The following is a 144,179-nucleotide window of genomic DNA, read 5'->3' as shown; positions in this document are numbered from 1 at the left end:
CTATGCCAACTGCATGAGCTATGTCCGGTCTACTGTGAACAACATAGTGCAATTTTCCAATCATTGACCTATATTCCTTCTCATCAACAGACTTAGATTCATCTTCTTTAGACAACTTGCAACCTGTAACCATTGGTGTCCCAGCTGGTTTACAGTCACTCATGTCAAATGCCTTCAAAACCTCTTTCACATACTTAGACTGTGTAATGAAAATACCATTCTTCATTTGTTGTATCTGCAAGCCTATGAAAAAATTTATTTCCCCTACTAAAGACATTTCAAACTCATTTTTCATTTCACCTACAAAACTATTGCTCATGACATCATTACCTCCAAATATGATATCATTAATAAATACTTCACTTACCAATATTTCATCTCCTTCAGTCTTGAGATATATGTTACTATCATCATTGGTTCTCAAAAAGCCTATCGTCATCAGATGTGTATGAAGCCTTTCATACCATACTCTTGGTGCCTACTTTAATCCATATAAAGCTTTATGCAATCTGCATACCTTGTCTTTCTCATCAATCAAAGCATAACCATCTGGCTGCTCTATGTATACTTCATCTTCCAATATCCCATTCAAAAATGCAGACTTAACATCCATCTAGTATACCTTGAATTTCTTATGGGATGCAAATGTAAGTAACGTTTTGACACCTTCCAGTCTTGCTACTGGTGCAAAAGTTTCGCCATAGTCTTCTCCTTCTTCTTGCTCATAACCCTTGTAAACCAGCCTTGTGAACTACAACACCATCTTCATTCAGTTTGTTCCTATATACCCATTTAGTACCTATAACATTCTTGTTTACCAGTCGGGGTACTAGGTCCAAGTGTTGTTCTTCTCAATTTGAACCAATTCCTCCTCCATAGCTTTAACCCAATGATCATCACCAAATGCCTCCTTAGCAGTAATTGGTTCAATAGTGGAGATCATGCAAGAGTTATCTCTGATTCTTCTTCTGGTTAGTACTCCAGCATCCTTATCCCCAATATTTTGTTCAGGGTTTTGATTCAGTCTCACATATCTAGGAATAACATGATCATTATCTTTAGGTTCAGCTTCTTCGTTATCATCATCATCTTTTGAATTTATCTGTTCTGGTTGAACAAGTGCATCAGAATTTGCTTTGTCAGTTTCATATTTTACAATTTCTGGTTCCAAAATCAAAATGCAAGGATCTTCATCCTTTTCCTCTAAAATGGTTCCTTCTGATACTTCGGGAAATTCATCCACTCAAACATCAACACTCAACAATTCTTTATGTCTGGTTGTTTAAACACTTGTAGACCTTACTCTTGGTGGAATAGCCAAGAAATATACCTTCATCACTCTTAGCCTCAAATTTTCTAATGTAATCACCTCTCTTAATAAAACATTTGCTTCCAAATATCTTAAAATAGCTAACATCGGGTGATCTTCCATACCAATATTCATAAGGAGTCTTGTCCTTACCTCTCTTCACCAAAACTCAATTCATAGTGTAGATAGTTGTGCTACAGCTTCTCTCCAAAAGGTTTTCGCTACACCGCCTTGTATCAACATTCTCCTAGCAGCTTCAACAACTGGTTGGTTGTTCCTCTCTGTGATACCATTCTGTTGTGGTGTCCTTGGTGCAGAAAGTTGTCGTTTGATACTATTCTCTTGACAGTACCTAGTGAATTCCTTAGAAGTAAATTCACCACCTTGATCTATCCTCAGACAATTATCTTCTTGCCACTATCTTTCTTAGCTAAGGCCCTCAATGCCTTGAACTTACCAAAAGCTTCATTCTTTTCCTTCAAGAATGTGACCCACATCATCCTTCAGCAATCATCGATGAAGATCATAAAATATATGTCACCTTGAATAATTTTTGTTCTTATTGGTCCACAAAGATCTGTATGAACCAAATCTAACAAATATTCCACTGAAAAATATTTTCTCTTGAAAGTTGAAGTCATCTTCCCTAACTAACATTCTTTGCAAAGAGCATTAACCGGTTTGTCTAATTGAGGCAAACCTCTCACTGTCTTGGACTTACTCACTTTAATAATGTTATCAAAGTTTATATGACAAAATCTCCTATGCCAAAGCCAACTATCATCTATCTTTTCAATTAAATAGCTGCTAACTTTAGGATTAAGGTGAAACAGGTTACCTTCAGTTTGCTTCCCGATTGCAATCAATTCACCTTTGTTGTCATAGATCTTGCACATACCATTTTTAAACTCTAGTGGGTATCCTTTGTCATTGAGTTGTGCCACACTCAAAAGATTGTTCTTAAGACCTTAAACCCAGTAGACATCATCTGCATTGCTCTTCCCATTAAGAGAAATAGTTCCCTTACCTTTAACCATGCAGGGTGAGTCATTGCCAAATCTAACAACACCGCCATCAAATTCCTTCAGAGAAAGAAATTTGCTCTGATCACCAGTCATATGATGTGAACAACCACTATAAAGGATCCAATCATCAGAGTTATCCATCTTGGATACTAATGCCTTCTGGTCAGACATCTCTTCCTTAATAGCTACAAACACAATATCTTCACTAGCATCACCATCAAATTCTTCATTAGTGATACCACTATCAACAGCAATAAGATAATCTCTCTTGCCTTTACCCTTATACTTCTTAAATTTATCTCTCTTGTGTTCATTATCACCATTAGGACAATTAGCAGCAATGTGGCCAATCTTGTTGCATGCAAAACATTTCAAAGGTAATTTACCTCTATATTTACCAATGCCTCTAAGAAACCACTTTGCCAACAATGCTTCAAGATCCACTAAACTATCTTCACCATCATCTTCTCTCCTAGATCTGGATTCATAACTGTGACTAGTATATCTATTTTTTCTCACATATGGGTTAGAAACAGAAGCTCTAAATGCAGACTCAGATTTTTGTACACTACCATCATAACCATTTAATTCAAAAGCAGTAAACTTGTCAATGATGGAGTCAAGAGCTACCTTAGTTTTGTCAATGGACTTCAGCTCCTGAATAGGTGCAACTCGAATAGCATAGACCGGTAGCAAGGTTCTCAGTACCTTACTAATCACTGTGGGATCTTCCACTTTCCCTACTGCACTCTTCATTTCACCAACTATCTCTTTTATCCTTTTACCATACCGTTGGATGTTCTCACCTTCATCCATCCTCATGTCATCAAAATTTCCTCTTAGACTCTCCTCTTTAGCAATCTTAACATGTTCATCATCGCTATAGATCTCTTCAAGTTGTTTCCATACCTCATATGTAGTTTCAAGACCATGAACATCTACATATTTAGCATCAGATAGGGAACTAATAATAGCTTCTAATGCTTGATGATTTTCTTGTTGTTCTTTCTTTTGATCATCAGTCAGAATCCCAGTGGGTGCAATATACTTAGTATCTACATGATCCCAATACTGTCTTCCCAGACTCTTGATGTAAATATTCATTATGTCACTCCATATCCTATAGTTTTCTCTGTTAAATTTTGAACCTTCCTTCTTCATCATGATCTAGCAGATCTTTACCTCAAGTTGTTAGGCTTAGACCTTACAGGACCTAAGATGCTCTAATGCCAATTGATGGTATGATGAAAGAACAAGTATCTGGTAGATTACTGAGAGGGGGGTGAATCAGTAAATAGAAAAACTGATACAAACTTTCCCAATCTCAATCTCAATCACACAAAGTAAACTTATCAATAAAATACCACTGTCAAGATGAAAACTCATAAGAAAACTAGTTGACTGTTACAGCAACTTAACAGTAAACATCATTAAACTTGTAAACATCCAAATGCTTTATCATATATCAACATACTTCATTTCTTAATGCTTCTAGTTATCATGCCTTATCAGAAATAGTTAAGTAGTTAATCAAATCAACCATAAGATCATAACCACAAAAATATTAGCCACATGACAAGTATTTTTGACGTGGAAACCTAAATAGGTAAAAACCATGGTGAGATGAGACTCACAATATAATATCTAAACTCTTCTGAAGTTCGCCCTGTTAGAAGCCAAGTCTGTTAAAGCTTTACAAAAGTCTTGTTAAGAATTGATCCTGTTAGGAATCACCCGGTTAAGGGATTGACTACAAATGCCTTGTTAGAAGCAATACCCTATAAGGAGTAACCTCAGTAGAGTATTTGAAAATCTAAGCTAATGGACTACCTTGTTAGAGGATTTAATAAGTAACCAAGCTTGTTAGAGCTTACCCGGTTAGGTGATTTCAATTCTGTTGTAATTGTTAGAAAACAACAGGAGTTTGTTGATCTGTCTGAATAGCACTGCATTTGCTTGATCAGATCCTTTTATGCTCCTATCCGCCTTTACTCAAACTGCAAACTCATCATCTGGTTCGGCAATCACACACTCAACTGATCTATGCCAACACCTTCAACTAGACAACTTCATCAACCTTATAAACAAATCAATCAGGTCGGTAACACAACAAAAACCTAATTCTCTCATAGAGATTACAAACAAGTCAGTTCAAGTATGATCGTTGGATTACATAGTGGTGCAGGAGCACCCAACACAAAGGCACAAAAGGAGTCTATAAAAGGATAAAGATCAATTCATAAGTATATTCAATTACATTTTTATTTGTAATGTCATTTTGAGTCAATATGAATCAATATGTAAGGCTAAAATAACCCATTGTAATGAGTTGTCCAAGTTGTCCTAATAAGGTCTTGAATTAATCATTTGGTAAAATTTGTATAAAATAACCTTTGAGGGGTAAAATGGTGATAAAAATACATTATGATTCCATCCTAATATGTTTTGAAGGTTGTTTTGAAGGTTTAAAGTCATTTGAGTCAAAAGATGTAAAATGCAACTTTTCAAAAGTTGTAAAAAGACCGAAATAGGAAGTTGTATGGTCATAAGAGGAAGTTGGGTAGTTGTAACTTCCATGTGAAGATGAAAAGGCTATAAAACCTCTGTAATGGTCATTCATAAGTGTGTGTGTAAAAATTGGAGAAGGAATTGGAAAGCATTGGAAACATTTTGGTATCATATTTTCATTGTTTCAATCTCTTGTTTTGTGGTCTTGAAACTTTTTCCTCTTGTTTCCAAGCTTGCTTGGCATCTTTAACACTCCAATGCATTCGATTACAAGAATTTGAGTTTTGAAGAAGGATATTAGTCAAGTTCCAAAACTTGTCTAATCTTCACTCAAATTTGTCCTCCAACCATAGCTTTGACTCAAAAAGAAATATATACACAATGTACATGCATAAACCAACTTGACCCAATCCATTTTGTGGGATCCCATACCTGGATTAGTCAAGTGGTGGCATTTTCAAACCTCAAACCCTTGACAGGGCAGTGAGCACATAGAATGAAAGATATTTTTATTTCTCCAACTTGCAAAAAGAAAACGAGTGCAATAATCAATTGAATAGCATTAGGAAACCAATATGTACACTTCCCAAATGTACAGTACAGACAATGAGTGTTACAGTATAGACTGTTACTCCAAGGAAGGAAAAAACAATGAGCAAAGCCAAAATTTCATGATTTCTATTAGGATTCTCTTGTTCATACAATCACCAACCAATATGATAGGGAGAAACCCACAAGAGGACCAATTAAAGCTAAGTATAATTTTCTTGTTAAGAGACTCCTTCAAATGAGAGAGGAAAGGTTTTGGTTTTCTTGATGAGACCCACTTTCAATGTTCACAAGCTTCACTCAACCCACAACTTCCTCCTTGAGTTTTTCCCATCATTTGTTCACACACTTACTCAACTCAAACTATCATGCTCACTTACTCAACACTTACTCAAACCCTTACTATAGGTCTAAACCCCAAATATAGAAACTCTGATCATACTGAGGTGTTGGGAGGTTTCCTTGAGTGTTTTCAAATGGTTTCCAATGGTTCTTCAAGACCATTCAACCTTACACAAATCGGGTTCACACTTTTTACAAAACTAGGCTAAAAAGGGCTACTAGCCGAGTAGGCCTAATTTGGGGTGTTTTTCTTGTGTTGATCAACGATGGAAAATTCCACCTTGGGAGTTGATTTGGATGGTTATCAAAATGCTATAATTCAATTATTTTTCAAGTATTAGGTTCTATGAGGTGGGTTTTGAGACTGTCCTCAATTTTAGGCTTAAATGTAGGGTTTGGTGAGGGTTTTAGTTCTTACACCATAATATCTCACTCCAAAGCTTAGTTCAAGCCTCCACACTAATGATACTCCTCTGCCACAATATACTAATGCCTTCCCTACCACTAACAACCAAGCATTATGCCAAACACTTGGTAAACAAACTGAAAAAGAACAAAAACACTGTCAAATCACTATTTTTTCTTATTTTTCATAGTTATTTCTGCAAGGCAACAGGTTAGGGGCACAAATAGAACATCATCATTATACATATTTACAACAAAATGATTGTTTAACTCTTTCCCAACATTAAAGGCAGTCTACCAACACAAGAAGGTAACTTTTGAGCAAGTTTTGAAGCAAAAACCCAATTATTTCCCAAAACAGGGAGTTCGTTGCCCTTCACAAACAGTGACACTTTATAATGCAAAATGGATAAATTTTGGTGCTCCAATCCCTTCAAAATGATTCATGGGATAGGTTCAGACCTCTGTCCATGTCTTGTTTCAATATCTAGTGCTTAGAATCCAAATTTTGAGCATAAAGGAAGAATACTAGCCAAGTTAGACAACTTGCCTAATAAGTGCTCAAACTCATCTTTTCCATCATGACTAACAGAAAAAACTTAAAATAAAATATGTAAAAAGGTCCAACTTGGTCTCCAAGGTTCATTTTTTCTTGGTTACCCATGGAGACCAAGTGTTTCAACCCATTTTCTTCAAAACCCCAGTTTAGGGCAGTGAACAGGCAAAAACTAAAAGATTTTTTTTGATAAACCAAAACATAGTAAAAACCCTAATACAAAGAATGAAAAACCTTCATAAAACCATTACACAAACTCCCATGAAAGAACAGTATAGAAATATTCCTCTATACGGACCATTACAGCAGATTAATCTTAAAAAGCATGAAAAACAATCATATTTCATTAATTTCCTCTTGCTAATACAAATCCAACCTCCTTAAAATGTTTGAAGTGTCCTTATATAGTAACACTCAAACCATTTCAACCATTATGGCATCCATAACTACCTTGTAGATTGATTTTACAACCTTTCTCACTTTTTGTCAAAATGTTGCTTGACAACATTGGCAATTTTTTACTCTGAGTGCATTTTTGACCTACAAGACAAATATCTTCCACCTAACCATTTGACAAGGTGTAAAATCAATAAATACACCTACTCCAAGTCCTTTCTAGGCTTGTTACAAGGTTTTGAGCATACTATAATGCCATTTTTGGCTTACAACGCACTATGGGCCAAAACTAGAAAGAAAACTTGAGAAAAACTATCTAAACAACTCTAAGATAAACCTAAACCATAATGAAACCTTAAAAAAACACTTGGACTCTTATAATAGTCCTTTATTCAATTCTTGATCCCATCAGGATCAAACAAGCCAAAATTGTGAAGGTGGTCCTGCACCATACTCCCCAAAATTGAAAAAGTTCCAAGTCCTCTTGGAAATGATACCTGCAAAACAAATGATACCTGCAAATCATATAGGCTTCATCTTGACCTTTGGCATGTACTTGTATTCAGCTTCATCATGCATGGCCAAATGAAAAGCTCCTTCCTTCCTCTTCACTCTAGGCCTTGCTGCAAAAATCAGCATCCACCATAGTTGTAGTTGCTCACAAGGTGTAAAGGACACCATCAACTGCCATTCCAGTAAACTCTCAGTCCAAGAACAATTCCATGAATAGATATGAGAAATCTCAATGAACTTCATCTCAAAGTGAGGAGAAGTGCTCATTTGTGGGGACCAATATAGGTGCTTGGTGTCATGCATTAGTAACCTAGGATAGAGCATTGCTCCCATAAAGGTTATGACACCTTCATAAAGACAAATACCAATCTGATAGTTTTCATGCATGTAGACCTTTGTAGAAACATAATGATTAGTAACAACTATCTATGTATCTTATTTTTCAATAGGCTTCTCAAGTGTATGTGACCCTTGTATCATGTCTTCTTCTTGTTCAATCTGTTCAACAACTCCATCATCAGGATAAAGACTATGTGTTTCAGCCACATTGGTCTCTATCCCTTGCTCATCCTCAAGAACCTTTTCCATATAAGGTTCCTCTTCAACTCTTTTATGCTCACTCTTCTCTTCAGCATGAATCTGCTGCTCAAAGTCACTGAATGGACTGTCCACCTCTTCAACTTCACCTTCTATGGTACTTGGGGTCACTTCTTCCACTAAACTTCCATTGTGTACTGCTGCACCATCTGCTTCTTCAACATCTTCCTCCTGGTGATTCTTATGCTCAAGGAAATCTATTCTCACAACTAATCCTAGACTTCCTGTTATACACCATGTAGGATCATCTTCTTCCCATCATTTGTTCATACACTTACTCAACTCAAACTATCATGCTCACTTACTCAACACTTACTCAAACCCTTACTATAGGTCTAAACCCCAAATATAGAAACTCTGATCATACTGAGGTGTTGGGAGGTTTCCTTGAGTGTTTTCAAATGGTTTCCAATGGTTCTTCAAGACCATTCAACCTTACACAAATCAGGTTCACACTTTTTACAAAACTAGGCTAAAAAGGGCCACTAGCCGAGTAGGCCTAATTTGGGATATTTTGCTTGTGTTGATCAACGATGGCTAATTCCACCTTGGGAGTTGATTTGGATGGTTATCAAAATGCTATAACTCAATAATTTTTCAAGTCTTAGGTTCTATGAGGTGGGTTTTGAGACTGTCCTCAATTTTAGGCTTAAATGTAGGGTTTGGTGAGAGTTTTAGTTCTTAGAAACAAGAGGAAAAACTTTCAAGACCACAAAACAAGAGATTGAAACAATGAAAATATGATACCAAAATGTTTCCAATTCCTTCTCCAATTTTTACACACACTTATGAATGACCATTACAGAGGTTTTATAGCCTTTTCATCTTCACATGGATGTTACAACTACCCAACTTCCTCTTATGACCATACAACTTCCTATTTTGGTCTTTTTACAACTTTTGAAAAGTTGCATTTTACAAATTTTGACTCAAATGAATTTAAACCTTCAAAACATATTAGGATGGAATAATAATGTATTTTTGTCACCATTTTACCCCTCAAAGGTTATTTTATACAAATTTTACCAAATGACTAATTCAAGACCTTATTAGGACAACTTGGACAACTCATTACAATGGGCTCTTTTAGCCTTACATATTGATTCATATTGACTCAAAATGACATTACAAATAAAAATGTAATTGAATATAATTATGAATTGATCTTTATCCTTTTATAGACTCCTTTTGTGTCTTTATGTTAGGTGCTCCTGCACCACATAGCAATCTCTACACATTAATCAAGAAAACCTCAACTGCTCCTTGATTACCACTTCATCGAGCTCAGTAACTCATCACACGCTTTGCATTAGATGCAATACATTTGTTGATTCCCTAGACAAACAACGTGCCAAAACATTTGAACTTGTCTTCATACAATGATCATACATGTCACCATCATTACCGCTCAACATTAGATCATAAATCAACATAACCAATTCAACAACCTTAATCGGTTAGGGTTTAACAAAAACAACTGGTAGGGTTTACCGGTCACAACAATAGATAAGGTTTACACCATTACACTGGTTATCGGTTCTCCTCACAAATTCTTCCTACCGGTTACAGTAACAATATTACAACAATATCATTACTAGTTCAATTGACATCAATGACAACATAACATATCATTAATGCAATCTTCATGCAAATGCCAACAAGAGAAAGAGAAGGAGGATATAGTCCACCAGTTATGGTCTTTTGCATGGAAAACACAAACTGATTTCAGTGACTATAGGAAGGTCATCACGATATTAGATAAGATTGCAGAACAAGCTAAAAATCCCAAACAATGCTTACAGGGCGAGCTCACAGCAGGGAGCAACCTGAATAATAGACTTCGACAAAATGGTGCTCCAAGCTAAGAAAGGTCCTATGGTACAACCAAATGTTGAGACATTGCGGGGACATATTCTTTTGGACCTGTTTGACTTTTTCCGAGCTACTATTTTGGATGAAGAATTTGAAGATATCTTGTTGACGCTAATTGAAGAAGAAGAGAAGGCAGACTAGATCGATAGATGGATTGCAGAGCCGAACCCGATGCCCGATGTTGGAGCCTAAGTCCGATAACTTTATAGCCTTATCTTTTGTGAAATGGTCTATATTTTGATGTTTCTCTATAGAATTTCCGTTTTGAAATGATCGCTTTCAAGACCATTACTTTAGTAACCATTTCTTGAAAATGGAAAAGACAGAGGTTAGTAGTTATAAATAACTAGATTAGTTGATCTATAGGGGCTCTTTTTTGGGCAAACTCTGTTTTACTCTTAAGAGAAAAACTTCTTTAAAGCATATTTTTGTTTTCTTCTTTGAATATAAAAAACTTTGTTGGTGGCTTCAAATATTCGTAATCTTTGAATTATGGTGTGTGAATAATTTTTGTTCTTTTGAATGGTTATTAGTGGATGCATCTATATTTGAGATGGTGAATGATTTCAATTTCTATTGCTACAAAAATATTATCTTTGAATTGTATTTTGTAGCAACCTAGTTGTTTCAAAATCTAGGAAAATCTAAAAGTATTTGTATTTTATGTGATTCCCCTTTCAAATCTTTCTGGTTAAAATCTCTTTCCTTATTTTCTTTCTAGTTAAAAGCATTTCAGTTAATTTCCATTCATTGAATATCATCTGAAGGTAGTTTCCACCTTTTAAAATAAGTAGAGAATCAATCAGTAATAAGTTTATTTGGACTGGTTCAACTGTGGTTACATTTGTCACCTTTGTGGGCATGAGAATATAGAGTTGGTTGATAAATCCGTTAACCAACAGATTTTTGGCGACTCTGGTGTGGAATTGAATGAAATTAGAAGATTTATAAAAAATAGTGTGTCCTTGGAAACATTTTAAACATCTTATGGCAAGAAGACTGGTGACTCTGTTTGTACAAGACCTAGAGGAGGGTTTCTGGCCAGACCTAAGTTAATAAATGGTTAACATTTGAAAGAGAAGGTTATTCCATGACTGTCTCTTCTTGTGTATATTTGTTAAAAGGGTAAATTAATGGAAATAAGAGGTACAGATGTATCACTATTAAGAAGCTAGTGTAGGAAGGATTTTTGTAACTGCTTTGTCTGAAATGTCCATGTCATGGGGTCAACAAGTGCAACAAGGAGAGAAGTACATCTGATGGAAAATGTAAAGTCAAGCCTGAAGAACTACTACTTGGTACCTTTGAAGAGCAGAAGACATCAGAAGAATTTAAAAGGGCTTATGTTTCAAGCTGGCTCTGGCGAGGTTTTGAAGGTGACTTTTGATGTGGTATAGTTGATGATGAAGGTCACATCATTGAGGTTGAAGTGGAAAAGTTTATAAGCATTTTTGGTGGAGTTGAAAAGAAGGAAAAAATCATCTCAAGTCACTCTCCAAGACGGGCTCCTATATGTAAGGGAAGATGAAATCTTCCCTAGGTTTGATCCTATGCTTTTGGAATATGACAATCAAATATCATCATGTACTACTTGCATGAGTCCTTCTTAGGGTAAGCTGAGAAAAGATTCTCTTTCTAAAGGCCCTCTTATTGACTTTGTCGGCTCTATGCGGGACATCACATTTGAAGAAGATTTTCTCTCCTTTTCCAAAGAGTAATCCCTTATACAGTGGATAGGGATTAAATGGAACCCTTTAAATCCCCTATATTACCCCATAGGATCCTATGAGGATACCAATATTAGAGATAACCTAATTTTTGAAGTGATAAGCCCTCAGCCAATAATACAATTGTCATCCCTCGATAATTTTGATGAGCCTAAAGAAAGTGTCCTTGAGGATAGCTCTGAGGGTGATGAATTTCTTTCTTTATGCTATCATGTAGAGACGGGAAGTAGAGATGTCCAGATCCCGAGTTCAAACCCTAGGACCCTTGTTCATGATCATTTGTCTATTAATGAAATAATTGATAAATCCTCAACTGTTGAAAGTCTTAAGTTGTCACCATGTGAATTCTACATACAAGGTCATGATAGTTGCGTTGATATCTTAAAATAGAGTTGGGAGGTGTATGATCAAAGACTGGATGCATTGGTTAATTCTTTTCAGAAGGATTATTGTCAGTTACCCCAAGCAAGTCATGAAGAGGTAAAGTGTCTGGTTCCAAAAGTCTATCATGACTTGAGTGGTTGTTTGGGAATGAATGCATCTACCAAATTTTGTGTAGCTATAATTAGAAGCCTGGTCTCTGAATCATCATCAGACATTGTTCATCTTTCATTATGTCATTCATCCCAAGCCCTCTATTCCACACAGGTATATATTTCTCTCAGCCCATAAATGGTTTCTCTTGAATAACATGACCCTCCTTCATCATAAGGCCCTTATGGTCGTGTACATATTTAGGTTCTATTTTTGGTTGTTGTAGGTATAGTTTGTTTCACTTTCCATTTTTTTTGGCTTGTTCCCAGTTACCCCTCCACCCTACTACTAAGAAGTGCCCTTTCCTTCTACTACAATGACTCTATTGCCCAATGTTACATGCATCAGTCTGAGTTCTGGAGTTCTCCGCATCCTTCTAGTCCTAGTCCCCATTCAGAGCCTATATGTTACCAATAAATTTTTTAACTTCAGGTAGGGAGTAAATCCTTGTTGATTCTTCTCTTTTTCCTCCCTTGTCACAGCTTGTCTCAGTTTCCTAACTTCTATCATGAAATTCTTAACTTTTAGAACCACCTGATTACCCAACCATCTTAGGGAAGCCTATATAAATTCAATGCCCTTAGGAAGTCGGGCTCGTGATTGCTTTCTAAGGAGGTTGATGGTTGTGAACTTGCCCGATCTCCCAACTTTTCAACAATCCTCATGTTGGGATGAATGTTGGGCTCTCTTGAGATTTTGAGGGACATCTCATATTCCAAGTAAGGTCATCCTGGTGATGTAATTTTAAGTTATTTCAGTACCTTATCAGGGTGACAACACAAGTTATGGTAAACATAGGTCATGCTTGGGCGTCGCCGCAATTAATTGAGCATGTCAGATCGATAAGAGTAACGGCTTCTTGCCTTTCTCCTATCTACCCGTCCATTGTCATGTCATATACTACTTCCAAGAAATAAATCAAGAGAATATTTATGAAGTACCATCACTAATGGTCATTAAGCAACCAAGGATACGAAAAAGGTGGCGGCATGCATTACTAAGTTTGATGATGCCATATTTTTGCAGAGAATATTAAAGATAGCTAAAGGAGAAAATTTTCATGATTTTGCAAGAATCCAAATGATTTTGCCTTATGACGGTGAGCTATCGTTTCACAACCCAGATTTGAATTGGCAAGAGAAAGAGCAGGAGGATGTAATCCGACAGTTACAGTCTTTTGCATGGAAAGCATAAATTGATTTCAATGAATATAGGAAGGTTGTCACCATATTAGATAAGATTGCAGAACAAGCTGAAAATCATGAACAACACTTACAAGGAGAGCTCATAGCAAGGAGGAACCCGAATAATTGACTTCAACAAAATGGTGCTCCAAGCTAAGAAAGGTCTTGTGGTACAACCAGATGTTGAGACATTGCAGGGACATATTCTTTTGGACCTGTCTGACTTTTTCTAGGCTACTATTTTGGATGAGGAAGAATTTGAAGATATCTTGTTGACGCTAATTGAAGAAGAAGAGAAGGCAGATGAGATCGATAGATGGATTGCAGAGAAGAACCCAATGCTTGATGTTGGAGCCTAAGTCTGGTGACTTTATAGCATTATCTTTTGTGAAACGATCTATATTTTGATGTTGCTCTATAGAATTTATGTTTTGAAACGGTCGCTTTCAAGACCGTTACTTTAGTAATTGTTTCTTTAAAATGGAAAAGACAAGGGTTAGTAGTTATAAATAAGAAGATTAGTTGATCTGTAGGGACTTTTTTTTGGCCAAACTTTGTTTTACTCTTAAGAGGAAAAACTTCTTTAAAGCATATTTCTGTTTACTACTTTGAATATAGAAAATTTATTGGTGGCTTCAGATATTCATAATCTTTGAATTATGGTGTGTGAATTCTTTATGTTCTTTTGAATGGTTATCAGTGGATGCATCTATATTTGAGATGGTGAATGATTTTAGTTTTCTATTGCTGCAAAAATATTATCTTTCAATGGTATTTTGTAGAGACCTAGTTGTTTCAAAATCTAGGAAAATCTAAAAGTATTTTTATTTTATGCATGCCCCTTTCAAATATTTCTATTCAAAATCTCTTTCCTTATTTTCTTTTTGGTTAAAAGCATTTCAATTAATTTCCATTATCTAAAGGTAGCTGCCACCTTGTAAAATAAGCAGAGAATCAATCAGTAATAAGGTTATTTGGACTGGTTCAACTGTGGTTAGATTTGTCACCTTTGTGGGTATGAGAATATAGAGTTAGGTGATAAATCCGTTAACCAACATTCACGTACCTACACAAGACCTTCAACCCATCATATCACCATGGTCGTTCTCATAGTGGGGACTTGATCTAGTAGGGAAATCCAATTCTACCTCCTCTAATGGACACAAGTTCATTATCACTGCCACTAAATATTTTACAAAGTGGGTCAAGGCAATCCCTATGACCTACACTACTGGCAAATAGATAGAAAAATTCATCTTGAATTATATTATCTATAGATATGCAGTCTCGATGTGCATTGTTATAGACAATGGGTGGCCGTTCAAAAACCAAGAGGTTATAGAACTGTGTGAGAAATTCCATATCCAGCATCACTTGGCAACCTCGTACTATTCCCAAAGCAATGATCAAGCTGAGGCAACAAATAAAATAATATTAAAATTTTTAAAGAAAGTTGTAAACGAAGCCGGATGAGATTGGCATCTTCAACTAAATCTAGCACTCTAGGCCTATAGAACTGGTGTACACATAGCCACTGGTGCAACACCATACTCTTTAGTATATGGTTCAGAAGTCATTTTGCCTATTAAGGTAGAATTGCCATCAATAAGAGTCTCCCTGAAACACATCATATCAAAAGAAGACTATAGAATCTCACACTTGCAAGAACTTGAACTATTGGATGAAAAATGGAAAATCCCTCTGAATCATTTACAAGCATACCAAAACAAAATAATACAAATCTATAACAAAAGAGTGAGACCATGTTGCTTCGAATTGGGGGATATAGTCCCTAAGGAGAATCAAAGGAACCTAGCAGAACGCGAATTACCAGGAAAAATTGAGCCTAACTAGTTAGGTCCTTTTGTCATAACAAGAGTGGTTGGAAATGGAGCCTATAATCTAACAACAATGGAGGGAGATCCACTCCAAGATCCTATGAATAGCATGGACCTTAAGAGATATTACATCTAAGGGATGGGTTAATTTAACCTTTACTTTCTGCACTTGCATATCATTTTCTTTAAAGCATTGCATTGCATATAGTTTCTTTCCTAAATGCATCGCATTCACAATCTTCATCGCATATTGTCTCTTCTTGCGCATATAGTTGCATCAATAAAACAAAGATGATTGTTTGTGTCATTCCCCTATTTGCATTAAAAGGACCAAAGGTTGTCTCATTTCCTAGATATTGGTCCATGAATTTTTTAGGAGGTCTTAGGTCTTTCATCTTCAACGTCATCTTGTGGTTGAGATTTATCCATGGTTGGGTAGAAGTTTCACTATTGAGTCTCGTTACCCAAAATCTATCAATTGCTAAATATCTCACACATTAATCATTTTCTCTAAAACATTATAGATACCTAGTTGGTCATGTGGCTAGTGAAAAATCAAATATTCTGCTCCAGTGCCATTGTAATCGTCATACCCAAGTAGGTTACATTACTTACAAGTCAAGGCAAGAAAATAAAAGAAAAAAGTGTTATGCCAAAATCCATATAAAAATATCAAGGCAAAAGAGAAATGATATATAACTGAAATATCGCACATACAAGTGCGATAAAAGCTTGACTATGGGGACATGCGAGTAACTCCATCAGGGCTATAGACACCTACTAGCAATGGAGCATTATTCGAGAGATTACAGTGTATAACCTTGTCGGGGCTATAGTCGTCTGACTGGCAGCAAGGCTCTATCCAATATGCTTTTGAAGTTAGAATAACTCATGTAGCTAGTCAAATAGGATTCTAAGGGTCTCTAATGGTTATAAGTCGAAATAAATTCAATTGCACACAAGTGGGCAAAAGAAGATCGAAGTCTCAAGAATCGATGGGGAAGTTTTCCGCGTCTCCATTTACAAATCTTGGTTACATAGTGTGTTAATTTATATTTTCTAAGGTCTTTTGAGAATGGATTGAACTCCTATATCTAAAACGTTTCGCACCTTTAATTCAACTACTGCATTTCAGGATGAAAAACACATACAATCATCCTTGTTTGAATAGGAAATGCATCTTCATCCTGCATAATGCATTAACATAGGTCATGCCAAAAATTAATTGTCTCCATGTGCATATCATCATGTCATCGTAGGTCTGTATACTGAGGGCATAGCTGAAAAAAACCTAAAAATCAAATAATGTCATGAAAAAATCCTAAAAATCAGATAATGTCTTGAAAAAATCCTTTAAAAAAATCACATAATGTCATGGAAAAATCCTAAAAAAATCAGATAATGTCATGAAAAATTCCTAAAATTCAATAACAAGTCTTGGAAAAGAACAAAAACATTGGCAAATTTTGAAAATCCAAACAAATCACAAAATCAAAAATTCAAAAACATCGAATAAGCATAAAATATCAAAAAAATTCAAAAACGGTCCTAAAGAAATCAACCAAAAACATCAAAAGCATTCAAATACGATCCTGAAAAAATCCTAAACATCAAAAACTTACAATAAAATGTCTCGTAAGAATCAAACACCCTAGCAGATATCTAGCAAACACTTCGCACGAAGTTCGCAAAGGATAAAACTATCTAATCAACATCTGCAACCAAACTGATCAAACTATCTTACCAATCGTATCAACTATCCATATCAAGTGATCATTATCTTGTCTTAAATAGAGATGGATACACTCGAAACCAGACAAGTCAATCTTAAATGGGGTCCACACTTTCTGAAACCAGACATTTTCAACCATCACATCAAGCAATCAAAACAAATACATGGATCCACAAGACTACCAAATGTTTGTCGTAGTCATTCTTTATCTTTTTATCAATTGGTGATCAATCATGTTACTATGCTACTCAAGGATGTCCACAAGTGACTAGAGGAGTCGTGATGGGCATGATCTTTTTCTTTGTTTGTTGTTTGTGGTGTGAACCAACGAATTTTTGGGGCAATAGTTCCACTGGGTGTCTTTGATTGGTACGTTAATTTGGCAGGTATCCTATGTAAAAATAAAATTCAAGGATATCTATGCTTGTGACTACCACACATACCTCGACCCTTGGCACCATTCCCAAAATGGAAGGTTCACTCTGTGTCTACTACGTGTTTGTTCTTTGCAATGAGATATCTTTACATCTTGGTTCCTTATACCCTGATGTATGCAGCTTCATTGTTTCATAATAAGGCTCAATGATGAATATATATTGTGCTATGAATAAAGGCACAAAAGTTCATGTATCAATTATCACTCTTATCATGTTGATTGTATCAATCAAGATCATTCTTTTATCAAGTATCTTTTTGTCGATTGACCTAATTATTCTTTATGATCATTCCATCATCGTCTCTCTCATCATGCATTTCTAATTGTTTCATCTTACTAACAATTCTACTTCGTTACTTGAGTCTAATGGCAAACCAAAGAAATTCTAGCATATTTTCAAGCTAAAAGATTCATTCATTCACATAGTTACATTCATTTTGTTCAATTGCATTTTTCATTTAGGTGATCGCATTCAAATCATTTAGACCTATGACCACTACATTCATTAGCTTTACATATCAATTTCATTAGCTGCATTAATTTAGGTTTGCATTATAACAAAGATTCAATAATCCATAGTTCATTTAAATTTGAATACCATCATTTGCATTAAGTCATCTCAGTTTGCATTATCATTCATTTACATCATCTACGCATCACATCATACATCATAAATGATATCATACATCATAGAATCATGGATCATAAAGAAAACATAAGTAAAATCATACAGATCATATATAGACTACATCATTAAAGAATCATATAGAATCATGCATCATAAATAGAGCACAAAGCATATAACCGCTGCCAAAACTAAATATCATATATAACTCAAAAATTATAATGTGTCAAAATATATAAAAAATGCCCAATGGCTCAAATGACATCAAAAATAAGTATCACAACCGGCACTGCCCCTATCACCAAGTGGACCCTACCTACTAGATCCTACTCCAAGATGACCCGATGATGCTCAAGGTGGACCCATGACACCCATGGTGCTAGTATCTCAACTAGTGGATCTTCTCGATCTCCTCCCCAAAATATATGTCCTACATCTCGATACTCATTGTCTCTTAAGTACAGCTCGCTCGTACTCACATCGCCAATATTTGCACTCTTGGGCCAAATGAATGTCGATCATCTTGAGACCCCGTAGTTGGATCAAGATACTTCTCCTGCACATCCTAAATCAATCTACCTCTCTCCATAGCATCGCCATGCTCTCCCTGGAGATGATCCATCTCCTGTATCCATGCATGTTGCTCCTACAAAACTGCATCTTGATCATCCTACATCACGTGCCTCTCTCTCTCTATAGCATCCTCTAGACTGCGGACCTGTGCTCTCATTATTTGTATAGTCTCACCCTCACCCCTATCTTGTCTCTCTCTAGCTAATGCATCCTCTAGGCTCCTGATTTGTGCTCTCAAAACCTACAAATCATCATCATCTCCACCTTGATCTTGTCCACCATCCCCACCTCCCTCTACAGTGGGAGCATCCTCCATCTCAGACATATCAATGTCCTATCCGTAATCATCATCATCCCCTCCACTACTCGATGATCCTGAAGAGGATTCATAACTCCCATCCTCATCCAAACTACTAGACTCGGTGTCTCCACCAATGTCTACCTCCCCTCTCTCCTCCTCATCTCCCTTATTCTCCTCCTCGGTTGTTGTTGCAATAGCTACAACCTATCCTCCTCCTCCATCCCATCCCCATCCTCTCCCTCTCCCTCTCCCTCCACATGGCCTTTGGTGCTGATTTTGCTATGGTGAGATCGAAATTCTGGAATCTGTCAATGGTACAGGCCTGCACTGTACCCACCAAGCATCAAATTGAGGACTAGTACTTGGATCTGGTGCCCCAATTTCCCAACCCCACTGCATAAGAAGAAGAGAATCAAACTTGCAATCGCAACATGTGGCTGAATGCACGCCCCCCAATCACCAATCTCTCGACAAATCTGAGCAAAATAGGTAGTAACATCAAGTATGCCATGTAACTCTCCAAACCGTCAAAGTACGCAACCTGGAAGATGAATATCAATAATCCTGTTGTGACCCACGTCGTGCCCAATCAAGTACCTTTGTTTTCTACAATATGGCAAACATTGTGCATCATCTTCCCAACTAAGGCAACCAAGATAAGGCCTCCATGTGAAATACCGCAAGGTATCAAGTCAATGCCTCCAATATAGGGTGTTCCCTGAACCCTATGTCTAATCACTGGTGTATATATATAGGCATAAGGATGCTCATCCTAAAGATACACATAAATAGTTGATCGGGCAATGGCTTTATGCTCCCATGCCCAAACCTGAAGTAATGTAACACCACATCTGATGGATCTCTAACTAAGATATACAATGTCATGCATCTGATGATACAATGTGGCAAGAAGACATGGACCCCATGCAAACACGTGTTTGTGCACAATCATGTCATGTATAACCCTGCCCCAACCAACTAGGAAGCTATGCATGCTCCTGTCAAGAATCAATAGACCTGCTACTATGCTACATAATACGATGGTCAAATCATCATAGTTCATAACCTCCCAAGGGATCTCATAAAGACCCCTAATCTAAAGCTCCTCCTTAGTACACTCACGAAGATCACACATGTCGGCTATCCCTACTCTACGATCATATATCACCCTAGCACCATGAATAGGAATGTGCAATATGTGCCAGACATCCTCCAAAGTGATCGAGGCCTCACCAGTGGGTAAATAAAATGAAGAAGTCTTTGAATGTTAGCACTCAACCAACGTTGTGATCAAGACCCTGTTGGTTGTAACCTTGGGCAAGTGCAATACATGGTACAATCCCACGTGCCTAATCAAGGGAATGTCCTCAGCACTCAACTCAGATCAAAGATCAATACCATCAAGTCTCGTTTGTCAGCATACCAGAACAGGGAAATTCTCTTGCAAGTGAAAAACAAGAAAAAGTCAAAAAACGTATTCGCACGACAAATTTCATATCAAACATGTTATACAAATATCATTTACAACAAATGTGAATCATTGATATCAAAGGCGGATCAATAAAGTCAATTGCAAATCAAAAACATTGATTGCGAATCAGTTGTATCAATTGTGCATTATTTAATACAAATGTGAATTACTAAAGGAAAATGTGTAATATTTAATCGATTGCATAACAATAATAGCAATTGCAAATTAATAAAATCAAATGCCCATAAGTCGATAGGCAATTACGCAATGAACAAAATATGATGCTCTAATAAAAAAATTGAAAAATCTAACAAAAACAAGGAAAAATGAGCAAATTTTGGAAATATGTATCATGCCTCCAGTGTCGGGTGGTCTCTAGTATGATTGCACTCAAACAAACAGGTGCAATTGTGCTCAGTAACTGACCATGATACTCACAAAGTCACAAAAATGCAAGAAAATCAGAAGGAATTCCAAGCACTCAAAAGAATGCAAATGAGAAAATGAAAGGGCTAAATCACTATTTATAGCTCAAAATTAGGGTTTTTACCACTCTGACAGTTGTGGACCCCCTAAACTTCAAATCACTTGTAGACCAGTCAAACGAACTCAAAATCGCACGAAACTTGACATGATTGCTCACTAGCATTGTATCAGTAAAATGGTCTCAATTCCATAATTGTTCGACCACTTTTCCCAAGGGGGCATATTTACACCCTAAAGCATCATCGGGGCATACTGAGGCAAAAAAATTCATTTTCTTTGAAACAAAAAGGGGCAAATGTAGACACCTAAAAATGTCTCATTAATCGTACACTAATTATTTGTCTTATTAATTAAGTAATTCTTTAACTATTTAATTAATTTAATCTTATTTCTTCTTAATTGACTCAATCATCATCTTTCCACATTATTAATTATTCAATTTCCACTTCTTAATCAATTCATCATTTAACCCTATTTTCAAATATTAATTATTTAAATAATTATGATTCATTCCATTAATTAAATAATCTTTATAATTTAATTAAATCCAATTTCTAATGATTAAATAATTTTATTTAAATTATTTAGTTAATTAACTTATTCCTCCAATTCCCCAAATTCGAATTTCAACTAATTTCATTTAATTCCAATTTCCCAAATTTAAATTTCATCCCATTTCAATAAATCTCATGTGCATTTCATCATTTGAAAATCAAATTTCAAATCCAAATAAACATGAATTTGAATTTCAATTCAAAAATCCTACAGCAAATGTTGAAAATCATAATTGATTGATCAAATCAGTTAACTAATTAGTTAACTCGGTTAACTCTTCAATCTCCCCTTTTCACTCCAAATCACTTTTTCTAACTAATCAATCTAATTAGTCATCTAATCAATTTATTCAGTCGTCTTCCCTATCAATCCAGTCAACTGGTTGATCAATTGAGTCATCTAGTCAATCAATTGAGTTATCTTTCCAATCAATCCACCTAACAAATCAATCAAAATGAGTTCATTGATCAATCAAAACAGTTCAGCTATCAATCATCACTTCAGTTCAATATCCCACCCAATATGTCCCAAAAATCTATAAATACAAGATCATTTCTCTTCTTTCAACAATCACGAAATTCAAAATCTTTGTGCCCCTTGCAGGTTATCAGTACGATATCTGGGAGACACCATAACACAAAGATGAGAAGAACAATCGAAGATACAATGCAATTGAGGGGGTTTTTCAATTATTTAATTGTTTAATTATTTCAAATTTACATTTATTCTATTGATTTATGTTTAGGATTGCTTTAATAGTTAAGGATTTAGTGATTGTCCTTATTTCCTATTTAGAAATGATGATTTTAAACATGAAAACACTTATCAAAGACACGTGTCATTTATCTCCATGACACTTGCCCTTCATAGGGACAAGTGTCTCATTTTCATGCATCCCCATCTCCTAGTCTAGCCTATTTAGTCCCCTCATTTTCCTTCACAAATCATCCACTTTCATTTTCATACCATCGTAATGCTAAATTGTTCACTCATCCTTTGCACCCATTATCATTTTAGCATCCATTTTGCATCCCATTTAGTATAATCCTCATCTTGCACTAAAAATGATGGAGCAAAATCGAGCAACATAGTGAGCACACATCAAACCAGAAGACAATCAAATCAAGGGTTTAGAGAGAGTTTGTGTTTCTTTTGTTTACTATTTTCTTTTGAAACTCCCTTTTAGCGTCTTTATCATGAGTGTGGTCTATTTTTGTCCTTGTTTAGATGTGTAGTTTAGCATTTTAACTTTCTTCATCTTGCACACATTTTTTTGCATATAGTATCAAACCTCAATCCTTAACCTAATCAGCCAAACTATATCAGACTTAGCATTGTACTCGATCATATCTGAACCAACCATATCATATCTAGACCAACAAATTTGATATCAAAGATAATAAAAGACCAAAACCAAATTCGGACCAAAGAGACATCTGAACCACCAAGTTTGGCATCAATGACAACATAACTCAGACTTCCAACACATTGTGTTTCATTTTTCCAAGATATTTCTAAATCAATTAAAATTTCTTTTAAGACATGTCTTAATGATGATTGGGGCTCTTTATACTTCAAAAACTAAGAGTAAACCTTCTCATCCTAACATTTCAACACCCAATAATGATCCTACATCTAATGTGAAAAAAAAAATATTGAGTTAGCTTCAAAATCCTTTCTAAACATGGATATAATCACATAGATTCTTTCTATATAAATATCTAATACTTTATTTCTACAACCTAAAAAAGACTTGCTAAAACATGCAATAGGTTGGTCATAGACTTCATCATATTTTTGCGACAACACTGCAACAATTCTATGAAAATAAGAAAAATAGAATAACATTAGGATTTGAGAAGTCTGGATATTTTAGCATAGGAGCCTTCTTTATTGCTTCTTTGACACTTTTATTGCTCAAATAGCTTCATCTACCCATGAAATTGTCTATCCTTTTCTTAAAATTTTTGATATGGCCTTTGTAGTTTTAGCAAAATTGGTGAGAAATATTCTTACAAAATTAATCTAACCAAAGAATGATTGTATTCCTTAAACATTCCTAGGGATGGTATGTTGTCAATGGCAAGGACTCTTTTAGAATCAATTTTGATGCCATTTTTTGACACAATATGTCCAAGTAACTTTCACTCAGTCTCACAAAAAACACACATTTTATGATTTAATGATATTCCATTTTCAATAGGTTTAAAATAGATATTCTCCAGATGTAGGAAATGATCTTCTGCTTTCTTAGAATAAGTAGTCAAGTCAACCTGGTAATTAACATTATTATATCATTAGGATTGCAAATACAACATCCATTGTTCTCTAGAATGTAGCTCCAACATTTGTTAAACAAATGACATTCTTACAAACGCATATATACCCCACGGTGTAGTGAAATATATCTTATATTGTTTGTATTCCTTTACTTTCACTTGATTATATGCTGAAAAATCATCCATTGTTGATAAGAGTTCATAATCAATCACCTTTTGCATATAGCTTCCATATTTGGCAATGAATAATTGTGATCTATCTTAAATTATTTGTATTACTTTACTTTCACTTGGTTGTATCCTAAAAAACTATCCATTGTTGATAAGAGTTCACAATCAGTCACCTTCTACAACATAGCTTCCATATTTGGCAATGGATAATTGCCCTCCAATGAAGATACATTTAAGTTCTTGAAATCAACACATAGTCTGATATCACCATTATTTTTCTTATTGGTTCCAATTTGTAAAGATAAGTGGAATGTCTAACTAGTTTAATAATGCCTCCATGTCCGAGTTTCATGAGATCTTGTTGCACCTTTTTGTATAAAGGGTAGGATTTATTGGCCTTTTCTTTTGTTTGAAAGGTTTATCTTTTGTCTTCAAAGGTATGTCAATAGAATTAGAATACTTTAGCAAAGGTTATGTACTTCCTAAGGACAATACAACCTAGTTGTTCCTTAAATTACAATCCCCCTACAAAAGGTTGTGAGAATTATAATCATCTTATAGTCATCAATCTTCCATATCAATTTGTCAATTGGTACTCAAGTATTTAACGAAATCTTATAGAATACAATAGACAACATGAACACATAATTACATGAAAAATACCAAAAGATTAATGAGTTAGCAGGTTTCATCTACTTTACCTACCTTGCAAACATAAATAAAAAACATGGTTATTTGTTCCCAATATCTTATGTGCTTCCTCAATACAATCAAACTTACACCAATCTTTTGTAGACAAGTTGTCATCGTAATCTAGAAAATTCATCAATCAAAATTAATTTGGTTACTGTTGAAAAGAAAGATCATTGGGAGAACCTAGGTGCTTTTGAGCAACATGACACATATTGTTCTCCTGATGTCATCACTTATCATCCCTAAATAATGATGTTTGCAATGTCACAAGAGAACATAAAGCAACTATACTAACACTCTTTGAGAAACATTGTATCTTATAGACTGATACCAAACTATCTACTATGTGATTAGAGAATAGAGGCTTTCATATAAGTTTTGACTTCTCATGGCACAATTCTCACGTTGTCTTACCATAATACCTTCAAATGATGATCAATGAATAATAATGCAAGCCATTTATATCAATTAATATTAAGCACTAATAAAATAGTCATGTTCTACTTCTAACAAGATGGAGAGTTTTTGACATTACACCTATAGAAACAACAAATTGGAGCAAACCCTTCAATTTCACTATGACTGTTCTTTACTGACTATTTCTAAACACAGTAGTTTTCTATTGCCATATTCTTTTAAGAGATCATAAATAGTCTTTTATGTTCATTTATACTATATTGAAATTCTCTTAGTGAATAGGATTATTATCAGCCTAGCATATTTGAAAATGAATTGTGTGTCAAAATGCACATAAATAATCCAATTGAAGTAATGATATGTTTTGATTAAGTAAAAACAGGTTTTTGAAAGGAACCCGAACCTTTTACAAATTAGGAGATCAATAGAGCTTGAAAGAACTGTTCCTAATCACTCCAACAACAAAAACTGATCCCACCCGAACAAAAAGGGATCTCAACACACATAACATAAAGAACCACAAAAAGACAGCAAAAGGAAAGCAAAAAGACAGCACAAAGACTAAGATAGAGACCGAGACCGAGACAACTAGATATTTTTCATGATATCTTCAGCGTGGACCACCATCTACTTCATGTTGTTCGCAAAGGTCTTTAAATCATCCAGCTCTCGATCCTTTATGTCACCCTTATTCCTGGTGTTGGATCTAGTCATCCTCTCATTACCTTTTTTATCCAGTTGATCCTTGTCGCCCTCTTTATCTTTGATGTTATCAAATCTATTAATCAAAATCTTCATATTGTCCACCGAGGCTTTGAGAATCTGGAAGTTTTGTTCAGCTATCTTCTTCACTGTGAGTTCCATCCTGTCAACTTTGTTCCCTAGATTGTTCAAAGCAATTTCCATCCCTTTCACCTCTTTATTTCCTTCCATATCCTTAACCTTCTTTTCAGTTTCAATAATTTTACTCACCATGTTTTCAATGGCTTCAGCATTCTTAATTGCCACCGCCAATTCTTTGACATTTTTAGACAAAGGTTTGTCGCCTATCGTGGCTCTTTTGACAACATTCATATCCTTCTTCAGACGACCTATGTCTTTCACCATTATGCTGACAGTATCACAGAAACCCTTAATACTCTCATTATCTCCAAAACAATCACTAGATTTACCCCTTTTGTCCTCTTGGTCCTCTTTCTACAGACCTTGAGTATTTAAATCCTCATTGCTGCCCACAACTGAGATATCATCCCCCTCCTTACCCTTCCCATTATCATTTTTATCCTCCTCTGCCTCCTCATCAAAATCAATCAAAATTTGATTAATATCTTTGTTACCTCCCCTAATGATGTTCTTCTTCCTCTGGGTTGGCTTTCTGGTGCCTTTACCTTTCTTGATTTTGATGAATTTACCTTTGAAGGACTCATCCTCAGACTCTGAGATATCAGAATCCACCACTATCCTCTTCCTCTTTCCCTTGTTCCTCCCCTTTTTTCTTGGTTCCTTTGACTTGCCTTCAGTTTTTGAGTCGAAGTTAAAACCACTAACCTCACTCTATGTTTCCTCATCCCTTGCATTTTTACCTCTAATAGGATTTTCAATGCATTTCTCTTTCAGCAATTTATACACAAGAGCCATAAGACCCTGATGAAGAGCATGATCGCCCTTGGGGTCTTTTTGTATCTCTTTGATTGTATGGTCCATGGAACATGCAAGATAATATGGCAGGCTTACCTTTTCCCCATGGCGGAAATGATTGAGCAACACAAAATGGTGTCCATAAGCTCTCGTAAATTTACCATCCAATGTTATATAGGTAATTGTAGCAAACAAAATGAACCTCCATGGCCTGCATATACATTTTGGGGAGTGATAGGAGTTGTCGACCTTCACAATTTTATTCTTCTCACCTTCCGTGACAGGAAATTTGTTCGCTTCCTTATCAGAGATACTACAATCTCTATAGAATTTCATGCCCTCTGTCACCATCCCCATGGCTTCAGCAATAATCTCCTCATCCATAGTTGTCATTTGGGTCTCCACCAAAACTTTGCCATTCTTCCAATTCTTGATAAAGTGCTTAGTGACGGTTGGATCTTTCCCACTAAGCTTCTCCATAAACACACTTAAACTCCCCTCCTGTAGAATATCCCAAACCTCTCTGTTCTTCCTCCATTCCGAACAAGAGGTTGGTTTGAACCTTTTTTTGTTCCCTCCCATTTTTCCTTCACAATCACTAAATTTCCTACTCTCGGCTCTGATTCTTCTTCTCTAGTTTCTATTGTTGCCCTAAAAAACAACCCTAAATCTATGCCAAGTTATTATGATAAGACACTTAAATAAATGCTCATCACTGCCATTGTAAGCCTTCATCGAAATAGTGGAAGAAGCATTTAGAAATTATGGCTGATGATACCACGTTGCCTCATCTAGATATGGTCCAAATCGAACAAGGATTTCGCTTCACATGCAAGTTTTCTCTCACCATTAATAGTAACGATTTCTTCAGTTCGGCAGGCCAGGTTGGTGGCCCAGTCAGCACACGAATTAGCTTCCCTATACACGTGTGTGAAAACACACATATCAAATGTGTCACTTATTTTCTTCGTTGTTTTAATAGCATTGTTTATTGACCAAGATGGCGGGAACTCCTTGTTCAAACAGTTAATTATATTCAAAGATTCTCCTTCACACCAGACTATGGTGCAGTTGGCTTCCTTTGCTAGGACCATCCCATGATAAGCTGGCATAGCCTCAGCAACATGATTAGTTTGATTTCCTATAGGTATGCATTTAATGATTTTGCATTTTCCCCATTCGTCCCTTAGGACCACACCACATCCCGCATTACCAGGGTTACCCTTTGAAGTGCCATCAAAGTTGATTTTCATCCAACCATTGGGAGGACATTCCCATTTCACACCCTCTCTAGGATTAGACTGAAAGTAATCTCGTCCCTTTAATCTCCAATTCTTGAAGATTATTTGATCATCCTTGTCTTGAGGGTTAGCAAGACCACCTATGATATTAATATTTTCCAATATGTTTCTTTTTATTTTCTCAAATACAATTTGAGCCTTAGACACCTTCTCTCTGAACACTCTTTCATTTCTCTCTTTCCATATTCCCCAACAAATATGGGGTAAGGCCAATTTCCATAACAAAATTGTAGACTTATTCCTTGATGGATGCTGCCAAGAATTAAAGACCTCTTGAACTAATTCTGGGAAACTCCAACTGATATTGAAGTGATCTAGACATCTTCCCCAGATATTAGTAGAGAAGGGACAATGAAAGAGCAGGTGGTTAATGGTCTCCTCATTCTGCATACAAAGAAAACAAACACTAGGCATACAAATACCTCTTTTTCTAAGGTTATCAATAGTTAGAATTTTATCTTGAAGGGTTGTCCAGAAGAAAATATTAATTTTAGGAGTTGGGCCTTTCACCCAAGCCTTAGCCCAACAAGGACTATCCATTTTAGAAAACTACTGATAATAAAGAGAGGCCACAATAAATTTACCATTTGCTGTGAGTTTCCATATTAATTTATCTTCATCTTCCACCACCACCATGGAGTTCATTATTTTGTTCAGACTACCCAAGGATGGATCAACTTGGGATAAAATCCTTCCACTGTCCATCTTTCCAGTAGTCACCCACCATAGGGCCATATTTTTCCTTGCACTGATTCTGAAATCTACTCCAATCAGGACTTTCACTCAATGGGGACTCGAGCAACCAGGAGTCTTCCCAGAATTTGATAAGGTTTCCTTTCCCCATCTTCCATTTCACACCTTTGGCAATTAGATCTCTTGTTCTTGAAACATTTTTCAAGATATTGGATCCAATTGGGATATCTTCCGCATTGAGGAAGCTTAGAAGAGTAGGATATTGTCTTTTATACTTGTTGTCCCATATCAGTTTCCATTCTCCCTGGTTATTATACCCTCTCCAAATCTGCTTGGCCATAAGAAACTCATTCATGTCTCTTATTCTTCTTAGACCCAGACCTCCCTTTCTTATTGGTTTACAAATATTATCCCACACAATCAGATTCATTCTCTTCTTCTCCTCAACCCCTGTCCACAGAAAAGTTCTTTGAATTTTTTCAATAGCCTCCATAAACTTGGCCGGAATTCTGAAAAGGTTGATGACATAAAGAAGAATACTTTGAAGAGTTTATTTCAAAAGCTAAACCTTACCAACTTGACTAAGAAGAGAACCTTTCCAACCTGCTAACTTCTTATGGAATTTGTCCACCAAAGCTCCCGAAAAAGTATCAGGAGGATCTTGGCATAAAGGGAGACCCAAATAGGAAGCAAGAAGGCTCCCCAATTGACACCCCAAAATGTTGCTTATTTTTATCTTTCTTCTTTCTAGAGTATTGATGAAGTAAACAAAACTTTTAGACCAATTAATAAGTTGCCCAGTAGCAGCCCCATAACTATCCAATGCTTTCTTTAAACTCCTAGAATCAAGCACTGAAGCCTTCCCCATAATAATAGAATCATCCACAAACTGTTGATGGGAGAAAACTTGATCCGCTGAAGATGGTTTTAACCCACAAAAATCTCCCTTCTCAACCAGCTTTCCAATGCATCTCCCCAGACATTCCGCCATGATAATAAAAATAATTGGAGTTAGAGGATCTCCCTGTCTGAGTCCCCTTGAGGACATGAAAAGTGGGGAGGGAGACCCATTAATTAAAAAAGAAAAAAGAAGCAGAAGAGACTAATTTCCTAATAAGACTGATACTTCTAGAACAAAAACCAAAACCCGAAAGAACATTCATCATAAATCCCAGTCCACTCTATCGTAGGCTTTGGATAATTAATCAAGCTTCAAAAGAAAGCCTTCTTTTTTAGCACTAGACAAAGAATGAATGTTTTCATGGACCGAAATTATTGAATGCAAGATTTGTCTTCCAAGGACAAAACCACTTTGCTGAGGAGAAATGATAGAAGGAAGAAGCTTCGGGATTCTAGAAGTCAAAACCTTAGAGATGATCTTGTATAGAGAGTTGCAAAGGCTTATAGATCTGAATAGATCCATGGAATTGGCTCCCATCTTTTTGGGAATAAGAGCAATAAAAGTGCCATTTATCTCTTTCAAAAAATTTCTAGCACCAAAAAACTCTTTCACAGCTCTGGAAACATCATCTCCAACAATATACCAGTACATTTGAAAAAAGAACATGGGAAAACCATCGGGGCCTGGAGCCTTGTTACCTTCAAAGGAGTTGATAGCTTTCATAATCTCATCATTGGAAGGGATAGCAGTCAGATAAGAGTTCTGATTTGCCTCCAGGATAGATGGGATACAATCCATAAGGTTCTTTTGAGATTGCAGATCCAAATTTTGATCCTTAGCAAGGAGGTTGGAGAAAAACTCCATGGCAGCCTTTCTCATTGATTCTTCCTCTTCAACAATTCTACCTTTAACTTTAATCTGTGATATCCTATTGATGGCCTTATGTTTTAAAGTGGACATATGAAAGTATTTAGTGTTTCTATCCCCTTCCTTTAACCAAACATTTCTTGACCTCTGTTTCCAGAAAGTTTCTTCTTTTGCTATTATATCATGATATCTCATAAGAATTTCATCTTCAGCATCTCTTGAAGTATTAGTATATCCATTATTATGAATCTCATCCTGAATATCTTTTAGATCTGAAAGAATAGTGGCTTTCGAAGCAAAGATGTTCCCGAAGCATTCCTTATTCCACCTTTTAACATTTTCTTTCACAAACTTCAACTTTTTGACCACTTTATACATAGCATTACCTTCAATTCTAACTTGCCACCATTCCTTGATTTTGCTTTCCATATTCAGGTGTTTAGTCCACATTCTCTCAAATCTATAAGGGAAGTTTCTTCTTCTCTTCTTGGCATCAGCTATGAAGGATATAGGATAGTGATCCGATCCTTTCCTTATGTGAGCAGATAAAGAACAAAAGTAAAAATTAAACCAATCTAGAGAAATAAGAGCTCTATCAAGTCTGACCTAAATTAAGTCCTCACCGCTCCTTCTATTAGTACAAGTGTATTTAACTCCTTGCAAATCCAAGTCATGGAGAGCATTATTATTGAGGAAGTCTATTAAATCCAATCTACTGTCCAGATTGGTTTGGCTCCCTCCCTTTTTCTTGTTTTCCTTCAAAGGGGTATTGAAGTCCCCCATAATCATCCACCCATCTTCAGCAAACCTACTTCTTAACAAGGTTAATCTTTTCCAAAAATCACTTCTGCCAGTCTTAGTGTTAGGAGCATACACATTAGTTAAGACCCATGAGGTGCTCTCTTTCAAATGCTTAAATCTAATACAAGCTAGATTGTTGTCCTGAATCAGCACTTCTCCCTCTACAATGTTTTTATTCTAGAAAGTAACAATACCTCCTGAGGCTCCTTCTGAACTACCACCACTAACTCCTCCATTACTAGACATTTTCAATCCTTCAACCTTTTCCTTTGACATTTTGGTTTCTTGAATCAAAAAAATATTCGGGCTTTTGTCTCTAATCATACTTTTAATTAAATCATGCTTGTGAGGATTATTCAATCCTCAAATATTCCAGGAGCTGATCTTCGTGGTTTTTTAGAAATACCTGGCTCAAAGATGGTTCTTTGAGTCTGATCTGCTATGTTCTTGCTTGTTTCCATGGTCCTCTTCTTTGCATTTGAGTACCTTACTGGAGAAGTATGATGAGCTCCCACATCCCCAAGTCTACTTCTAGTATTTATGGTTGATGTATTATTGTTGTTGTTGTTATTATTCTTTTTTTTGTTCTTATTCTTTCTTTTATCCTCTATTACTTCTTCTTCTTCCTGCTTTGACTCACTCTTTCCCAATGCCTTTTTGATGTCTTCCTCATCTCCCCATCTTGGTTCATTTTCCTCCAGAAAAGTCAACTTTACCTGAGCTAGAGAGGCTAATGATATCTCTGATAGCCCTTGTTCAAGGATGTCATCAGGTTGTGCATCTTGGATCCTGCCTGCTCCATTTTCTGACTCAAATGAATTTGGCACTGAATTAAAATTGTCTCCTTCCTCTTTGTTGTCTTTGGATTGATTATCTCCCTTATTCATCTAACTATTATTTCTATTCTCAATCTTATCTGAATTTTATTCTATCTTATCCTTTTCCTTATTTTGGCTACTGACTTGTGACTCTCTTTCTCAATCATTTGAATCCTTACCACTCTACTCCGTTTCCTGGTGGGAGATCTTTTCATTATCTCCTTTCTTCATTTCATTTCCCAACTCTCTGACTAACACTTCCTCTGTCCTTCCAACCTGGGACTGTTTCTCCTGATCCAGTCCATCAGAAGACAATGCTTTCAAAGAGTTGTCCACCTTTTTCCATACTTTAGTTTGGGATTGAGATTTGACCGCATTACTTGGGCATTTTTTAGCCCAGTGCCCTACTTTCTTACAGTGAAAGCATGCAAAAGGGATTGTTTCATAAACAATATTTTGCTTCCATTTGCCAAGTTTTCATTCTATCTCTATTTCCTCTGGCATATCCATTTTGGGCCCAACTCCTACACATATTCTGGCATAAATAAGTCTTCTTCTTGATGTCATGACTGGATCAATGGTGATAAGCTCCCCGAAAGCATTGGCTATTCCTGCAAACACATCTTCCTCCCAATATTCTAGTGGGAGCCCAGGTAACTTTATCCAAACTGGAACTTGGACCACAAACTTATCCTCTCTTCCAGCATTAGGGTACCATTTCTGGATATACATTAAATATTTGTCTATCGCCCAAGTACCGTTGCAAAGGATATTTCTGCAATCCTCCTCACAAGAGAAATAAAAGGAAAGGCATCCCTTGTTCATAGCTACCACATCAACCTGACCTTTCAAGATCCATTTCCTCTTAACAAACCCATGAACAACCTCAATGTTCGGTCTCGTCCCAAAAAAATTACCAATCAAGGTATTTTCCATTCAAGCAATATTATGATCTATAATTTGATCAGGACCAGAGATGGCAAACTTTCCCTGAGACACATTCGAAGTATTTGTAACCAGGGGCAAGGACGACTTACCTTTAGGTTTGACCCCAAACAAGGAGGACCATTTACCAATGTGTCCAGTCAATCTGGGTCCCCCCTTTAGATCCCCTGAATTCAGCGAATTCTCGAGATCCTTCCCATTAGATTCTTTTCCTTCCACTGTGTCCTCTGAACCACTTGCCGCTTGCTATCCTGGAACTGCTTCAGGTTTGCCGCCTCCCAAATTTAAAATTTGAACCTGACCATTTCCCCTTGTCTTCTACTATCTGCTCCTCTCGTGATCTGTAATTCTTCTAGTAGCATCAATTAGACCAGCAAAATGATATATGGGCAGCAAAATGATTCTTCTAGTAGCGTCAATTAGACCACCCCAAATATGTTGGTGATGTTAGTTTGATGCCAGAAATTGAAGACATGAAAGATTTCTCTTAGAACCCTTATACTAAACAAAATTGAAATGCTTTTGAATATTGCATTTGTTGCCACCTCGAGAAAACCATCTAGAGTTGAGGCAAAACTACAAGAGACTTTTACAAATTATCCCAATGTTTGATTGTAGGTTTTAGTTAAAAATTCCTAAGTACCACGGTTTAAGAGAATAGTCACATCAAAAAATTTGGTCTCAAGGCTTTAATAAGAGTTTATCTTACCAATGTAGCCTAGAAGGATTGGGATGCATGGTCAAAAAAATAATGTGTCCAACAACATTAACGAGCCAACTCAAAAAAAATCACTATTAGTTGGGTTTTACAAGGTGTGAAATAAAAAATATTGCACTTGGTGCCCTTAATAACATTGAAACATTTTGTATTAATACATTTATTTCATCATGAGAAAACCTTCAAGAGTTGGGGGAAGCAAAAGAGGATTTTTTAGCTTGACCTAGTGTCTTATGGTAGGTTTATATAGATCATTCTAATTTTTATATGGAACATTCTTAGGTGTCATGCTTTGAGAGAACAAACACATCAAAGTTTGGAAATTTCCTAGTCTTAGGGCTCTTCAAAAACTTGTTTAGATAAATGTAACCTAGATACATTAGGATGCAAAGGAAAAAAATTGATTTACTTGGTAGTGTTAACTATCCCAATTGGATGTGTTGACACCAATCAATTTGATGCCACGAGATGTGAAATGTAAAATATTACTCTTAGCACCCTTACATTGAATGAATTGAAGCATTTTACAAAATTGTGTTTATTGTCACCATACAAAAAAATTTATTAGTTGGAGACACTAAGAGAGAATTTTGTATATTGGCCTCATGCCTAGCTATAAGTTTAGATAAATTCCTAGGTGCCATAGTTTGAGAGAATAGTCACATCAAAGTTTGACACTTTTGCTCTCAAGTCTCATAAGATACTTCATTGAACCAATGTAGCCTAAGATTAGTGGGGTGCATGGGAAACAAAATTATGTCTACTAATACCTTTAATTAACCATCAAGATGTGTAAATTTGGTTTCATGGGGCACAAAACATAATATATTCCTCTTTACACCCTTTTATTGAATGACATTAAAATATTTTACTACATACCAACATGAAGAAACCATCAAGAGATGGGAAAATAAAGAGAGGATTTTGTAGGTTTAGACAAAACATTCTTATGTGTCATGTTTTGACACAATTATTGCAAAGTTTGTTTGTTTGTTTTGTTTTTTTTGTTTTTGTTTTATGTTTTATGTTTTTTTTTGTTTTTTTTTGCTTTTTGTTTTGTTTTTTTTTAATTAATTTTTTGTTTTTTGTTTTTTTTTTTTTTGTTTTTTGTTTTTTTTTTTTTTTTGGGGGGGGGGGGTTGATGTAGCCTAGAATGATTGGGGTGTATGGAAAAAAAATGAGTCCTACATAATAGATATCTTTCCAATATTTCTTTATTTTTCTACTTATCTCAATTTCTTTTTTTCTCTTTGTCAACAATAAAATGAGGCCCCTCTCCCTCTTGATCTATCCATATCTCCATCTCTATCTCTTATTTCTCTTCTCCTTTTCTATCTTTCTCTATCTTCCTTTTATATCTCTCTCCTTCCTCTACATATTTCTCTTGGTAGCGAAACGATTTCTCTAATAAAATGTGGCCTCTCTCTCTTTGTTTGTATCTCTATCTCTCTATGTCTATAATTTTTTATTCCTCTATTTTTATCTCTCCCCCTCACTTTTTCTCTACTCCTCTTTGTCTCTTTTGACGATGAAATAGAGAGAGAAAGAAAGAGATATAGAGAGGGAAAGAGAGAGGACAGAGGGATAGAGAGATAGAGAAGGGGTAGAAATAAGTAGAGATATGGATAGAGGGAGAAAGAGGGAGAGAAAGGAGATGAGAGAGAGGATGGGGTAGGGAATAAAAGAGAGATAGAGATAGTAGAAAGATATGGATATAGAGTTATAAAGGGGAGAGAGAGAGAGAGAGAGAGAGAGGTATTAATAATTACTAATTGATTTGTATATAAGAAATAACTAAATAAAAGAAAATAAAAATGTACTTCAAATATAAAATTAATAATTTTAATATATACTTACAAAAAATAAAATGTATTTGTCATTGTACAGATTGAATCAAATTAATCATGCAAGTTTGCTCCACTTTTTATGATGTCAAATATTTTTTTATGATTAGACTCAAGAAAATTTCATAAGTTCCTATTATGCAATCTACCCCCATGTTTGGTCAATTGAGCATTTAGTCCAAGAAAATGTTTGAATAATGAATATTTTTTATGTCAAGGTCCTCCAACAACCATGCATTAGACTTATCTATTGGGTACATTTTAAGCCATGTTTTAGTAACAAACATAGGTCATGTATGAGAGAGAGAGATTAAAAATAATAAAAGTATTATTAATTACTAATTGATTTGTATAGTGAGTTTATTGCTAATTATTTTGCATTGAGTTTATTGTTAGTTGTTAAACCTTCACTACCAAGAATTTTAAATTTTCTACCAATGGTGACAACCACATGAAGATGGAAACGTGTTTGGCACCACTGACCTACATTAATAGCATTATAAGCAATAATTAAATAAAAGAAAATAAAAATGTACTTCAAACATAAAATTAATAATTTAAATATATACTTACAAACAATAAAATTTATGTGTCATTGTATCGATTGAATATAATTAATCATGCAAGTTTTCTCCACTTTTTATGATGTCAAATATTGCTTCATGGTTAGACTCAAGAAAATTTCATAAGTTCCTATTGTGCAGTCCACCCCCATGTTTGGTCAATTGAGCATTTGATCCAAGACAATGTTTGAATAATGAATGTTTTTTATGTCAAGGTCCTCCAACAACCACACATTAGACTTATTTATTGGGTACATTTTAAGCCATGTTTTAGTAACAATCATAGGTCATGTAGGACACTCAATGTCTTCTCCAATTGTGATGGGACTGACAGTTTTTTTCTCAACACAATGACAAAAAGAATAACCCATTCCTTCTTCAATATCTTCATCTATAATAACTACATAAATATAACTTACATTAAATTATACAAAAAAATAATTTCAATAAATAATACCAAAATATTATATAAAGAGCTAAAATATTAATTTTAAGTAAATTATGTATTTACAATACTTAATTGTACTAGATCCAATGTATAGTAAAATTCACTCGATGGTTCCATCTATGAGTTGCAGTGCTCATGAAAATCAATACATCTCAAGTGGACTTAAAGGTCTATATCATCATTCATCGACCTACTCTTTGGAACCACTCAATCTAATAAAAATATATATATTGAGAACAAAAGTATGGCATTTACCTTGTATAAAAAGTTCATAAACCTACATTTGAATTTCTAAAAGAGTTGGAAGTCAATAGTTCATGTTATTGTAAAATAATTTCATATTTTATAATATTAAATTCTTCAACCAAAAAATCTATGAACTATAAACTTAACTTCATTTCTTGGACTCATTGTTGAGTTATAGCATTTTAATAATAGGCGTTGTATCTATTAATTTCACACCATCTTTATACTTCAAATCTTATTGTGTTAGAGCTCTTTTAACACATACTCCTACATTGTAATGCTCATATTTTCTATGGCTAACCTCAATGAAATCCTAAATATGTTAAAAATAACTCATCATAAACATTATGCTTAACCAATAGAACATTTTCAAGTTCTTAAATTGTGATGTACAATTATCTCACTATATGATATGTTGACAAAACACAATGTTCATGTTACTTATTATCATAGAACATATCAAAGAAACATTTCATAAACTTTTATAATGTTTACAATCCTCACTAATATGGAAAGACTCCCTCAAAATATTTTTTTTATTGTGTATTCTTAGGTGTCTAAATTAATATTATATACATAGACATGACAACTTGAGTGGAGTTGAAATATTGTGATTGGACTCTAGAATTTTGTGGTTCGGTGTATAGTTCTATTTAGAAATTACAACTAACATAGTAGTTCTAACAAAAAAATGTATCCTTGTATAACTTGAATTGTTTGGCTAACCATGAAGATCTATGTGTATAACTTGAATTGTTTGGCTAACCATGAAGATCTATGTATTTATCTTGCATATTTGTACACTTTTCCTAAAATATAGTCATGAATTCTAATACACTTTTTTTCACTAACAAATTCACATGTATATGTCATCTTACCATCTTTTAAAGTATATACCATTGACTTGTATTTTCTAAACTTTACTAGCTTATTTCTAATTGCAAGTGTATTCTTTGTGCACATGCAACTTTTCAAATTTACAAACCACTACAACTACCACAAGGTCCATCCAAACATTATTTCTTACAAAGAAAAAATTATTCTTTTTCTTTTTCACAAAGAACACTTGGATGAAATCTCTTGTCAATTTAAGTGCTTCTACCATATATTCCTAAAAAAATATTATTAGTATACAAGATAACATGTATATCTCAAACATATTGTTTAATGCATTGAAAATTCAATATACACCCTACAACAACATTTAGTATGCAAATAATTTATTTAACATAGAAATATTTTATCATTTCAAAATACATATAACTAATATAAATTTGAAGATAGCTCTCTAGAAACTTAGATATTCTTTAATGAAGAGTCTTCGTACTAGATTTAAATCAAAGTTTCTTACCATTTCAATAAACAATTAACATTTTCCTAATTTTTTTAACTTTCAAAAAATATTTTTCTTATATTATTTTTTGTACGAGTACCATCACAAATCTAATCACTTTTTAGTTTTAAAATATTTTTATTTGAAATAGATCATAATATTTTTACATAAAATTATAGTTGGTGTTTGAATAGTAAATTTGTTTCATTTTATTTATCAAACATTTTTAGTTTATTTTCTATATTGTTTTATCTTTATAATTTGGTAAATTTGTGTGATTTATAGGTTGATCATTTGGTTTGGTGTAATGTTTGAAAGTTAAAATTTTGAATTACATCATTATTCATTATTTTGTTCTTTATTGAATCAATTTAAATTTGAAGATTCATTTCAATACAAAATTCATTTGACAATGTATAACTTCATCTCAAGATGTTGATTTTTTACGTGGAGTTCTTGATTTCATTCTATTTTTTTCTCTTTCCTGTTTTCAATGGATGATAAAGGATTATTTTCAATATTTTCACCTTCAAAGGTCAAATCTTTTATTTCACAAAGTTGTCTAGTATTTTCCTTTTTTCATCATATTATCTTCAAGCTCCTCAAGTATTTGATTTTCTAAGCTATATCAATATATAAAACAATAGATAAGAAACATTAAAAAAACATTCAATTGTCAAACAATGACAAAATCCCTTAAAAGAATAAAATAATGATTCACTATATTAATATAAAACAAAAAAAATCTTGTTAGGTCCTAAGAATGTTAGAAATTGCACAAATTTCAAATAGTCTTATAGAATTCCTCAAAAGAATACTAATAATTCAAAATACTCATTGAAGTTTCAAGCATAGATGCATCAAATTGCTCATTAAAGTTCAACTTTTATTGATTTTAGAAACAAATTCATCACTTTTAATTCTTATTTTGACATCCCATTTTTGTGCACTTATCCAACTTTGAAATTGCCACTTTGCTTCAAAATTTGCATATAGTATTGAAACAATGTATCCTTTTTAAAGCACGTATTTTTTAAAAGCATTCTAATATTGAGTGATATTCAAGTTTTGATGCCACCAAATTATTATTTTTATTCTTTAAATACAACTATATGTATAAGGCCAAAAACAATCGCATTCACTCTTTCAAAGCCTAAATGAAGATGTCACACACCATCCTAAGCCTTCAACATCTAAGACCTCTAAAAATATCCTTGGAGATTTTTTTTATCCTATCATCTTGGTCCTTCATTGATCATTAAAATTCACACTATAAGATTATCTATAGTGAATACCAATGAGAATCTATTTTGTTTTTGTCAAATGATAGTCCCTTGAAGTACTATTATTCCTCAAATAGAATTCATTAAATAAATATTTAAAATTAAAGAAGAGAGTAAACAACAATCATAAGTCGACCACAAATATGTCAAGAACACCTTAAATTTTACATCATCGTGTATGGGAAAATATAATGTAAACCTTAATGGTTTCAACAACACACTTATGAAAGTGCATGCATATATCAAACTCCAAAGACCATGGAGGATGCTAAACTTACATAGTATACAAAATTTCATTAACCCTATGTACATATTTTTTATTTTTCATTCAATCTTTAGAAGAAATAAAAAATTACATTATAGATCATTTGATTTTTTCTTGTCTCCTATAATAAAACCATAACAATCATAAATTTTTCTCATCTTTTTATTGACCTTTTATTTTCAATAGGCTATTCATGTATAACACACATGGGATTCTAGCTCATATTATGTTGAGGAAACATTCCTTGCTATATTTCTAGTCAATTATTCGCAAAACCTTTTTCAAGCAAACATTAAAGGAATTATAAGTAAAAGTGTACACAATATCTTCTAACCTTCAACAAAAAGATTTCAAAAAATACTCAAGTAGGTTTTATCTAAGGTGAGCAACACTCATCTATTGTGTTTCAATAAAAAATAGATGTACATTCTCTATTTTAAATTTTTGACTTAGTCCAATCATTTTTAATGGTTTAGTATTTTAAAAACTAGATTCAAAATGTTATAATCTTCTATATTCACATTTTTAAAATGAACATCTAAAATATCCCTCCATTAATATATATTTGTTTCCAATACTTCCTTATCCTACCTTTATAAGAATAGTGTGTCATAGGCTAAGGGAACAATGTTTGAAAGGGAGAATCATAGTGCCTCCATTAAAGCCTCTCCTAACATGAAGGTTAAGGATACCTAAAGTCTGGAAGGTAATAAGGCAAGCATGCATTTAATCCTTATAATATCAATTAAAATAATTAGAGACTTATCATCAAGTAGGAAACATGTCACTCATACATAAGTAAAACTGATAAGCATATTTGGTTCTTACAATGGAAGGTGTCTTCTCATCAATGAGTCTTAAACAAATTGTAGCAAACATTTGTAGTGAACTAAATGAAGGTAATGAATGAGGCATCTTTTGAACAACTATTTATATCCTTGTCAATGAAACACATCTAAAGGTAATGTCCGCATAGAGAGAAATGGTCAAGCACCTTCGATCAAGAAACCAAAACAAATGAATAGAGAAATCCCCAAATATTTGTAGGAGCAAAGAAAAAATCCTATGACTTTATCATAATAGAAATGACATGAATATGAAATGCACCTAAATATTGCTCTATAATTGATATTAATATTTCAATACTTATTTTACTTCCATACAACATATTGTATTCTTGTAAATGGAGTCTTTGGAGTGCATTCAAACTAGTGTATTTTCAAAAGAATTGGACTGTTACTTAGCTAACTTACTCAAACTATTTCAAATATGTCTTGCGAGGGACATCCAATTTTTACTATTAATAAAACAATAAAACCCAATTTACGATTATTATGAACTAAGTTTAAATATACAACAAATAACAATAATGGAAAGTGAGCTAATTGGTGACCTTGTCCACCATATAGATTTCAAAAAAAAAAAAAAAAAAAAGAGGCTAAAAGAGAAGTCCAAGTAACATGAATTGTTGTGTGCATGCCCTTCCTAAAAAAATATTAAGTATATCAATTGACAAATTAAAATATAGTACATCTAAAATATATAAACAAAACAAGACAAATAATCAAAATTCACACAAACTATAATGTACACAAGCTTGAAAATTATAACATTGGTCAACATCTCGAAACCTAAGGACAATCATAATCAATAACAAAATGCCAAATGTAAGTTTCTTTTGAGATTATGCTAAATCTACCAAGTATAAATCCATTAAAATGGAACATGGTTGAGAAGAGGTTCAAATGAAAGAGATTTAGATTATAAAAAAAAAAGCATTAATGTCTTGTGTGCACGCCCAAGATAGAACATGAGTGGGAAGAGGCACAAATGAAAGAGCTTTAGGTTTTGTTTTTTTTTAAAACAAAACAACAACAACAACAACAACATTAATATCTAGTGTACATGCCCTCCCTAACAAATTGATAAACTAAATCAATTAATAAAATAAGGTGAACCATGTCTATAAATATTTTATCAAGGGAGAATGGTTGCGAATGGAGTGTGTCCAGATGCCTTTCAACACTCAAACCAGTCAATCCAGAGTAATCCAATTTATCAAAGAAACTCTAGAAGTTCTCAGAGATTTCCGAAAACCTAAAGAAACCAGAGTTTTCAGAGAAACATGTGTTTCCAGAGGCCGCAAATAGTCTAGGGTTTACAAAGCAATCAGAGTAACCAGAGTCATTTCTGGGTTGGCTCTTCTTCACAACCACCATGACCAAGTTCATTCTCTCATCGTTGCTCTGATGTCTCTCGGCGAGCCGGTAATTATAATCACATGAATACTATGCTTTCCAAGTTCCCTAGCTTAGATTCTTGGTCTAGGAAAGTAGCAACGGGTCCTAATAGCATCCCTCTTCAGTCTTGGAAATCAAGCTCTACTCCATCTAAGCAAGCTTCCTTATTTCAAAAACAAAGAAACCCTCAAAGTGTGCAAACCCACTTTTCGGCTCCAAGAGCTTTGTCTAGCTATAGAGATCAGAGGGCTTTGGGCGTCAAAAATCCATGTCCCCCTCTGCAAATCCCTCCATTTAATCATAATCCTCAAAGATGGAATAGAAAAAGCATGGGGATTAATCTTTTTGTGCTACCTTCAGATTCCCTAAATCCTACAATTGCTTGGTTTAAGGAAAATGCCTTTTTTGCACAATGGTGTGGCTGCAAAGGGAATAGCAAAGAGATCATGTCCTGGTGGGCCTCTTCTTTTCCAGGAATGATATCAATCAGACCTTTGTAGAATGACTTTTTCTTCTTAGAGTGTGTGGACTCTACGTTGAAAAATACAATCATCAATGGCAGCCCGTTATTCTTTCAAGGCTCAGCTTTTCATTTCCTGGACTAGAAACCAGGCTTTGATCCGGTGAATCACAAATTTCAGAAATCTCTAGTATGGCTTTCTCTAGTTGGTCTTCCATCGGAGTTTTGGTGTTCGGAGGCTCTTTTGAAGATAGGTGATGCATTAGGATCTTTAGTGGGAATTGAGGAGGAATTTCTAAATGGTCTCAAAGGGGATGTGGCCAACATCTATGTTGAGATCTACCTTAAACTAGGTTTTTACAGTGAAATAGAGATAATATCATAAATGGGTAGATGGAAGCAGAAAGTGTGGAGATTGGGAAAGGAGATCACTGGGAAATGCGTTCTACAAAACCAAATCATTACAAATTGTTCGTTGGCAGCAGCAAGAGGAGCATTAAATCCACTCCAAGCAACAACAGATTCAAGTAATGAAGGCCTCGACCCACTTAGGGAGGACAAGGGATTGGTGAATCTAACAGATCAACCTGTTTTAGATGTTGCTCTTGCAACTAATGATACTACTCTGCAAATGGATAACAGGGGCTTGGCTTCTCTAACTGTCTCTCCTATTCTTGTAGTCTCTCGCCATCCTCATACTCCAAGATCCTCTCGGCACTCAGATGATAAGTTAGGGAATCTAATTCAGTCTCTTTCAAGTACGGGATCTTTGTCTTCCCCCCTCCTTCCTTCAAGTTGTCCCCCTCTCAACTTGTCTCTAATTGTTAAGATCCAACCTAATAAAATTGCAAAGAGCCTGTTTGGTCAAAAGAAAACCCCTTCTCTTAGTAGAGGTGCCTTCAACATTTTCTCTCAGAATCCCATAAAGGCCTTAAAAAGAAAGAATAAACTCAGGTGTAAGCGATTCAGCGATGCTCCAGCACTTATAGAGTCAAGAAAAGGCAAGCCTATGCATCTAGCTAATATCTTACAGGAGGAGGATGTTATAGCAAATGATATTAAAGCAGACATGGAGGTGGAAGATGACCCTCACCTCTCTGAAGGAGAGATATCCCCTCCTACAGAGCCTTTATCTTCAAGGCATTGCTTCAATCTTTCGGCGGAGATCCATTATCTACTCTTGTTGTCTCCTTCATTGATTCCACAAGGTCTGAATATGACTATGGATCAAAACACCTAGAAACTCTTTCAGGAATACATGAATGATGATGAAGATTTAGATTCAGTTCTAGATACTCCCCTAGCGGTAATGTATTCTCAGATCAAGGAAAAAAGGAAACTAGGTTTGCATCAGATTCAAGAGGGAAAGGAGAAACCTGATTTTGGTTCCTCCCCTCTTAAGAAGGGTCATAGATCTCTGATTGAAGCTAGATCTCAAGATGGGGTAGCGGAAAACCAATCCAAAATTACAGACCTTTGGAAAGTAGGGAAGGGAAACCCCCTTCCTGAACAACAATGAAAATCCTATCCTGGAATGTTAGGGGTCTCGATGCCCCTAACAAACAAAGGGTGATCAAAAGAAGGATTATTTTGGTCAGTGCAGATGTCACCCTCCTTCAAGAAACCAAATTAGATTGTCAGCAAGTTGTTTCTTTTGGTATTGGAATTAGCTCTTTGTTTCGTTAATCTCTTCAAGCGACAGTTGCATCAGAAGGGGCCTCTAGGGATCTAATGATATCTGGAAGCCTTCTCAAGTTCATGTGGAGGGTATTGCTTCTAACAGAAATTGGTTGCTAGTCAAAATCACTCACCTCCAATCAAATTCATTTTTCTTTGTCATGGACCAATGTCTCCTCATAAAAGGCGACTTCTCTAGCTATCCCTAAATGGGGTCATATTGCAGTTGGTTGATAAACAGCTCATTATAGGAGGTGATTTCAATGCTATCAGGCATGCTTCAGACAAAAGAGGAGGCATCATCCGATTAGGGAAATCTCAACAAGATTTCAATGATTGGATAGACAGGAATGGATTATTAGAAATTGACTCGGGGGATTCCTTCACATGGACAAACAGGAGAAAAGGCTTTAGCAATTTTTCAGAAAAAAAAATTGATAGATTCTTTTGGTAGGGTGATCTCAGATCATTTCCTTTTGTCTTCGACTGTTCAGTTCTATCGTCCTCATATTCATACAACTTTCCCATTATGTTGTCGCTTCAAGGCACCCTTGATGCCCCTAGATCTCCCTTTAGATTTGAGAATATGTGGATGAAAGATCCAAATTTTATAACTATGGTAGAAGATCGGTGGAAGGAAGAACCATTTGAAGGATCAAAACTTTATTGCTTCATTTCTAAGTTAAAACTAGTAAAACAGAAACTGTTACAATGGAATACTCAGCATTTTAAAAACATTTTCTCATCCAAAAAATCCTTAGAAGAGTAGCTGGCAGTCTTAAATGATAAGATCATCTCTGAGGGAATGGATCAAGAATCTTTTGAACAAGAAAAGAACCTGCTCATGGAATATGAGGATATCCTTTCCAAAGAAGAAATCTTTTGGAAGCAGAAGTCCAAAGAGAATTGGCTCAGAATGGGAGATAAAAATACAAAGTTCTTCCACAACGTGACAAAGATTCGCAGGAGTAAGAACTCGATTTATAAATTGGAGTCGAATCAGAATCAAACTATAAAGGATCCCGAAGAGATTAAGAGAGAAATCATAACATATTACTCTAATCTTCTAAACAACGTTGAAGGCTCTCACCTAATAGAACAGGGAAAGTTCTTAGTTTTGATCCCAAAGATCATAACAGATGAACAAAATCATAAATTAAATGAGAAATTCTCTCTGGAAGAAGTATCTAAAGCTCTCAACCAGCTTCCCTCTGGAAAGGCTCCTGGTCCGGATGGCTTTCCTACTGACTTTTTTTAAAAATGTTGGCATATATTGGGTCAAGAACTTACAGAAGCCTTAGAATGTGCAAGAAGATCAAGTAAATTGCTCAGAGAAATCAATAACACTTTTATTGCCCTCATTCCAAAAAGTGAGAAAGCATCTTACCTAGAGGATTTCAGACCTATCTCTCTATGCACTACAATTTACAAAATCCTTTCAAAAGTCATGACAAACAGAATGAAGCCTCTCATGGACTACATTATATCAGATGAGCAGATTGGATTTGTTCCTGGTCGTTCAATTCTTGATGGGGTCATTGTGGCACAGGAAGCCATCCACACTCTACAAAGCACGAATAGACCAGGTATGATAATTAAGTTAGATATCTCAAAATCTTATGATAATGTAGATTGGTGATTCCTTTAAAAAATTTGCAAGCTTTTGGATTTGCTAAACAATGGATCAACTAGGTCTACAGATGTGTTTCTACACCCAAATTTTTTATTTTGATAAATGGAAAGCCAGCAGGTTTTTTTCTTCTTCAAGGGGCATCTAGCAAGGAGATCCCATATCTCCATTTCTCTACATTATAATGGGGGAAGCTTTAGGAAGGGCAATTAAATCAAGACAATCTAACAACCTTTTAGAGGGAGTCAAAGTAACCACAAACTTTGTTGCCACACACCAACAATTTGCTAATGATAATATTATGTTGGGTGCAACAAAAGTAAAGGAAGCAACCCAATTAAAATTGCTACTAGAATCCTATGGAAAGGCCTCATGACAAATAACTAATAAAGAAAAATCAAAAGTTTTCTTTTTTTCCACTCCTAATCTCATACAGGCAAAGATCCTAAGAATCCTCAACTGTAGAGCAAGAGCACTTCCATGTATACATCTGGGCATTCCAATTGATAAAGGACTAAGGAACAATAAACTTTGGGATCCTTTAAAGCTAAAGATGGATCAGAACACAAACTCCTGGAAGGGGAAGTGGCTTTCATGGGTAGGTAGATTAGTTATGCTCCAAGCAGTGATTTCGGCCCTACCTATTTACTTATCATATATTTTGTCTTTAACAGCTAGTGCAAATTCCTACATCATCAAGAAGATGAGAAATTTTTTCTGGCAAAACACTGAAGAAAAGCACAAAATCGCCTTAATTGTATGAGATAAAATTACCAAACCTAAATCAATGGGGGGTTTAGGAATCAAAGATCTAAAATTGCAAAACAACGCTCTTGGGGCTAAACTAGCTTGGAAGATTTTAAAAAATTCTAACGCAACATGGGTTAGGATGTTGGCAACAAAATATCTCTCAAACCAGGACCCCCATAATCTCCTTAGAGCAAACATTCATTTGAAGGGATCTAGAACTTGGAACTTTATTGTCTCTTGTAGAAATCTGATTTCAGAATCCATGTCTTGCATATCCATGATGGAACCTCTAGCCTCTTTTGGGACGACTCATGGGGAGGATATCCCAGCATTGCAAATTCTCTCAACATCCCAACAGCAGAGCACTGGCTTAAACAACATTGGGGATCTCGAGTCAGTGACTATATAGCATTGGAAAGGACCTCTAATATGCAAGGATGGAGTTAGAAGTCTATGGATGGATTGCCTATTCCAGTGGCTGAATTAGAACAACTTTTAGATCTAATAAAAGTAAGAAACATCAACCCTAGAAGAGGGAAAGATACTCTAATTTGGGCCTCCTCCAAAACAGGTCAGTATAATACTAAAGATGGTTATAGAATTTTAGTTAGCGCCTTAAATCAAGATGAACAGGATATTCCAATTAGGCTTTTTTGGAGCAGTAAGATTATTCCAAAACCAGGGATTATTGCATGGCTAGCTTTCCAAAATAAAATTCTAACGGCAGAAAAGTTTACTAAAATGGGCTATGAAGGGCCTTCTAGATGCATCATGTGTAAAGCCCATGCAGAGACAGTCGATCGCCTTCTTTTGAATTGCTCCTTTGCCTCAAAATGTTGGTGATGGCTTTGTGCAAAGTTGGGGTGGATTTCAGCTCCACCTAATGACATAATTTCTCTTTTCCAATGTTGGCCTCTTCCTTTGAAGGAAAGCACTTTGAGCTAGATTATGGAAGTTTCCCCGTCTTGCCTTGTCTAGGAAATGTGGAAAGAAAGGAATTGAAGGCTCTTTGATAATAAAGCCAGAAGGTTTGAATCAGTCCTAAACTCAATTGAAATGTCAATTGTTGAGACAATAAACTGTAAATTAGCTTTCTCAACAGACTCGTCCAAAATTTTTTCTTCTTGGGATGAAAGTATAAGGAAAAACTAGCAGGGGATTAAGATCCCTTCCTCTTTTGGGCAAAAATCTTAGTCCAGAAAGGAAGCTATTTGGACTCCTAAGCACGGATGGTTAAAATTGAATTTTGATGGAGCCTCCAAAGGCAACCTAGGCCCTTCAGGCATAGGATATGTGATTAGAGACCACTTAGGGTCAATCATTGGGAAAATGGCCAAGCCAATGTCACCGGATACCAATAATATAGCAGAATTTAAAGCTTTACTGTTAGGATTATTGGATTGCATTAATCATGGATTAAGAAACATCATAGTGGAGGGAGATTCAGAGATAGCTATCAATGCAATAAAAATGCAAAAAACCCCAAACTGGCGACTACAGGCAATTCTTGATGCATATCAGAAAACCTGGCGAAGCGAGAGCAATTTGAGGCTAAGCATATTTTCAAAGAAGCGAACATAGAGGCAAATGCCCTCTCAAAAGCTGCAGCAGAAGGCATTTCTATTCACTGGTGGAAACAGGGCGTTATCCAGCAAGGCTAACTATTACAGGGTTTAATTATGCAACAATAATTCCTTCTGGTTAGATATGTGCATGGTATGGTTCTCAAAGCAATCGAAAAGGCCCAACAGAGCCTTTCCTTTCTATAATTTCAAACCTAATTCATGGCGCTTAAGTTTGGGGAACAGCTATATTTTTTGAACTCGATCTTTTTGCCATCTCCGAGAGATGAGTGGACACGCTAGCGGTGACGTCATTTAACTTGCTTGTTAAAATAACATAAACTTATTGCCTCCCGAAAAGCCAGTCGGTGGTAGCCGCCATTCCAAGCCCGAGGCATGCGTTGTCCACAAGACAAGACATCTTTTCAGCTACAGGGAGATTTAGCACGATTAGGGACAAATATCCTTCGCCACCTTTGTAGGCAAATTTAATGCAAGGCATTTCCCATCAATGCGCGTTAAGAAAAGTGTCACCTAGCCTTTGCTACGTTTTCTATACAAGCTATCAACTTTTCTTATCTGCAAGTGCCCTCAATAAAGATAAATCTGCTTCATACCCTTCTCTAGATCCTCAACAACCACTAAGGCGTTAAAGAATCTGGTAGCCATGTCTGGAGAGGACTCGTATGGGTTCATAATGAGAGTTTATCCAAGGCCAACTTCATGCTTTGGTGCAAACACTCCTATCTCCCTTTCGTCTTCCACCCGACAAGTTTCTTTCAGAAAAATTACAAATTTAAGATTGAAGTGGCTACTGCTATATCCAGAACCAACAATCATTATGGCGGTAAAGTTCATCCTTGGCAGTGGGCATTTAAGCAAGGAGGAATACCCTCGTGACAATACAAGCATTTCATCTAGATTTGTTGCCTCCCTTTTGGATTTGAAGTTAGCTAAGCAAGTTGTTTGGATCCTCACAAAGAGGTTATTCCCAAATGAAATCCTACTGGAATTGTAAGAGATCCTTAACAAGGTGCATCATGATTCAGAAGCTCCCCGACCGAGTGAAAGAATATTGTTTAATATTCCCAAGGAACTCATCAAATACTATCCCTTTCTGGTTGACCTTAAAGGCAAGGACCTAGACAAACACAGATCATTCGCAAGAATGGGGCTCAAATTTCTCAAATGGCGCTTCCTTGGAGAGAATCCAAAAGATTTGGGTAGGGAGGAAGAACTCATTGAATTTGCTAGGTTGAATGGAGTTTTGCCTCCAAAAGAAAAAGAAGAGGCACCCCATGCTGAACGAAGTAGGAGAGGTGGAGGCAGAGGCTTGGGTCGCAGTTCCGGATGGGGCCGAGGATGGCCTCCGAGCAGAGGCCATGGTAGAGGCAGAGCCCCAATTCCCCTTGCTGAGCCAGAAGAATATCTTTAAACAAACGGGTTCCTTTTGCTGGTGGTTTCCTTTGAAGATGTTGCTAAGCCTCTAGTTGGCTGCTGGTTTTTTAAAGTTTTTTCTCTAAAAATATAGAGACTCTCTGTGAAAGCTAAAATCATAAATAGTATGTTAAGCTTTTGAACTTCGTTGCTATAAACTTTGAAGGTTTTTTTAATAGATGAAGAAACTGTATAGGGTTTAATGCATTTCAAGATAAACTTGCTTTCATCCTTAGCCCAGAAAATGTGGGCATTGAAGCCAGATTCCCTCACTGTATATTCAAGATTGGTTTCAAATATCTATCTTAGGCTCTTGGGTTTTTGGAATTCTGGATCTTTATGCTGTAATCTTTTCTAAAAATTAATATATTAATCTGACTCTGCCTTTGCTGATCAAAAAAGAAAAAAAAAATTATCAAGGGAAGATGAATCATCAAGATCCTATACACTATAATCTACCTCACCTTGAGAATACTAACGTTGTCAGCATCTAGACACCCAAGGAACAGTCCTACTAAATAACGAAGTATCACATATAGTCTCTTTTGTGAGTACACTAAATTTGCTAAATGTGAATCCACAGAGGTAGAGACTCTTGGAGCTAGTAGGTTCTATGTCGAATCTGGATTGTATAATGCAATCCAGAATCTTTCGTTTGTTACAAACAATATAGTAAATCATAGAAGCTCAAACCCTATCAATTCACTTCTAATAGTCGTGCAAAAGAAAAGTCTAATGCAAACACCATTGATCATATCTCGACTACTTGTTTCCTAACAAACATAAAAAGTAAATGTTATCCAACATAAAAACAATTGTAGTTTTACTTGTTTTGCTGCTTACTTTAATAAAAAACAATTGTAGTTTTACAACACTTCACCAACATTTCCAACATATCCACCAAATTGTCAATTAAAATTTTATCATTTATATCCTTACTACATACTTTATAATTCTTAAATAGATCTGTATTTATCATGTTTCGTATGTTCATAAAGCTTTGATTTCATATATATTTCATATATAGAAGGAATGTTATTAGGGGTGATTAAAATAGATTAACGACTTATGCTCTTTCGTCAAATGATACCTACATATGCTCGTCTCTATAGCCACTAGGATCCCACATAATCTTTGGCACATGCATGATATAACCCTCCAAAAAACAAATGACAGATTTACTTCTCACCTGAACGTCAGATTTGGTAAGTCAAAAAATGAAACTTTAACATGAATTCCTCAAAATCAATTAACTTATTAGCAAGAGTACAGTTTGCCTTTAAGGTTTCAAGCATCAACATCAGCTCTTATGATCAGTGCAGTGGAAATGAATTCTTTAATTTTATTTTTTCTACAAATGATTTATAGTAACATGGGACTAATTGTAAGATGGATTATTTTATAACAAGTGAATCACATTACATCCCTGATTGCTGACCCTTTGTGTAATGACTACAAGGGTAGGGTGAGTAGATATGACCGTGGTTAGGTAGATTTAATAGGTACTTTCATAATGTGTCTTATACTCAATATATTAAAAACCACACTCCATCCTAGACAGAATCCTTCAACTATGACTTGGGTTCTCTAGGGATCCTATTACAATATTCTCTCGAAAATAAAAGACAAATAAATAGATTCAATTATTGTGCTAAAAATAACCAGACAAAACAATACCACGCATCAAAATCATGAGTCCCTAAAAAACTGCTACAAATCAAAATTCTCAAATGAATAATCCACTGCGTATCAACTGGTTTCTGGATTTGATGAGCTGATTGGATTTTAGTTAACATCCAATGACACAATGATCTTCAACATTCTTAGCAAACTGAACAGACTAAAGGCAATCTATGAGTATCGCATACCAAGGAACCATAAAAACTTTTCAAATGTGTCATCAACAATGGCTTCCACTTCTCAAATATGCAAAACCTATCCTCACAATGTTCTTGGGGCAGATTTAAGCTACCAGTGTCAAATGAGAACAACTTGTGCAGATAATAGGCTTCAGTCTTCTGCAAAAGGATGAAAAATGAAAACAAAATACCAGGAAATTAGTCTTGAAATTAGAAAAATCCTCATCAGTGCAAAGATATCCTTTAGGGTGAATGAAAACGTTAAAATGGGAAATCTGATATTAAATGTTTGATTAGAATAGTAGTTTTACTTCTAATATTCTTAGCAAATGGAATAGACTAGAGGCAATCTACGAGTCTTGCATACATTGGAAGCAGAAAAAACTTTCCAAACGTGTCATCAACAATGGCTTCTACTTCTCAAATATGCAGAAGTTATCCCCACAATGTTCTTGGGGCAAATTTAAGACATCCAGTGTCAATTGAGATCGATTTGTGCATATTATAGGCTTCAATCTTCTGTAAAAGAATGAAAAGTGAAAACAAAATGACTGGCAAATAATCTCAAAATTAAGAAAATCTTCATTAGTACAAAAGTTAACCTCGCAATGTTCTTGGGGCAAATTTAAGACATCCAGTATCAAATGAGAAAAATTTGTGCAGATTATAGGCTCCAATCTTCTGTAAAATAATGAAAAGTGAACACAACATGCCTGGAAAATAATCTCAAAATTAAGAAAATCTTCATCAGTGCAAAGATCTCCTTTAAGTTGAATATAAACCTCAAAATGGGAAATCTGATATTTAATGTTTGATTATAATCATAATTATACTTTTATTGACTGACTACTCAGTGAATCCTACACACAAATCAAATGAGAATAATAAAAGATTGTATAAATGTATTGATCCCTGAATATCCATACAGGTGAAGGAGGTCGAAATCTGTTTCCGATTACAGTAGCAAGAATATACATTGGATAACTGAAGATTTCACTAGACAAGAAATGCTCCCATTACGAGCAAGAATACAAAATTAACATTCCTTACATGATTGTCCCCTTAGCCTACATAGCATATTCGATCCAATTTCAAATGTACAGCTTCAAGGACTTCCAATTTTAAAAAGGGATGAATAAAGAAAAAGCAAAATAGTTGGTACATTGAATGAGCTCTGGAGACCTTGGAGAGAATATTCTCAAGAACACCATGGATGGACTGCTAAATAGAAATGAATAATGACACCTATATCCTAGGTGATAATTTCTAATCTATCTTAACTTCTTCATGCATGGGAAGACCAATTACTTGTGTACTTCCTTTCCTGAGAACAGACAGTCCATTAAGTCCCTGTTTATCCAGCTTGTGCATCTCTTTCCCCGGCAGGTAGCTAGTTTTAATAGGAACAGTATATGTTTCATTTAAATCTATATCTGGTTTTGGTTTTCTTTCTTTTTTATGTATTGCACCTCCTTCACATTTATTCCATACATCATTAATATAAGAATCCTTATTCTCCCCTTTTTCAGAAGACCTCTGTTTTCCATGAATAGCAAACGAAGATTTAGGCTCTACTAGCCTGAATTGCTGGGTATCACCTCCATTGGTGGCTTCAGTGTGAGCCTGCTCCTGTATATTTTGTTTGTCACCTAGTACTAAATCTTCATAGTTGGGATTAGATACACTTCCCGTGGGCCCATCTCCATTTGACCCGTCAGTGTGTGACTTTGCCGAAGCTTTCTTCCTTTTAGTCATCTCTACACTACCCTGCTTGATCAAAGAGAACTAAGTTACAAAATGCATTTTAACATGTACAAATTAACAATTAAAAACTGAGGATTATAAAATTCAGTAAGGCAACCATTTACAACTACGTGCATAGAGAAAGAATTGAACAAGAACAAAATCAGTAGAAAATAAAGGCAATTATCCGCAAGAACAAAATCACTAGAAAGTAGATGTAAATCATGAGTAGTTACTAAGTGGAAATTAAGGCAATGGTGAAAAAATTGTAAAGCTGAATAATTGATAAGAATTCCATGTTGTAAAGAAGAAATTGCCAAAGTAGTTATTATTTATGGTATGGAACTTGCAAGAACAAAGTTTCAACTAGTAACAAATACATAGAAACTGATGATATGTTAGTTTTGCAAACCCTTTGTCAGAGTCTCATTCATTAGATTACGATATACTTCTTCGGTGAAACAAAATCCTCAATGTTTTGTACACGTCCAATTTATTGAAAACATTAAATGTTTGTACTTTCCATGTCTTGGACAATAACTGATTACAATGCTTTCCATGTCTTAGGCAAGAATTGCTCACAAATTAATTCCGTTCACATACCTTTCTCATTTAGGTCTGTCTGAAATGTTCAAACCTTACCATACAAATCAAGTTGTTTTTTTGAGACAGTAAACCTTGCTCTAAAAGATCAATATTGTTTTCAAACTTATAATCTATTTGCAATCACTGTTGCTACATTATTCCAGCGAGATTCCTTGTTACACTTAGGATGAAGTAAGATTGATGATGCTGAGAGGATGGTTTAAGTTCTGAAAAGCTCATCTTTCAATTGGATGTGTAGCTTGTAGAGAAAACAAACTCTCTATTAAGCCATTTTGACTTCTCTTTTTGTTGGAAGAGTACTCTCAATTTGGCACGGATAACTTCTGAATTATTAGCACACAATAAGATTTAGAAGATGATTATTGCAGATGCAATTTTTACAATCGCAAAGAATGAATGTATCCAAGAGAGAAAATTATTTTAATTGCTTGTTACTTGTATGTTTTGTTCAAGTGCCATCATCAGTTGTGCATAGTGTATCTTAAATAAGAGGAAGCCTTAAATTAGCACCCTTTCAAACTTTCTAGTTCCAACGAGAGCTGTTTCACTGAATCAATCTTCTTTGATAGGAACTCGGGATTAAAACCCCTTTTGAACTATCCCAAACTGTCTCCTTGGATGATACAGACATCTTAAGCTCAGGAATTGAAAGTTCAACCATCCAGACAGATAGAATTTAGGGTAGTCACTTTCCAAAAAATCTATCCAAAGATGGACAATTATTTTACTTGATTGTGAATTGTAAGTTATGTTCAAGTAGCCATCATCAGTTGTGCTTACTGTATCTTAAATATGGGGAAGCCTTAAATTAGCAAGCATTCAAACTTTCTTGTTCCAATGAAAATTGTTTCACTGTTTTAATATATCAATCTTCTTTGATAAGAACTTGGCTTTAAACCCCCTTTTGAACTAACTATCCCATACTGTCTCCTTAGACGATAGATATCTTATGCTCAGGGATTGGAAGTTCAACCATCCATACAGATAGAATTTAGGGTGGTCACTTTCTGAGCACAACACCGAACTTCAAAAAACATGATTTGAATTGGCATTATCAAGTCCATTTATTTGAATAACCAAAATAATTTAAGTTTCACAGAGTTTGGGAATGGGGGGAAGGGGGAGGTATAGGGACATGTTTCAGGGACTAGAGGGGGCCTATGGATCCAAATTTGGGTAAGGGCAGCAGAAATATTATATACATGGACTTACGAATGGGTTTCGAAAATTGAACTATGGACCCAAATTTGGTGATGGCAGCAGAAATCTGTGTATATATCAAAGTTCCCAGACTCGCCCAGACTTTGTGAGTCGTAGGGTGAGAGATTGGGAGACTCAGCAACAGGGTCCTTGCCAAAATTGGTGAGTCTCATGGGAAAAAACCCAACCACAGCTGGGTAAGTGACAATTATGGGGGGAAAAGCAATTCACTCAAAACAAAGTGTCTTATATTTATCTCCTACACCCTAAAAGCAATTTCATTTTATTTTCAAGCGAAAGGAGAAGGAAAAAAGAGAGTTTTGAGCCAAACTTGGATTGCATTGAAGGGAAACCAACAAGGAAATTGAGTAGAAATCAGTGGTTGAATCAAATTTGGGCAGATTTGTAGCTATTTTTGATGCATCTAAAAGAGTCTTCAAAGGATTAGAAAGAGCTCATCATTGATTTCAAGCAAGATCTACAAGAAAAGTTTGTATTTTGAAGGTTTTTTTTCTTTTTTTAATAAAAAATTCATTTCTCTTCACATTTTTTTTATTTTGTTTTAGTGGAGCAAAGAAATAACATTAGGTGCGTTCAATTTTTTTGTTTTAAGTGTTATAATTAAAAAATAGTTTTCTAGTTGCAAACCTTGGATTGTTTTATATTAGTTTACTTAAAAAGTCATAAATGTTATTTTTTCTCTATTTATATGTTATTGCAGCAGTCTTCAGATTTATAAATTGTCTTTATCACAAAGTCAACTATAACCCCAGATAGAAGGGGCCTTTGTTGGAAACATGCCATCGCTGGGTAAAAGAAAGGAGAGAGAATTTGTTTTCATTGCAAACAAACTTTGCTTGGGGAAGGCATTGACAGATTAAAATACAATCTTGCACATGAACCATGTTGAGATGCTAAACCATGCCTAGAAATGCCTGTTGATGTTATGCATGGAGTGCAAGTTCAATTAGAAACCTTTCAGCAGCAGAAAAGCCCTTAATAAAAGGTAAAGAGAGGAGATGGCAGCCATTGGTCGAACTAGAGAGTATTCTTCTTCCATTCCTCCATTTTGTCCATCTTCAGGTAGTGGTAGTGGTGGTGGAAGTGGCAATGTTGATATTGGGCCTAGAGTTCGTGCATCTAGGTTAGATTCATATATTTTGCCATGCACTACTCCGGGTTCCCAACCATCACTTGAGTGCATGGGTTGGAACAATACTAAACATGATGTAGCTAAAATTGCAATTTGGAGACTTTTGGTTCTATTGTACCATTCCATTCCATGTAGCTAGGTCATTCCTTATTTAATATATAGTTTGATTCTTTGTCTCTTCAATTTGTAATTTTAGAGGCAAGTTGAATTCAAATTTAAACTCTCAATTTTACAATATTTAATTTATTTTTTAAGGTCTCACTATTGGCAAAACATGGTGGATGCCATTACTATTTGCAGGGCGGGGTTCAAAGCCCTTAAAGATTAAAGGGACCCATTTTATCTCAAACGGTGGCTGACGTGAAAGCCACATTGACAACTAGTGAGAGATATGGAGGAAGAAAGGTTGCACCATCATGATTGATGGTTGGATGCATAGAAGAAATAGAACATTGCTAATTTTTCTTGTTTCTTTCTCAAATGATTGTACTTCTTGAATGCATTGATTCGTTGATTTTGTTTCAAGAAACACAATAAATCTTGAATTCCTTTGTAAAGCTTTGCAGGGGATCTTCACTGAGGTGGGTGAAGAGAACGTGGTGCAAGTAGTTACAAACAATGAAGCAAATTATGTTGTTGTAGGTAGACTACTCATGGATAGGCTATTAAGCACCCATCATTATTTTGGACTCCTTGTCTTGCTCATTGCCTTGACCTCATATTGGAGGATCTGGGAAAGATTCCATGGATCAAAGCGTGTGTGGAGATAGCAAATAATATTTGTAAATACATGTGCAATCAAAATTAGGTCATCAACCTAATGAGGCATTTCATAGTAAGGAGTTGGCTTATCCTAGAATAACTCGGCTTGCAGCCAATTTTATCACATTACAATCCTTGCTTCACACAAAGGGAGCTTTGAGGCACATGTTTGTGCATGAAACAAGTTTTAAATCCTTAAAAAATCTTTGGGTTTCATGGGCTTTGCAATTTGCCAAGTATAGGTCCAGGTCAAAAATCAGCTTGTTGAGTCTTGGGCAAGCCCAAGTCTTGTAACACTTTCTATATATAGATATATATTAGAGGCAAAGGCCCTGGTTCGATTGGTTAAAGCATGATGGTGTGCCACACTAGCATCGCTGATCATGTTCAAAATGTTACTAAATCATCGTTCTTAAAAGAAAACTTAATAGAGAGGTGGAATTAAAAATTTAGATCATTGAAGCAGATATATTTCTTGGAAATTTATGGGCATACGAAAAGATAAAGATATTTTCAATTTCTCGGGATATTATCAGGAAACAACTAGGAAATATCAGGAACCCATTATCAGCCATCCTCTTAAAACAAAAGAGGGAAAAGTTAAAAAAGGATATTATCAGGAACCCATTTTCAATTTCTCGGGATATTATCAGGATTTTTTTTTTTTTAAAAAGAGATAAAACTTATGCTTTTGCATTTAAGCCATCATAATTGCAAAGAGAGTGAGAAAGTGAAACTCCCCCCCCCCCCAAAGTGATGAATTTTGGCAAATAGTTATATGGATTTTGAATGATTTACAGCTATTTCTTGTTAATAATTAGAGAATTTATTTATTTTGGTATCAGTTTATTTTCTCAATTTGTGCTTTTGATTGCACGTCCCCTCTGATTTAAGCCTATCCTGAAATCTTTGTTGGTTGCAATTGCTGATATGTTTAATTGGTTAAAGCCAAAGGCTGACAAAGATGGCATACATTTTGGTGATCTGCACAGAGCGTTGATGTTACAATGTTTCAATCAATGTTTAAGGAATCACATGGAAGATTAAAGTTTGCAAGTCTAGAGGCAGAATTTCTTCAAGGTTGCTTTGAATTGCCTGGTACTCATTTAATGGATGTCTAAAGTTAATGTCCACATAACAATTTGCCAAGAAAAGGTTTTCCATGCTCATTTAGATGTGTATATAGTAATATACTATATACTATATCTGACTTTGTCGCTTTCTATAAGATGAAAATATCAATTGAGCTTCAATATTATGTGTTAAGGTTATACGATGTATATGACGATTGCCTTATGGATGCTATCATATGGACATCTCAAAAATTCTATATTTTTTAACTTTTCCCTTTTTTTAAGAGCCATCCTCTATCATCCCCTAAAAAATGCTCCCTCTCATCACTGTCCCTGAAACACAGGGTAACATAGAATCCAATAGACCAACCTATACACAAAACAGTAACTACAGTTGACAACAACAGTCTCTCTAACCTATTCAAATAACTCTTTATGTTCAGTCAGTGGCAACAATCATGCATGACATTTCAGGGCAGCTATATCCTGTCTTAACAATATTTCCTACAACATTGGCAGCAATATTGATGCCCATTTTAATTGATCGCAGTATTAAGCTACTGAACATCATATTGATCAAGAATGATAGAGATCACAATAGTGAAAGCATGCTACTTATTAGTTATCATAAGAAGATTGCTAATCGTAGGACAGTTATCTCGCATTATTAACAGCTCAGAAACTCAGAAAAGAAATAAAAAGGGGCAAATTGAGATTTGCAATTGATTGATTTGGTTGGAGAAAATTTACAAGGGGATTCACAATTGTCTCCAGGAAGTTTGAACTCTAAGAGCAATAACCTTTTATTTAATTACAGTTAAACTTTGAAAATTAGGAGCAGCAGGGGAATGTCTCATCCTCACCCCCACCTCCCAGGGATGTAGAGATGTACCCATCTCTAAAACAGCCAGTGAACCATGGGGACGTGTTCCCCCCAAATATCCTAGACATCCCTCCACCAGACCACCACCTCCACCAGGACTCTGAGGATGCTGTCAAGACATCAGGAACGCATGGCATCCCTAGGATGGCCAGGGGATTCCCAGGAGTTCCTAGACTAACCGGCAGACCAAAAAAGTGTAAATAAATTTTTTATAAAAAATAAACAATGCCCAAGGCTGAACCCTAATGGCCAATGGATCCAACCAATGCCTCCCAAACCCAATAAAGCACCCCATAATCTTCATTTTTACTCTCAAATTCATTACGACAGCAATGTTGAAGAGAAGAAAAAGAGTGAGTGAAGGAGTGAAGGAGCATGACCATGTGGAGTACAATTCCAGCAGTTCTAATAATGAGAAGCTTGGTTATGCTTAGAGGCCTCACTTTACTCCATTTTATTATTTTGACATCATTGTACTCATTGTAATCATTATGAAATCTCGAATATAATATCAATTTCAAACTCAACATTTTGAGTTTTCATTGTTTAATGTTAAATTATTAAATGTTCACGTCAAAATTCAAAGCTTAGTAGTATTTAAGATTTACTAATTTGCCAAAGTTTCACTTTCAAGTACTATATGTATATCAGCACCACTGCTCTGCTGCCATCCCCAAATCTAGACCCTTGGTCCTCCGTCCCTGAAACCCATCCCCACGTCCCCCCTTCAAGTGTCACGACCCCACCATGAATGAGCAGACACAGCACTGAGAAAATCGTCTTGACCTAAGACTTCACAATTTTCCCATAGATGATGTTGCAATCCAGTGATCTACATCAGTGATAAGGCAGCAGTTCCAACACCATATTGAATGGATTGGGAAATAACAAATATCGGTGGAGTTTAGTTAAGCCGTGGTTATTTCCAAGAGGTTCGGTTCATCCAAAAGATTAGTTAAGGGCCAAAAGACATGAAGACAGGGGACAAGTCTTTACAAACTAGTATCTGTGGGGAGAGACATACCTCTTCACCCAATGAGAAGGTATAAGAATCAATATGAATCTCCAGTTGAGGGCATCAACACAGATTCAAGCATCTACAGCAGTCAATAAAAGAACACAAAATCCAGATCAGGAAAAGATCATTGTGAGCAGCAAATACGAACCAAGATCAGACCTATAATAGATCAGATCCAAATTTATATACCCAACAGCTAATAGCATTAATAAGTATCTTTGTAGTATATGTTTAGCCTATGCACTATAAGTTAGCATTTATGATATAATCTCTTATATATATGTTGAATGTAAAATACATGTGTGAACATAAATAAGGAAGGGGAGCAGTTATAAGAACGCCATCTAAGTAGGCTACCCTGAGTGGATGTCCAATGTGCCTGCCACTGGGGCCAAGAGGGTGAGTGTCCACTCTTGAGCTTCGATAGGTGGATTTCAAGGCCCCCTGTTACAATCCCCTCTCCCAAATCTGCAATGATTGACTATTGACTTAAAGGGATGAGGCATGAATAGGTAAAGCAGATACAAGCACCCCACTAGGTGAACCACCCCGAGTGGATATCCATTGTGCCTGCCACTAGGGCCAAGAGGGTGAGTGTCTTCTCTTGGGCTTAGTGCAGGAATGGCTTTGGGTGGACCTATCATGCTTCCTCCTCCAAACCCTATTGTGATTGAATGCTAGGTAGTAATATAGATAAGGTCTATTTTCTTGATGTGAAATAATAAGATTGTTCTCATCTAACCCTAATGATTGAAATGTACATATGTAGTATATCATTTGTTGTGGTTGCAAGATTTAAATCAAGGATTATCTTGTTAAAAGGGATATTTTACTAGGTAAAGATATATCTCTAATCATATCTCATCTCTTGCTTTTATTGCATTTGTGACTCTAGGGCAAATTCTAGGGTAAAACCAGATGGGGACATTACCTCAAGAAACTCTGTTGAACTATGGAAACAGCACAATCCCAAAATACATTTGATGAAGACATGTAGGCATATTCATGCCTTCATGAATGACATAATTGGAGAGAGAAAATACCGTATCATATACTGCAGCAGACAACAAAAGATCTCATTTGACTTTGTTTGGGTTCTAAAAAAGTGTGCTACCATTACACAGTTGAGGTTGTAGAGAATTGATGCAAAGCCATTATTGCATGCATTAAACCTGCCCTCAACAAAAATGTTATCTATTCCCATCCAAATTAAACTATAATAGGATATTCAAATGGAAACACCTAAGAGACTTCAGCATGATAAACCATTCCAAATTCTTTGGTGCTTTCTAATTTAAACCATGACATCACGTTCGGGCTAATATTAACATGTAAAATGGTCTGTGATAGGATTTAATATAAAAACATTGTGGAAACACAAATACAGTTCTTTTATACTTTGATTTAATGATGATAATCAAGATACTTAGTCCCTTCCATCAAGGCTTTATTATTGTGGTTTTCAACCATGGAATGGATTTTCCATGCAGACTCAAAATGTATTCCTAAATGTCTGAAACAATATTAAGATTGCAGAATTACATGCATATGATGCATTTGTCAAAAAACAACTTTAATCCCTTGCTTTTAATGTGATTGAAAGGGTTACAAGTATTCTTGTCACGATAAACATTGCAATGTGTGAGACTTTATGTGGGATATTGCGCAATTTTTAAATGGTTTGCTAATCTTATTAGGGGATACTAGAGATATATCATTTCCCCAGACTGTATACACATTATTCAGCAGTGAGCAATCATAAACGGATTCATTATGCTGTGTACATCACAAGGGAACCCATACCAAATCACAGATACAAGATCAAACTGCTGTATGCAAAATTGGTTATCAATGTCAGATCTGATCTCTTCGATGATTGATTGATTGAATGAATGATTCCTTTGATTTGATGATTTGAGGTATTGGTGAGTGATAATTAAGTGATTATTGATTTGACAATATGATTTGCTGATTGATTGTTTGCTTGAATTGAATGATTGGAATGATGATTGATAAGTGATCCTTGAATGATTGGAATGATCTCTTTTATTCTTCATTGGTGAAAGGGTCACCACCTTTCATAAGACTTGAGTCACCACCCTTCATTAGAATTGAATCACCACCCTACATTGCTTCCTTTGAGAATAATAAATTATTCTCCAAATTGATCTCCCTTCCATCTCTTCTTCAAATGAACCTTCTTCCCTTTATAACTTCCCATGTGAGGTGGAGGTCGCATCTCTTCATCATGCATGCCCTTTGGCAAGAGACAAGCTTTCACAATTTCCACCATTTGAAATAGTACACCCCTTCATAATTTTTACCCTTTGAAAGAGACACAACCTTTCTACTTCCCATTCATTTCTTCTTCCATTAATCCTTCCTTGGTTCACATGCTTCCATTCATTTCTTCACTCCTTTTTTCTTTTCAAATGATCTCTTCTCCATTTTATATCTCATGTTTGAGAGTCATAACTTTTCATTCCATGCCATTTGACCTTTCATAAACTTAATTACATTTTAATTATGTTATATTATATTTTATTATTTTATGTTTTAATTTATTATGAGTATTTATTTTTAAATCCTATTTTAAAAAGGGGACATTACAACCCCCTATCCCCTATAGGGGACATTTTGGGGATACAAGGATGGGTTGAAAATGCCCCTTCTTCATCCCTCTTTTTTTTTTAATGTCGGAAATGTACCTGGGACATCCCGAAAAAAATAGGAGAGGTAAGAGATAGCTAGCCATCCCCAAGACAACCAATGGACGTCCAAACCGTCATGGAGATGACTAGCCATCCCTTATGACCCCAGCACTTTTTTAGTGCTTTTAGAAAAGAAAAGAAATACTATTTTGATTAAAAAAGGGATGCATGGACCATGAAAGCCTATGTGGTTTTGAAGACACTGCCCTAAGATTCCCATGAGGGGAACTACCCCTTGATCCTGTTGGGGGCATTGCACCCAAACCCCACCAATTTATATGTATAACCAAGTAATAGACCAATGATTAATCATAATCACAAAGTCTACAAAATGCATATACTTTGTCATAGATCTCTGCATCTTCATAGTTAAAGTCATAGTCAAGGGTTATCTTGTTTTATACATTGGACGATTTGTTTAGTGTACAAGGATTATCGTAGGCAAAGTTGTTATGCTATAGTCATTATATCGCTAAATATGAGTTAAGTCATAGTCAGTAGGAAATGCCAATTTCGTTACGCAAAAAATTAAGATGTACCAATCATGCTCTTCATAGGCGATAAAACAATCCCATCTATTAGCATCTCAATTGAGGGCAAATTGTAATATAACCGAAGATCCACGAAGTTTCCTGACTGGGGGACGAGGGGACGTTGGCATGGGGGGGACATCGGGACGGGTTTCAGGGACAGGAGGACCAAGGGCTTATAATTTGGGGACAACGAGGGGGTGGCGGAGTGACAGCGGCGGAGCGTTGTTGGAGGGGTAGTGCTGATAAAAAAATAGAGGTAAATTGAAATCTTCAAGGAAAAATCTGCAATATAACATCTTTATGTGTGCCCCATGAAGGCCAACTAGTTTTCACAAAGTTAAAGGATGCAATCAGTATGAAATGGCATGTGACATATAGTAAGTGACCCAGTGGCATCCCCGACAAAGGTGGCGGAGGTGGTGGAACTAGTGGTGTTGTGAGGGGATGTTTCCTCCAAGTCCCCAAGTCTCGAAAACATCCCCCTACAGGGACATAGCTTTTTTTGGGGGGATGTGTCCCCGTGGAACACTGAATATAACCAATTATCTTTTAGTTTTTAGTTTTAATTAATCATTCCTCTTTGCTAATTAATTTGACAGCATAACATCCAGTCTTCAAGGCTTCAAGAAAACTTTGATGATAAATCTTGCATGAATATTCTCACCAATCAAGCATGTCTTTATTAACTCATGTTCATATATATATATAAAGAACATCATAACTCCTATTCAATTCCCCATGCTCACACAAGTTCTATAACATCTATGATGAATGCTTGATCAATGTTGTCACATGAATATTTGAAATTTCCTTATATTTTGAAATTTTCCCTATTCCTTAATAGTTGTACTCAGCCATTCCCTAAAAAAAGGCTTTAGAAATATCCATCTTGGAAATGCATGCCCCTTTCCCTTGCTTTCCCAGTCCCAGAAACAAGGGTCCAAACTCCAAATAGATATTTTACTGTAACAAGAGACATCATGCCTTGAATGTAAATCTATGAATAAAACAACCAGCAAATGTTGCGCTACCTCCTAGGACACTAAAACAATGCCATGGTTGGCAAAGATCTTTGTTGTGATATTTTCACACATCGCCACATTGCAAATGGGGACCCCCACTTTTCTCCTTTTAGGGTAGTCATTCTGCTAAGTGTCTCAGTCTTTAACCTTTCAGTAAGAGGAGGTTAATCTAGTCAATTAGCATATGATGAGTCAGGGTTGAAGTTGCTAAGGATGTCAAAATTACAGGATTATTGTCAAAGGTGTCAATATCGTCAAATGTTGTCAAGTTGCAAGATATTTCCCAAAGTACTTGGTCCTAGGGTTTTAGAGTGGCATAGGTCAGGATTAACACATAATTGTCAAGAATCACCCTTCGATAATGAAATTCATCTGAGTAATGAAGAAAGGAGGCGTTGAGCTCATAAAGGCTAGAAAAGGAAAATTTTGACAAAGTCATGGTCTTGCCCAAGTTGTGGCCTTGATGATAGCTTGCTCATCAAGCGGTATTTGTATGAATGAACCCTCGAAATGCACCTAAGGGAGGATTTGAAGGAAAGAAACATCAAAGTTATCATCTTAATGAATCATTTGTTTAAAGCAAAGGTGAAAAAACAAGTATAGACTTGTGCAAATCAACCTTAGTTTTCCGCCCTACTTTGTGCAAATGAACCTTTATAATCCGCTCAACCAACTACCTTGTGCAAATGCATGGGCAAAATGCACCCAAGTTTGTGCAAGTGGATATAAAAAATGTGTCCTCCCTTGCAAATGTGTACAAATGCATGATGAATGAGTGTCGAACTAAACAAACTTGTGCAAATGGAAGGATAAAAGCCGCCTTCGTTTGTGTAAATGGACCTTAAAAAGCCGCCCTAGCAAGGTGCATTTGTGCAATTACATGGTCAAAAACCGCTCAATCAAGAGATCTTGTGCAAATGAACATACAAAATGAGCCCAGGTTTTTGTGCAAATCAACATACAACATGCACCCAAGTTTTGTGCAAATGAACATACAACATGCACCCAAGTTTTGTGCAAATGAACATACAAAATGTGCCCAGGTTTTGTAGAAATGAACATGTGTTTTGCACCCTAGACAAAATTTGTGCATCACCAAGTGTAAAATCCGCTTCCCTTTATGCAAGCCTTGAAATCATTTCCGCCCAGCAAGGATGAGGAATCAAATCAAAGTCAGACCATGAAGTGGCTAAAGGCCTAGAATTCTAACCTTGAAGCATGATTCAGATCTTTGAATCCAGCAGTCAGGTCTTAAAAGCATGAAAATCAGACCTCAAGCAATTGAATGGGACCTTAAGGCACTGTATGATCAGACTTTGCAACATATAAAACTCGGTAATCCAACCCTAAGAATCACACAATTCAGCCTGAAATTAGAAATCAGACCAATCAAAGATCATACCAGAACGGAGAATGTGTGACCAGACTAAGATCAGACTTTAATCAGACCTAAGACATCGTTTGATCAGGCATAAATCAGAGCACATAGCGATTAAAGGAGTTGTAAAATTACTAAATATTATATCTTGTATATTTGATCCTTTTCTTGCTGTCTTGTAGGTAATTAAGGGAGAAAGTGAAAGGAGCAAATTGCAAACAACATCTCGAGGGAGCAAAGAGAAAAATTGCAATATCCATATCATCATACAATCAAATCAAGGAGAGACACTACAAAGCAAATGTAGGGATCAAGGCAAGGAGGAAGTTAACATATTTGCCTCACTTTTTCAACATTACTCTACATAATGGTCATCACAACCTCAGATGCTTGGAGTGGACAATCAGCGATATCAAAAAGCCAACATCAAGACGAAGACTCAAACATCATAACTTTGGGATATAAATCAAACTCATGAAGAAGCTAGCATATTCATGCTAAAGAGGTAACATCAAGTCTACCAAGGCGTTCAAGAGCATCATAGCATCAACTCTACTAAGCTATAGAAAAGACAACTTCAAGATATACACATCAAGACAATATTGCCATACATCCAGTGAAAGCAGTGAATCCAGCAACATCAAGAGTTTAGCAAGAGCAATCACTAATGAGGGAAGTGAATCAGCATCACAAGGAACCCTACAACATCAAGATGGGATGCAACACAAGGCTAGCATGACAACAAGAGGAGCATAATACCTTCAAAGTTTTCATTGCATCATGGAGACGTGAGGAACTCAAGACTTCAAGGAGTAGAGGAGAGATCATACCTATACCTCACACTTTCAACATTGCAATTACTACATAAGGGTAACTCCACAAGTTAACGGTCTTCAACATGGGGAACTTACAACACCAAGGTGTTCAAATGAAGATGAAGGTAACTCCAAGACATTCAAGACATAAAGGACAAAGGGAAATCAATCACCTCAAGACAAGGAACACTTCAGCAAAGCAAGGGCAACTCAACATCAAGGCAAGATAGGCAAGCAAGGGTAAAAGGTTCACTTGATCGTGATGATGCCATCATCATCACACCAAGCTTGGGGATGTTGAGTATTAAGAAATATTGCTCAACTACATACACATGATGAGGTATCAAGTCTACAATGCAAGTTGAGGTGGCATACCAATCATCAATCAACCAATTGGAGGGCTCCAAGTCAAGATGTCCAAATACCATGCACCTGACTCACCTTATAGGGGCTCAAACTTCAAGATACCTAACCTACTTTATTATTGGTGCTCATTTAAAATTTGGACGTGTTCCAAATATTGTAATTATTTCATTGCCCAGAATAGAGTTTGTTGTAACAAACCCTAATTAGGGTTTTGCCTTGTAAATCTCGGCCATTGATTGTGAATCAATCCGAGCCACTCATTATAATGAGCTCTCTATATAAGGCTCAATCCTCTCATTTGTAAAGGTTAATAGAGGATCAATAGACATTAGATAGCAAGTGGTAAGAGTAAAAGTTAGAGCAAGAGGAGAAGGCAAAGATTGTTGCCAAGATCTTGTTGTAAAGAGCATATTGTTTCATTGAAGTTATGGTGAAACCTCTAAGTTAATTCAAGATGTTGCATGGTCTCTACTTCTCATTTGCATTAAAGTTGGTTAGATGAATGAAAGATATCATTGTTGATGAATGGTGTACCTAATGTTCATACTAGTTGCAATTCGTTGATTGCAAATTGCAATGCATAGTCAACTGCACTTGTGTGAAAACTTAACTTCTATTACTTCATGCTCATTGTTTGTGTGGTTGATGTGCATTGGTGATATCAAAATCATTCGTTTATCCTTAGGAGATTGCACCAGTTTTGTGTAGTTGTTCCTTGATGGCGAAACAAAGATTGGTTTGGTCACACCTAATCAACAATCAGTTCCTACATTCTTAGGATTAGATTAACTTTCTCAACCCATTATCTTTTTTGCTATTTTTTTCAAGTCAAGTAAATTCCACATTCCAACAACATTCAAGCATTCAAGTTCAACGTAAGTCCCTTTGTGATTCCAGAATATCACATTGAACCATTGAGCTTATCCACACATCAAGACCTGACATTTGGAACCTTGGAGTCACCTTAGTTGATCACATAGTTCAGTATCCATGGAGATTTTGTTCAAGAGAGAATAAGATGCCTTGGTATTTTATTTTGTGTTTGAGTTGCATAAAAAACACATCAACAGTCTCCACTCATGCTATCATAATAATCTTTTGTTTAAACAAGATTTCCAATGCCTAACATTCATAGCCGATAATTGGCTGCATAAATATCAAACTAAACAAATGATATAATATACTACTTTCATAACACACCTGATCTCAGGTACATCAATCAAGGTAGATCATACCACATTGAATTTCTAATCTCCCAGGAAATTATTTCTGTGTTTCTTATTGATCCTTTCAATTTAGATTTTAGTTTATGTACCACTCAAATATGGGTCCTAAACTCAATTGCATTTCATGTATTCATTGTACACACAGGCAATTTCATTCTAGTTCTTGAATTTATTCAAATAATGCCAATTTTTTTTACATATCAAGTTCCAGTTACATTGTTAAATGGCACATTTACCATAGGAGAACCAGCGGTACACCATATGCATTTAGTAGCTGATTTAGATAATCATAAGACACTATAACTCTTCCTATGAAGTCACTTATAAAATAATTAATGACTAGCACTTACAGCCATAGGAGGTGCAAGGGATACGCTGATAGGTAAATAAAAGGAAGACGTAAATGAATTTTAAATATGAGTTCTTCAGAAGCATACAAGCAACAGGAGGATATAAGAGTTTTCAAACACTTTACAAGGAATAAGTGAAAAAGAAAAAAAATTCACTGCGCTAGAGATCAGTAGTGAGCCTAGCCCAGTGCTCTCATATTATAAGCATGAAATCTCACGCCTGGTTAATTCGAGTAAGGATTAGGCCTCTAACTGAAGAACTACTTCAACCTCTGAGTCCGTAGTGGTTCATCAGGAAAAAATCCAGGCATCTCGTGTTTGTCCACAATGAGTAGGGTTTGGGAGTGGGAAGAATATTTATTATCAGTGAAAAGTGAGGAAGAATTAGGGGTTATGCGCATGCCAATTCATTAGTGAATTTATTCCCACAGAATACTATACCGGTAACCTCAAAACTGCTCGACAGTGGGTTAAACCTGTTTCCAGGCGTGAGATAGGTTTAGCATAAAATGTGGACTGGCAAGTCCACAACAAGAGCCTCTTGGCTAAATATTAAAATATAAGACTCATGGAGTCTGAAAGACAATACGTCACAAAATAGTTAATAGTAAACATAGACAAAACCTCTTGGTTAATGATACTTTGATTCATGCAGTACATCCCAGGCAGTTCCTCAACAAGTCATATATCAAAAACAGATCTAAAACATACCTAAAACAGATCCTTTTTTAAATTTTTTGTAAGCAAATCAGAGGCCCATGAAAATAGGTTCCTTTTTGTAGGCATATCAGATGGCCAATGAAGGCAAAACAGACCGACTGTAGACAAAAAGTATTGGAATGAAAGGAGGAATCCCTAAGGCAATCTCTGTATTAGAGACATGGAATACTTTTCAGACATATCCTTAATGTTCACCAATAATGCTGCAAGAAGGGCATGCCCTCTCCTCCAGGGATTGTCTCCTAAAAGTTGAACTCCAAGAAGACTTTCCACCCACACTTCAATGGAAACTCATTCCCAGTATAAGGAGGAGGTGTATCCGTTTCAAAGATGAATTCCGATAGGACCTTGGTGATGGATATATTCCATTTTAAATGCCCCAAATTAGTTCAGTAGCAGTAAAATTTAGATTGCTGCTCTCCTCAAACCAGAAACCTCTATTAAGTTCAGGGAGAACTCAATCGATTTCCTAGTGGCAATAAATGTTGAACTACAGTTGGAATCCTAATTTGTTTTCAAGGAGAAGCCCTATGGGCTGACCAATTAGGCCCCTTTGCTACTGTCTCCATGCAAATCTTCCTGTAGAATCACCATCAAATGGTGTCAGCTATGGCTAATAAGGCAGGGCACAAATTTCAGGCTTTATAACAACTAACTGGCTGATGTTCATATCTCCGTGTAAGTTTTCCTGCTGAATCACTGGATTTGTCTCGAAGTTATCATTAATAATTTCCAATACTGCTGGTCATTAAAACATTAACCAAGTTTTTTAGTACAACAATTTGTGCAGAAACCTACAATTCAAGTGCATACTGCTTTCTAGAAATTGGATCACCAGGTTCAATAGGCCTGTAAAGCATCATAGAAGTTAATATTTATACCATTCAGGTACTCTAACAAATAATAAAGTAACAGGTGCTTTCAACACTCACCATTGTTGAACTAAATTTTACGTATTTTACTTTGCTTCCAAGGTTGAAAATGTTTAGTTCTTCTAAGCATGCATGTGTCTGGTTCATCTCCAGAAATTATTACAATTTGCATATTACAGCTGATAATTTGAATTTCAAAACAAATAATGAATGTGCACAGATTCTAGGAACCATTCCTATTTGAATATTCAATGAATACAAGTTTAGAATTTAGCTATGATGGATCTGATGTAGTGATTCAGTGAATGACTAAATATATAGGGAACTGTTAAAATTGTGGGAGATCTAATTATATTTGTATGTGCGTTAGCATATATGTCAATGGGGGCATTGGACTGCAAACAAAGAGGAGGATTGACCTCCTGGCTAACATACTGGTACGAAACCTCACCATATTGACAGTAAGACTCATTCTCCAAAACTGCAACTTAGAAGTTACATGAATGGCACTCTGAAGATTAATTTAATAATTTAATGAATAAAAAACATAATTCTGCAAAAAAATGTAAGGTCGCATGTAAAAGCCGACCCTATTGCTGGCTTAAGCTTTAGCCTTTTGATGTGTTGTATCAATGCAATTTGAGATCTTCGTTTAAAGGAGGAATTGAGTTCACAAAGCAATTGAATTTTTCAGTACATTCATGTGAATACCATAAATAACAGATTTAAATGCGTACATTGCTAAGCTTAGTCAATTTTTTCTTCCGTTCCTTTGCTCTGTACACTGCATGCTTTATGCCATTGTTGTCCATCCAACCTTGTGGCCAAAGTTCTGCCAGCTGCAGAGCAAATGCGTGTTCATGTCATCACTAAAGATTCCAAAACACAATCAATAACCCACAAAGCAGTCAATGTCATAACTAAAATTCAAACATCAAACTTGCATGTAACAGAACCAAAGCAATCAGATGTAGTCAAGAAAATAGATTATTTGAGATATAGAAGTAGAAAAATAATCAACAAGTTCATATTAGCAGCTACAATAAATTACTAGTTTCTGTATATTTCTTACAGGATATTCCTTCTCCATCCCAAAAGAATATATCCTTTTATCCAATACTGATACATGTATAATACTAATACTCCTTGAATACCCCATGTTAATTTGAACCAAACATGAATCAGTATCACAATATGGCCTGAGTACATACAGAGAAATCAGATAAAGCTGACAAAATCGTAAATTTATCCGATAAAACAATAAAAATAGAAAAAAAAAACTTATAGAAGAAAAAATCCTTCAAACATACCAACCACCTTTGTACTTACACAAGGAGTATTTCTCACTAAGCTATGTTAGCTTTGCATATCACATGCACTTGCATTCAAATGTGTGTGTTGGGAGGGGTGGGGAGGGCACGGGTAAGTGACGTGTGCATACACACATGTAAACACATGGGAATGCAAGGTGCATTGTGCAGGTGTGTGAGTACAGTAGACACCTAAAATTGACCACCTTTGGTCAATTTACACTTATTTCATCTAATTGCCAATCATTTATGTTATATAAAGAATATTCTATTTAATTAATATTATCTATTTTCTTCTATTTTTCCTAAAGGCATAGCCTAAAGTAAATTATTATCTTTAATTATTTACCCTTTATCCATTAACCCCTACTTCCAACAATTAAAGAAATAATGTTATTTATTTAATTAAGCCCCTCACATGTCACACACTCCTAATTTACCCACTTGCACTCTAATCTCCTTTTTAATCTTCTACCTAGTCCTCCACTAAGAATGTGCAAACACAAAATCCTCAATTAAGTGTGGTCAACCCCTCCCCATCAAATCAAACACATGGGCCCTTTACACAAGCACATGGGTCTTACTTCCTCAAGTACCCAAAAGGAATTACTAATTCCTTTATTCTTCTCCATCATCCTCCACCATAGATCTTCATCTTCCAATCTCAACCATCCATTCAATCTCATCCCAAATCCTATGTATCCAGAACTTAGTCATTTTTCATTCTCTCTCTCTCCCCCCTTTTTCATTTGAGCACCATTATGTTGCCAAATTTTCAAGTGAGCACACATCAAATCAACTATCATGGGCAAATCTACACAATGGAAGGTTTAATATAGTTTGATTTCGTTGAGTTATATGCTAATTTGACCTCTTTTGCCTAATCTTGACTGTTGTGTTTTGTGATTTTGGGTTGTTTTAATGCTGATTTGGTCCATTTAGGAATCACATTTCACTGCACACAAGTACGCATGTGTGGGTGGGTTGTGTGTGTGTGTGTATTGCACCTGTGCAGATGAAAGTTTGTGCACACATCGACTGTGTGTGCATGCAAGCATGAAGGTTGGTGGGCATGCAAGTGCAAGCATGTGCATTTGTGTGTGCAACCATAGGCATGTACATGTGTAAGCATGTACGTCCATGTGGAGACATGCATCTACGTGTGCATAAATACTATGTTGCAAGAATATAGTACCAAGGGACATCATGTATTGTCTGTGTTTGTCGGCATGGGTAAGTGATGTGTGCAAACACACCTGTAAACACATAGGCGTGCAGGGTGCATATGTGTAGGTGTGTGGGAGTGTGAGAGTACACAAGTATGGGTGGGTTGTGTGTGTGTGTGTATTGCACATGTGCACATGTCGGTTGTGCGTGCATGCCAGTGTTAAGGTCGGTGTGCATGCAGGTGCAAGCATGTGCATGTGTGTGCAACCATAAGTGTGTACATGTGCATCCATGTGGACACATGCATCAATGTGCGCATGTATGACAGTAAGTGTAAATACTGTGTTGCAAAAAAATATTTGCAGAGGATATCATGTATTGTAATGGTCACAACACATTCAGTGTCTTTTTAAGGCAAGAATGCAGTCATATTTCTCCATAAATTGTAGGTTGTCTCAGGCCATTGTAAAACTTCTTACAACTTCTTGTGACATATTCACAAATCCCCCCATTGCAAATGGGGACCCCTACTTTTTGCTTTCTAGGGTTTGTTTTCTTGGTCTTTTAGGTTCTGGGCTTTTAGCCTTTGCATTGAAGGGTAGCCAGGGGGCTCATTAGGATAGCAGGCTCTGCTTGAGTCAAGTGGATCTCCTCAAGAGGTCAAGTCAATTGAGTGATTAGGGGATTATTTAGATCATTCCTAGGGTGTTTTTTTTGTACTATCCGGTCGCACTTCAAGTTGCTAAATCAAACCTTGGTTGAATGCATAATGTACTCCTAGGTCCCATCCCTTACATCAAGGACAAAGCGAATTCACCTCAAGGACAAAGCGAATTTACCTTAAGGATTCTGGAATGTCATCATGATCCTCAAATATCCTGAAATCTGGCTAAGTTTGGAATGTCATCATGATCCTCAAATATCCTGAAATCTGGCTAAGTTTGGAATGTCATCCTGGTCCTGAAATTTGACTAAGGCTGGAAAATTGAAGAATCCTTCAAAAACTAGATTTTGCATTATAACTCCTAGAGGTCCAAAACCACTCTCAAACATCCTGACAATATATATGGAATATAACTTATACTTAAATGTTATATTCCATATATGAATCCTGACGGAGAGACTGAAATGTCAAATTTCGCTCCTGACCCTTCCAAAGGGTCCAAACCGAATTTCCTTGGATCTACTTTCCTGGTCCTAATTTGCATAAGAAACCTTGTCCTTATGGTGGTGTGAAGAGAGAATTGATGTGTGAAACAAGAAGTGATGAAAAGTGAGGAATTTGGACATGATTACAAATTTCGCTCCTGACCCTTCCAAAGGGTCTAGAGCGAAACCATCATTATTACTTATTTCTTGATTAAGGACATTGAATAATAGACTTGAATGGCGAGAAGAGGATTCAAGAGGATAAGTCTAAGGCATGATGAGTGGAAAAGGTAAGGAATTTGAGCATAAATGTGAATTTCGCTCCTGACCCTTCCAAAGGGTCCAGAGCAAAATTTCACCAAGGACCTAAGATTTCACTTAAGTCAAAGAGTGGTTGGGGGTATTTGCAAGGATATGAAAAGAAATGCATCAAAAGGTCGAGTCTAAGGCAAAGACAAGTTAAATTCAAGGAAAATTGAGCCAAGAATAGGAATTTCACTCCTGACCCTTCCAAAGGGTCCAGAGCGAATTCCTCTATAAGACACTCTACATTGCCCAAAGCCATGAGCTAATCCATGTCCCAAGTATTATTGAAGGCAATTCACTTGTTTGAATGAAGAAATGTGGGAAATGGAGTCAGAAATTAACCCAAAATGCAAATTTCGCTCCTGACCCTTCCAAAGGGTCAGAGCGAAATTCATATAAGACCCTATTTCTTCACAAAATCTTGAACTAGATGCCAACTTGCGGAGCAAATTCACTTGATCATGATGGAAGGGGGGCTAAGAAGTTATATCCAAGCCAAGGAAGGGAGGAAAAGGTGAGAAATGAGCCCAAGTAAGAATTTCGCTCCTGACCCTTCCAAAGGGTCCAGAGCGAAATTCACATAACCTTCATTTTCTTCCTTGTCATGGCCAAGTTTTGAACGTCTAAGGCATGGTTGGAGTGACCTTGGAGTGTTCTAGCCTTTGAAAGAAGGTTTGAGGCGATGAAATGGTGAAAATCAACCTAGACTGAGAATTTTGCTCTAAACCTCATTTTCTTCCTTGTTTAGACCAACGTCTTAGTTCCTTGGGCATATTTGTAAGTGGATTGACATGTTTTTGCCTTAGGAAGCAATTAGAAGTGAAGGAGTGAAGGATTTTGTCCTAAATCATGAATTTCACTCTTGACCTTTCCAAAGGGTCCAGAGAGAAATCCTTTGAAACTTCTATTTTTCACCTTGTTTGAGCTAGGCAAAGGGCTAGTTGTGAGATCTTGATGTGAAGAGGTTTGAAGATTAAGTCTAAGATTATGAAATGATGAAAAGAGGTCTAAATTGAGCAAAATAGCAAATTTCGCTCCTGACCCTTCCAGAGGATCCAGAGCGAAATTCTTATAGGGCCTGTCCCTGGGGAGGATCCTAAAGCGAATTCCACTTTGAGGCCTTGTTAATGATTTAAGCTAAGAAATGCTATGTTAGATAAATATATTATGTATGCTTAATCATCTTTTGGTTTGTTTTGCAGATGGAGGAGGATCCGGCCAAGACAAGGGCAACCTATTCCAATCTTATCATCATCAAGGACACTTCAAATGTATGGAGGAGGACTTCAGGTGTTCGGGAAAAGCATTGAGAGATTTCAAGTGTTCAAGGATTTTCGAGCTAGCCTCAAGATCTCATTCTACCACACAAAGGAACCACTTAATGACAAAGAAGAATGACCTTACAAGCTCTTCAAAGCAATATGAGCTACCAGAGGAGAAAGAAATGACTTGACCATAGGAAGCCTCATCAAGCACATAGAGAATCAAGGAGTGCATCATTCATCGCATCAAGGACGAAGGAGGATCAACCAAGGTCAATTCAAGAGTACAGTGAAGAAGCAGATAGTTTCAGAAGAGTTAATCAAAGATAAGCTTCTCATCAAATATCAAGAGATACAAGCAAGTACCAAACAAGGTGGCGTCCCAGTCACTATTCCTCTAGTCTGATTGGTCCACCTCAGCATGTCCAGATTCAATGTACCTAATTTATCGAGGACGGCACTAACTTCGGTGTACCTACCCCTGCTTCCTATTGGTCCTCACTCCTGGAATGTAATTTTCTCATTGGTTAAGGAAGTTTGTTATAACAAACCCTAATTAGGGTTTTCATCTTGTAATCCTAGCCATTGATTCTAAGTCAATCGAAGCCTTTGAATTGTAAAGAGCTCCCTCTATAAAGCTCTGGCTCTTCATTTGTAGAGGTTAATAGAGAATAGGTTAATAGTTAGGAGTTAGAAAAAGAGCGATAGTCAATAATTAGTAGCTCAATAGTAGATAGCATTTTAGAGTAGAGTAGAAAGAGAAGGCAAAAGATTGTTTCCAAGACATTGTTGCAAAAGGCATGTAAATTTCATTGAAGGAATGGTGAATTCTATGTGTCGATTCTACAATTTGCATGGTCTCTATACTTCTCAAATTTATTTTCATGTTATTAGATGAATGGAAGAAATTTGTATGATCAATGGTGAAATTTGTATATCCATACTACTAGCGGTTTGTTGATTGCAAACTTGCCTTGTGTAGTCGACTAGAATCATCCAACTTAAGCTTAACTTCAATTATCACTTCTTCATTGATATGCATCAACCTGATGGTGTTTATGCTTGTAGCGGTGATCTGAACATCATAAAACTACCCTTAGAAGATCGCACTAGCCTTGTGGAGATGATCATAGCATGTCAAAGCAAGACTTAGTTAGAGTTTCATCAAAGGTCATCCATTGCTCCTACATTCTTAGTGTTAGAATTAGATTCCTCTCTAACCCTTATCCTTTTTTCCCTTTTTTTTAAAAATCAAGGATCAGTAAAGACCCACGTTCCAGTGATATCCAAAGTAAATCAGACGCTCAGGTCATCAAATGTAAGTCCCCTTGTGATTCCAGCAAAATCACATCATACCGCAAGAGTTTATCCACAAGTAGAGAACCTACATATAAGAACCTTGGAGTTGCCTCGATTGATCCTTAGGCGAAATCTTCAGCATTCGGGGAAACTTTGTTCAAGAGAGGATAAGATACCTTGGTATTTTATTCTGTGTTCGCATGTGCATGAAAAACAAATCAACACAACTCCAACAAATTTGGAAAGAGAATAGCTGTAAGATTTTATCTGATGGGTGGATGGGTGCAGGAACAGGACACTAATTGACTTTTTAGTAGCTTTAACAACGCAGCTATGTATGTGGCAGCTAATAAACTTTTGAAGATAAGGCCCTAACACTATTTTGGAGCCCTTGTGTTGCCATTTGCATTGAGCTCTCCTTGAGGATGTAAGGAAAATTAGTTGAGTGAAGAACATGGTGAAGTTATGAGGAATGTCATAACATGCATCGACAACCACACGAGTGTTGAATCTCATGAGGGAGGACATTGATAGCAAAGAGTTCATGCAAAATTAGGAATCATGTAGTTTACCACTAATTTCATCACTTTGTAGGGTATAGAAGCTACATTGCCAACTCTGAATGCATGCTTGTGAAGAAAAAGTGGTTTGAGATTCCTTACTACAAAAAGGTAGAAGCAAGGAGGGTTGTAAAGACCGTTTTAGATGATATATTTTAATATTTACCAAGGACACAAAGAAGATCAAAGTAAGTTTTTTATTAAAATTTTGTTTTTCTAATTTATTTTATAAGGTAAGTTCTTTATTAAAATTTTGTTTTTATATTTTATTTTATAATGTTATATTTTGTTTTTCTATGCAATAATAGCAATCTTTTGTGATAACTTGATAAAGGTACCATCGTGGCTCTGTTGTTATATGTTTTTGTGAGATTCAAGAGACTGTGTTGCCCAACCAGATATAGGCACCACTCTGCTACCTGTTTCTCTCCACCACAGTCCTTAACACACTCAAATTCATAAAATTAGGCATCTTTCAGTTCCAATAGTTTAGTGTGTTTGCTGCCATTTTTTGAGTTTGCATAATATCACAAGGGGCTAACAAAATGCATTTTCAGATGCTTACATGGCAGTATATCTGTTAATTAGATGCTTACCCTTGTCCAAACTAGTACATAGGTATATTGTGACACCAGTATTGAGATACATTGTGATCCAGGCATAGTTTGCATTAAGGGAGTCTTGAATATGTTTATCGTTAATCCAGCATCTTAGGGATACCCACTTGATCTTGCAGAGCTAGAAGTTAAGGTCTTACCCACCTTAGTCAGTGGTCCTTAGCTACCCAGCCTAAAGACAGGTCTGTGGTATTCTACTCAGTTTTGGCATCCTCCCTAGCACTTGAGAGACTACCAAACCTTAAGGAATCGGGACCTACGGCTCAGATCACCGACAACAAGAACAAAGTTTTGGAAAAAATTCCATAATGCAAATAATTATAGTATGGAAACTAGAAAGGAGCTTTGGACTCCACCATCCTAAGGGTATGTAAGATTGAACTTTGATGGGGCCTTTAAAAGAAATCCAGGTTTAGCAAGTGGGGGATTATTTTGAGAGATTCAAATCGCAGATTCTTATATGAGCACTCTTTTTTCTTTGGGAACAAATAAAATAATGAGTGGAATAGGGAACCTTGATAGCAAACATTGAAGCAGCACTAAGTCAAAAAATTTAAAATTTTATTGTTGAGAGAGAGATTCCATTTTGTTATAAAGATGCAAAATCTGAAAGAGAATTTTTCTGATATCTATTTTCAATTTCTCATCATTGTCAAAGAATATTGAATGCAACAGCTAATTACTTGGCCAACATGAGTACAGAGCAGATACCCCTCACTACTATTTACAATCATTTTTCCAATGCCTGGATAGACCTTGATCGTTATATAAATTATCACCCTCCATGATCTTGGTAGTGTATTGTTGCATCCGATGAGCAATTCTTAGATTACGAGTTCTTTTTTAGTGTTCTCATCTTTCTCTAAAAGAAGGTTTGCCAGCAGAATGTGTTTAAATTGCCACACGCACACACACGCACACACACAAACACACACACATATGGCTACTCAAATTTCAACAAGTTTAACTATACATGACAAAAAAAAATATTGCTGCTATACCGCCAACAGTCTATTAATCTATTACATGGCTGAATCGATCAGTGATAGGCAGATAGCATTATGCCAGCAATAAAATATTTTAAGTTAAATTGAAAGGGAATTTGATTTCATGCGACCAAATGTGTCTATCTATTTCATGTGAGAAAAGGATAGGTCGATTGGCCAATTTAGATATTTACTGTCACCTTTGTTGTTGATTCCCAACCCCTGCATGTGTAAGTAATTTGTTGTTGTCTATTTCCATATATTATGGCATATCCCAGAGGTTGAGAGTGGTAAATCTGAGCAAAAGTTCCATGTGTCCTCCAAAACTTTTATGCTCTTTCCATCACCAATTTATCTGTCTGTCATTTCTCTTTGTTGAACAACTTCATTTCTATTTTAATGTACACAACATTGAGTCTTGTTGTCCCCACACCCCTTTTGAAACCTTTTTTAATAAATGTCACATACTTTTTAAAATACGCAGATTCTTTTGTCCAAGACACTTTGACATACCCATGATGGTCGAGGGATGTCTAAAATGTCCTCAGTCATCTCAAGGACAGTAAAACCTCTCAAAGACATTCTAGTGGTTTCTATGATGTCTTGGGAATGTTCCAAAATTTTGAGAAAAATTGAGGCTTGGCATCCTACTACCTCAAAAATGCCATTGGGTATAAGGACATTGGTTTCAAAGTTGGGGGCATTTCCTTATGGAACTTAGGTATATTCAAGTATTGGTTTTTGTGTAGGGTATTGTTGACATGTATTTTGTACACAATCATACACAGAATAAAATACCCAAGGGTACCTTATCCTCTCTTGAATAAAGCCTCTGATTGCTGAAGATGTCGCAAAAAAGGATCAATCAGGGTGACTCCAATGTTCTTTTATGTAGGGTCTCTACGTGTGGATAAGCACCAGTGGTCGTTGTGAATGCTGTTTCATCAAGGGGCCTTACGTCCTCCGAGCTGTAGGAACAAGATTTCTCTAAACTAACAAGTTCTCAAAATAATCAAAAAGTAGAGTTTGCGAGGGATAAATTCTAATCTAATCCTAAGAATGACCCAATGTAGGCTAGACTTGGTAAGATTCTACCAATTTCAATATTGCCATGAAATAACAACCCAACTGAAATTGATGCGATCTTCTAAGGTAACAAATGATTTTTCAATTCATCAAGGATCATAGACACTACCACAAAGGCACATATCCAAAGCTAAATGACGATTGAAGGTTTAAGTAATTCAAGTCTCTCCAGTTGACCACACAAGGCGTTCCTACAATCAGTAAGAAGCTAGTGGTTTGGAACGTGAATCTCACTAAAATCAAGCCCAACACTTAGTCCTTCAAACTTAAATACTACTTCGACTGAGAATGATTCAAGAAAACAAACCACCATGAAGATAGCCACAAGAAATGCAATAAAACACCATAACTTCAATATTTTATTGATCTCAAAGCCAAAATAGACAACAATTGCTTGAAATTCTTTCTTCAAAACTCAATCTTGCTACAAAATAACTTTCTTCTCTCCAAAAGCTCTAAACTTCTAACTATTTCTTATTGCTCCTATTCTAATTCTTAAAATGAAAATGAATGAGGGTATATATAGCATCCTCAATTACAATGAACGGCCCAGATCAAAAGAAGATCAACGGCTGAGATTCTGACACCTAAGCCCTAATTAGGGTTTTATTACAAAAGTTCCCTTTTTATTGAACAATATTAAATGCATAGCCAAATATTTAATTTGGCACAAAAATCTAGGAAACATAGACCAATGACAATTAAGGTGCCATGTTATCTATAACAACCTCTCTTCTAGAACCTTATTTCCTTTCCAATGCTCCTTTTTAGCATATGCAATGAATCTGGACACGATTCCTTCAATCTCAGCAATAGGAATCTCGGGAAGATTCCTCATTCGTTCTTCTAAGTGAATAATCTGATCAAAGGCCTTGAGAAGAGCTGCGTCCCACTCAGGTTCGAGTTCCTTGATTTTCTCAATCAGGAGCATAGTAGAAAACATTTGATCTCTTTGCTCATCTGTAATAACATTCTCATCTTTGCAAAAGATGACTTTGACCCTTTCTTCCAACTCTTGAAGATCCACATCTGTCTCAACTTCGATCCTTCTGCCAAGAATAGTACATAAAACCCCAAACACCTTGTCCTGGATTGGATGGATGACCTCCTCCACTTGATTGCATTTGGCGGTGGTGTCCTCAAAAAGAACTTCCTTCATCTGGAGTAAAGTAGACCACTAGAGTAAATTATGAGCTCCTCCATCCATTATCTTTTCTTGTGCTAAGGTCTTCCTTGGTGTTTGCCTGATTACTTGAAGAACAGGAATGATAACATCTCTAGTGTGGGTAAAGGTGGCTACTGTTATCATTAGGTTATGAATGATCTCAAGGAGCTGGATAGCTCGATGGGTGGTCTGCATCATTCTTGTTGCAAACTCAACAGTAATTGTATGGGATTTGTCAATCCAAGAGCTCATAAGCTGGACCAAGCTCTTAACTCTCTCTGCCTCACCAACTGATTCAAGGGGAAGTGCTTGCACAGGACATACTGCTGGATCCTGACGTCCCGAAGGCTGACTGAGATGGCTAAAGTAGCCTCTCCAAGCACCGACCTCTCGCTCAAGCTTTCTATTCTTTTCCATTTCTTCTCTAAGATTGTCTTTAAGTGCCTCAAATGAATCAGTTGCCTCATCCAATGTCTGCTCGGTTGTGAGTGGACCAAGTTCAAAGGTCTCTACATCATACTCCTCTGCCAGGATCTCACCTTCATATTTGTCCACTGTTAGTGTAGCTATCTGTAACTTCCTGGACCCTGTCTCATCTCTGATCATCTTGGACATTTTGGTGGCTTTCTTCTTTTCTGTTACTCCCTGAGAATTTCCAACAAGGCTATCTAAATCAATCACATTATCTTCGTCTTCGATCACAATCACCCTTGTTAGCCTCTCCTTCAACAATCTGGAATGGCGGACCTTGTCTCTCTAACTTGTATTTCTTTAGGTAGTGGCTCTTCTTTCCGGAGAGGAGACGTCGCTTCATCATCATTCTTGTCTTCATGTAGCTCATTGACCTGGGGAGATCGACTTGATGAACGTTGAGATGCCTGTCCTTCTTCATGTTTATCATTCTGAACCATTGATTCCATAGATTCCTCCACTTCAAGTGTCCTCTTCTCTTGTCGAGAAGATGTGCCGGATGAGCGATCTTGATTGGCTTCTTGCTTCTTCTTGGAAGATTCTCTTTTCTCAGGTCTTTCCTTCCTCTTCGCACCTCTATGATGAGGATTGCCTTCACTTACGCTTCTGGGGTGAGGATTGCCTTCGCTTGTGCTTCTAGGATGAGGATGACCTTCACTCGCGCTTGCTCCTTCTGCCGACCTTTCCTCCAAAGTAAAAGTCATAGATATGTTCTGCTCTCTCAACTTTTGATGTTGCACATCAACCCATCTGCGAGTACAGGACAAAACTGGGGCCATCAAAGCCTTCAAGTCCACAACCTCAGGTTCATTCCAATCTATCTTTACTGCCTTGTCCTCTCTATCATAGGATGACTGGAGGTGCCTGCCACTGTCCTGAGCTTGATCGGCCACTCTGTAAACTTTGCATTTCCTGATAAAATCTAAAGGCAATCTGGAATGCATCTTTCTTTTCACTTCTAAATCATCTGAGAGATTCATCCAAAAGTCCTCTACTTGACATTCATGTTTGTATTTTCTACCAACTGTCTCTTCTATATACCCATAAGGATCAAAATTCTCCCTCAATGAAAAGAATGAAAATGAATATAAGGCCAACTCTCTTTCCGCATCATCTAAAGCTGGAGCATTAGGACATACCTCAACTGAATTCCCTAGTATGATAGGTACAGGAATCCCATTTCCATGCCTGTGTCTGAATGCCTTCGCATAAGCTGCCAACTGCCTAGTCACCTCAAGTAGTACTATCCGGTCTTTCGGATATCTTGGCAACATATATGGAGGTGAAGGACACCCATGAACTCTAATATATGTAAACTTCTGGAATTGGATAAACCAAGCACCATACCTCTTTACAAGTTCTTGTGCCTCTTGAGATATCCGATTGTGAATTCCGCCTTGCAGTGTCCTGGTGATGTTCATCGTGAAAGTATCATTGACTAACTTGTAGTTGCTTCCTGGTGGATGGTGCAAATGAACATAAGAATCACAAACTCTGACTTCTCCAGGTCCTCGTCCAATCACTCCTCTGTGAGGTAGTCCTACATATTCAAAACTCCTGATCAAGGCATATATGATGTACGAGCTCATGTGGAAGGATTTAGTAGCCTTCAATCTTCTCAACTGCACGTCCAAGCAATGGCTAATAATTCTAGCCCAATGAATTGTTCCTTTTCCTTGAACTATCACTTGGATGAAGAAGAACATCCACTTCTCAAAATATAAGGCTTGAGGAGCCCCTGTAACTCGATTAAGTAAGGTTATCAAATCTCTGTACTCCTCCTGGAAGTCGATCCTATGTGGTGTGTTGGGAATCTTGCTCAGGCGAGGACGACTTTTGAGTAACCAATTCTTGTTGATGATGCTCAAGCAAGTGTCTAGATCATCTTCGTACATGGATCTAGCTCCTTCCAAGCTTTTGTAAATCATATCTTTATGTTCTGGTAGATGAAGAGCTTCACTGATAGCCTCATCTGAAAGATAAGCCAAAGTGTTTCCCTCCTTGGACACGATCGATCTTGACTATGGGTCATAATGGCGGGCACACTCGATCATCAACTCATGGCACTGGATTGCTGGAGGGAAGCCGGCCGCCTTGATAATGCCACTTTCAATTATTCTCCTTGCGACATGTGATGGCTTTCCAATGTAAGGGACCTCTCGAAACTTCTTCACACTGAAGTTTCCCAGGTTGGTATCTCCAATGTTACTCCATTTTGACACGATCTTGGTCTCCATTTCTTCATTCCTTTGATCTTCCTTCATGAGGGCTAGACGACTGGTGGATGCTCCTGCCTTTGGGGTCGCCATCTTGACACCTACACAACATTTCATAATGAGCAATATACCTTGGAACGTAGAAATATAGATTGGATTTAAGCTTTAAATTTAGGAAACTTCATGATAAATCTTGGAATTATCATTTCCTAAATACGATTATGCAATTGGAAATTCAAAATTTCAAAATTTGAACAAGGGAGATCTTGCCATACCTCTCTTTGAGAACTAGCTCTAAAAAACGATGCAAAAATTAAGAAATTCGCTAGGCAAAATGAAGATCGAAGTCCTCTAGCAAATGCGCCTCCTTTATCAACTTCAACACCCTTTGGGTCTTCAATGCCTTGAGGAAAACTCGCTCCACCTCTAACCTCCAACAAAGTTCGCACTCCTTCTTGGATTGAAATTCGCACTTCTCCAAATCGCATTTAAACAATGATTGAATGATGGATTAAAATGCTTCAAAATACCTTTCTTATATAGGCGCTCATGCATTGCAATTCCCATAGGCCGACTTGGAAAATAAGCCTAAAATAAATAAAAATTAAATAAAAGAGGAGGCCGACCTTTATTAAAATAACATCCCAAGCGCTCTCTTTTTTTTATTTAATTTAATAATAATTAATTTAAATGCCTTTGCAATTAAAAATTACGATTTTTTAAAGGCCTAAATTAATTATTAAATGCCTTATGCAAACTTATTAAATGTCAATTTAATTAAAATATTTTAAGCTTTTTAGCGAATTTGGCATTTAATGTAATTCAAAAAAATATTGGCGCCTAAGCATGGGAGGTATTTGGGACATCAACAACATCGCTCTGGTCCCTGGGAGAGGGACAAGAGCGCCCTAGCCCATTTCATCAAGTTTTGTGGTTTTTTTTGCAACTTCGTTCCCCTTTGAAGCATTCCAAATATCATCGCCATCATGTGCCTTGGCCTGGATTCGACCAAATTTGGAAGGGAAGACTTGATAATGTATTTTTCGCCTTGGTCCCTGGGTGAGGGACAGGAGCGCGTTGGCCAATTTGGACTCCACTTGTGTTTTGCAATCTTTCAAAATTATCTTCAATGGATCGATTATGCCTTCCTTTACTCCTCTCAAACGAAAAACTTGCTTTTCATTTGCCAAAAACTTGTCTCTTGAGGGAATCGCTCTGGTCCCTGGGAGAGGGACAGGAGCTTCCTTTAAAATCGCCTTGGTCCCTGAGAGAGGGACAGGAGCGCCCAAGCCAATTTGGATCGATTTTCTCCATTGTGGTCCATTCAAGTTATATTCCATGAGCAAAACATACTTTCCTTGTCCTTCTCAAATCGCGAAATCATTTAAATCTTGCAAGGATAAGGCAAATTCGGAATTCAAGCTCCGGTCCTTCAGTGAGGGACAGGAGCGATTTTGCAAATCCAAGCTTATTCGTCTTTTGTTAGGCTTCCAAACTATCTTCAACGGGCTAAAAATACCTTCTTTCATTCATTTCAATCACAAAACTACTTCGTCCTTGTAAGAAAATTGCACTTTTTAGAAAATCGCTTTGGACCTTCAGCAAGGGACAGGAGCGCCTTTTTGCAACTTGGTATATTTCCTTGCTTGTCGACTACTCAAATTATATTCAATGGACAAAACATGCCCTCCTTGATCTCTTCCAATCAAAAAATTGTCTTGGTCCTGCAAGGACAGTGCAAATTTGAAAATCAAGCTCCGGTCCTTCAATGAGGGACAGGAGCGATTTTGGTCCTCAAGGTCAAATCTTTATAATTTTCATCTCAAATTTCCTTTGCTGGGGAAGATACCATCATTTTGCAGCTATGAACAAAAGTCCAAATCCAAAAAATGTCTAAGAAGGTGTGTTTGAAGAAAATCGCTCTGGTCCCTGGGTGAGGGACAGGAGCGAACTTGTCTTGCTAGGCCCAAAGTTCAATTTTTCGTTGCCAACGACGAAGTCTGGATACTCCTTTATGCTCATTTCATCCTTCATTGCGTCCTTGACGCTTCAGTTCGATCAACCAAGGCCCAAAACGAGCTAAGAAAACCATTTCGCCCTGGTCCTTCAGTGAGGGACAGGAGAGATTTGGTCTTAAACTTTAAAAACTTGTCATTTTGAGTCCTCAAAATCTTCAAAATCTTCAATTCACGTTCGATCATATCCCTTGGCGACCCTTGCTTCCAAAATTTTGGTTAGAGCTTGCCCAGACAAAATGTATAATTCCATCATTGAAAAGCTAACCCCTAGACCTAACTTGAATTTGCCTTCAAAATCTTAACTGGACCCATCCTGAGACATACTTGACTTCTTGGCAGGCTCATCTTATTTCAAAATTGCAATCTCCGTGAGGATACTTAATAATCTTTCAAAATTAGACTGGACTCGGGTTGGAAATATCAAAAGGCAACTCCTAAGACTTAACCCTAGTCCAGACGACTCACCCACTTATTCAAAATCCTAAAAGCAGAGAGAAGACAGGCAAAACAAAAGCAAAAAAAAGGGGGCCCCCATTTTAATGGGGCGATGTGTGAAATGGTCACAACAGGTATATGGCTATTGGTGTTTGTGTTCATAGGTGGGCTTCTTGTGGGTTGTGATGTCTCTTTGCCACTTTGGTGCTCGTAGGTATGGCAACTAGGCACAGCTTGGGTAACACAAAGGTATCAAGCAACAATGCCCCAATGTCAAAGAGTACATTTAGGCACATTTTTAGGTGTGACTCAAATGTGTCTTTAGGGTTTGTAAGAGGAGTTCTAGGTGATATGGATTTCAAGGAAGGTAATAGGCTGCTTTGTAGAAACTGTCTCTAATCTTGCTCAGTTTGTTCCAAATGTGGACTTTAGAGTCTAATTACTAAAGATACTTCTACCAAACCAATGTGTGCCATGCAGATGGAAGAAAATGTAGATAGGTCAGGTATCCTATTAAGAAGGTAGCAAAATCTTTTAAATCTACTGAGTATGTGAACTCATCGGCTGCATTGCTGAATTGTTAAGGTGAATGGAGGAGCTTTACAATGAGATTGGTGTTTTACAAGCATATTGTTGTGGCATTGTAAAAGTTCTTGCTATGTTGCATGTAACCCATTAGAATGGGTATACAAAAGTTGGGAGTGACTACAAGATCCCTATTTCTTGCGATGTCTCTATTCACAAGACTCATTACCACAAGGTACCATCTTTTGGCTTGTGTTTTCCTTCATTATCTAGTGCATTTCAAAGCAATATGAGTAAAAAAGGTGTTTTTAAATCAGTAGAATACGTGGAGGAATTTGTGGAGGATGGAGATCAGGCTCATGAGCAATAGGGTTTGGTATGATGTTGGTGTAATCATTTACTTTGATGTGATATGTTATGGGGAATTATTGCATGTTTTTGCAATTCGTCCCTTTTGGATTGATTTCCTCATATTGTTTGTATGTAATAGTACTTTTAGTATGTGACAGTATTGATATTGTGTTTCTCTTCTGCCTTTCTAAGGATAAATTGTAACCAAAACTCTATGTTTATTTCAAGGGTAAGGCTTCAAGAAAACCACAACTAACTTCTCTAAAAATTAAAAAAAAACTTTCAAGTTTAGTGAAAATATTCACTACAAAAATGATACTATATGTATTGAGTTCTTTATTTATGTTAAAACATTCTAGAAGAGTTGAGTATTCATCAATGTTCCAAGAACCACTCCCCAAAAACCACGTTTCCGAGACATAAGGATGGATCGGAAATCCTCCTATTGTCCTCCCACTACTATCAGTAAACATGGAACTCTATGGAGACGTCTCTATGACGTCCTAGGGATGCCCAAGCATCTCTCGAACATCCCAAGGACATCTCGATTTTTCCTGGCCTGGGACATCAAAAAAAGTTGTTTCTTTAATTTCTTTTTGATTGATTTTCGTGCATAGGGTCAAGCCCTAACAGCAATTGGGACCCCTCCAAGCCCTCTAAGCTTTACAAAACACTCTCAAATCCTCATTTTTCCTCACATTTGGTTTTTTAAGTTTTCCAACAGCTAGGTAAAGAGAGAAAAGAGTGAAGTAGTGAGATTAAGGTGTTGCAAGTGCAAGAGGGGTGGGAAGGAGCAAGAAGAGGAAAAGGAGGATTCTACATCAAATTGGAGGGATTTTACAAGCACAAGGTAGGCTTCTATGACTGTTTTGTCACCTTTTTTTTTTTGGTAAGTTTCATTTTCAAAACCTAACTTGATGTTGAATTTTGATGACAAAATGAAAAATGAACAGTAAACATTGAAATGAATCTGAAGATGGAAGAAAATGTAGATGGGCCAAGTTTTCTAGTAAGAAGGTAGCAAAAGCTTTGCAGGCTACAGAGTATGTGAACTCATCGGCTGCATTGCTGAATTGTTAAGGTGAATGGAGGAGCTTTACCATGAGATTGGTGTTTTACAAGCATATTGTTGTGGCATCGTAAAGTTCTCACTATGTTGCATGTAGCTTTACTGAATTCATCGGCTGCATTGCTGAATTGTTAAGGTGAATGGAGGAGCTTTACCATGAGATTGGTGTTTTACAAGCATATTGTTGTGGCATCGTAAAGTTCTCACTATGTTGCATGTAACACATCAGACTAGTGCATTTCAAAACAATATGAGTAAGGAAGGTGTTTCTAGATCAGTAGCATAGGTGGAGGAATTTGTGGAGAATGGAGATTAGGCTCATGTGAATTGGTTTTGGTGTGATGTTGTAGTCATTTTGATGTGATATGTTACGAGGAATTATTGCATGTTTTTGTAATTTGCCCCTTTTGGATTGTTTTCCTCAATATTGTTTGCATGTAATAGTACTTTTAGTTTGTAAAAGTATTGATATTGTGTTTCTCTTTTGCCTTTCTAAGGATATATTGTAACCAAAACTCTGTTCATTTCAAGGGTAGGGCTCCAACAAAACCCCAGCTAAATTATCTATAAATTAAAAAAAAATAAAGTTTAGTGAAAATATTCACTACAGATATGATGCTATATGAATTGAGTGTTTATTAATGTTACAACATTCTAGAGGAGATGAGTATTCATCAGTGTTCCACAGGGCTGCATCCCTCCCTCCCCAAAAAACCCTGCATTTCTGGAACGGGGACGTCTACAGGACACAGGGATGGGTCAAGGACGTCCCCATGCTATCCCACCACCACCAGTATGTTGGAAACTCTGCAGAGACGTCAGGATGCCCAGGGGTCTCTTGACTGTCCTGAGGGCGTCATGGTGTTTCCTGGACTGGGACGTCAAAAAAAAAAAAAAAATAATAATTTCATTGATTTTCATTCCTAGGGTCAAAGCAAGAAAAGAAGAGGAGGATTCTACATCAACTTGGAGGGTTTTCAAAGCACAAAGTAGATTTTTATGACTGTTTTTTTGATTTTTTTTGTAAGTTTCATCTTCAAAATCTAATTTGATGTTATATCTTGATCACAAAATGAACAAGGAACATTGAAATGAATCTATGAATATGCATTTTGTAAGTTTCATGGCTAACTTCGAAAATCCTCCAAGTTCTAATATATAACTTGTGTATAATTAGAACTCCAAGAACAGATCTATACCATAATTTCAAAATTTCTTCCTCAATTTATAACATTGTTGACCATTCCAAAATTAAATGTAAAAACCTTTTGGACCCTTGATTTTTTAGAATTAAACCTCCTACGCACTGCACCTGGTTTAAATCATTGTCACAAAACTCAGTGAGTCATCTGAGTCCAAGTCCAAACAGGTCCAAATGTTTCCTTAAAAAATATGTATATATCATTTTTTTTCTAAAAATTGCTTAGTATGTACTGAGTTTTTTGCCAAGTCAAAGTCTGAGCCAAAAATTAGCCAGCTGATTTGAGCAAAAGCCCAAATCTAGTAAACCAACTTGGTTGTGCCTGAGTTGGCTTAACAATGAAATGTACATACTTATTATGGCTAATGAATTTAATAAAACTGCAACAAAGATATCTTGTATAGATATGATAATTTGTCCTTTTCCTCCACTTTCATTGCAACAATCGTCTGCTGAACATTCTCCCATGACATAAACAATAAAGACTTGAAAACTCAAGAGCTTCACATTAATCAGAATATTCAGGCAATCCTACTCATCAAAACTCTCTGCCAGAGAAAGAGACAAACTATGTTTCCCATAGATAAATAAGAGCATTTGTCATCAATGGTATCAATGGCACCTCAACATCAACCATAAGCCAAGTAATTTAGTTACTAGCTACAACTACTATTGATTCAAAATCCCCACTAATATTGTTTATGGAGGAAACGCCAGCATTTATTCTGCTATCATGCTCTTTATTTAATGAAATTAAAAAAATTCCTACATTTTTATAATAGTTCTACAAATTTGAAATTCAAAATCCCTGTTGGCATTGTTTATGAAGAAAAGGACAGTATTACGATACTATTAAGCGCTTTATAAAGAAATAAAATGACAGTTTTTCAATCTTTTGAATGACAGTTCTAAAAAACTTGTAAACATAGTCCTAGAAAACAACCATGGCCTGTTAAAACTTAAGGAGACAAACATGTGCTGGTAGTTCTTTCCAAATTTTAGTTCTAAAAGCCAAATGATTCATGCATTAGAAATTTAGAAGTAACCAAACATTCAAAACATCCACAATAGTCTCAAGCAAACATGAAAGTACAGTGTTACACATAGTGTAATTGTAATGGAAGTATTACAGACCTCTATATACAATTTCTTGATTTGGGGACCTTTGTGTTCATCCATACCCTGTTGTACAAGAACATGAAAAGGAAGTCAGTGATGCAAATCGAAAGCAAGAAATACTGTACACTTCAATTTCACATTAGTACTTAACTCACGACAAATACAAATGGAGAAGATGCAGTACCTCAACATACTGATCGTAAAGATTGCAAATTGCATCCTCCGTATCATTATCCCACTTATAACTTCCATTTGGTTTTCCTTTCTCTCCAGTGCATAATGCTCCTTGAAAATCATCCATTAAACCTTCTTTCTGCCCACCATCCTAATAACATATTATGAAAACAACTTATGGACTCTTGATTCTACTCACATGTATTCAAAGAGGATTCAAAAATCCAATTATAATTGCTATTGCAACCATTTAAACAACTCACAAAAAGAAATACACTTAAAGATACTCTTGCAATTGAGAAGAACTAAACACTTTTGATAAATAACAATATCAAAATAAGTATTACACAAAAATTTAAATCACCTGTGCTTGCAAAGAAGAAACCTGCATTTGAACCATTTTAGTTACTTCCCTTTTGATATCTTGAATTCTACCTTCTTTCTCTTGTTTGGCTGAAATACCAGACTCAACCATTTCTTTCAAGTTCCTCTGCATTGTTAAAAAATTAAAAATATAAATTATCTATCTCCACAGTAGCCATTTTTGTAAGAAAGCAAAATACAAGAGATAATGAATGCTATAGAGAAAAGTCTGCAAGAACTTCTGTATCGTGTTAAAAGTGATAAATTCAAATGTGTTTACTATTTTTATTAAAATTTTGTTTAAGGCTATTCTGAATCTCATGTTTTGGGAGATTTTTCAAAACACTCTTCATTTGGTGATGAAAACGAAAGAAAAGGAAAGCGATGTCAATTTTCAGCAATTTTCAGAAAAGGGAAAAAGCAAAGCAGCAACTTAAATCTAAATATCTGCAGAGAGAGAGTGATTCATAAAGGAGTCCCAAACATGGTCAAAGCAGCTTTTAAAAAATTGAAGCCGTGAATAGAGGTACCAAACCCATACACAAAAAGGCTATCATCAACAATGGTGGACAGGATGGAACGAAATATGGATTCAATTTGATAACCCTGAAACTACTCATCTGCAAAGACATGTTCAACTTGGAACACTGGAGATGTTTTCAATCTTTGGAGTTGCTCTACCAGAATAGACATGAGTGCACCATAAAATAATTGATGGAACTGAGTCCACTAAAACACATGCAAGCTGGTAAAGGTAGTGACATTCAGAGAGCAATTATATATCTGTGAAGAAACTTGAAGAAGATCTCACAAATCTGAAAGGGCAGGTGGACATCTGGAAGCTACTTGAAATGAAAATTGTCAGAACAGATGCAGCATGCTGCTACAGGGCTACTCCAGTCAATTACATTAATGTGAACTTAATTTGTAATGAATAACAATATGGGTTGAACTTCCATCTTAGTTATTTTTCAGGTCTATGGCAAATGCTAATAAACTGCAGTTGTTATGAACATTTTGGTATATATACTGGAAACAAGTACCAAGGAAACATGGTCTGTGAAACCAGTAACAAGAAAAATTAGACTGTGTTAAAGGCTAAAGCATGTGACTTGCAGCTTTGAAATACACATAACAGAGGAAAAGTTATTTGATTTGGGTATGCAGTGGATGAAGAATTGCTCAAAAGGGGGCTTTGTGCGTTATAGATTCTCCGATTTAATTCTATTTATCACTGTCAAATAAGTTGCATACCTAAGCACAATATTTGAATAGCATTGATGAACATAAGCCATTTTATAATTCAGCTCATATGTTTTGTAAGGTGTTAGTTCTGATTAAATAAATAGTTACTAGTAAACCATGATGATGTAGCACAGACTCTTGCATACATGCATCATTCTAAAAGTCATGGGCATGAAGATTCCTTGTACGTTGTATCTGATCAATTTCTTTTATAGCCAGCTTTCTGCCCTTTTAGGGTTTGCATGTGCAAACCTTAATTTTGGGTGTGCAAGTGTGCTGATTGAGCTCATTCTTGTATAATCAGGCTTTCTACTGTTTCAGGTATGCACTGGTAGTACCAAGGCTAGTTTCTTATCTGTAGCAAAGACAAGGAAAGATGCATTTTCTGTTGGTGTACCAAATTTGACACAATCATTTATGTGGCTAAAAAGTGAACTCAAATATGCTTCCAATGAAGTGGTAATCATAATTTTTGTAGTAGTATTACGGGACATATAGCCACTAAAAGCCGCTTTCTATCTTATCCTGAAAAAACATGGCAGTTTATAGTACCCTGTCTTTTGTTGAGTAAACTTCATGGCTGTGGTGCTGCCACATCTTGAGGTGCAGGTATTTTGTTTGAAACTTTTCTAAATTAGTGTTCTCTCATATTTTTCGATGAAGAATTGCAAGAGAACGAAATTCTGCAAGATGATCAATTTTTTCATCCTGAAAAACTAGCTTATAAAACAGGAGTAGATCTCCAACATACCCACCATTAGGACTCAATTGTAGTATGTGATTAGAGAGATAATAGAGAACTCCCTAAAAAGGATTATTAAAATGGTTAAAAAAAAAATATCAAGAACTTTTAGAAAAAATGTTATCTCAAGCATCCTGACTTCATCTTCTTGAAGATGATGATCCCTGCGATGATGAGATAGGACAAGTAGTATGGCCTGAAGATCCCAATGAAGTGGGAACCACCACAAGTGGTATAGATGAGGATCTTCATGAAGAAGAGTAACATAATTGTATAGGACGTAAATTCACTTGAAAGAAAGTAACATATTTTAACTCAGATCATGAAACCCTTCTTTTTTAATCATAAGAGAGTGATTAAAAAAACAGTTGAGGTTGAATAATCACCACTGCAGATTTATGTAGATCATGTTTCAAGTCATTCATGGGCGAACCTCACTAATATCTTGGTTCAGACCTACTTGGATTGATGTGACAACACCATAATTCTAACGAAAAGCACAATCAATGGTTTTATGCAGTTCATCAAAAAAACATCATTCTCAAATCTCCTTTGCATTCTAGCAGGTAAAAATGATCATCTCTAAGCAAAGGAAGAAGTGGCAACAAATGAAAAAGATTCACCAGAGACCTTCAGATTGATACTTAAATTTTGCTAACAAAACTTCCCAAGGGGTAGAGCATATTGCATACCTACATGCAGCATTTTAATAACATATCTTTGCCTTGTATATTCTCTTGATTAACATTAGGTATAAAGTTAGAACCTTAACCTCAATAAACAGATAAAATGATTTTAGCTATCAAAAACAGAGAGGGTCAATGCACACCTTCAATGTTTTGAGCCGCATTACATGGCCCAAAATGCCCATGAGACGACCAATTACTTCATCTGATATTTTTCCTTGTTTTGACTGCATACTCAAAGAAGTAAGAATTAGACTTTTTCCATTCTTTAATTCTTATATCAAAAGCATAGGGATCCATTCCCCAATTTTGGGATGAACCAAATATGATCTAGAATTTGAACACAAATTTGAATGTAATTATGAGAAAAAGTTAGAGCAAGGGCAATAAAGCATCTAATAACTTTATGGAATTCCCATAGCAGTTTATTTCTTTAAATAATGATATTTGACCAAATTCCATCAATTAATATTCCTTCAAATATTATTGCATCAATAAACAGTACGAATATAGTCTTTTATACAAAGCATCTAATAACGTTATGGTGTTTCCTATATCAGTGGATTTCCATGAATAATAATATCCTCTGAATATTTAGCAACTAATATTCCACCAAACATTCTTGCATTCATGTTTATAAGGACATCACAAATTTTTATGTTTATTTTGAAATCTTTGAAATGCATACCGCCAACCTAGCTACTTTTCCAAGTTTCTGCTTGACCTCACGAGGCAATCTCTTTTTAACTCCCTGGAATGATTGCTCTGATTCTCGAGCATCAGCAGTGGGAGGGCATACTGCAAGTGACAAGCAGGGAAATTTTAGAATTCAATTTACAAGAAAAGTAACAGTTTCTTGAAGCTCAGAAAGAAGTGTTTAGTTTAAACACAATACTCAAAGACATACATTCTACAACTCCCTTTTCCAAATCTTGAATAGCTTTCTCCAATATAGTGCACTTAGGTCTTGCAAGAATAGCTTCCTTGGGAGTCAATGGTGATGATTTCTGTAAAAGATTACATTTAAAGGGAATTTATAAGAATAGCATCTTACAAAAGGCACATGCATTGGACATTTTAAGTAGAACCATTTCAAATTTTGCAATACTCTGACAATTAAAATTTAATCATTCATGCAATACTCCATGAATGGCTCACAGGAAGAAGCTTCAACAGGCATCTTAACTTACAGCTTTGGAGACAGATAGCTTGCTTCCAACTGAATTCAGATCCCTGGGAAAAATATCTTCTCCAGCTCTATCTATGGATATGGTTTTATCAGCAGTTGACACATCATTTGCACCCTTCACAGATTCTCTTGTCTGGCAATCAGCTCTTGGAGTAGTATATTTGCTTGAATAGTTGAAGATGTCATCATCAGAAGGTTCGATGATAATTTCTCCCTTAACTGAGCTATCTTTATATCCTGTGACAAAACCATTTAAAATTCCCCCACTCTTATCACAGGCCTTCAAATGTTGGAAAGATGGCTCTACTTTACTGGCAGCTTCTTTGATTCCTGCTCTTAACAAACTGGATTCACGACTAGTGCTTGTAGACTTTAATTCTTGCTTTTTGCTTGCTTTGTCATCTGAATATTCATTACCTGTAAGACAAATTCTATCCTGAGCAGAACTCTTTACATTCATGCCCACCAAAGGTGCAGTTCTTGCAGCTGCTTTTATTCGAATAGTGCCCATCTTCAGTTTCTTTGGGATATCCTCTGCATTTGGTACCTTTTTAATGTCCTTTCTTTTCCTTTTCTTTTGTGCAAGCACGGGAGAGGCAGGCTCATTTCTGACAAGATTCCAGAATACAATCAGCATAGCACTAAAATGAAAATATAAAGTCCAACTTAGAATTTTCCCTATTTTAATGGACAACAATATAATCAGGTGTAAAGAAATGTAATGAAGTTGACAAAACCAAGTTTGCTATTACGAAATACTACAGGAAGCAACTGGCCAATGAAATAGAACAAAGATGGAAGCAAAAGGTCAACAGCTTGGGGTTAATAGGTTCGTACAAAGATTCCTTGGTGATGTGCCCTGCCGGCAACCTAGGTGGCATGACAAATAGAGTGTGGACATGAATCCTGAAGGCTCTTTGGCTGATACTTGGACAAAGGCTATGCCAACTATTTCAGATCTCCTGCTAATCCTGAAGTTATACTAAATTAAAAAATTATTGAGCACGAGGAGTATGCAAGTGACAATGCTCTTATTTGCAAATTTTAAGAGTTCTAAAAACAAAACTAGTTGAACTTCATGAATGGATCTCCTGAACCTAGAAGCACACCTTGGAGGATGAAATCTATATTTACTTTTGTGCCCAAAGGTTCTTCATTTTGGAGTTTGTCTAAAAATCCAACCAATGGTCTTTAAAGGATAATTTCATGAGTATTAAACCTTGAGATCCTTCATTCACCCCAACAAGAGATTCTTTCCATAGTACTTTTAAATGGGTTAGGCCGCTTTACCACTACAACACTGGTGGACTTCCAATTTAATAGCTATTGCAAAGACCTTAGGAAATTTTATTTGTTTGGTCATTGAAACTGATATGCCCTTAACCTATTGTGTGCTTGGGGATGTGTATCCGACTTGTGGCTAGCTTTACACTCAATCAAGTTATATAGTCAGGTCTTATATGGATAATTAGGTTGGCCTAGTTGTTATCCATGGCATAAATATGATATATATAAGAGGTAGTGATAAGTTTATAATCATCGTATTGTGAACTAAGTTCTCATTGAAGACTTTTGGATGTAGCGCCCTCAAATTGGCTTATTATTATAAGTTATTTGCAACAAGTATTACTTCCTATTATATTCTTCCCTAGTGCAAGTTATTTTATTACAAGAGGTATTAGAGCATAAAATTGTGGCATCCAAGTGGCAAGAAACAAGGTGATTTTTTTCAATTTAAGAGGTTGGATTGTGAAATGCATATATCTCTCAATTTGGTTAAAAAGAAATCTAAAATTTGGTGGATTGATCGTGAACATATTTAAGCTCAAAGTCCACATTTGAGATCATTTACAGCAAATTTGAAGTTCTTGTGAAATTTGGGTTTTAACCAAATTTGTTCCGGGGACTACATCTCATGAGAATTTTTCAAATAAAGAGAGATCTAGGCAAAGGTAAGTTACAATGAAAATTTCAACTTATTTTGATTTCTTGTTATTGTCAAAAATATTTTTGGTGGCATCATGACAAGGCCCCAAACAAAAAGGTTGTGGCAAGAATCCCTACACACCAGGGAAAATTCTTAATAAAGAGGATAAAGATTTTCATAGTTAGAATAAGGTGGAAAATTAGATCTGATGTGATCTTTGGTAGATGTAAAAGTGCACAAAATTAATGCAAATGTGTAGAGCATGCAATCTGAAATGAAAGAAGAAATGTCTAATATCAAGTCTACAATGAAAGGAGAAATGGCTAACATCATGGAAATAATGTTCCAACTCCAAGAATCTGTCCAAAAGATATCTATCTCACAACAGAAGGCACAAACCTATGCCTTGGTCAATCAAGACAGATCATCTAGATAAAGCCAAAATCCTAATTCAAATGTTAGCACTCATTTTAAATCTTGAAACTAAAGATAGATATACAAGAAGAAGATGATGATAAATAATATCTTACAATGCACTGTTAATATTTGGAGAGATGCCACAAGGTCTACCATCCAAAAGAGACCAAGATCAAGCCATTCAACTATTACCTAGCAACCTTCTACCATCCATCATCTCTTCTCTAAAGGTACACAAAAAGGTTAAAGCAATGGAAGAACATATGCAACACCAATAAGAGGCGGTCTCCAATCTTAAGGAGAACAAGGCAAAGGCAGAAAAGAACGAAGATGGAAAGAATTTCAACATATAAAGAGTTACAAGAGTTTGATGACGACCACAGAAACACTTTGTAACCTAAGGGAATCCTTCAAACATGCACTAAGAAGTTGTGGATTAGGATGGTTAAAAAGTATTTGATCAAGTGGAAGTATTTCAAAAATGAAGATGTGACATGAGCAAATGAAGCATTCCCTGAGAAGCATCAAAAGTTAGTCAATATTGGGGGCAATGTTAGCTTTAAGGGGGGGAGCACACTACACCATTAACTAGAAGAACACATGCAACACCAATAAGAGGCACTCTCCAATCTTAAGAGAACAAGGCAAAGACAGAAAATAGAATGAAGATGGAAAGAGTTTCAACATATAAAGAGTTACAAAAGATTGATGTGACGACCACAAAATCATTTTAGAACTTAAGATGATCCTTCAAACATGCACTAAGAGGTTGTGAATTAGGATGGTTAAAAAGTATTTGATCAAGTGGAAGCATCTAGCGAATGAAGATGTGACATGGGTCGATGAAGTATTCCTTGAGAAGCATCCAAAGTTTGTCAACATTGGGGGCAATGTTAGTTTCAAGGAGAGGAGCACGCTATGCCATTAACTTTCAATGTGCTTGGGGATATGTGATTGGGTGGCATCCATGTCATAAGTGTAGTATATATAGGAGGTAGTGATTAGTTAATTATTGTCATATTGTTACTTTTGCTCTCATTGAAGACTATTGGAGGTAGCCCCCTTAGAGTGACTTACATTTGGAAGCTGCCCCTTCAAAGTGGCTTATAATTATTAGTCATTTGCAGCTTATTCCTTAATCTAATCTTTTCTTGTACAAGTTATTTCAATTCAGAAACTAGCAACAAAGCTTGTACAACCTTCACCTAAATGTGCGTAGCAATGGATTTGTCTAAAGATCTCCCAAAAAAAAATCTTCGAAGGTTGGAGGCGAAACTTGGAGACAATCATTAAATTATGAGAAACTAAATTTCAAGATTAGAAGTTTGTTTCACTCATGGACACAATGCTCCTTAATGTAAGAAGGCACTTAAAAAATTTGCATTTGAGGCTTGAGGGGTTCTCTCAAACCCACTTGGTGGGATGGGGCAGAACCCCATCATCATCTAATTCAACCACATGATAAGGTCAAACATGATTTAGACTCTTGTTCCTCAAAATTTATCAAGGCTAATGTGGCTCCTCATTCTACCACAAATAAGTCAATCCTTCATGCAATGCAAATGAGAGTGAGGATGTTTCAACAATCTTAGTAAGGGAAACTGATAAGGATACAGTCTATGAGGCCTAAGATAATAGCTGCATCTTTGATTCTTCATCATCACTCACTACCCCGCCTTTGCTGCCCACTATGCCCCCTTCAGGAAATTGTAAGGTGGCTCCTTCTGCAGCAAAGGTTGGATCTCCTTCAATGGATGATGCTCACCCCTCCCCTGCCCTCAAAGCCCCCAAGAATAGAAACCCATGGATCCCTCTGAAGGCATAAATTATGAACAATGGACCATAGTGAAGAGAAACAAAAGGAAGGGCCCTTCAACCAAAAGTAATAACTAATGAAGGTAGTTGTAGAATGACCCTCCACTCCTTCATTAAAAAGGGTTAGTTTTCGATGTAAATTTTAATGGTAGTGGATGATCAAAAGAAAAATTAATTGTAGAGAGGATTGACTCTAGTGAAATACTATTAAAAGAATCATACACTTCGACACCATTTGTTATGGTCCCTAGGCACCTAGCCCAAGTTTGCTAGCCAAAAAAAATTATAAGAGACACAAGATATAAAGATTCTTTTATAGTCCATGATTTTGAGCGATTTGTATATGGGTCTTCAGATGGCTTATAGTAATATGGGACTACCTTGAACTCCTTGTGGAAGGCACCCAATTGCAATACAAACGAGGAGTGCATACCCCCTATGGGATTTGAATTTGTGACCTCTCTTTTCAAAAGCACAATTTCTGCACCACTAGGCCAACTCAGGTTGTACAAGCACGATGTAATGATAACAATTAATCACTACCTCCTATATATACTATATAATAACTAATCACTACCTCCTATATATACTAGAACTAACTAATCACTACCTCCTATATATACTATATTTATGACATGGATGCCATCCAATTAAATATCCTCAAGCACAATGTAAGTTAATGGCATGGTGCACTCCCCTCAATAATAACATTATCCCTTGACGTTGACAGACTTTGGATGCTTCTCAAGGAATCCTTCATTTGCCAATGTCACCACTAGCAAGATTCTTCCACTTGAATAAATACTCTTTAATCAACCCAATACACAAGCTCTTAGTGCATGCCTAAAGGATTCCCACAAGTGCCAAAACAACTTTCTGCTTGTCATCAAACTCTTGATCTTCATTATATTTTTTGCCTTTCCTTGTTTCTACTTAAAACTAGAAAGTGCCTCTTGTTGGTGTTACATGTGTTCTTCCATTGCTCTAACCTTTTGTTGTATCTACAAAGAAGAGGTGATGAATGGCAGAAGGTTCCCAAGTACGAGTTGAATGGCTTGATTTTGGTCTCTTTTGGATGGTAGATATTTTGGCATCTCTCCAAATACTGAAAGTGAATCACAAGATATTATTGGATTGGGCTCTTCTTCTTCTTCCTCTTGTATATCCATCTTTGGTAACAAGTTTCAAGATTTAAAGTAAGTGCTAACATTTGGATCGGGATTGGCTTGTCTTAATGATTTGTCCAAAGGTTTGTGCCTTTGGTTGTCAGATAGATATCTTTTGGATAGATTCTTGGAGTTGAAAAATTATTTCCTTGATGGTAGCCATTTCTCCCTTCATTTTAGACTTAATATTAGACATTTTTCCTTTACCTTCAGATTGAATGCTCTGCATACCTGCATCCATTTGGTGCACTTTTACATCTACTAAAGATCATGTCAGATCTAAATTCCCACCTTATCCTAACTATGAATCTATTTCCTTTTTGTTAGCAGTTTTTCCTATTGTGTAGGGATTCTTGCCTCAACCTCTAGTTTGAGGCCTCGTCACAATGCCACCAAAATTTTTTTGACAATAACTTATTCATGACAAATCGAAAAAGGTTGAAATTTTTATTATAACTTACCTTTGCCTAGATCTCACTTTTTCACAATAACTCCTTCAAATTGGCTTTAAATGATCCCAAATTTGGACTGTAGCAGCCAAAATATGTCCATGATCAACCCACAAAATTTCAGAAAATAAATTACCAAATTGAGGAGAGGTATGCATTGCACAATTTAACCTCTGATATTGAAAAAAATAACCTTGTTTCTTGCCACCCAAATGCCATGATCATGTTCTCATACCACTTGTAAGGAAATAAACTGCATTACAAAATAAAATACAATAGGAAATAATACATATGTTGCAAATAACTTATAATAATAAGCCACTTTGAGGAGGCTACATCCCAAAGTCTTCAATGAGAACTTAATCCACAATATGATGATAATAAACTTACCACTTCTATATTATGAATTAAGTATATATTGTACGGCAATACCTAGTCGTATCAAATCCAAGGGAAAAAATCCATCATATGGCAAACCCATACCACACCTAGCAAAAAAAATCCACCATATGGTAAAACCGAACCCATTACCAAACTAGCAACTTAGGTTATTTATGGTGTTATTAGTCCCATTGTCACAAGAAAACAGAGGTTCAGAAAACTTGGGTTTAGGAATAGGACCCTATATTTCTCCAAATATCTTCTAGTGACTATATTTAAATGTAGTCTTAATAACTTAATAATCAGAAGCTTTTATAACTAATTAATTTTTGTATTGCAGATTTATATTCATCACTTTTTGAAAAGCACACAAATATACTTAGGAGGGGGGAGAGGCTGTGAATCAATATAGCAACAAACTTTTACTTTTCAAAACTTGATTAGATACAATGGCAATACTTCATAAAGCTTAATCAACCACACATGCAAGATCTAGCAAGTAAGAACACAAGATTTACATGGAAACCCTTGCGATAGAAAACCACGGCAAAATAGTGCTTATATTAATCTTATTTAAACAAACTTTGTAGGCACCAACCCCTACAATATGACACACCAACCTCACCAATATGAAGCACCAACTTCACCAATTTTCTATAATGCTGATCACAAATCTACCATGAATATGATCTCAAACTCCTCATATAAATCTGCTATAAAGCTCTTTAGATTCTCTTCACTAAATCTGAAATAATCTTCTCATGCATTCCTCTCCCTCAATCTAGTGTATATACTCGATATTATTGCTTTTTCTCACACCACACCCACACTTTCAATCTTTCTTACTATCTAGACTTTATACCTTTTCTTATGGCCTTTCATGAAAAGTTGCAAATCTTCAATGTAGATAACAACCATTTGAAAGGTTGTCTTTTGCTATAAAATCTGCAAATTAACTTTAATCACTGCCTCATATATCTACGTTTTAAATCCCTTAATCTGCTGTGTATATATCATAAACTCATTTTGTTCTTCACACTCAATTTACTTTCCGCAAAGATCTTTTGTTCCACTCACTCACTCTTCTCTCACACAATTCTTAATTCGCATTTTTCAATCTGCACTCAAAAATGATTTATAATCCACAGTATGTCTTCATGAACTGCGTATATATGATGAACACACAATATTCCACAACCACACACTCTTATCTAAGTTGTTGCAGATCTGCTCTAAATACTATTTTAAATCTGCATACTATATACCTGCTGGTATATGTGATATATCTTTATCACTCAATACACCCACACAATCTCTAACTCAAAACTTTTTCTCATATATGTGATATATCTTTATCACTCAATACACCCACACAATCTCTAACTAAAAAAAAATTCTCTTTTTATATCCCATCGTATGGCTTTAGAATGGAGGTAACTCTTCAATAAAAAGGGACAACTTCCCAAGGGTGCAACTTTTCTCCCGAGAGAGGAGTCTCTTCATAACCATCAATTTTATCATGGGTTGCTAATCATCATGGGTTGGCCTTTACAACATTTAATTCTCTTTTATTGTTAATATTCTTTTAATTGGCCTTAGAAGGAGTCGGCCATCTTTACTTATTAAATATGAGTTTTAAATCCATGATTCCATATGAAGATCAGCAACCTTTTATACATCAATCTCAACATTAAATTAAATTTTTCTTCTTCCAATGTCAACTACATGAAACCTACTTCTCTCTGTCGACCAATAAAAAAAAACATATGCATTCCTTGCAATTATCATTTCTCATACTCCGCTTTATTTTGTTGGTCGTGACTCTAACATGACAGATTCCATCCTTTTAGTGTCATATACAAATGAATCAAAACTATCTCAGTCATGTATGATAAGATCCATTAACAAACTCTTGACCACTTGTAGAGAAATCAATATGCATCACAAAGAAAACATGATCTTGGTGAACACAAGTTGGAATAGTCATTCTCCTCATATTGTAAATATTGCAATCTACATTTGATGTTGTGAAGTTCATAGGTTCTCTTGGATTCCATGCAATAGTATTATTCCTTCTTTGCAGACAAACTAATCACTGCTACTGTTGTTTGTGTAATCGCTGCCCATTTGCTGTAATTTGTATGTATCAAATCATTGCTTTAACAGATGTATTGCAACATACTAAGATTGCTGCATCTTAATTTCTTTGTGCTTGATAATTGCTGTGTATCTTACTGAGGAAGTCAACCAGACTTAATGAAGTAATCACTGCTTATCCTCTTTAGCAGACTAGTCACTGCTTTCTTCATTCATTCATTTATGTGCAAACAATGAAATCACTGCTCTCTGTTAACATACATGGATCGCTATGCATTCATTAATTTAATAACTTTTTAAGCAAGTTTCCTTGTGGTCAACTAACAGTGATCGACCAACATTAATACTGATCTATTTAACAAATGAATTAACATTTCACCGCTGCCTTTAGAATGTGCATCAACTTCTTTACTTGGACGACTTAGACTTGAGCGATCAAGACATTCATATGCATTATAGCAAACCGTAGACATTTAATTTGTATCGTGAACCTTGTCTTGAGTTCAATTAGTGGCCTTTGGCCTTTATTAATTTCCCTGGGCATTTATGATAATCAAACCAACAACTCTCATACATTTATGTCAATACTTCTTTGATTTCAATTGAGATGGTAGTCTTCCTATGACATCAATGACAAACATTGTCTGTATACCTTTGACATCAAGGACAACATTTCCAACACTTTAACTCTCCCTTTTCTTTGAATTTGACTATCTTCATAGAATATCAAGGTCAAACTCCTTCTGCCTTTATCTTCACGTGCAAAGTTTTCAATAAAATAATGTGTATAACAACACCTTAGATTTCAATAAATCTTAGGACATAAAACTATGAAGATTTCCTTCAGATGGCTACTTCATTTTAATAAACTTGCTGAGATGTCTTTCCTCAATGTAGGACTTGTTCTCTATGTTTGTCTATTGTGCAATTTTGTAGAATCTTTTAAACACTTGTTTTCTGACTGTCAATATGCTAAAAGTTTATGGTCCATGTGATTTGGTGATATCTTGGTACGGCAATAAATTTCATATTACTTCGCACGAAATTCTGTTCAGTTTTGTTAGGAAACTTGATAAAGAACTAAATAAATTTGGCTTATCATCTTAATCTTTAGGCACATATGGAGAGTTAGAAATGATGAGGTATTTCAATACAAAAAGAGATGCCTAACAGGATGTAACTTTTATCTCCATTATTCTACAAGTTACAATGGTTTTAGAGAGTCCAAACAACATACTTCACATGCTGCTAGACAATGGGATCACAGTCATCTAAAAATCTGAAATAAATCAGGGAAACTGGTGGCCAGATCTATGGTGGTAAAACTGATGAAAGTAAGGATGGACAAGATAATGACTAATATATGCATATTTGTGGACTGAAAACTCCAGATTTCATTTTTAATAGCTCAGGTACCATATTTTAAGAAAAGATGATTATATGAAGATTGAACATGACTCGCGGTTCAGCAAAGAAAATTCAGGATGTGCTGCTGCTACAGACAATAATGAAAATGAGAACGACAATAGTGACAGTAACAATCATATGAAATGCTGATGTGAATAATTCATGATGGCTTTGTGAAAACCTATACTCTGTATATTTTGTTAATTAATGTACAAGGATAAGTCGCTGTGACCTATTTTGTAAGTCTCTCAGGCTTTTCTCTTTTTGACCTGAGAGAATTGGGTATCCTTTTAGTTGTTTTTTTTCGGTTTCATTTGATGTGCTGCCTGTGCTGGTCTGACAGGCCCAAATATATTGTAACTTCTTAGTAGAATATTTCCACTATAAAAATAAATAAATAAATCTTTGTTAATTTTATTTATCATTTATTCGTTCTCAAATACCTTGATTTTTCCCCTTCGAAAAGAATGACATATTCCCATCCATTAGTTGCGTAATCCTATCAACAGATCCAGGATCAAATGGATCCACCCCTCGTCTGGGATTTGGAACCTAGTTTTGGAGGTGCATCTTAACTGAATCCTCTTCCCTTGAGTGTGGAATGAATGATTGACAATTCCAACAGCTCTTTAATCAAAGCTTCCTCTAAGAAGCTTGCTCTAGGACGAACAATGAAGCAGAGGCTAAAGCACTCCTCAGCTTACAGCTACTTAAATCATGCTCCCCAAACAAGGTAAAAATCAAGGGTGACTCATTGGTATTAATTCAATGTCTTAAAAAGAGGTCTTCAATGAAAGGGAGATTACATAACATTTTCAAGAAAGCTCTAATAATCCTGGACTCCCTAGATGATTACTTTATTCCCGATTGCCTTAGAGAAGGCAACATAATGGTAGATCTTTTATCAAACTGGGAAATCGTTTAATTTGAAAGCATAATTATTAGTGATCAATTGGCAAGGTGGCAAGACCCAGAAGTTGTGCGCCACTATGAATGTAAGGCAAGCCTCACTCAATCTTAAAGGCAGGGAGTACGGTACATCAACAGCTAGATTGTTGTTATTATTTCATCACAAGCTGCCCGCTCTTATCACAAACACAAACTCTTTCTCCCTTATTAAATCTGCAGTAGGTGTGTGGAGTATTCAAAGCGGGTTCTATAGAATGGAGGTGGTAAGGCTGGATTCCCAATGCATCAAATGGCATTTATTGGTGAAATCTCCTCTGCTAGGTTTCATAAAGTCTTCTCTTTTCAAGAAGAGTAAGGGAAGCTATTGAGGAATTTGGGCGAGACTTTATTTAAGATGCAACACAGCATTATGTTGATTCTGAGATTTGTTCAACCTTCGTAAGCAATGTGATCATGCTCACTAGAGTTAGGGACTTACCAAAAGCTCTAGGAAGCTTCTACATCGAGGAAATATTTAGGATGGGGCTGCAAGACGCAATAGACAAAGCAAATCCAATCAACTCACCTTGCTCCCTTACACGGGTTACGAGATTGTGGTCTAGCCTCTATTCAAACAGTATGGACCATTGAGGTCCATATGGAAAATATGATGAAGAAACTTGCCTCTGTTCAAAGTTTTCTAAGGTACAGCTGTTGGATAGAGGGTTACCACCCTTATGTAGAAATGGCAAAGCTTGCTTGTCCAATGAAATCTTCACCTATGAGGGAGAGTTCAATGTGGCTAAGATCATTAAATTCCTTTCCAAGCAAGTAGTGCTTTTCAAGCACGACGATGGCTCCTTTGGCCCGAAGTCAGATGCCGACATACACGACCTAGGATGTAGAAGGGTATTGCAATGCTAGTGTCTTTTTCTATTATTTCTCCTTTTTGTAATCATCGATAATAATCCTCAATTGTTTAGGTCATAGTTCGCAGACTCAGACTTGGAGAGTACTCAGCAAGCCCAAAATTCTCAACTTAGCAAATACTCAGCAAAAACTCAGCAACTTAGAAATTACTAAAAATTAAAATTTCTTAAAAAAACATATTTTGTTTTTTTGCATAATTCAATTGCAAAATATATCAAATAAAAAAATTGACATCTCAAAAGAGAAAATACATAGTTTCATGGTAAAAAAAAATGTGTGAAAAATGTGTTTTAACCAGCATTTTACCCATGTAGGCATGTTTACCCACATTTTTCTTGTGTCTATAAAAACTCGCGAGTTAAACTTGTAAAAACTCGCAGAGCAAAAAAAATAGAGAGTACTCAGCAACTCAGATAGAACTCACAGAGTTTCCAAACTACGGTTTAGGTTTCTCATCATGTAATCAATTGATAGGGTTTTCTCAACTCCCAGTACACTTTTTTTGTCCGTAGATACAAATATAACTGCTGCTATGTAACTAATTGACTTTTGTACTGATGTCGATGATGATCCAATGATGTCTAGAAAGTTACGGTCTAATCTTGTTTTGATGTCGGTTTTCTGCATGATTAGATAACATATGCAACAAATTTTCTATTAATCAAAAAAATATATTCATCATATATGTTTCTTGTCAAAAAGTTTATTGTGCAATGGTAAGAGGTGCATCTGTGAGTGCCCCACGTCCATATCTAACTGCAATAAGGAAGCCCATAAATTGAAAGAATGACTTGGATTTCAATAAATCTGAAGATGCTCAATAAAAACTTTTCCAAACACCCTGATTACTAATTAAAAAGTGGTCTATATTCAAATTTTCACACCGCAATAACATGCCAACAAGTTGTGGAGTGTTGAAACATTGAACAAGTCAAGTTTGTGAACTATTGAAAATGGGGTACATTTGCAAGCATGTGACCCAAGTTTTACCCAAAGACAAACCATCATAGATATCTCACAATCTTAGTGCTGAACACTAAGAAAAAAAATAATCCCTCACATATATTTCCACTTTTCAAAATATAAATTTTCTTCATATAATATTGCTTTAATGCAAGAATATGAATCATTTCATATAAATAACAACAGACAAATCTACATATCGGGAGGGCATCACCCTTCAATGTGAATCCTTAGATGGGATCTCTAAGGACTAACATAGCTATCTTTAGAGGAATATAGGTAAAGTACTCTGAAAGATATCATATTTGTTCATTATTCCACTTTAAAATTTATCATATTATTATATTGTAATTAATATTCAATTATTATTATATCGTGATACTGTAATTAATATTAAGATATGGTTATATTATTATGTTTTAGTATACTATTATTTTTATAATGTTATATTTCCATTAAACTCTTTACAAAAGTAACAGCTTTTAGTACCAAATTATTATCATTATAATATTTTTATTTTATATTCCTAGGACACTTTCAATCCCCCATAATTAATAATATTAGATTGAGATTATTTCAAAGTTAACTGATTGCATGATGAAGATAGACAGAATTGATTGATCGATTAAACTTAAAGTGGAAGGCACTTGAGAGGTGGAAGTGAAGATATTATTAGCATTTTCAAAAATTATTTAATTTTTTTTTGCTTTTCATGCATTTATGTGTAACAAACATGTCAAATTAAATGCTTCCAGTTTTTATTGATGGGCATTTTTGAATCCATATGCAAATGTAATACACCTTTGGCTTAATTATAGGGCCCCTAGGTTGATCGCCTCTGCCTTCCAGCAGATCCAAGAGACCAACTACTCTAAATGACCTTTAGATACTGCTACTTCTCACATAGATGTGGATAGACCTTTGGAACATCCTCACAACTTCTACCCCATCACATTCCCCCTCAACATCATGGTTATGTTTCTTCTTGATCGTGTGGCTTGGCTCTTTCCTAATGACATAGATCTTTCTCTCCAACCACCCCCCAACCATAGGGACAAACACATATTACGAGCTTTTTCCCTATTACAGTAGTTACTTTGGCCTTGGATGTTAGGTGCAATCCTAGGGGGAGTACCTTGCCCAGCCCTCCTATCCTTCAACACTCCCCAATGAGCATTATCAAATCTTGTATTGGTCCCTTCACAGCTCTAAATGGCTTCACCATTGTTTGCCCAAAGAATGATACTCAATGAGACTTTCTGATCTCTCCAATATTCCTCAACTTTAACTCTTCGGGGTTCTTGTTCCCCTTCTTGGTTATTGGTATTAGTTTAATGGCAGCTTGTGTTGGCAGTCATCCATCGTTTTGTATTTCTTTTTTTTTGGTCTTCCCCTTTGTGGGGCCTCTTTAGGTTTCTCTTCCTATAACTTTCAATTGTAAACTGTTGTACTCTCAAGTCCCATTGACGTACTTTTGGTCATCTGTGGATATTACTAGAATGTCTTTCTCTTCTTTTTTTTCTCATACATAAATAATCTGAATTTCTTAAAATGCTTTCAAATAGCATTCCCTAGGTATTCCAAGCCCTCTCTAGCATCTATATTCTATCGATCTCGGGACTTCATTGTAATGTCCCCTATCAGGAGTTAACTTAATTTGGAAACATATATTTTATCATTGTTTCAAAGAGAATTTTAATCATTATCATAATAGATGAGCAAATATATGTAATTCCACAATGTTATTGAAAGAATCCTAAACACCACTATACTTACTATAATTTCTGATTAGGGTTCCCTTAAGATCTTCCCAATAACCTACCCGCATCATTAAGTGCCCTAGGGGATCATACAAGGTGCCTTGAACCTGTCCATCAGGCCCAAGAGCACGGAACGACAATTGTCACTCAACCTCCTGGTCCCTCTCGGGTCACCACTACTTCAATGGACCTTATCCTACTTGAGCATGGAAAGACAATTGTCACTCAATCTCCTAGTCCCTCTCGGATCACCACTACTTCAATGGACCTTGTATGTACCCTATCCGCCATCTATAATGAGGCAACTTAATGGTGGTAGGTCTTAAATGAATCTTATCGTCATTGCACATGCCTACTATATTACTAATTATGCATTTATTAAAGGCAATTGGAATATCTGTGTTCATCAAATGAAGACATTTAACAAATTAACCAATCTAACATGCAATGCATTATTCTTTGCACCAATATATATATAAAGTTTGCAGATTCTATTGAAGTGCTGATCGATCTTCCTTTTCCTTCCATGCCCCCCCCCCGCAATTGCTTGGTGGTGTTCTTTAATAGCACACATATGCTTCTTCATAAAAGTTGTGACTATATGCAAAGGCAGCGTCTCAATGAAGTGGGACGACTTGTCCCTTGGAGTTGATCGTTGCCTCATTCTTAACTAATTCACTGTTTTAATAGAAGAGATAATGATCACTGCCTTGGCCTTTTGTAATTGCAGCCTCTACCTTATGTTGTCCTTGCGGTTAGTATATTTTGTATGCCTTTGAATCGATGGTGGGGCCGGCTAGCATAGGATTTATATTTTAATAGTACAAAAGGAATCGGCCAGTGATCCCAGTTATCTATCCTATCGGCCAACATCGGACAATGAGTAGAACGAAATCTTTGTTGGGTTTACAAGTCTGCCGATGAAAGGGAGAGATTACATTTTGGTGTCCAATGCTTCAACTAATGATGCCTGCTGACCAATGATATTGACTCCTACGTTCATGGATTGATAACACAAGTTGATGCTATTACCAACTCTTTGCTGAATAAAAATGCTGTACAATTATGTATGGTACAGATTTAGGAGTCATCACTGCCTCTCATTTGTGAAGACAATTACTGTTAACAGAAAATTGTTAAATCTTATGAATATGACAATTTTTTGAGTAATTTATATATATTCTTGAACTTAATTTATTACTTATTTATTTCTGATTTTTTGATATGTTGAGGAATATTATTACAATTTTGAATTGACTAAATTTATTGTGACCAGATTAACACAAGTTGATGCTATTACCAACTCTTTGATGAATCAAAATGCTGTACACTTATGTATGGTACAGATTTAGGAGTCATCACTGCCTCTCATTTGTGAAGACAATTACTGTTAACAGAAAATTGTTAAAAACTTATGAATAAGACAATTTTTTGAGTAATCTTGAACTTGATTTATTACTTAATTTATTTCTGATTTCATTGATATGTTAAGGAATATTATTATAATTTTTAATTGACTAAATTTATTGTGACCAGATAGGGGGCATGACATCCATCACTATCATTCGTGATACCAGATTCTATTTTCTCCTGGTTCATCTTTACAGCCTAAGTCACCAGGTTCGAATTCGAATTCGAAGTTCGAAAACTTTGAAATTCGAATGAAGTTTGATGAGGGAAAAATTTGAAATGTATAAAATTCGAATTAAATTCGCCATATGTAATTTTTAAATTGTTTTAATAAATATATGTAATATATCTATAAAATTGCCTCAATAGTTTAACATTGATAAATAGATTTTAAATCGTTACAAAAAGATGACATATTTATAAAATATAAACCATAGGAAACATATGCTAGGGCACGAACGGCGGCAAACTTCTCCTGCAGGCTGCGACTATCACGGGTCCGCGACTACTCCTACAGGCCACGACTCACGACAGACTGAAGATGTGTTTAAAAAATATTAACAGAAGAAGAAGGCCAAAATTTATTATAAAAATAAATAAATAAAAAAAATTAAATTCGAATTTCAACGATTTTTTTTTTTTTTTGGATGAAATTCGGTCGAACCTGGTGACTTAGTTTACAGCTATGAGATGATTCTGATTCAATTGAAAACATTGAGAAATTTTTACCTTGAACAGGGTGAAAACAATGAGAATTACTGTTACAGTGATATTGTTCCTCAAACATATAACTACCATTGTAATCATTTCACATGAACATGATGCCAGTTCACTAGAGGCTCATTGACTATGTGTAAGTCACATTAACTCCTAAGATTTTGTAATCTCAGTTCTGGGGTGATTTGCTTGTGCTTGGCTTCATCCGGTCGCCACACAACCTCAAACTTCTAATTCTATTTGATCTACCTAGTGAAGAGTGAAGAGTATCAGTTCTTATCAGCTATTTCTTTATTTGTCTTCTGTTGTTTGGTTATAAATACCCTTTTTGTAATGTCCCCATCCTAGTCAAGGACTTGGGTTTGAGGAGTTAGCCTATTTTGGGACCCTTGTAGGCTAACAGGGTATGGATAAAGGGGTCAGTAATGCAGTATCTTGAGGAGTAGTCTGTCTATTTGTTCTAGTTCAATGTTGAGTTCAATTCTGGTCTTCGTTTCATCAGTTTCTGACACTTTATGAGAATTTCCTATTTTTTAGGGAAAAATTGCTAAAAATAGACATGGTCCTATTTTCATTGGCATGGCGAAATGTGGCCCTAGCTTCTGACAGATTCAGTTTCCGAGCAATAATGTGAGAGAGATGAATTTTTAAGTGGTTCCACAGGCAATTGATATTTTAATGAAATATTAATATAAAATCATAAAGTGCATCACTTAAATTTATTTAAGTGAAAATTTATTCTCTCCTAAGCTAGGCGTTGCTTTTAGGGTTAAGTTGGAAACCCTAAAAGCAAGTTATAATTTTTAAATCCCTAATTGCCAAAAATCGCACCTTTTGGGTATTTAGGCAGCCAAGATGGAAATTAAACCTCATTCATTGATTTGAGCATTTGACATTTTCTTCTAAGCACTTGGCTATGGCGGCTAGGGTTTGGACCTGTTTTGGAGAGCATGCGTTCTTCAGAATTTAGTAGCTTTGAGATTGTGAAAGATCAATCGAATGTGTTGCAGCAGTTGACTACAGCCATACAACAGATCACTGTGCCAAGGGGGCATAATCAGAACCAGGAGGAAAATGGTAGTGTTGTTGGTCGTACGAGGGCAAGAGTGACTCCCACACACACCTATGATAGGCCTACACGCCCAACCTTTGTTAGAAATGAACCTGAAGAAGAGGACGTGGCTGAGGAGGAAGATGAGGTGGCCTTTACGGTTAACGTAACCACACTTCATGATGAATGGGATGCATTACCACCGAGAGTTAAGGAACATCTTAACTTTGACAGGTTTATGAGTCAAAAGAGGGAACACAACAAGAAGTGGAATTGGAATGATAGGAAACCTTGGAACAAAACTAATGATCTCAAATATGCAATCAACAAGCTCATACTTTCTACTTTTGATGGTAGCGATAGTGTTGCAGCCAGAGCTTGGATTAGCAAGTTGGATACCTTCTTGAACCTACGTCCTATGTCAAAAGAAGATGCTATTAAGTTTGCAGCTTTGCATTTGGATGGGGTAGCCCATGATTGGTGGCACCATGGGATGGTGACTTTGCATCATGACCTTATTACTACATACCAAGAATTCACTGACAAATTGGTTGAGCGTTTTGATAAAAGAGATCCAGAGTTGTATTTCAAAGATTTAGCTCAGCTGAAACAAATCGGCAGCTTGGAATCTTATATTAGTGAATTTCAGAAGCTTTTCAGTTATGGTGACTAACATTTCAGAGAGAAGACTGGTCATTCTTTTTGTTGAAGGTCTTTATGAGCCTATGAAAGGTTGGATTAAGGCTTTTGATCCCCCTCCCTTGCAAGAAGCCATGAGGAAGGCACGCAGCATGGAAGTTACTGCTACTCGTAGTAAGTTCACTTCAAACAACTCAAAACCATTCTCATCATTTAATGACAGCAAGTCTGATCAAAAGAAATCAGAAAATGTGGACCAAGGGAAGAAGTTTTAGCGCCTTTGGATAGGGAAACACTCAATGATTTGCATAGAAGGAAGCTGTGTTTTCATTGTAAGGGTCCTTATGATCAAAACCATGATTGTCCCCTCAAGCCTATGGGTCAAAATAGGAATATGGAGTGGTTTTATGAGGGAGAAAACATGACTAATAACACGGACCAGCAAGCTGATCAAAATGACTCCGAGACTGAAAATTCAGAAAAGGAAGTTGAAAATGAAGGAGAAATCGATCTACAGGAAGCTCATATGTCTAGCATGCAAGGAGAAGGTTCTTTTAGGTTGCGTGGACTCTTGGCTGGTCAAAGAGTCATTTCTCTACTTGATACAGGTGCAACTCATAATTTCATAGATGCACGGTTGGTGGAGAAGTGTGGGACTCAAACTCAAGAGTTTGAAAGCATAAAGGTGAAAGTTGTTGATGGTAATGTGCTGACTTGTGATAGAATGATTTCAGACTTACCCATGAAACTCAATAATTATGAATTCAAAGCTGATTTTTATGTGGTTAACATGGGAAACACGGATGTAGTTCTTGGCATGACGTGGCTTCATGCCATAGGTGAATTTACACTCAACCTCAGAGATATGGAGATGAAATTTAGGGTTGATGAGACTAATCATGTTCTTAAAGCTATCAAAGCCAGCAACTTGAAATTAATCACTCTTAAAAGAATGGAGAGACTTGTCAAGCATGACATGGTGGATTGGGCAGCAAAGTGTAAACTCATGCCTACTTATGAGGAGCAGCATAAAACACCTTATCATTCAGATATTCAGGAGCTTAGAGTTAAGCATACAAAGGTGTTTAGTGACATACCTCTTGGTAGGCCTCCTGATAGAGGCATAGAACACATTATTGAGCTTGAAGAGCGCACCAAACCCATTATGCTTACACCTTACCGGCACCCCAAGCGGTTGAAAGATGAAATTGAGAAAACTATCAAAGAACTTCTAGCAATGGGATATAAGGCCGAGTAAATCTCCTTTCGCTTCATCAGTCGTTTTGGTGAAGAAGTAAGATGGTACACTCAGAATGTGCATTGATTACCGTATGTTGAATAGAAAGACTATAAAGAACAGGTATCCCATTCCTCGCATTGATGAGTTGTTAGATGAGCTTCACGGAGCTTGTTACTTCTCCAAGATTGATTTAAGAATAGGTTATCATCAGATTGGTGTCAGGGAACAAGATATTGAGAAGACTGCATTTAGATGTCATTGTGGACACTATGAGTTTTTGGTTATGCCTTTTGGGTTGACCAATGCACCAACTACCTTTCAGTCCACTATGAATAGGGTCTTCCAATCTCAGTTGAGGAGATTTGTTCTGGTTTTCTTTGATGACATTTTGGTTTACAATAGAACTTGGGAGGAGCACTTGGTTCACTTGGATACTGTTTTAGGCATACTTGACAGGGAGTCCTTCTATGCCAAAGAGTCCAAGTGTGCATTGGGAATGGCAGAACTTTTGTATTTGGGTCACATAATCAGCAAAGAGGGAGTTCGCATGGAACCTGATAAGGTTCGTGCCATTGTTGATTGGCCCACGCCTGAGACCCTAACTCAACTCAAGGGATTTGTTGGTTTATGTGCCTTCTACCGTCGGTTTGTTAGTGGTTTTTCACGGCATGCTGCACCACTCACTGATTTGACCAAGAAGGGTGCATTTGTTTGGACACCTCTCGCAAAGGAGTGTTTTGAGAAGTTCAAGCAATTGATGACAACATGTCCAGTTCTTGCTTTACCCGATTTCACCAAACCTTTTGAGCTTCATTGTGACGCATGTGGAGAGGGTATTGGTGCAATAATTATGCAAGATCGTCGTCCTATAGCTTGTGAGAGCAGGAAGCTTCGGGGTACGGAGAGGAGCTATAGTATTTATGATAAGGAAATGTTGGATGCAATGGCCAAGTTCAGGCAATATTTAGTTGGCAGCAAGTTTTGTGTCAAAACTGATCATAATAGTTTGAAGCATTTTCTTGGACAGCGGAATCTAAATGAGCGTCAACAGAAGTGGATCAGCAAGTTACAGTCTTGTGATTTTGACATCTCCTATGTCAAAGGGACTCAAAACATTGTTGTTGATGCTTTATCTCGCCGCCCCCAATTGAGCCCCATGGCAGCTGTGTACGAAGATTGGAAACACTTGATTATAGCAGAGTATGCCAAGAATCTATGAGCATCTAGTATTATTGATGGAACACTACAAGACAGCGGGTACTCTCTTGTGGATGACCTCATCATTTACAAAGAGAGGATATTTTTAGTCCCAGGTTCTGAGGTGAAATGCATAGTATTGAGGACTTTCCATGATTCACCTATGGCTGGACATCCTGGGTACTTTAAGACCTATAAGCAAGTATGGGAGAGATTCTCTTGGAAGGGTCTCAAGTCTGATGCTCTTCAGTACGTCAGAGAGTGTTATGTTTGCCTGCAGAACAAGCAAGAGCACAACTTCCCTGCAGGGTTACTTCAACCACTTCCTATTCCTGACAGGAAGTGGAAATGCGTGTCTATGGACTTTATTACGAGCTTGCCAAAAGCCCAAGGGAGAGACAGCATCTATGTGGTGGTTGATCAATTGACTAAGTATGCACATTTTTTTCCGATCACGACTACTTTGAAAAATAAATTGAATGAATGATTCAATAATCGGATAATTACATTGAACGATATACACACTTATATATAGAGGTTACAAGATGATGTTCTATAATTAGAACATAACGTTAAAGTAAAAGATTAAAGAGCTAAACACTAAATTAAGCGTAATTAAAGATAATTACATTGAACGATATACACACATATATATAGAGGTTACAAGACGATGTTCTATAATTAGAACATAACGTTAAAGTAAAAGATTAAAGAGCTAAAAGCTAAATTAAGCGTGAAAGCTAAATTAAGCTTAAAAGCTAAATGCTAAATAAAGCTTAAAATCTAATTAACTAAAAAGCTTAAAAGATAATTACATAATAAAAAGCTAACTTAACAAGCTAAATAAGTCGACAACTTAAAATAGAAGATGACCACTAAAAATAAAAGATGACCATTATAGAAGATATTAATATTATTTTAACACCCTCCCTAAAGGTCATCGTACTCAATACCCTACAGAAAACACAGCAGGTGTTATGATCACAGATGCAAAGAACACTCTGCTGCTACGGAAACCCTTCCAAGATCTGCAGAATGTAAATGACCAAGAGTACCAAAAGCCATCCAAGCGAGTAGCCTTCACATGCGAATTAGAGATCTGGCACACACGAATTACTGAAGCCTAAAACAATGATTTTGAGGAAAAAATCAGCAAACCCTTTTGCAGAAGAGTACCAACTCCAAAACTGACTACAAGATACCACGGTTGCAGATGTTCGCCCTGGCATGTGCGACCCAAACTGACTGCAACAAAGCTTGATTTTTTAGGAGAAAAATCAATCTAAACCAGAGAACTTTGCGAATCACAAATCCCACGCGAACTTCGCGTATTACAAATGATTTTTGAGAAAAAAATCGTAAAAACTAGCAAACAATTTTTGAAGAAAAAATTATGAAAACTGAGAAATCCCACGCAAGCTTTGCAAATGACAGATAATAATTTTTAAGGAAAAAATTCTAAACCCTTTTAATAACAAAAACTTTCGAAATTTTTAATTTTCATGCTCTGATACCATGAAAAACAAATTGAATGAATGATTCAATAATCGGATAATTACATTGAACAATATACACACGTATACATAGAGGTTACAAGACGATGTTCTATAATTAGAACATAACGTTAAAGTAAAAGATTAAAGAGCTAAACGCTAAATTAAGCGTGAAAGATAAATTAAGCTTAAAGCTAATTAACTAAAAAAGAAAAAGCTAAATGCTAAATAAAGCTTAAAAGCTAATTAACTAAAAAGCTAAATGCTAAATAAAGCTTAAAAGCTAATTACATAATAAAAAGCTAACTTAAGAAGCTAAATAAGTCGACAACTTAAAATAGAAGATGACCACTTAAAATAGCAGATGACCATTATAGAAGATATTAATATTATTTTAACATACTTATTCCGCTGGTCAGGTGGCTGATATTTTCTTTCGTGAGGTATTTAGATCACATGGTTTACCTCGAAGTATTGTCAGTGATAGGGACAGCAGATTCATTGGTCACTTCTGGCAAGAGTTATTCAGACTTTGCGAGACAGAGCTCACTCCGAGTACCGGTTACCACCCCCAGACTGATGGACAAACAAAGATTGTCAACAAATGGGTGGAGGGATACCTGCGGAACTACATCTCAAGGCAGCAGAAGGCTTGGGTGAAGTGGTTACATTTGTGCGAGTATTGTTATAATTCCACTCACCACATGACTATTCAGATGACACCTTTCAGAGCTTTGTATGGATATGATGCTCCTAGTTTTCTGGATTTAATGATGAGCGATGACCGAGTACCGAGTTTTGGGAATGTGCTACAAGAGAACCAGGATATTATGAGAGCACTTCGTGATAATATTCAAAAGGCTCAAAATCAGCAAAAGCAACATGTTGATCAAAGGAGGGTTGAGCGATCTTTTGAGATCAGGGATATGGTGTATTTGATGCTACAGCCCTATAGACAATCCTCTCTTAGGAAGAAGGGCTCAGAGAAACTCAAGCCACATTACTATGGTTCTTTCAAGATTTCCAGGCGGGTGGCCAAGTGGCTTATGAGTTAGATTTACCGACTGATAGTAAAGTTCATAATGTGTTCTATGTGTCACGCCTTAAGAAGGCATTGGGACAACAGATAGTTCCTTCTGCAGTTCTACCACCCTTAGATGATGAGGGGAAGTTAGTGCTAGTACCTGAGGCCATTCTGGAGTTTAGAGAGCGTCATTTGTGGAGAAGTGTCATCAGGGAATTTTTTATTAAATGGAAGGATCTGCCGATAGAGGATGCTACTTGGGAGTGTGATAGCATTTTACAGCATCCAACATTGAGTTTGCTTGAGGACAAGCAAATTTTGGGAGGGCAAACTGTAATGTCCCCATCCTAGTCAGGGACTTGGGTTTGAGGAGTTAGCCTATTTTTGGACCCTTGTAGGCTAACAGGGTATGGATAAAGGGGTCAATAATGCAGTATCTTGAGGAGTGATCTATCTATTTGTTCTAGTTCAGCATTGAGTTCAGTTCTGGTTTTCGTTTCATCAGTCTCTGACACTTTGAGGATTTCCTATTTTTTAGGGAAAAATTGCTAAAAATAGACATGGCCCTATTTTCATTTGCATGGCGAACTGTGGCCGAAAAAATGGGTGCTCTGTGAAGAATGTTGCATACTGCCGTGTCAGCGCTCCATCCAAAACATGTGGTACCTAGCTTATAACAGATTCAGTTTCCGAACAATAATGAGAGATATGAATTTTTAAGTGGTTCCACAGGCAATTAATATTTTAATGAAATATTAATATAAAATCATTAAGTGCATCACTTAAATTTATTTAAGTGAAAATTTATTATCTCCTAAGCTAGGCGTTGCTTTTTGGGTTAAGTTGGAAACCCTAAAAGCAAGTTATAATTTTTAAATCCCTAATTGCCAAAAATCGGACCTTTTGGGCATTTAGGCAGCCAAGATGGAAAGTAAACCTCATTCATTGATATTGAGCATTTGACATTTTCTTCTGAGCACTTGGCTATGGCGGCTAGGGTTTGGACCTGTTTTGGAGAGCGTGCATTCTTCAGAATTCAGTAGCTTTGAGATTGTGAAAGATCAATCGAATTGTTGCAACTTGATTGGCTTCATTAAGAAGTCAAATTGAATTGAATTGGGGCAGATTTGGCTTCTTACAAGGCAGATTTGTTGTAGGTTTCCCTATTTACTGTTTTTTTGTTAATTCTTCTATGGTTTCGAAGCTTCTTTTTCCAAACACACAGCTTGCTCATTTATTGGCGCCATCTTCCACTGTTTGGGTGTCTCAGTATTAAATAAGAGTAGATCTGAATTGTTTCAAAATAAAAATCCGAACTTTGTAAGTTGCTGATTTATTCTTTCTTTTCAATAAATTGGCTAAGGACCTACGGGTATGCTTCTAAATTCTCCAATTCATTGTTTCAGTTGATTAAATTCATGTATTATTTCAATATGTGTTGCAAATTAAAGAAACCCTCTTCTGCAACTTCTGTCTATTTCTGCATCTTAATAATTAAAAATTACAAAGAAGATCTACAAATTACAGCAGTTGAAGAGTTGAACCAGCAAGGGTTCATCACACTTTTCAATACCCTGTTCCAAGTAAAATTTATATTTGTTAAATACTTTCTCACTCAAAGGTGTCTGTGCAACATAAAGAGGTGAATTTGTGGATGAAATGATCCCAAACAGAGTAATTTTCAAATTTCTTTAAACTGTTTCTAGTAATTCACAGATTTCGTTAACTGATCAAACCTACACTTCCAGTGAGGGGCAATAGAAAAATTATAAAGAAAAGAAATTTATGCCTTTGTCAATCAGTCAATAACAGTTTACAAAATAAGTTCATGTCAAGTAAATTAGACATAAAAATATGCCCTGCATCAGAGATAAAAATGCAACTCTTCATTGAGTGGAAGACTTTTTAATGAAGGGAATGCTTATATCCCAATTGACATGCTATAAAAATAGGTAATGTATTCTTCAAAATCATTCTCTCCATTTACTTACACTGGCTCTAATTTCCCTCGGTTGACAAAGAATCCTGTGTGCTTTGTCTTTGCTTTATCAACGGAGAAGTACTCATCCTACAAAGAGATGAAATATTCTATCACAAAAAAAGAGTCTTCTGAAATTAAACCTTTAAGAAAAAGTAATCAGAAAAATTCAAAAAAGGCTTTCAGATGTTACGTCTAAACATAATAAACTGGGATTTGTGAATGAGAGACAGGAATATAGTATTGATAAATGAATAGAAAACATTTTTGCTATTTCCGCTAAACACCTAAGAGATGCTTAACAGGTGGAATAATAATTAATATATATACCAGTTCTGTATCATCTATAAATGAGTCCTCGGTATCATACTGATCATCATCTGGACCCTTATCAAGCTGTTCTTCCTCGCTACTCTCATCTCCCTACAAAAATTATAAAGGATCAAAATACTTGATTTTCAGTAGAAACTGGATAAACATCGTACCATGAAAACCTATCAACTCTGTCATACAATGACAGGATTTTTTAGCTGAAAACAGAGAGCACACACTAATGCATCATGTTTGAATAAACCAAGAGATAGAGTCTCATATATAATCTACGGTACTCACAGAAAAAATTTATCCCTCAATAATAAAATCATCCCCTTCTTCAAATACAAACAATTTCAACTGAAAAACAAGGGCTAGTCATTTTGTAATTACCTCCTTAAAATAGCTTTTCCTCTTTCCTTAGAACAAAAAGGAAGTTCACAATTAAATGAGATACAGCCAAAAACAACAGTATAGGTTTACCTTGTACAATCGTTCAATTTTCTCAATAACAGCACTGAATCGATTAGCGGGAGGAGAAACTGGATCCTTCTGCAAAAGGGAATTCCCAGTTGTAGCCTGCAACATTAAGGAACATGATAAGAAGCATGCAAATGACACACCTCTTAGACACTGTATTATCATGCTACCCATATAAAATTGCTGAGTAGAAAAATCTCTAGAAAATTCTTTCTACTTCATGTATCTTGAACTCATGCATGCTTACAAATTAGTTAGAATCATCAATATATAATTTGAGTTTACCATATTTCATACACTCTAAAGAAAACCATGCCTATACTCTCTCATATTTGAATCATGATGCATAAGCTTAATGAACAAAAAAATTAAAATCCTTAAGAAGCAGAATGAATCTTTATTCGACAAGTAGACTACATGCAAACTAAATAATTTCTGATTAAATACCTAAAACCATAGAGGAATACCCTGAGCACCTCATCTGATTCAAATTAGAGAAGCTAGTGTATTTTATAAATGCAAATGCAAAGATCCGGAGAATAGTTAATAATGGCTAAATGTTTTCAATACCCAATATTTTGTATTTTAACAAAATTGCAAGCTGTAATATATGAACTATAATCCAATTAAATTTGAAAATTCGAATTAAAAAAATGTTACAGCAAAAATTTAGCTCCAATATTTGTATTTTTCAGGTAAGAACAACTATTTCTGACATTCAACATAAAAAAAAATATTCTAAAAGAAATGGATAATCAATACAATTTTCCTTATCACACAAAATTCAAATGTTAAGATTATATACCAAAAAGAAATTGAATAATTTAGCTTATCATTCAAATACTACCTATTAATTGAAGGGATGCCTATATATTGAAGGCATTATAGATAAAAAATTCCAACCCTTACAAAATTCAAATGTTAAATATTCTATAACAAACAGAAGTTGAATAAGTCTAGATTGTCATTTGCAAACTTCCTATTTACTCTAAAATTGGCATAGACCGGTAACATCACAGTTGGCTATTATCTAATTTTAAATGTCTTTTAGCTTTTTAATTGATCTTATGTTACCTTACTTAAAATATTCATTTCAACACGAAGATGATTTCACAATAAGCGTCAAATTAAATTTCATCATATCTGAATGTTTTAAAATATTTCTGAGGACCTCAATATGATGAATAACAAACCTTTTTATTGTTACTTCATTCATATGCACAGATTTAAAGTTGAACAAATTTCTACTTGTTCCCCTCTCAAAGTTGCTTTGAATATTACCATTATTGATCATGGTACAATGTTTGATTGGTACTTCTAGTATTTATGGATGGTGCACTTCATTCACCCAATAGTAACAAGCAAATGTGACAGTTAGTAGAGATTAATGAATGCCATTTAAAAGAAATTCTAGACATAATTAGTAGTGCACAAATGTTTTGAATTTAGTCTAAAACATAAACAACATGAAAAATCCTTTACCCTTGTTAATAGGTTAGGAAATAATGAAGTAGTTCAGCAGAAAGCTCGCTGGAGAAACCTGCCCAGTGGATTCCTCAAACTAAACTTTGATGGTGCTTCAAAAAGGAATCCTGGTTCAGCAAGTGAGGGCATAATTTTCAAAAATGATCAAGGGAAATTTGCGATGAGGCTCATTTTTACTTGGCATTTCTACTGACAATGAGGTGTAATGGTTGGCAGTAGTGGAAGGTTTCAAACTAAATAGAGATTTAGGTTGTAGGAAGCTGATTGTGGAAGGGGATTCTTCCATTGTCATTCAAGGGTTGACTAAAAGAGATTGTCCCAATTGGATGGCAAAAATGTTTCAGGATGAAGCTTTTGCTATTTGTGATGGTTTTTTCAAAGATGTGTTTTCACTCACTGCTTCCATGAATGCAACAAGTTAGTGGATCTGGTAGCTAATAATGAAGTTGACCTAGTTCTTTAATTATATTTGGTGGCTTAACATATTAAGGATTCAGAAGGTTTGGAAAAGGTAATTGTTTTAGACCTGCCACCATAAGTTGTACTTTTTGAAAGATCAATGTTCAGGTGGCCCCTCTTCCCCACCTCTGCATATTGATATCTTTCCCCTTGTCCTTCTCCAAAAGTTTGCTCACTTGCCACAACTTCTCATTATGAGGGCTTTTATGAGGTGTTGGCTGCCTTGTGTGAAAAACCATTATATGGCAGATGCCTTGAAGAGATGTAAAGTAGGTAGTTGGTACATTGCTTTAGAGCCAACCACACCCTCTATTTTCATCATGTATGGTTACCATGCTTACATCTTGGGGATATTTTGTTCCATTTTCCATTTCCTTTCGATGATTGTGTGGGACTTTTAGTTTGCTATTGTTATGTAGTCTGGACCCCAGTCCTGATGGCCTGCATGAGGAAAGGTTCAAAACCCTATGATCTCTTCCTCTGGTATGCTATCTCCAATCATTCGTTGAAATTGATTTTCAACTGCTCAAATCCATGTTCGAGTTTAGTGGAAGATGTTCTCAGGCCTAATGATGTTGAACATTTTCGGAGGATACGTACTGAATATTCTATCTGAGAGTTCTTCCAATGTTTGAATGCAAAAGTCTCCGATGGTAAAGTGCAAAGCTAGGTACCTAATTTCCTACTCCCTAAAGTGTCTCTTCCAGCATTATTAAAAGAAATGCCTTCTTTGACACATGCAGCTCTACAAGAGGTGCTTTTTAAGAGTGATGTCCGTGTGCTGAATAAGGACGTTTTAGACGTTTATCACCAGCTAACGGATTTACAATCTTTCTGTTTAAATTTTGCACTCCATTCTACGGCATCTCTTGGTTACCCACTCAAAGGATACCCTAAAGGTCACTGATGCTCTAACACTCCTGCAGATAGTAGATCACATCCTTCATTGTTCAGTTCAGCAAAAGGAAGTGTTTCATGATGTTACTTTCCTCAACTGGCTGATCATGGCTCTCCAACTTCTAAGGCAAAAACATTTGGTAGGCATCAGTTCCTCAGATGAGTTTGTCCCTTGAAGGTGGTGGTGGTTCAGATGGCTATGCTATTTCATCCCTGCCATCGCTTTTTTTCAGTGAATACTAATCCAGTTGTCGCTTCTTCTTCCTTGGGCTGTTTTTGGCTGTTTGTTATCCTGCTCGGCTTCAACCTCTTTTATAGCCTAGATTTTTGTATGGCTCTCAAGCTTGGTCCCCTTTTCTATTAGCTTATTATGTATTTTGATTGATTTTTTTTACTTTAATTGAGGGCCCCTGAAGAATCCCTCAGTAATTTTTCAAAACCAAACATTAAAAAGTTCTTTAAACATTCAACATAAATGTAAATTCTCAAGCCTCCTCCCAGTGTAAAATTTAAGATCCTCAAATAACAAGAAGAAAAAGTCTATTGTCCAAAAAAGTCATTGCATGTCAACAAAACAGTCACAGCCCTCTATCTTCCATGGTTGGAACTTAAAAATCAAGAATAACCTAACTGGTGGCATTTTGATCATAAGGAACAACAAATTATTCCAAAAATAATGATAAATCAAAAAATATTTCAACAAAACCACAGCCTAGATTTAACGTTACAGTGATTAGTAAAAATTGGCAGCAAAATCTAAACAGGCCAAAAGCTAGAAAATTCAAGCTTTTCAAATCGGAAGACATCTGATTACAAACAAGTGTGAAGAATACCTTCATCCTTCTATGGTTAAATCTTAACTGAACAACAAAAAGGACTAGTGGCAAACCAACCAAAAAGCATGGCATATCATTCCAAGAAAATAATAAATTAGCGTTTGTAGTCATTCTCCATTGAGCGGTTCCTCTACTGTTGAGAGGAAGTGGTCAACTTACAGGATTGTACAGTAACAAGAAAAACAAGCTCACCTCAAGGAACAGCAAATAAACTGTTTGTTAATACCTTGCATCTTCAGCATCAGCATTCAAAACATGCTTGAGCATTGGCAGATGCTAGCAATGCAATGAAATGCTGAGCCAGAGGATCGATACAGGTAGATATGGACAAGAATACTAAGTTGCTATAAAGATTGCTTGAGGTATGAACAAGAACAGAAACCAAAATAATCAGAGTCAGTGTGATGATGAGGTTAAGCATTGTTACAGACACAGCAAAAAGTTAAAACTTATTTAAAGGTCTCTCTAGCTGTCCCCAAAACACTTTCCTTAATCTCTGAATTACCCTGTACCCAAAATTTGGGGTCTTATACAAATATCAGGATAGATGATGTAAAAAAAACAACTCGATGAAATGTACATCAATAGATCTTTGATTGTCAAATTTCCCAATTTCCCAACAACCTCTGCAACACTGTGAGAGAATAATCTCCCACGTGACTCCAGGATGAATATAAGAATCTTTGTGAGCATGCAAGAGGCTTAGTAGAATGTTCAACAGGGTTGACTCAAAATGATGATGACTTTCATCTTTGTTAGCAACAAGTCCCTCTCAAATTCTAACATAAATATAGTTCCGAGAAATATTAACTCCTCTGACAAGAACCAATCTTCCAACCTCCTTGCATGAATGTAGCTACACGATATAATCAACAATATCCGTAACTGTAAGAACAGTGCCGAAAAACTCATCCCATTAACAAACAACAAACTAACTATCTTATTCCATACACATATAAGCTATCTCACTCAGCTGAGTCTTTAACTATTGAAATAACAAACTTGACAAGTTTTAATAGTGAAAATACCTCCTACATTTAACAAACGGTGCAAGAGCATGCCGAAAAGAAGTAAATATACATGGTGGGGTCGACAGAAAAAACCTTTCCATTAATAAACAAGAAACAAACCTAACAATTGAATCTAGATCACCTTTAATCCCAGTCTAAGCTGGTTCTCATGGCCGCTGAAACCTCTGTGAGAAAACTTTAATGCACTCAAAATAAGTCTATCCTCCTCTACTATTATCTAAGTCACAAGGTTCGAATTCGAATTTGAATTCAACAGCCATGAAATTCGGATGAAATTCGACAAGGGAAAAATTCGAAAAAAAATTCGGATAAAATTCGCCTTCTATAATTTTGTTTATTTTTAAATATATGTATACTTCTAATAAATTATCAGAATAGCGACCCTTGTTGGAGAAAATCTGAGGGCGACCCAGCAGTTGCAGACACCCATGACCCAATAGATACAAAGCATATACAAAGAATAACCACGACCAGCTGAGTTGTGTTTAGAGGCGGATAGCAGTGCTTTATAGAGGAAATTCGATTAAATTTGATTTTTTTTATAGAAGTTTGAAATTCGATTAAATTCGAACCTCATCCATGAAAATCGCCGTATCCTGTGACTTAGACTATTATTGCTATATTTCTAGAAGAACAAAATTGATGGAAAAATATCGAAAAGTAAAAGCAGGAGAGAATCCTTCTTGATACTTAAGTTATCCCTCAAATCAAGAAAAATGACTAATGAGGGAAGTTATTCCCCAATGTCATTCATAAGTTTAAAGGACTTACTTGTTGCAGCCAATTAAGGGTTTCTTCTCCAATTGGATTTCAAGTTATTGGGTGATTCCATCTGTTTAAGCCTTTAAGTTTATTTATTTTATCAAAATTCAAGATGGGAAAGACAATATCTCAAGTCCTTAACAAAGGCCCCTTTTCCTACAAGAATAAAGCCTACACTTAATAGCCTTGGTTTAAGAAAACCTATCAAAGTTGATTTGTATATCATCCCTGCCTGTGTTTAAGTCTTAGGATATCATAACTATTACCAGAGTATTGGAGTGAAGTTCTTTTGGTTATCATGAACAAGGAACATTTTCCACATTTACTCTTTGTAGCTAAACATATTTCTTGTGAGTATTTTCTTCTCAAGTTCCTGTCCATGTCACAAATTCCTTTGCACAGAAGCATTTGGAAGCCTTTTCCAGTTTAATGGGACAAGCAAGAAAGTAGAAGTGCATAAAATTATAAGAGTAAATCTGTGATTTCAAAGAAAAGGTTGCACATTATAGTTTGTTGTGTCAATTTCATTTGAATTAAATAAAAAAGAAATTATTCTCAACAACAGAAGGGGACTTTACTTGAGTGAGAGGTATAACAGATGACATTGTATTGTATTAGGCCTTTCTGCAAGAAAGGCCTCCAAGATGGCTCCAAATACATGGTTGAGAAGTTCGCAGGAAATGAAAAGAGGCAAGGATAATTAATGATTATTCAAAATCTGTTATGAAGAAAAAAATGGTATCCTTTCAGCAAACCGTTTGCAGCAAGGAAGAGATTAACATAGGCAATAAATTCACCTCAAGACACATAAGAAATGGAAATCTCTACAGCCCTCAAAGGAACATCATATAGAAATAATGGTGGTGATTCCCTAAGGTTTCCAACTTCTGTCAAAAAAACCAGTGATGACTTCCCATCATGTGCTACCTGTTAAAAATTATGGCATCTTGCAAAGGCAACCATGCACAAAATTCTTAGATCTATAAAGGAAGTTTAATAAAAATTCCAAAGGAGGATATGCTTAGAAAATCAATCCCAAATTTGATCTATCTTGTTATACACCAGGAGGGTTGATATTGAACTCAATATTTACAGAGGGGGTCCTCCAGACCAAGAGTCGGATACTAGCTACACAACAAGAGCTAAATGATCTACTTCATTTTTGTCTTTACTCTAGAATTATGTACGTCATTTGGAAAAAGGTTATTTTCCTCAAACAGAGTAATCACTTCCTTTGCCAGTTAAATAAGCACTTCCAGAGTCTTGTCATTCTTTCTTCTTGAAAGATGTTCACCTTTAACGGAACTCAACTGTTACAATATAAACCATGAGCTCCAGTGAACCACTAAACAAATCAACTATCACATTTTATCGGTTACACTTCTGTCCTTCGGGAATCAAATGCTAAGTGACCAAGAGTGAGCGAAATTCACATTACAAACAGAAAAAAGTAGTACATATCTAACAAAAGATTGTGTACTCTGTATAGTACACAAGTCCAGTGGCCAATTAAGTAAGGAACACATGACAGATCTTCAACACTTTAATGTGGCTATAATTTAGCTATAAAGCATGTGTTGCAAAAGCCTTGGTGTTTTGCCTACCGTCAAGGTGCCTTGATTTCAAAATAGATAATCAAAAATGAAATTGAACCTAAAGCTTCACAAAGAATTAAAGAAAAGCGACAGATGTAAGAGATCCAACTTAAGACTACAATTAATGCTCAAACAAATGATCACCTAAGTACTTGCACGATTCGCTTCTCTGGCTTATTCTTTAACCAAAACCAATGCCAGAGAATACAATCTGAAAAAAGTAAAACCATCCGATTTGAGAAGCAGGCTTCAACTAGGAACAAAATTTAAATACATAGGAAGACTAGAAAAGATCAGTTTGTGCTGCAGCTTACAATGCAGATACTGTCAATGTCATGAGCAACATTTTTGCTAGAAACCTGGCTGGAGACCACAGAATGGTAAAGGTAACTCATATTATGCCCAAAAAAATCATACAAAAAAAATTAATATAATATCAAACATCTAAGTGCCCTAGGGTTCTTGATGGAATTACTCTAACAAGATAGCTCAATGCTCCTGCGGACAAGTGGTAAGGTTATGACAAAGAATGATCGCCCATGGGATACATCCGAGATTACAAATCTAAGAATGTGCTCCAAGCATACTCTGTACGCGTTAAAGGTGACCCATAAACTCTCGAAAGATTTATCATGGGGAAACAAACTAGTTAATAAACACGGAAAGAACTGAAAAATGACAATAACAAAACCAAGATTTACAAAATTCCTCTCCTAAGCAACATCAATCCGTCCCGGAAAAATGCTGAAAACACAAAGTTTAAACAAATTCCACACATCCGGCACAACGTAAACATCAAGCACTCGTACCTTGGACAAAATTGCAATTTGAATTCACATTTAACCAAAAACCAAGCCATTAATTGCACTGCACAAGAAGACGAACAAACCCTCTCCCTACAAATTTACTCGTGACCCTAATTCCAAACAAATCCATAAACCCTAATAAAACTTCACAAAGGGTTCTAAAAGCATAAATAAAAAACAAAAAACTTGCTTACCTCTGGAGCAATCCGAGCTTGCAAGGCTGGGTGAGCTCCGGCAGGAGGCTCAAAAGGAAGATTCTGGACGGCCTTAGGCAAATCCTTCACCAATTTCTTCCACGAAACAAATGTCGTTTCGTCAGGCTTTAATTCTACATGAAACCGCTGCCTTGCAGCCCCTAGTCCTGTTAATTTATTGTCCGCCATCGCCAGCGAAAATCAACCGCCAAGGCCAATAAAATCAAAATTCCCTCAACATAATTTCATCCTATTCCTTGAGCTCGATTAACCAGCTGCAGATTTTCAGTCCACCGGCTTTCCGAGAAAAAATTTTCGAAATATAAAAATAGACACCATAAATTGTGTCATTGACAAGGGAAATTGCTATTATCAGATGGCCGGACGAATGGATCGAACGTGATGAATTATCGATTAATGTGAATTTGGCAGCGCCAAAATTATAACAAGAATAATGAATTTAATTTAATCCATAGAAGAATCGAATGAGTGGTGAAAAAAATCGATGGCACGGTTAAAACTGCATTTATTACCGCCGGCAGTTCAGTGTACAAAACAACCAAAAATCTCCGACTCCCGCGGCCGAACGGGGAGTTTTACCGGCAGTCAGCGGATCAAATTTGAGTTAATTTAATTTACTTTGGCTTTGATTTCGTTTTATTTCGACGACCATTCATTGTCAACGAGGTCTATCAATGTCGTTAACGTGTGCGCAACTAATACGCTACAGAATGTGTTGCTCTCCAGCATTTTTTTAGAGATGCGAACCAATTAAGCGCCTTGGAAGTATAGAATAAATGTAGCTTTATTATTTTCCTTTCTTTTCTTCGATTGGACATTGGAAAACGAGAATATGAAAGATTTTATTTAGGTAAGCCTTTCTTTGCTAAAGTTAAGTAAATAAATAAATAAATTTATTTATTTAATATATTATTTATCCGATTGGAGAGGAAAGGTAATCCAATCCAAAGGTCTAAATGTTTTGTTATCTTGGTTATCCAATCAACAAATATGTTTCCTGTCCTAAAATTATTGTGCACAAAAACTTATATGAAAAAAAAAATAAAAAAAAATTAGAATAGTACGGAGATATATACAAGCCAAGATGTAAATAAATAAAATATATTTAAGTATTAGAGGAGGGTGAAATGCATGTGTTTTACTTGATGAGGTTGTGATTTTATTTTTTCTATGGACTTTTGGGTGGTTTGTAGGAGTTGTGATTCATAAGATATTTACTTTGCAAGACTTTTTATCCATGTGTCATGTTTGTTTTTCTAAATAGATGAGTGATGGTAGATATTGATAGAGAACATATTTATTTTATTGATTTTTTTATTAAAGTAAAATAAGATTTTTTCTAAATATAGATAGTGTTATTTTTATTATATTTGGAATTCTTTAAGAATTATTCAGTAATATTTTGAAATATGTTGAGAAATATAATGTTTATTTTTATTAGATTTTTTATTAAAGTGAAATAAGCTTTTTTCTAAATTTAGATAGTGTTATTTTTAGTTTATTTGGAATTATTTAAGAATTATTAAGTAATATTTTTAAATAATTGTTTACTTTAACTTTTATTTAAAAAAATTAATATTTTTTTATTTTCTTAATAATAATACATTTTATCATAAAAAAATATTTTCAAATTTTAAATGATAGATAAAATATATTATTTTTCTATATGAATATCATTTTAGTATTTATTTAAATAATGTTTACTTTAATCTAAATGATGTTTATATTTTACTTTTTACAAGATTTGAAATAATATATTTTATAATATGTTTTAGAGTTATTTTGTTTTGTTTTGTGTTATTACTTAAGAGTTATTTTATAGTTAGTTTATTTAATGTTGTGAATATGAATTGCACCCTTAGTTGGATTAATGAAACATGAGAATGGCTTCAAGTTATGAGATCCTATTGAACGAAGTCAAGCCTCCAAATAAAGGGTAAGTGCATTAATGTTGATCCAACCCAAAACTAAGTAATCGTATAGCTAACTCTGTCTTAACAACTTATCACGAAAAGGAGAAGAAGGAAAACAAAAATGAAAGGGGGTCATGCACCAATATTAGAGTGTGGTTCTTCTTGGACTGCACAGGGCATCGATGGGAAGTAATCAAAAACATCCACATAGTTTTCTATAGTATTATTCATGGAAGAATTCATGGATGTTGAACTTTTCCAAAGCTCTACAAGAAAAAAAAAATGTTCACAATCAACTCTAAAAATAGAATAACACAATGTACAAACAACAAAGATGATAAAAATCACTCACACATAAAGGTGGGAAGATCTCACACAAGATGCAAGAGAGAAAATAGGTAAAATGACCAATTTATTCTTAATACCAAGGCATAAAACCAATTTATAGCCACAAAAGTGTAAAAATACAAGTATATGTTCTAAAAACTAAGGGAAGAACCTATGTAAGTGAGCAACAAGTTGTCTTTCATTTATCTACAGATGGGGCAAGGAGAGAGAGAGAGAGAGAGAGAGAGAGAGAGAGAGAGAGAGAGAGAGAGAGAGAGAGAGAGAGAGAGAGAGAGAGAGAGAGAGAGAGAGAGAGAGAGAGAGAGAGAGAGAGAGAGAGAGAGAGAGAGAGAGAGAGAGAGAGAGACAGAGACAGAGACAGAGACAGAGACAGAGACAGAGAGAGAGAGAGAGAGAGAGAGAGAGAGAGAGAGAGAGAGAGAGAGAGAGAGAGAGAGAGACAGAGAGACAGAGAGACAGAGACAGAGACAGAGACAGAGACAGAGACAGAGACAGAGACAGAGACAGAGACAGAGACAGAGACAGACAGACAGACAGACAGACAGACAGACAGACAGACAGAGACAGAGACAGAGACAGACAGAGACAGAGACAGAGACAGAGACAGAGAGACAGAGACAGAGACAGAGAGACAGAGACAGAGACAGAGACAGAGACAGAGACAGAGACAGAGACAGAGACAGAGACAGAGACAGAGACAGAGACAGACAGACAGACAGACAGATGTGGTAGGGAGAAAATCCTAGCTTCCATCCTTTACTAGGACCTATCTTTTTTCGATTGAGGCTTGAGGGTTTTGCTAAAACTAAGGACCTCATAGAGGATTCAAGTTCGTGGTTCTGAGAATCGTCAAAACTCCTGACACAACACCTAGTCATCCTTGTTTCACTATCATTTTTCCTTTATCTAAGTTGAACTATGAACCCACTTTTGTCTATCGACATCACCTACTAGATCTTTATTTTACTTCAAGTTATCAATAGTCGAGCCTACATTAGGAACCTCGTAACCCCATTGGGGTTACCATGGTTCTAAGAAGCATGGGAACTCTTGGCATATGCCTTTGCCTCATTATTTTACTTTCTCAAGTTCCTTTACTTTATTTTGAGAGACTCCCTTGTCAATAGTCTGAGCTAAGTTGCGGAATTTGTTACCTATCAAGAGTTCCAATAATTTCATGAACCTCCATAGCTCCTAACAGCAATGCCATGATCTTTTTTTGTTTGTCATCGACACCTAATTGGAAACCAAGAACCTCAAAGGTCTGGATGGTTCTGAGAACCATGGGAACTTTTAACATCTTGCCTTAGTGTTTTTCCATACTTATGCACTTTGCCTTTACCATTGGACAAAAAGGAAGGAATTAGAACCAATCGAAGGTTTCCATAGTTATGGGAACCATGGGAACTTTCAATAAACACTTAGTCATTCTTTTCTTCCTTGCCACCTCTATCAAAGTTGGGGCTACATTAAGAACTCAAAACTCTATTGAAGGCTTCAGTGATTTCAAGAAACATTGAAAACTTTGCCTTCTTCATACATAGCCAATTTTGCCTCAAAAAATATGCCAAATTAAAATTAGAATCACCTATTAAGTCCTTCAACAAGGTGGCCCTTGAAAAATGCAAGTGTCTTTCCCATTTGACCCTTATTGACAATTTTGACCCCATCGAGAACACTCCTGATGATGGAGGTTGAAACAAGAATCGATCAACAATTTTGATGGTTCCAAGAACAATTGTCAATGTCGATGGTGGTTTGGGGAACCAACAACAATCATAACTTGGCCAATTTAACTCCAATTTTCTCCAAATTTGAACTAGGGATACCCATTTGGACATATTACAAGATAGTAAACTCAAAGGACCTATACACTTAGCCAAATTTATATAATTATGTATTTGATTAAATGGTTGAGGGACAAACAAGGGAAAAATACAATGTAGAAGCACAACTAACCCAATCTCTTAGATCGATTATCAACAATAAGAAAATAAAGGTGGCACAAAGTGTCAACATATACAATTTAGCTACTATTTATTTACTTCATAGCTATTTTATAGTTTTAATATGATTTTATGTTGGTTTTTCAATAGTGTTTCTTTATTATCTTACCGACCTGTTATTTTTATCAGCCACGACATAGTCAAAGAGGTTGATTGTTATGGGAGGGCGACCACCCTAAAGGTGGTGCACTCCATTAATAAAGGAGTGTTGGCATAAAACTCCACCACCCTATGTGGGGAGTAACCTATGCATGGTGCAAACCAAGTATAAGGGAAGCACTACTTTATAGTAAATGTTATGCTATTATATGCCAAGTGTTTAATCGAGCCCCCCTATTTCAAGGGATGCATAGTGTTAAAAGGTGATTGCTTCACCCATTGTAGTGGCAAGCAAATTAAGTATTTAAGTTACCTTATAATAAGGGAATAAGAATGTAAGATAATTAGCTAGGTAACAACCTAGTTATTAATACTTATATTTTAATAGGTATTTAGAGATAGAATTGTATTTGTTTAGGTAAGTGTTAAGATTGATTAATCATGATATTTGACTTAGTAAAGGATGATTCATAGTATTATTTTGGTATATTGTTATGTGTTGACCATAGAGTTAGTGAGTAGCCACTTATTCATAGTGGTGCCGATGAGTAAGAGAGTTGTGGCAATTATGAGAGCTTAATTATAGCCTTGAGTCTCTTGCATCTTTTGTATAAATAGATGAGCTCGCTTGGAGCATAGATCATCCATTCCATTTCATTTGTCTCATTTTGTTATTTTGCTTAGTGCTCATATTTTCATTGCTGAGAGAAGGAAATAGTGTTATTGTGTGAGAGGATAGGATAGATACTGTTGTAAAAGGCTTGGAAGTTCTAAGCTAATGGAATAGTGGTGAAGCTAGCATCTTGGAGGAAGAAGTTGGTATTGCATAATAGCTTTATTACAGGCATGGGGAATTATTTCTTCTTATTTATTATGTTATTTTATGATGTTACATAGGCTCAATTGAAACAATGAAAGAGATTGTGTTATTTAAAGTACTTGTATTCTTGTGTGATAGAACTTGAAATCTTATGATTTGACTCATGTATGAGAATGATGAGCTAGAATCACTCTATGATGTGAAACTTTGAATATAGAAATGAATGAGTTGGAAATCTAAGGTTAGATTATCTAGGGTTGGGAATAACCTAAACTGTTTTGTATTATTAACTCATAGGATGAATATGGGTTTAGTTAAATGGTCAGTTTACCAAATAGAGAGATGAAGTGGGTGGACATATGACTCTCACTCAAAGTAATGGGTGTTGAATTATTTGGTCAAAGTAATGCAGGTTACCTCTGTCTACATTGTCGGTTCACTGTGATCCAAGTTTACATACTAGGCACAAAATGTTATACATATAGGTAGTAGCCAGTAAATGATAGCTCTAGTTGCGTAGGACACAACACTATGCTCATAAGGCTATATTATTGTGAGATTACCAAACCAAACTCTTCGTTGAAGGGTCGGGTTGCTTCAGTTAGAAGAGGCACAGGGGACTATTAAGTCTTGGTTGGGTGGAAAAGAACTTGAGTGATGCTCTTCCTCATGTAGATGGTGACCTATATTTGAGGATGTATGCCAAGAAGGACATCTGGACCACTATGTATTACTTATTTACTCTTTAATCTCGGTAGAATCTTTATTTGTTTTCAAATTTTCCTAAAGCAAATGGAAGTTTGAAAAGGATATTGTAAATGCCTTCATAAATTTATGAACATGATATTGTATATGTTTTATGATGAATCAAAACGAAAAGAGAATTATTTCAATTGTGTATCTTGAATTGAAAAGGATAAGAAATTTTTGTTACTTGTATATTAGCAATGTATTTATTTCACTTGTGGGTTAAACTTAGTAAAATGAAAGGGTAAAACAATGGTGTTGTTACACATTTCAATGCTACCACTTAATAATAGTTTAAGAATAATATTTTTTAATATATTTTTAGTTTTTAAAGAGATTAAAAAGTTTTTGTGTGTACGATAAAAAATAAGCATAAATATATTAAATACTAAGATAGAATTCTAGAGAAAGACAACTTAAAATCATATATCATGTATTACACCTTAGTCATCAACACCACATATTTAGCATGCTTAATGAATCATATAACAATTATTATTTTCATTGCATTGTCTTTAAGGTAGGACACTTGCTTTCCCTAGAAATATTTTAAGTGCTAAAAATTGACTCTTGAGATGATCTACGTGTGCTTGTCACACGACCTAACACTCCATCTTCTAATGTAGGTAGGGTATGATAGCACCTGAAATTCTGGTCTAAATTATTTTCTATGTCTCTGGTTTTGTCTATCTTAAACCCTGATAATAGCTTAAACCCCAAACCTTTGGCTTGAAGTATGTCTTTCCTCCTTAGCTTTGCATTATGATTTAATAGTGGTAGGCAACAGAGGGTATCTAGTTTTAAGTTATATATTTATGTCATATGTGTCCCATTAGTCGCCAACCCTTTTCCCTGGTGACTTACTCTTCTGATTTCCTTTTTTATAGGTAAGTTCATGTTTTAATTTTTCACATTTCCTGAAGGACCAGATCAATGGCTAGTGGAGCTTCAGAGCCCTCTGATTTTTCAGAGCAAATAGGCCTCAAGAGCATGTGGGTCGTCTGATGCATGATGGGCTCATCGGAGAGTTTGAAGCACGTCAATGTATCATGGAGCAATTTGATCGAAGCGAAGTATTGCAAATGTGATGGCAATTATGTTGAGTGGTTATCATTGATGTCAACATAATGGTTGTCATTGATGTTCTTTCTATTGGTGATCCAGAATATGTGTTCCCAGAATCTTTGGTGCTCCAGAAGATGTGTTGGTAGATCAGATGTGTTGATTGTGATCTAGATATCTCTACTTATCGAATATGTTGTTGATCGTTGGTATTCATGCATATCGAGTTCTCCTTCTTATTTTTGTTGTTTTGGGTAATGGTGTTTGTATCTGGATTAAGTTCAGAATTCGAGGATGTGCAGTGGCTTTTGGTGTACCATGAGAGTCATGTTTTGGGTCCAGAATTTGTAATGATTGTAATGTGTTGATTTGACCATTGATGTGTGTTCTGGTATGGTCTACTTATCATTCTTTCCCACCACCAAAATGTTTAGTGTTGACCTATTTTAGATCTCTATCTTGGCTGACTTGGAAGATTATGCTTCCCGGAAGATAGTATATATACGAAGATGATTTGATTGTCTTTCATATGAAAAAGTGACATTGTTTTGAAGATATGCGAGATTGGAAAGGAAATATCTTACTGTTGTTGATATGTGAGAGTGTGTTGGTATTGAGGCACCTAAAGTAGTCCAGTTTTGTAGATTGTGTTTCAATGGTCGATTCTTTCTTTCTTTCTTCGGTAGTGAGCCTTTTTCTAGGCAATGAGCCCACCTACAGTGAGCATTTTGGTAGTGAGGCACCCTTTGTAAAAACCATCTTAACTGGTTTTTTATATTGAGAACCAACGTTCTTCGTGGTTTGTCCCTTCTTGGGTTTTCACATCATATCTGGTGTTCATTGTGTGATATGTTGTATGTTTAAGTTTTTCATGCTTAGTTAGTCATGTTGGTTTGGATCCAGATGTGCAAAGAATAAAGTAATTGTTTTGTTATTAAATAATTCACCCCCTCTCAATTGCTCGAATATTCAACATAAAGCCTCGAGGTGCTAGAGTTATCAGGTTCTGGTCATGCCTCTAGTGTTTCGTAGTGATGACGCGCACCAAAGTCAACAAGAGTTTTTCGTACGAAGTACAAAGTAGAGCTTGTTTCCAGTAGTTGATGAGTTGAATTCTTATTTGATATTGCATTTCTTATTACAATTGCATGTTTTAATTAAATTTTGAGCTAAAGGACTGAGTTGAGTAATATTTGGAGTGATTTCAGTTAAAACCTAACTGTAAGCGGTAAAACCCTAGCTAGCCAAGATGAGTCAGAGGGTTCCTAAGAAGATGAATGAGGATTTGATTGAGTAGTTATAGGGTAAAAGGGTTTCTCACTAGGTGTATGAGGCAGGAGATTCTAAGCATAAATTACTAGATGCTCTTCAAGGTGTGAGAGATGCTAGGATCTTGAAGTATGGATGGGACCTATTTTAGAATTAGTTCCAAAAGAGGGGTTCAAAAATCCCTATAAGGAATGGTTGGGAGCATGACCTCGATAATCTCATGGTGCCCAATGTATTCTTAGATGCTAATTTCATGAGAGACATCCTGCAGAGATATGATTTTAGGAAGAAAGCAATCATCACTACAAGTGGTCAACACATGTTGAATCTTAACGAGTATACCATTGCAGATTGCTTCGGTTTAAGTAGAGCCAAACTTCCAAAGATTGATTTGAAGGAATTAGAGAAAAATTACAAAGTTCATGATGTGCTCTACAAAACCAACTTGATCCCACAATTCAGGTGGAAGGGAGAGGATAGGAAGCCTATCCCGGTTTCATAGTTTGAGAAAGATCCCTTCTCAATAGATACATTTGAAGATTATTTTGTGAAGAAATATCAGTCTATGCCAAATTTTTGGAGAAGATGCTAGAGACAAGACGTCGATTGATATGTTGTGTGTTGCTATAGACATCCAGGATGTAATGAAAAATACAAATTTTGATTTTTCTTAGCATTTGGAAGATCAAATTCATTAGAGTTTTGTCAAGGTCAAGGCCAATATGGAGAAATTTGATTTCAAGTGGTACTCTCTTATCTGTCATATGATCTTATGGAGTGGAAGGAGGATTTGGGATCATGCCTTGTTGTAGAATACATAGGATGACCAAGGTAGAGATTTATCTATCCAATGTTGGGCATATATTTGGGATGTGCAATGTGACAAGTCTGACTTCTTGATTTTTTAAGAGTATTTAATCCAGAAAGTGCTAAGTTATTTTGCATTGCCAGAGGAGAGAATTCCAAATGCGGTCATGGATTTCATCAAACCTGCAAGTAGAAGGAGTGATCTTGGGATTTCATATAACTAGGGAGATTGGTTCTTCCATTCAAAATCCACAACATTTAGGATTTACAGATCTCTAGTGCAACCTCATGCTTTGTCTAGATGTGTGCCTTTAAGAATTGCCTATCTGGAAGCTATTTGGCAATTAAGTGAAATGGATCTCTGGGCATTTAGGAAATCACACAATTCCTCCCTCTTCCCTACACAATGCGGGTTTGTATACTTCATTGCTAGAAATAAAGATACATTAGATCAATTATATTTTCCATTGAAGCGATATAAGATGAGGCAAGAGGAACATAGAAACTATGATTTGAAAGGTTTTATTAAGTCCTTGGGACTTAGTAGCAATCATGAAGAATTGGTAAGTGAGGACATCATAAGGAATTGTATTTCAATCAAGGAAGTCCAGGAGAGGAGGAAGAAGTGGCACATGATTTAGAGAGTTGAGACCATAAGGAGGGAAAGAGAACCAGATTTCCTTGGCTTCTTTCATGATGAGCAAGATTATTTTGTGAGAATTGAAAAGACGTTGCTTAGTGTTCAAGCTCTATTGGACGGGGAATTAGACAAGAAAGGTAAGAAGTCGGTTGTGTTTGAGGAGCCTCCTTCTAAGAAGGTAACGGTTGAGGAGCAGTCCCAAAGGGAAGTAGGAATAAATACTTGGAGAGAGAAAAGCCACAAGGTCCCTTAGTAGCAAGAGTTGGAGGGGAAGTCACATCTCAGGTTGACTACCCCCTATCTCCTCCATCTCAAACAGTAAGGGAAATTGTGCCTATGGTGCCTTCTAGTAGGACCGTGGAAAATATTGAAATTAAAGATGATCCTACTGGAAAAACAAGAGCTTTAGCTTGTAATCAATTCATCTCTGATGATGAATTTACGAGATTTCAAAGATTTTGTGGTAACAAGGAGGGAAGAGTACCAAATAAATGTAGCAAAGGTTAGAAATAATAGGCCATCATCTAATAGGATGAAGATAGGAGAAGAGATGATAAAATAATTTGATTGCAATGCTGAGAATATTACCCCTGACCAAGGCAAACAAATGGTGAAGGATGCTAGTGTTTCGTTGTTGCTGAGATGGGACATTGCCACCACTCTAGTAGTCCATACTACTATGAAAGAGCAAAAGAGGATATATAATTCAAAAGAGAAAGTGGAACAAGAATTGTCCATCTCTATTTTCAACCCAAATTTTTTATTATGGTCAGTGTGGGCTCTAGAACCAAATACTAATAAGCCTAATATCTTCAAGAGCTATGATCAATTCAGGGGTAATGCAATGGTTAAGAGAGTTGCTGATACTTCAACTCTAGAGGCTGCAGATTTAATTGTAAACAATGCATTATTTAGTAAAGCAACTACTGATAAGCTCTATGTTTATTTTGAGAAGCTAATGCATGCTCATATGTAGTAGGTTATAAATTACAAACAACTTCGGAGAAGGATTGAGATACTTGAGGCAGGATTCATCCCTATTTCTCAAGTACCTACTGTACATCTAAATAGTGTGAAAAGAATTTAAACATAACATAAATGAGAAAAGTATTGAAATAGAAAGAAAATTAGGATTTAGAAATGCAAACTTTACTCTCTTTATGATGTCCCATATTCCTCTAATCCCAAGGATTTTGAAGATCAATAGATGTGGCTCTCAGCAAGCAGCATGACCATCAAAATGACTACCTAAGATGTGAGTAGCTACATGATTAATGATAAATGAAAGATTGATGTGATGTGATATCAAGATGCTATGATATTCCTATGATAATTGTATGCGATAATTAGTGTAATCAGTATATCAAAATTTAAACTAGAAACTAGCATACCAATGAAACTTTTAAATATAAAGGCTAACTAAGCTTAAACTAATTTAAACAAGTTAATCCCCCAAGATGTGTCTCATTGTTCTCTATCTCACAAGATTCCTCAAGTCAATGGTTGCTCTTAGATCATTGAGCAACTGAATTTTGGAATGAAAACCCCAAGAATGAGGGATAGTGAATGATAATGATCTATATGCAATGCATTCTAGACCTATATGGATTATTATGAGATAACTAAGATATGATATTATGCTATGATAAAGAACTAACAAGCTATACTAACATGATTCATGATTGAGATGTTATGTTAATATACTCCTAAATGATTAAAATGCTAATTATCAAAGAGAGGCAAATGCTTGATAAAATTAGAGTATAATGTAGATGCATGAAAACTTGGATATGAAAAATTAAGGAAATGAGGCCTATTTATAGAAGAAATGGGCAAATGAAGGGTTGAGATTGAGTAATCTTAACAATGGTTAGGATTGAATGATCTTCAATCCTTGTGATATTTTCAACCCAATCTCATGTTGACAAGTGTCACCATGAGGAGGCTTGAGAGGAGAGAGAAGAGGCATTAAATGCCCGAGGAGACATGGTGGTCACCCTAGGGGGTAAGGTTAGGGTTGAGTTTATTGGATAATGCTTTTACCCAAAGGACAAACTCTTGTGCAAGGGTTAATGGGATAACCATGGTCAAAACAATGAATGCTTGAAGAGACCCATGGGTTAGATAAGGTTTAAGTTAGATAGAAAGTATCTAACCAAGGGTTGAGGTTGAGTTAACCATTAATGGTTATTGAAGACTTTGAGGGTTATCTTGTTGAAGACATAAAGCCTTTAATGGTTTGTGAAGACTTTGAGGGTCTTTGAGAAGTGACCTTCTCTTAAGGAATGTGCAAATGCTAGAGGGGAGGGGGGGTTTAGGCTCAATTAGGATGGTTTAGAAGAATCTATAAGAATCTAGAAGATGATTAGTCATGCAAGTGGATTTGTTAGGAGAATGCAAGTGGGAGGATATTTTTGGATTTAATTTTGAAATAAAATGATTTATTTCAAAAGGTGGATTACAACCTGCATTGGAAAGATATTTAAATAAATTTGATTTATTTAAACAGGATAAAGACTTTAATTAAATGTAAATTTAATTAAAATAGGAAATGGGGTTTTAATTAAATAAAAATGATTTATTTAATTTAAGGTTAGAATGTCACTAGATGAATTAAATTAAATAAATTGAATAATTTATTTAATTGATAGAAGAATGTGGGGAGAATTAATTAAATATGATTTAATTAATAGAGGAATTGATTTTAATGGATTAAATAAACATTAAATATTTATTTAATTAGATGGTCAGATTTATACGTCTACGTTTTGCCCCTCTTTGAAGTGATGTGTGCGCGCACATTAGTTCAAAGAAAAATCGCTCGATATATATAAAGAAAAATAAAATAAAATTGATTTTTGCCCCAAATGTTGATTTGATGTAATGATAATGCAATGATGCCCCCTCATGAGATGAATTGGGGATTTTTTAATTTATTTTTCATAAATTTTCATAAATTTTTAATTTTTCCAATTTTTTTATTATGTTGACGATGTGCAATTATGGGATAGTTGCAGATTGATTCATCTCTCGAAAAAAAATTGATATTAGTTAGGTTAACAATCATGAAAAGGGGGAAAAATAATACATTCCCACTTATTAACCTTCCCTTTTACCCCCTTAAAAAAGGTAAAAAGTGAAAAAGAAGATTCATTTGTACACTTGTCTTTTTGTGATTGGTGATTTGGGCTCTGACGAGAAGATGTTGATTCCGTACCATACTCATCAATTCAAGCATGTCAAATGGTACCAACGACCGCCACATATGGACCACCAATAAGTGACCGAAATCCACACGTTTTTGTACGAATTGGTTGATTTTTTGTCATGTCTTTTCATGGTTTACGTCAAATTTTATGCGGTTTAGCATGTAGGTATGGTATTTTAGCACATACGAAATGGATGTTAGCACATAGATAGCTAGGGTTTTGGTTTAGTGCATACGTGTGATAAGGTAGCACGTCAGCATGACAGGTTAGCGCATACGCAAGGAATGTTAGTGTGTAGCCCCTATTTGATAGCGCATAAGGTTGTTTTAGCGCATTTGAGCCACAATTTGGCGCTTTCGACTAGAAGTTTAGCGCATAATTTAGTTTTAGCGCGTACGCCTTGAATTTTAGCACATGTGATGGAAAAATAGCTCATTAAGAGCAGTTTAGCATGATTGTGGTATGTTTTAGCGTGTCCAAGTTGTAAGATGAAAAAATTGCTTTGTTGAGCTGATTTTTTATTTTGATGAACTTGGAGATGATTTGTGTAGATTTCATTGATGTCAATATGGGTTGGATTGATTTGTTTTGACTGATAGGGATCCTGATATATGTTATGGTATGGGTCTTTGATTTGATTTCTTAATATGGGTCACGATATGGATTCCTGATAGGGATTGCTTGATAGTTTGAGTTTTGATATGATGCTTGATATGGTGTCTGATATGATGCCTGATATGATGTTCTCGATATTGATCTGATTGGATTAGATTGATATGTGCTCTATAATTGATTCTCGATATGATGTTGATATGGAGAATTGATAGTTGGATTCTAATATTAAATTTTTGATGTGATTGATATCTTCTTGATTGATCAGATAAATTTAATTTGATCAATGATTTGTTATGTTTGAATTTGATCGATTTTGGATATGGGTCTATTGGATCTTGATATGGTGCTTGTTGATTTTGATATGGTATTGGATTCTGATATGGTGTTTGTTGATTTTGCAACTAAGATGATCTTGATTGATAGATTTGATCTGATAGATTTAATTTTGTCAATTTGATTCGTGATTGACTTGATATGGTTGCAATATGCAAGAGAGATTAGGTGTCCTTCAGTCTCGAAAGCAATTCTTAAAGACATGGAGATTGATCCCTCAGCTGTCACAGACTGATAGAGATATTATCGAGAGATGTGGATTATCATCTCTATTGGATATGCTATGGTATGTCATTAATAAGGGTCTACTGACAACTTTGGCAAAGAGGTGGCATAGTAACACCAACACCTTCCATTTGGTGACAGGGGAGATGGCAATGACACCTGAGGATGTGTATAGGATCTTGTGGATTCTTGTTGTTGGTGACCTTCTTCCATATGAGCATACTGAGGATGGTGGTACAGAGGCTTTGCGATGGGTATTTCAAGATGAGCGAATTAGTGGATATGAGATCCCATGGCAAGAGATAGCAGACAGTTATGCACCACTGCCTTTTGTTCTTGCAGGTTTTATTGGAGGAGTCCTGTGTCTCGACCGTAGGTCGAAGGGAGTGGCAGTAGGATGGGGATTAGTGTTGGAGTACATCGTGACAGAGGGTAGGAGATTCATCTGGGAGTCATGCATGCTATCCCATCTGTATAGAGATCTCCATCAGGTGGTGTACCTAGAGTACACGAGCTTATCAACAGGGGTGACATTGCTACAGGCGTGGGCCTAGGAGCACATAGCGGTTACTCAGTTTCTAGAAGATAGAGACAGACCAGTCGACCGCCCTTATGTTTTTGTATACATAGGTGTTGTTGTCCAGCGTAAGCTGGGTAAACTAGAGTATTGGCGCCGAGTACTAGATGATTTGGATACGGTCACCTAGAGGTTGTATCTTGATTGTGAGGCTTGGCCCGAGGACGCATGAGAGATGCCTTATACTTTTGCATCACAATATTTGACTGGGCAAAAACTGTTTATTATTGAGAGATTCTTACATAGATTGGTATACCGACAGTATGACCGACAACATGGTATGCCACAGGGAGCTTGCTTATACACTTGTCGTCAACAAGATGCGTCAAATTAGGGTCCTACCATCTCGTTTGACGCAGTGGTGAGAGAGTATTTGATCCTGGATGTATAAAATTGGGATTATGTTGTTGGGGTTATTAATGCGGGTATGACAACAAATTATTCATGGTTTTGGATATCCCACGCAGTGCCATAGTTGTTGGATCCAGCTAAGCCAGTGCCAACCTTTGATGATGAGGATGAGGAAAGACCACAGGGTCATGATGGAAAGAGATGTCAAGATGATGATGATGGACATGATGATGATGATGATGAGGAGGAGGAGGAGGAGGGTGGTGTAGTTGGAGGGTTGGTCGGGAGACAATGAGAGCAGTTCAGATGAGGAGGTTAGAGATCCTCCCTCCACTAGTTACACAGGCAGGGGTAGCAGGTACCTCTTCGCAAGCTCTTAGTTAGATTCAGGTGCCTATGTAGCAACAAGATGCACATATTAGGGCATTACAGGTCTCTGTACAACAGTTACAGGCACATGTGGCACAACAACAAAGCCAAATTACAGCACAACAGAGACAGATTGCTCAGCTGCAGACAGAGAGGGATACCGCACTAGAGCAACAGGGTTGAGTAGAGGCCTTGGCTGATAATTTAGATAGAACAACAATAGGAGTCCCTCTTAGAGATACTTTGAGAGAGATCCAGTACTCAGCCAAAGAGGTCAAGTACTACAGGAGATTATATGAGGATCTGGTCCCTAGAGAGAAGAGAACACCAAGCTTCGCAGTCCTGGCTGCCACGAGATCAGGACGGAGTCACACCAGGACTGACAATAGGGGTGTGATAGGGCCATTACGATGAGAACCACTTGGCAAAAATCCTGGGGCAAGGACA

The 144,179-nt window shown here is 36.0% G+C and overlaps 1 protein-coding gene across 3 annotated transcripts; it reads right to left on the bottom strand.

The window, feature by feature from the left end:
• Positions 1–52,249: 52,249 nt before the first annotated feature.
• Positions 52,250–128,951, bottom strand: LOC131080106 (ubinuclein-1). Of its 3 annotated transcripts, XM_058018202.2 has the most exons (14): positions 128,322–128,947; positions 120,260–120,355; positions 119,795–119,887; positions 119,478–119,554; positions 94,933–95,123; positions 94,517–94,752; positions 94,234–94,333; positions 94,015–94,124; positions 93,470–93,553; positions 90,655–90,780; positions 90,301–90,441; positions 90,132–90,179; positions 70,542–70,643; positions 52,250–53,140 (listed from the first exon to the last, which is right to left on the bottom strand). In XM_058018202.2, the coding sequence occupies exons 1-14, from the start codon at positions 128,508–128,510 to the stop codon at positions 52,640–52,642; spliced, it is 2,094 nt and encodes a 697-aa protein (XP_057874185.2). In that variant the 5' UTR covers positions 128,511–128,947; the 3' UTR covers positions 52,250–52,639. The 3 variants fall into 3 exon arrangements, with proteins under 3 accessions (XP_057874185.2, XP_057874184.2, XP_057874183.2); XM_058018201.2 differs by having other exon boundaries at positions 90,301–90,429; positions 94,517–95,123; positions 128,322–128,951; XM_058018200.2 differs by having other exon boundaries at positions 94,517–95,123; positions 128,322–128,946.
• Between the last annotated feature and the right edge of the window lie 15,228 nt (positions 128,952–144,179).

The sequence above is a fragment of the Cryptomeria japonica genome, chromosome 11, assembly GCF_030272615.1.
Source record: "Cryptomeria japonica chromosome 11, Sugi_1.0, whole genome shotgun sequence".
Lineage (NCBI taxonomy): Eukaryota > Viridiplantae > Streptophyta > Pinopsida > Cupressales > Cupressaceae > Cryptomeria > Cryptomeria japonica.
Note: the sequence above shows the minus strand (reverse complement) of the source record. Positions and strands in the feature narration are given on the sequence as shown.

Coding starts and splice junctions, on each gene's coding strand:
- LOC131080106 (XM_058018200.2), bottom strand. CDS start 128,510: ATGGCGGACAATAAATTAACAGGACTAGGGGCTGCAAGGCAGCGGTTT. Junction 94,334..94,516: donor AGCTATCTGTCTCCAAAGCT/GTAAGTTAAGAT, acceptor AATCTTTTACAG/AAATCATCACCATTGACTCC. Junction 90,781..93,469: donor TGCGGCTCAAAACATTGAAG/GTGTGCATTGAC, acceptor TTAACAATGCAG/AGGAACTTGAAAGAAATGGT.